This window comes from Dendrobates tinctorius, unplaced genomic scaffold (assembly GCF_039654945.1).
Source record: "Dendrobates tinctorius isolate UK_male_01 unplaced genomic scaffold, ASM3965494v1 ptg000307l, whole genome shotgun sequence".
NCBI lineage: Eukaryota > Metazoa > Chordata > Amphibia > Anura > Dendrobatidae > Dendrobates > Dendrobates tinctorius.
The window spans coordinates 1906030-2013368 of NW_027361974.1; the positions used below are offsets into that span (position 1 = coordinate 1906030).

The following is a 107339-nucleotide window of genomic DNA, read 5'->3' on the forward strand; positions in this document are numbered from 1 at the left end:
AACCTAAGATCTCAGCCTTACTGCTGTAGCCGAGAACCGAAGATCTCAGCCTTACTGCTGTAGCCGGGAACCTAAGTTCTCAGCCTAACTGCTGTAGCCGGGAACCTAAGATCTCAACCTTTACTGCTGTAGCCGGGAACCTAAGATCCTCAGCGTTACTGCTGTAGCCGGGAACCTAAGATCTCAGCCTTACTGCTGTAGCCGGGAACCTAAGTTCTCAGCCTAACTGCTGTAGCCGGGAAACTAAGATCTCAACCTTTACTGCTGTAGCCGGGAACCTAAGATCCTCAGCGTTACTGCTGTAGCCGGGAACCTAAGATCTCAGCCTTACTGCTGTAGCCGGGAACCTAAGTTCTCAGCCTAACTGCTGTAGCCGGGAACCTAAGTTCTCAGCCTTTACTGCTGTAGCCGGGAACCTAAGATCCTCAGCGTTACTGCTGTAGCCGAGAACCTAAGATCTCAGCCTTACTGCTGTAGCCGGGAACCTAAGATCTCAGTCTTACTGCTGTAGCTGGGAACCTAAGATCTAAGCCTTACTGCTGTAGCCGGGAACCTAAGATCTCAGCCTTACTGCTGTAGCCGAGAACCGAAGATCTCAGCCTTACTGCTGTAGCCGGGAACCTAAGTTCTCAGCCTAACTGCTGTAGCCGGGAACCTAAGATCTCAACCTTTACTGCTGTAGCCGGGAACCTAAGATCCTCAGCGTTACTGCTGTAGCCGGGAACCTAAGATCTCAGCCTTACTGCTGTAGCCGGGAACCTAAGTTCTCAGCCTAACTGCTGTAGCCGGGAACCTAAGATCTCAACCTTTACTGCTGTAGCCGGGAACCTAAGATCCTCAGCGTTACTGCTGTAGCCGGGAACCTAAGATCTCAGCCTTACTGCTGTAGCCGGGAACCTAAGTTCTCAGCCTAACTGCTGTAGCCGGGAACCTAAGATCTCAACCTTTACTGCTGTAGCCGGGAACCTAAGATCCTCAGCGTTACTGCTGTAGCCGGGAACCTAAGATCTCAGCCTTACTGCTGTAGCCGGGAACCTAAGTTCTCAGCCTAACTGCTGTAGCCGGGAAACTAAGATCTCAACCTTTACTGCTGTAGCCGGGAACCTAAGATCCTCAGCGTTACTGCTGTAGCCGGGAACCTAAGATCTCAGCCTTACTGCTGTAGCCGGGAACCTAAGTTCTCAGCCTAACTGCTGTAGCCGGGAACCTAAGTTCTCAGCCTTTACTGCTGTAGCCGGGAACCTAAGATCCTCAGCGTTACTGCTGTAGCCGAGAACCTAAGATCTCAGCCTTACTGCTGTAGCCGGGAACCTAAGATCTCAGTCTTACTGCTGTAGCTGGGAACCTAAGATCTCAGCCTTACTGCTGTAGCCGGGAACCTAAGATCTCAGCCTTACTGCTGTAGCCGAGAACCGAAGATCTCAGCCTTACTGCTGTAGCCGGGAACCTAAGTTCTCAGCCTAACTGCTGTAGCCGGGAACCTAAGTTCTCAGCCTTTACTGCTGTAGCCGGGAACCTAAGATCCTCAGCGTTACTGCTGTAGCCGAGAACCTAAGATCTCAGCCTTACTGCTGTAGCCGGGAACCTAAGATCTCAGTCTTACTGCTGTAGCTGGGAACCTAAGATCTAAGCCTTACTGCTGTAGCCGGGAACCTAAGATCTCAGCCTTACTGCTGTAGCCGAGAACCGAAGATCTCAGCCTTACTGCTGTAGCCGGGAACCTAAGTTCTCAGCCTAACTGCTGTAGCCGGGAACCTAAGATCTCAACCTTTACTGCTGTAGCCGGGAACCTAAGATCCTCAGCGTTACTGCTGTAGCCGGGAACCTAAGATCTCAGCCTTACTGCTGTAGCCGGGAACCTAAGTTCTCAGCCTAACTGCTGTAGCCGGGAAACTAAGATCTCAACCTTTACTGCTGTAGCCGGGAACCTAAGATCCTCAGCGTTACTGCTGTAGCCGGGAACCTAAGATCTCAGCCTTACTGCTGTAGCCGGGAACCTAAGTTCTCAGCCTAACTGCTGTAGCCGGGAACCTAAGTTCTCAGCCTTTACTGCTGTAGCCGGGAACCTAAGATCCTCAGCGTTACTGCTGTAGCCGAGAACCTAAGATCTCAGCCTTACTGCTGTAGCCGGGAACCTAAGATCTCAGTCTTACTGCTGTAGCTGGGAACCTAAGATCTAAGCCTTACTGCTGTAGCCGGGAACCTAAGATCTCAGCCTTACAGCTGTAGCCGAGAACCGAAGATCTCAGCCTTACTGCTGTAGACGGGAACCTAAGTTCTCAGCCTGACTGCTGTAGCCGGGAACCTAAGATCTCAACCTTTACTGCTGTAGCCGGGAACCTAAGATCCTCAGCGTTACTGCTGTAACCAGGAACCTAAGATCTCAGCGTTACTGCTGTAGCTGGGAACCTAAGATCTCGGTCTTACTGCTGTAGCCGAGAACCTAAGATCTCAGCCTTACTGCTGTAGCCGAGAACCTAAGATCTCAGCCTTACTGCTGTAGCCGAGAACCTAAGATCTCAACCTTTACTGCTGTAGCCGGGAACCTAAGATCCTCAGCGTTACTGCTGTAACCGGGAACCTAAGATCTCAGCGTTACTGCTGTAGCTGGGAACCTAAGATCTCAGTCTTACTGCTGTAGCCGAGAACCTAAGATCTCAGCCTTACTGCTGTAGCCGAGAACCTAAGATCTCAGCCTTACTGCTGTAGCCGAGAACCTAAGATCTCAGCCTTACTGCTGTAGCCGAGAACCTAAGATCTCAGCCTTACTGCTGTAGCCGGGAACCTAAGTTCTCAGCCTAACTGCTGCAGCCGGGAAACTAAGATCTCAACCTTTACTGGTGTAGCCGGGAACCTAAGATCCTCAGCGTTACTGCTGTAGCCGGGAACCTAAGATCCTCAGCCTTACAGCTGTAGCTGGGAACCTAAGATCTCAGTCTTACTGCTGTAGCCGAGAACCTAAGATCTCAGCCTTACTTCTGTAGCCGAGAACCTAAGCTCTCAGCCTAACTGCTGTAGCCGGGAAACTAAGATCTCAACCTTTACTGCTGTAGCCGGGAACCTAAGATCCTCAGCGTTACTGCTGTAGCCGGGAACCTAAGATCTCAGCCTTACTGCTGTAGCCGGGAACCTAAGTTCTCAGCCTAACTGCTGTAGCCGGGAACCTAAGTTCTCAGCCTTTACTGCTGTAGCCGGGAACCTAAGATCCTCAGCGTTACTGCTGTAGCCGGGAACCTAAGATCTCAGCCTTACTGCTGTAGCCGGGAACCTAAGATCTCAGTCTTACTGCTGTAGCCGGGAACCTAAGATCTCAGCCTTACTCTTCAGCAGATACAAATTTGATGGTTCAGTTCACTTTGTGCTATAAGGTGTGGATCAGTTGAGGTTCCTGACAAAGCCTGGGTCATGAGAGGAAGATGCTTCATGACACCAATTGCTCTCTTCTTCCTCACTTGACTCGACTGAAAATGTTTCTGGTGTTTTTGGAACCTGCAGGAGTTCTGTATGTGTTACTGGGCGTATTACAGATGGAAGGTTTAGATACTGTAAAGTCCACTTCTTGGACCTTGAAACTCCTTTCCTAATGGAGGGCACCATGCAGAAATAGCAATTGGTGTGATCGGTTGGCTATATCCAGATTATTGAGACTGAAAAAGGCGTATATTGCTTCTTCCATGCAACCACTGGGTAAGATGTGATGCAGATGTATTGCAGTATATGTGTGGAGCCCAACACTTGTCCTGATCTCCTATTCTGCAGACAAAATACAGGTTGTAGGCTTAAGTCCATGAAAGTCGCAACCATGTGCATGGGGTTACAAAAATAAGCAAACGTGTTTCAGATTGCACTCCTTATTCATGCAACCTCTTCTGGATCTTGAACATTAGAGCCAATCAGCAAATGTAAGCATCATATTGGTTTTCAGCACCACAAAATTAGTTCGGTTCTACTGTTTTTGTCTCTGAACCAATTTGGCTGTAGAACAGTTACCGTATATACTCGTGTATAAGCCGAGATTTTCAGACCATTTTTTTGGGCTGAAAGTCCCCCTCTCGGCTTATACGCGAGTCATATACCATGGGGTCGGCGGAGGAGGGGCAGCGGGGGTGCATATTTATGACTTTAATGAGCGGTACCATGTGAACACTGAAGGAAGGAGCCTGAGACCGGGAGAAGCGGGGCTGCAGAGACCGCGCCAGAAAGGGGGTAAGTATACGCTATATTCACCTGTCCCCCCCCCCCCCGGTCCATCGCTGTGGCCGCTCTGTCCTCCGCATCCTCTGTGACTTTCAGGTCAGAGGGCGCGGTGACGTAGTTAGTGCGCGCCGCGCCCTCTGCCTGAACAGTCACTGACAGAAGACCCAGAAGAGACAGAGCGACGCGCAGCGATGGTCCAGGGACAGGTGAATATCGCAGTTGCCCGGGCCCTGAGCCGTCAGCTCAGGACTCCAGCACCTGGCCCCCAGCGACTAGAGGTGAGTATGTCTTTTTTTTTTATTTGTAGCAGCGGCATATGGGGGAATAATCTGTGGAGAAGCATATGCGGGCATAAACTATGGAGCATCTTATGAGGCAGCATATGGGGTATAATCTATGGAGCATCTTATGAGGCAGCATATGGGGCATAATCTATGGAGGATTTTATGGATCAGAATATGTGGCATATTCTATGGGGCATCTTATGGGGCCATAACTTTTATGGATCAGCATATGTGGCATATTCTATGGGGCATCTTATGGGGCCATTATTAACCTTTGTGCAGCATTATATGGGGTGTATTTTGTATGGAGCATCTTATGAGGCCATCATGAACTGTATGGAGCATTATATGGGGCTCCCAATTCAATATGGATATTCAAAAACATTTAACCTACTCATGTCTCGATTAATTTTACTTTTATTGGTATCTATGTTTATTTTTGAAATTTACCAGTAGCTGCTGCATTTTCCACCCTAGGCGTATACGCGAGTCAATAAGTTTTCCCAGTTTTTTGTGGCAAAAGTAGAGGGGTCGGCTTATACACAATTATATACGGTAAGTTAAAGATGGAGTCTCAGAGGGGAAACCGGGTGAAAAATGCAGGATCCAAGTTATCAGAAATGATAGTTTCCCCTTTGACTTGGACTGTATGACTTGTTTGTGTAGTGAGTAACATTAACATTCTAGATGAAGTGGTATTGATGACCTATTTTAAGGTTTGGCCATCACTATAAAGTACTGGAATATTTTTTTTCAGCCTTTTTTTTGTTTCTCTTGCATTTTTAAGTTTTTGGGGGCATTTTCCAACATTTGGACCTTTTCTAAAAGCAAATTCCTCTATAGGTTTTCTGTAAAATGCTCTGATCTGACCCTTCTATCAAAACAGCATAAGTGTAATAAATTAAAACCGCAAATATCTCTTCCAGCAGTTCACAATGCAGCGCTGATATAATATGGGCATGCATCTTACTATTTAAAGGGAACTTGTCAACATATTGTTAAATGTGACAGTAGTGGTACGGCTGTGTAAGCGCTTGTCCCCTGATGAAAATGACACCTTCTTTTGTAAAGATCTGATGTGCCAGTCATGAGAAATCTAATGTAGAAGCCACATGCAAATCAGGCTGGAAGTGTAGTGGGGGCGTGAGTCAAAGAGCACTGACGCCCCTAGTGCATTTTCAGTCTGATTTGCATATATCCTCTTTGCTAGATTTCTCGTGACTGGCACATCGGATCTCTACAAAACAGGTGTCATTTTTAAAGGGTGATAGGTACCTACGCAGCCGAACAGCTTCTCATTTTTTAACTGTGACCAATTGCTGTACTTCCCTTTTTTATGAGAGTTTTTACTATAGTTCTGTAATAGACAATAGTCGTGCCGTATACAAGTCGTGAACTATCCCTTTAGGACTGGGAAAGGAAGAGACACAAAGACCGTCGGGGACCACAAAAGAATGTGCGGCAAGGGATTTACAGGTGAGAAATGATAATTTAGATGTTTGACCTCTAGTCGAGGAGGTCGGACCCCCATATACTGATAAGTTCTTATTTGAGATGGAAAAACCCATTTAATTCTGCAAAGTTGAAGTGATTACACCTACCGCCGCACCCATCCCCTTGTCTCTCTACATGCAACGCTGTGGAGGCACCTTTCCATCGGAACTTTCATTCCATTGCCTAGCAACACCGGTTTGTTAAAAGAACACACAGACGGGTATAATTTCTCGTTTTTGTGCCATCGTTGGTGCATTTTTACAATTAATTAACCCACCTACACGTCATGGCAGATGGGAAGATGTGATCCATATCCATATGCCAGATCCGTATTTTTTTCTTTTTTGCATTATTGCACACTCATACCGATACACATAGTTTCTATGGTCTTGATTTAGAGAAACCTGGCTGCTTTCTTAAAAAAGAAACAAAAAAACAGCGCCATTCCTGTCTCCAGGTGGTGTGTGGTATTGCAGTTCAATAGAAATTAATGTTTCAGATAGACAAGGATGGCGCTGTTTTGGGGAAGGAACCTGGTTTGTTAGGATTGAATTAGTACATTTGCTCAAGGTGTGATCCACTGACCCCAGAAATGATGGTCAAGTCACTTTTAGGCTATGGGCACGCAAGAGGCAGTCAAAAACGATTAGTTTCTAATGGAAACCGCTTCAGTTTTTCGGTTTTTGAATCTTTTGGAACAGGTTTTTTTTAAGAATTTTTATTCGGTCGTCCATGACAGCACCACCTGAGAGAGGGATCCGCCCTTCCTAGGAACAGGAAAACCTACAGATACAAAAAGGGCGGCACCTCTCCCACGCATCAGTTGGTTTCCTGTTCCTAACAAGGACAGAACTCCCTACAGATCGTCCGTCATGGATAACTGAATTCCCAGGCCAGCGGACCGACTCAGGTAGCGGGGGGTTCTCCTACCTCGGTCTCGCTGGGGGCCCTGGATGCGCCACGGTGGGTCCGGGTAGGATTTCCACGGCAGTGGTAAGAGCAGGCGGAGACAGGGTCCGGTGGGCGCCTTCTCCATGGGACCGGTGAGGTAAGCGGTGTCCCCCTGTGTCTCCTTTCCCCGGAGCGGTCCGTTCGGGCGGGCGCCGCCGGCGGTGTCCCACAAAGGGAGCGGACGGTTCCGAGCCGGCGGCGCAGAGCTAGCCCCTTGCCGCGCGTCCCCGCGGCCTCTGTCGCGCGGCGGAAGTGACACGGCAGAGGGGGCGGGGCCTAGAGCCGAAACCGGAAGTCGGATGCCGGTCGACTTCCGGTTGTTGTGGACACGCGCCGATGCGCGCCCGCCGCCTGACAGGCCTGAAGGGGAGGGGGAGGATCACGAGGCGGTCCAATGGGGGGGCCCGAACACCGGACGGAGTTCCTGCTGATCCGGAGGGGAAGCCTTCTTAAGACAGAAGGCATTGCTGCTGAGGTGCTTCTGGAGGCCCAGCGATGGACACAACAGAAGCCCCCATGGACCCACAAGAGGTGCAGCCCGTGGCAAAGCACCCCAGTGACCAGCCTAAGGGGCGGAAGGAGGGACGTTCGGGTGGACAGAGCCACAGTAGTTCCTCTAGGCCAAAGGATCCTTCTGCAGCGCCCCATGATCCGGTACCTGTCCTCATCTGCAAGGGTAAGAGATCTGCGAGAATGTACCCTGATGCAGTGTCCCCTTATGTTTTTTGATTCTCAGGGGAAGAAGGCCACAGGGAAGCAGAAGCACAAGGAATGTGCCCTCTGTAGTTGCCCCTTACCAGATGGCCACCCTAAGAGATTGTGTCAGTCTTGCGTGAGACAGACGGTAGGGACGGAGATAAGGGGTAGAACGTGAGTGGAGTATCAGACTCTTACACTCTTCCCTATTTATGCAGGTAGCGGAAGAAGCTCCAAGCTTCGCTACAGACCTGAGGCAATTAATCAGGACTGAAATAAAAGCCCTATCAAAAGATTCTTCTAAAAGAAGACGGGCTTCAATGTAATTTTTACTAGCTATATAAGATGTCATATTCTTTCTGTATTGATTCCTGAATGTTTAATAAAAAAGATCTGATTCAAAAGAAGACGGGCTAGTGTTTCAGGCTCAGAATCTTCAGTCGGCCCTAGGAGGGAAGATATCTCCTCAGAGTCCTCGGCCTCCTCTTCTTCTTCCGAAGAGGATTCCAGCCGGTTCTGTTTTCCCTTGGACCAAATGGATAAATTAATTAAAACCATAAGGTCAACCATGGGGGTAGAAGAAAAAAAGACAGAACTGTCTGCTCAGGACATTATGTTCGGGGGTCTAGACCCCAGAAAGCAAAGGACTTTTCCATTAAACGAAAGAGTCCAGAGCCTGATAGACAGGGAGTGGAAAAAAACGGAAAAAAGGGGTTCTATGCCGCCTGCTTTCAAGCGAAGATACCCCTTTGAGGACCCAATAGTAAGTCGATGGGATAAGGTCCCCAAGCTGGATGCAGCGGTAGCTAAGGCCTCCAAAAAGTCATCTATACCCTTCGACGATATGGCCTCCCTTAAAGACCCCCTAGATAAAAAGGCAGATTCCTTTTTAAAGGGCACATGGGAGATGTCAGCAGGCGCCCTAAGGCCAGCAATAGCAGCCACGTGCGCAGCCAGATCCATGATGGTTTGGCTGGATCAATTGGACTCCCAGCTAAAGGATGGAACCTCGCGAGCTTCCATCCGTAACTCTCTTCCAATTATCCAGAATGCTGCTGCCTTTCTGGCAGATGCCTCGGCAGACTCAGTAAGAATGGCGGCCAGGTCTGCAAGTTTGTCTAATTCGGCCCGAAGAGCCCTCTGGTTAAAATGCTGGCGGGGAGATATCCAAGCCAGGTCCCGTCTCTGTTCTATCCCCTGTGAGGGTGAATACTTGTTCGGCCCCTCCTAGACGAACTGTTAGAGAAAGCCGGGGATGAGAAAAAGAAATTTCCGAGTCTGCCGAATACATCCTGGAGACGTCCCTTTTCTAGGAAAGGGTATTCCCGCAGGAGGCAGGCCAGAGATCAGAACAGATGGGACAACAAGAAAACCAGAGGTACGGGCTTCATGTTCGGAGGAGGGGGGCGCCAAGAAGGTCCATCACGGGATAATAAGAAGCCGCCCCAATGACTAGTGGCTCCGGTAGGAGGAAGATTATCTGCCTTCTACCCGGCCTGGGCCAGAATCTCAAATAGCAGCTGGATACTGGGGGTGATAGCTACAGGACTGCACCTAGAGTTCTCCTGCGTTCCTCAAGATCGGTTCAGGGTAACTCCGCTCAAATCTTCCCCGCTAGAACAAGCTGCCCTGGAGACCGAGGTCCTCGAGCTACTGGACAAAAAAGTCCTGACGAGAGTTCCAGAGGAAGAGAGGGGGAAAGGCTTCTATTCCCCCCTGTTCTTGGTCCGTAAACCGGACGACTCATTTAGGGCTATATTTAACCTCAAAGCCCTCAATAAATTCCTGGTCGTATGTCCGTTTAAAATGGAAACAATTAACACCGCAATAAAAATGCTGTTTCAAAACTGCTTCATGGTGGTCCTAGATCTGAAAGACGCTTACTACCATATACCTATATGTCTAGCACACCAACCTTTCCTTAGACTGGCGGTTCAGTTGGAGGGGTCAATCCAGCACTTCCAGTACGCGGCCTTACCCTTCGGGGTGGCAGTTGCGCCCCGAGTATTCACCAAAGTGATGGCAGAGGTGATGGCCCATCTGCGCGAGCTAAACATTCTAGTCGTTCCCTATCTAGATGACCTCCTTATAATAGGCAGTTCAGCCGAGCAGTGTTTAGAACAATTACAGAAAACAACGGCGGCTCTAGAGCGGTTGGGATGGCTACTTAATATCAAAAAATCCCGTTTGCAGCCATTAAAAATTCAACAATTTTTAGGCCTAACCCTAGATTCTAAAAAGCAGGAATGCCGTCTGCCCCCAGAGAAGCTGCTGCACCTGCATGGCCGGGTCCTGAACGCTTCCAACAACCCCTCCATGTCCCTCAGGAAAGCCATGTCCCTGTTGGGTTCCCTCTCGTCCTGCATTCCCGCGGTCCAGTGGGCCCAAGTTCATACGAGAACTCTACAGGGCGAAGTTTTATGGTATCAGAGGATTCTTGGGGGTAACTTAGAAGGTCGACTGACCTTATCCAGAAACACAATAGAGTCCCTGGAGTGGTGGCTAGAAAGAAATAACTTGTCTAGAGGGGTCCCTTGGGAGTATAACATTACCCGCTTGGTCACCACGGATGCAAGTCCTTCCGGTTGGGGGGCGCATATGGAGGAAATTCTGGTCCAGGGCCTATGGGAACGGGATCAGATACAAATGTCTTCTAATTTGAAAGAATTGACAGCGGTAGTACACGCAGCTAAAGAGCTCCTTTTGTATCTACAGGGCCATCACGTACGAGTTCTCTCGGACAATCGAGTGGCTGTGGCCTATATCAACCACCAAGGCGGAACTCGATCCAAAACTCTGATGAATGTGGCAGGACAGTTGTTCCAGCTAGCAGAGCGGCATTTTTTATCTCTCACGGCTCTTCACATAAGAGGAAAAGAAAACGTCGCAGCAGATTTCCTAAGCCGCAATCTGTTAAAACAAGGAGAGTGGGCCTTAAACACCTCCATTTTCGTTCAGATCGTGCAGAGATGGGGTCAACCAGAGGTGGATCTATTCGCCACCAAGGAGAACTCGAAAACGAGACAGTTTTGCTCCCTAAATCCCAGGGAGACTCCTCTGGCAGTAGATGCGCTACTGATAAAATGGGACTTCACGCTAGCCTACGCCTTTCCTCCCCTATCTTTACTTCCTCTGGTGTTGAGGAAGATCAGGAAGGACAGGGCAAGGGTCATAGTCATCGCCCCATTCTGGCCCAGAAGAGCATGGTTCTCGAACCTCAGGATCATGTCGGTAGACGATCCTTGGGTTCTCCCGGACATCCCGGACCTTCTGTCCCAGGGCCCAGTCTTCCACCCTCAGGTGGCTGGCCTACATCTCACGGCGTGGAATTTGAGCGGACACTGCTAAAAAGTAAAGGCTTCTCCCCAGACCTAATTGACACTCTACTAAAAAGTAGGAAAGTGGTGACAACTAAGATTTACGTCAGAATTTGGAAAAGATTCCTCCAAAGCTCAAATATAAATACTGATGATTCCGTCCCTATAGGCCAGATCTTGGAATTTTTACAAAAAGGGCTGGACCTGGGTCTCTCCACCAGTACCCTTAAAGTACAGGTATCCGCCTTAGGGGCCCTCTTTAGCTGCAACATCGCGGCTAATTACTGGGTCAATAGGTTTATCAAAGCAGCGAGTAGATCCAGACCAATAATAAAGAATAGACTCACGCCATGGGATTTGAACCTAGTCCTCACAGCTATGACAGAAGTGCCATTTGAACCCATCTCGTCAGCCTCTATTAGGAGCCTGTCCCTCAAGATAGCTTTCCTGATAGCCATAACGTCAGCCCGTAGGGTAAGCGACATTCAGGCATTGTCTAGGCGCCCACCTTTTCTTCAGGTAAAAGAGGATAGGGTAATACTTAGACCTGACCCAGCGTATTTACCAAAAGTAGCCTCCAGCTTTCATAGGTCGCAGGAAATGGTCCTTCCATCCTTCCTCCCTAAACCAACTAATGAGAAAGAGGAGAAGCTACACACTTTAGATGTTAGGAGATGCCTCTTGGAGTATCTAGCGGCTATCGATCCCTGGAAGAAGGACAATGCCCTCTTTGTCTCCTACCAAGGCCCTAGGAAAGGTCTTAGGGTGTCCAAAAGTACACTAGCCAGATGGATTAGAGAAGCAATCTCGTTAGCTTATACCTCAAAAGGTAGAGTAGCTCCGGAGAAATTGAAGGCGCATTCCACCAGAGCCGTGGCGACCTCGTGGGCCGAGAGATCGGAAGTCTCCATCGACCAGATTTGTAAGGCGGCCACTTGGTCCTCTCCGAGCACTTTTTATAGTCATTATAGGCTAGACTTGGGTGCTTCTGCAGACCTCTCCTTCGGTATCAGGGTTCTGCAGGCTGTAGTCCCCCCCTAAAGTAGTGATTACTCTCTGTAATTCTCTCAGGTGGTGCTGTCATGGACGACCGAATAAAGTCTTAGTTACTCACCGGTTAACGGTATTTTTCGGAGTCCATGACAGCACCCATAGATTCCCTTCCCTTAGTCAATTTGGGTGTGCACGTCTTCCCTTTGTACATTTCCACGGGTGATAAAAATTTAAGTATTAATATTGTTGTACATATAATCATGCATTAACCTTGGAGGTCCTCTTTTATGCTCTGTAATCCAACTGATGCGTGGGAGAGGTGCCGCCCTTTTTGTATCTGTAGGTTTTCCTGTTCCTAGGAAGGGCGGATCCCTCTCTCAGGTGGTGCTGTCATGGACTCCGAAAAATACCGTTAACCGGTGAGTAACTAAGACTTTCGCAGCCCTGTGATTGGTCAGTGCATTATTTGGAGTGGATTTCATTAGACTTGTCAAAAAAGTGATATTTGGGGGTATTTTTATGTGTGATTTTTTTTATTTTTTTTTCTTGCAGATGACCCCTCCTAACAATGTCTAAAAAAAAAACTGTCCCTCCTGGACCCTATGAAGCCGCCAAGTGACTCACACCAAGTCAGACAGTGGAAGCCCACTTTGAGTTCTAGTCATGTCTACCAAGCCCCTTTAATAGACAGTGGACCCTCGCTTGCCCTTGCCTCTTTCCCACGCCGTCCAATATGTGCCATATGTGCCGACTCTCTTGCATGTTTTTCTCCCATTTGTTAGCTTTTCAGTCCTTAGGTGGAAGACTTGTTTCAGTTCTCTCCACCAATGGGATCTGAGGCCCCAATTCTCCGGGGGCCCCGGGTAGCTGCCTGCACCGCCTCCTTGTATTACATTCCAAAGAGGAACGTATTATAGCACGTCTATTTTATCAATTGTGCCGAAAAACCATGAGAACCTCTCCCTGCGAACGCCATGGGGGATTACAGCCGGAATGACACGGGACTGTTTGTGTCCCGAATCTGAAGACGCGGACATTTAGGGAAATATGAGCAAAGGATAAGACCCCTCCTTCGAGCCAATGTGTAAATGGAGTCCAGTGGAGGAGATCTACTAGGGGACATTTCCATCTGCATTTGTTAGGGACCCCAAAACTCCGCCACCTAGTAACTAGTGGGAAAGTAATTTGTAACAGTTGTTCATAAAGATATTAGTGAACCCCAGCCTTCATCAGATGGCTGCTGTTCCATTCTTTTTCGGGCACCCATCACCGAGCATAAAGGACGGGAGCGTTAGCACAATGGTGCAGATTTGAGACCATATTTCCAAATTGCCCCGAAACTCTGCATTAGAGCTGTACAGTAATAAAAACTTGTGCAAAGTTGGTTTACATGCATTGCAAAAGTAAATGCACCCTTTAAATGAGCACTTCACCCTAGTGCCAGTCATTAGATTTCAGTCTGCAGACCCCGATGGACGTAGGTTTGGTGCTGCTGGTCTCGTGTGGACAGAGAGAATAGACCATCTGGACCAACTGTTATCTCAGGGGCAGAGGAGCTTAGGTGTAACCTACAGGGGCCCTATAGGCTAAGGGGCCGGTCACCCCCCACACACACATTTGGGCCAGGAGCCGGTCACCCCTCACTTTTGGGCCAGTACATGTCACCCTTCACCTAACAGATGGATTTATAATAACCAAACATGACATCATTATGTCCGGTCATTTGTGTATTCTTTGTATGATAATGGGGTACTGCAGCTGGCACAGGTTATGGAGGCTCTCTCTAGATGATAGTGCAGGTTATTGTGCCTGATGCAGGTTATGGGGGCTCTCTGTATGATAATGGGGGTACTGTGCCTGACACAGGATATGGGGGCTCTCTCTGGATGATACTGGGGCTACTGTGCCTGACAAAGGTTATGGGGGCCTTCTCTGGATGATAATGGGGGTACTGTGCCTGACAGGTTATGGGGGGCTCCCTCTAGATAATACAGGGGGTACTGTGCCTGACACAGGTTATGGGGGCCCTCTCTGGATGATAATGGGGCTACTGTGCCTGACAAAGGTTATGGGGGCCTTCTCTGGATGATAATGGGGGTACTGTGCCTGACAGGTTATGGGGGGCTCCCTCTAGATAATACAGGGGGTACTGTGCCTGACACAGGTTATGGGGGCTCCCTCTAGATAATACAGGGGGTACTGTGCCTGGCACAGGTTATGGGGGGCCTTCTCTGGATGATAATGGGGGTACTGTGCCTGACAGGTTATGGGGGCTCTCTCTGGATGATAATGGGGGTACTGTGCCTGACACAGGTTATGGGGGGCTCTCTTTGGATGATAATGGGGGTACTGTGCCTGACAGGTTATGGGGGGCTCCCTCTAGATAATACAGGGGGTACTGTGCCTGACACAGGTTATGGGGGCTCCCTCTAGATAATACAGGGGGTACTGTGCCTGACACAGGTTATGGGGGGCCTTCTCTGGATGATAATGGGGTACTGTGCCTGACAGGTTATGGGGGCTCTCTCTGGATGATAATGGGGGTACTGTGCCTGACACAGGTTATGGGGGGCTCTCTCTGGATGATAATGGGGGTACTGTGCCTGACAGGTTATGTGGGGCTCTCTCTGGATGATAATGGAGGTACTGTGCCTGACAGGTTATGGGGGGCTCTTTCTGGATGATAATGGGGGTACTGTGCCTGACAGGTTATGGGGGCTCTCTCTGGACGATAATGGGGGTACTGTGCCTGACAGGTTATGGGGGCTCTCTCTGGATGATAATGGGGGTACTGTGCCTGACACAGGTTATGGGGGCTCTCTCTGGATGATAATGGGGGTACTGTGCCTGACACAGGTTATGGGGGCTCTCTCTGGATGATAATGGGGGTACTGTGCCTGACACAGGTTATGGGGGGCTCTTTCTGGATGATAATGGGGGTACTGTGCCTGACAGGTTATGGGGGGCTCTCTCTGGATGATAATGGGGGTACTGTGCCTGACACAGGATATGGGGGGCTCTCTGGATGATAATGGGGGTACTGTGCCTGACACAGGTTATGGGGGGGGCTCTCTCTGGATGATAATGGGGGTACTGTGCCTGACACAGGTTATGGGGGCCCTCTCTGGATGATAATGGGGGTACTGTGCCTGACACAGGTTATGGGGGGCTCTCTCTGGATGATAATGGGGGTACTGTGCCTGACACAGGTTATGGGGGCTCTCTCTGGACGATAATGGGGGTACTGTGCCTGACACAGGATATGGGGGGCTCTCTCTGGATGATAATGGGGGTACTGTGCCTGACACAGGTTATGGGGGCTCTCTCTGGATGATAATGGGGGTACTGTGCCTGACACAGGTTATGGGGGGCTCTTTCTGGATGATAATGGGGGTACTGTGCCTGACACAGGTTATGGGGGGCTCTCTCTGGATGATAATGGGGGTACTGTGCCTGACACAGGATATGGGGGGCTCTCTGGATGATAATGGGGGTACTGTGCCTGACACAGGTTATGGGGGGGCTCTCTCTGGATGATAATGGGGGTACTGTGCCTGACACAGGTTATGGGGGCCCTCTCTGGATGATAATGGGGGTACTGTGCCTGACACAGGTTATGGGGGGCTCTCTCTGGATGATAATGGGGGTACTGTGCCTGACACAGGTTATGGGGGGCTCTCTCTAGATGATAATGGGGGTACTGTGCCTGACACAGGTTATGGGGGGCTCTCTCTGGATGATAATGGGGGTACTGTGCCTGACAGGTTATGGGGGGCTCTCTCTGGATGATAATGGAGGTACTGTGCCTGACAGGTTATGGGGGGCTCTTTCTGGATGATAATGGGGGTACTGTGCCTGACAGGTTATGGGGGGCTCTCTCTGGATGATAATGGGGGTACTGTGCCTGACACAGGATATGGGGGCTCTCTTTGGATGATACTGGGGGTACAGTGCCTGACACAGGTTATGGGGGCCTTCTCTGGATGATAATGGGGGTACTGTGCCTGACACAGGTTATGGGGGGCTCTCTCTGGATGATAATGGGGCTACTGTGCCTGACACAGGTTATGGGGGCTCTCTCTGGATGATAATGGGGGTACTGTGCCTGACAGGTTATGGGGGGCTCTCTCTGGATGATAATGGGGGTACTGTGCCTTACACAGGTTATGGGGGCTCTCTCTGGATGATAATGGGGGTACTGTGCCTGACACAGGATATGGGGGCTCTCTTTGGATGATACTGGGGGTACAGTGCCTGACACAGGTTATGGGGGCCTTCTCTGGATGATAATGGGGGTACTGTGCCTGACACAGGTTATGGGGGGCTCTCTCTGGATGATAATGGGGGTACTGTGCCTGACACAGGTTATGGGGGGCTCTCTCTGGATGATAATGGGGGTACTGTGCCTGACAGGTTATGGGGGGCTCTCTCTGGATGATAATGGGGGTACTGTGCCTGACACAGGTTATGGGGGCTCTCTCTGGATGATAATGGGGGTACTGTGCCTGACACAGGTTATGGGGGCTCTCTCTGGATAATGGGGGTACTGTGCCTGACAGGTTATGGGGGGCTCTCTCTGGATGATAATGGGGGTACTGTGCCTGACACAGGTTATGGGGGGCTCTCTCTGGATGATAATGGGGGTACTGTGCCTGACACAGGTTATGGGGGCTCTCTCTGGATGATAATGGGGGTACTGTGCCTGACACAGGTTATGGGGGCCCTCTTTGGATAAGAATGGGGGGCACAAACTCAGGCTCAACAGACGTCAATGACAGTCGCCAGTGACACAGGCTGCAGCTTTTTACCACGTCACTCGCACTGGGGGTCTCAAAGCTAAAGGCTCCTCCTGTTCATGGGGGCACAATACTAAATTTATAGGAAAAAAATGGAACAAACCCGGCAGATTTTCGACGCACACAGCCATTCCCGCTTCTGCCGCCAGATGGCGCGCTATACAGACAACCATAACATGCTGCCACCGCTAGATGGCGATACACACAGTAATAATCCTACAACATCAAATATATGACGCGATATTTACATGACGTCACAGATTATTTTGATTACTAGCAGAAAGGACAGCTCGGCGCTAGGACCCTTCTCTGCACAGAGATGGCAGGCGCAGGCAAAGTGCATGATGAATGTGTATATCTCGTCCATGGAATAATATAAGCGTAGATGATGTCCCACCCCGGGTGTAAGTGATCGTGCTGCACGGGGTGGGTCACTATCTGGCCACTTTAATTAATAAAGAGAAGAAAAATAAACATTAAAATCAGGAAATAAATGTCCAAACATCAAAAGGCACCGCTGGGATTCGAACCCAGGATCTCCTGTTTACTAGACAGGCGCTTTAACCAACTAAGCCACGGCGCCGCACGGAGGTTCAGGCTCAAACCAGGAACCCTCAGCTACAGCCTAAGCCGGGGGCGGCCACAGGACGAGCAACACAGTGTTTTTTATTCCATCCAACCTTACTGGTTATCTATTTCAGCTATTTTCATTATTTTATTAATAGTAATGCCCCCTGTGCCCCTCTACACAGTAATAATGCCCCCCCCCGTTCCCCTACACAGTAATAATGCCCTGTCTGTGCCTCTACACAGTAATAATGCCCCTCTGTGCCCCTACATGGTAATATTGCCCCCTGTGCCCCTACACGGTAATATTGCCCCCTGTGCCCCTACACGGTAATATTGCCCCCTGTGCCCCTCTACACAGTAATAATGCCCCCCCGTTCCCCTACACAGTAATAATGCCCTGTCTGTGCCCCTACATGGTAATATTGCCCCTCTGTGCCCCTACACGGTAATATTGCCCCCTGTGCCCCTACACGGTAATATTGCCCCCTGTGCCCCTACACAGTAATATTGCCCCCTGTGCCCCTCTACACAGTAATAATGCCCCCCCCGTTCCCCTACACAGTAATAATGCCCCTCTGTGCCCCTACATGGTAATATTGCCCCCTGTGCCCCTACACGGTAATATTGCCCCCTGTGCCCCTACACAGTAATATTGCCCCCTGTGCCCCTCTACACAGTAATAATGCCCCCCCCGTTCCCCTACACAGTAATAATGCCCTGTCTGTGCCTCTACACAGTAATAATGCCCCTCTGTGCCCCTACATGGTAATATTGCCCCTCTGTGCCCCTACATGGTAATATTGCCCCCTGTGCCCCTACACGGTAATATTGCCCCCTGTGCCCCTACACAGTAATATTGCCCCCTGTGCCCCTCTACACAGTAATAATGCCCCCCCCGTTCCCCTACACAGTAATAATGCCCTGTCTGTGCCTCTACACAGTAATAATGCCCCTCTGTGCCCCTACATGGTAATATTGCCCCTCTGTGCCCCTACACGGTAATATTGCCCCCTGTGCCTCTACACAGTAATAATGCCCCTCTGTGCCCTTTCACAGTAATAATGCCCCCTGTGCCTCTACACAGTAATATTGCCCCCTGTGCCTCTACACAGTAATAATGCCCCTCTGTGCCCCTACATGGTAATATTGCCCCCTGTGCCACTACACAGTAATATTGCCCCCTGTGCCTCTACACAGTAATATTGCCCCCTGTGCCTCTACACAGTAATAATGCCCCTCTGTGCCCCTTCACAGTAATAATGCCCCCTGTGCCTCTACACAGTAATATTGCCCCCTGTGCCTCTACACAGTAATATTGCCTCCTGTGCCTCTACACAGTAATAATGCCCTGTCTGTGCCTCTACACAGTAATATTGCCCCCTGTGCCTCTACACAGTAATAATGCCCCTCTGTGCCCCTTCACAGTAATATTGCCCCCTGTGCCTCTACACAGTAATATTGCCCCATGTGCCTCTACACAATAATAATGCCCCCTATGCTGGGGGCATCATGCAGTGTGTGGGAGGACTGTGGGGACACCATACTGTGTGGGAACATTATACTCTCTGTGGGGGTTGTGGGCACATTATACTGTGAGTAGGAAGCTGTAAGGGCATCATACAGTGTGGGGTTGACTGGGGGCATAACACTGAGGTGGGAGCTGTGGAGACATCATATGTGAGAAGCTGTGGGAGCATCATTCTGTATGTGGGGAGGTTGTGAGACATCGTACTGTATATGGGGGTTGTGAGAACATTATACTATGTGGGGGTTGTGGGAAGATCATACTGTTTATGGGAGGTTGTGGGAACATCATACTGTGTGTGGGGATGACTTGGGACATCATACTGTGTGGGGGTGTTGTGTGGACATCATACTGTGTGTGGGGATGACTGGGGGTATCATACTGTGTATGAGGGTGTTGTGTGGAAATCATACTGTGTGGGGCATTGTGTGGACATCATACTGTGTATGAGGGTGTTGTGTGGACATCATACTGTGTATGAGGGTGTTGTGTGGACATCATACTGTGTGTGGGGATGACTGGGGACATCATACTGTGCGTGAGAGCTTTGTGTGGACATCATACTGTATGTGGTGGTTGTGAGAACATTATACTATGTGGGGGGTTGTGGGAACATTATACTGTTTATGGGGGGGTGACTGGGGACATCATACTGTGTGTGAAAGTGTTGTGTGGACATTATACTCTGTGGGGGATGACTGGGGACATCATACTGTGTTGGGGGATGATTGGGGACATCATACTGTGTGTGAGGGGGTTGTGTGGACATTATACTGTGTGGGGGATGACTGGGGACATCATACTGTGTGTGGGGGTGTTGTGTGGACATCATACTGTGTGTGGGGCGTTGTGTGGACATCATACTGTGTGTGGGGCGTTGTGTGGACATCATACTGTGTGTGGGGTGTTGTGTGGACATCATACTGTGTGTGGGGTGTTGTATGGACATCATACTGTGTGTGGGGTGTTGTGTGGACATCATACTGTGTGTGGGGTGTTGTGTGGACATCATACTGTGTGTGAGGGCGTTGTGTGGACATCATACTGTGTGTGGGGTGTTGTGTGGACATCATATGGTGTGTGGGGCGTTGTGTGGACATCATACTGTGTGTGGGGATGACTGGGGACATCATACTGTGTGTGGGGCGTTGTGTGGACATCATATTGTGTGTGGGGATGACTGGGGACATCATACTGTGTGTGGGGCATTGTGTGGACATCATACTGTGTGTGGGGCTGTTGTGTGGACATCATACTGTGTGTGGGGCGTTGTGTGGACATCATACTGTGTGTGGGGCATTGTGTGGACATCATACTGTGTGTGGGGCGTTTTGTGGACATCATACTGTGTGTGGGACGTTGTGTGGACATCATACTGTGTGTGGGGATGACTGGGGACATCATACTGTGTGTGGGGCGTTGTGTGGACATCATATTGTGTGTGGGGCGTTGTGTGGACATCATGCTGTGTGTGGGGCGTTGTGTGGACATCATACTGTGTGTGGGGCGTTGTGTGGACATCATACTGTGTGTGGGGCGTTGTGTGCACATCATACTGTGTGTGGGGCGTTGTGTGGACATCATACTGTGTGTGGGGTGTTGTGTGGACATACTGTGTGTGGGGTGTTGTGTGGACATCATACTATGTGTGGGGCGTTGTGTGGATATCATACTGTGTGTGGGGCGTTGTGTGGACATCATATTGTGTGTGGGGATGACTGGGGGCATCATACTGTGTGTGGGGCGTTGTGTGGACATCATACTGTGTGTGGGGCGTTGTGTGGACATCATACTGTGTGTGGGGCGTTGTGTGGACATCATATTGTGTGTGGGGCGTTGTGTGGACATCATGCTGTGTGTGGGGCGTTGTGTGGACATCATACTGTGTGTGGGGCGTTGTGTGGACATCATACTGTGTGTGGGGCGTTGTGTGCACATCATACTGTGTGTGGGGCGTTGTGTGGACATCATACTGTGTGTGGGGTGTTGTGTGGACATACTGTGTGTGGGGTGTTGTGTGGACATCATACTATGTGTGGGGCGTTGTGTGGATATCATACTGTGTGTGGGGCGTTGTGTGGACATCATATTGTGTGTGGGGATGACTGGGGGCATCATACTGTGTGTGGGGCGTTGTGTGGACATCATACTGTGTGTGGGGCGTTGTGTGCACATCATACTGTGTGTGGGGCATTGTGTTGACATCATACTGTGTGTGAGGGCATTGTGTGGACATCATATTGTGCGTGGGGATGACTGGGGGCATCATACTGTGTGGTGGAAGCTGTTGATTAAGGATTGAGTCCTGGATCAAATGACTATAAACTTTATAGAGTAGTACATTATATTGTTTTGATTCGCTGCTAGTGGTAAGAACACAAATTACCATCAGCGTTGTTGTTACATGTATCGGCAGTATCAGCGCGTCACCAGAAGTTTGCTCAATATTTGGCAACAAAATTAATAATAATAATAATAATATTGAGCAGAATTTATTTACAGCCTATTGGTTTGGCATTTTACAACAGTAATGGCCTCTCATTTGGCCACTCAAGAAATTTTAATATGCGCTCCCCGACATACACGCATGAAATCACATATACATAGGCTTATACATATACACAGTAATACACACAACTATAGAACGCATTTACACACAGATATTCAGAGAATTATACACCTGCACATACACACACATACCGTACATACACACATACATATATAGTACATACATATACACACACATACAGTAGACACATACGCATAGTACATACCTATACACATCCATACATAATACATACATATAGTGCATACATATACCGTAAATACATACACATATAAAGTACATATACGCACACATATGCCGTTCATACATATACAGACCCACATATAGTACATACATATACACATATATACAGTATATATATGCATACATATAAACATTGAGAAACACATACATACAATACACACACACATATAGTACATTCATACACACACCACATGCATATACACACACATACTGTATATAGTACATACATATACACATCGATACACACATATATACAATACACACACACATAGTATATTCATATACACACAGCACATACTATACATATACGCACACATATATATAGTACATACACAGACACATATACACCGTACATACACACAAGCACACAGCATATACATACATATATATATATATATATATAATACATACGGACATATACACACATTACATCATAAAGAACCAGAATCCAATAACAAGACATAACCAGAGGTCTCTTATTTTGCATTTTTCGGCCCTTTTGCCTTTATTCCTGCTGTAATAACAGGCATTATAATTCACATCTAATACAGATGTGCTATCACACGGCACAGGGGCTGGTGGAGGGCACGCTGGGCAAGGCGGGTATGCTGCTACATGGGGCAGAGAGGCGACAGAAGAAGCATTTGGTGATCACATTTGCATTGTCCCAGTGCATGATAGGAAACGGCTTCCTGCACTGTTCACACTGGAAAAAAAAACACAAAACATGAAAACTTAGGAAACAAACAGAACCTCCTGTCTATAAAACAACTCTCTCACCCGTCACATGACCCACGTCACCCACTCCATCACTTACACTCCATATGAACATGGCGGGGTCGGTGTCCTCTCTCTCATTCTTTGGCACATTGAATCCTTAGTGATTTATAGGATTATTTACCTGCGTCAGCCGAGAGCCGATCGCCTTCTTGTTCTCAATGACCGCGGGGATTTCTTCGTAATTCTCTACGTTCCACAGTCGCAGCGTAGAGTCCTGTGTGGAGGAAGAGTTGGTAATCACATGCGGATTGCATCTGTCCTTACAGGGGTCCTCCTTGGATCGAGCTCTGGTATCGGTCATGTGCGGTGACCCCAAAACCCTCCACATATACCTCAGTATACTAATCCGGAAACCGCTGTCATGGCCGAGGAGGCCGCAGGAGCGGCTTGTGATTTTACCTTAGAGGAAGACAAGATCCACTTCTTGTTGGCGCTCAGAGCAACATCCAGGACCCAATCAGTGTGACCCTAACGATGGGATGGAGAGATGGAGGGAGGAATGGACAGAGGGATGAATGGATGGAGAGATGGAAGGAGGGATGGATAGAGGGATGAATGGATGGAGAGATGGATGGATGGAAGGAGGGATGGATAGAGGGATGAATGGATGGAAGGAGGGATGGATAGAGGGATGAATGGATGGAAGGAGGGATGGATAGAGGGATGAATGGATGGAGAGATGGAAGGAGGGATGGATAGAGGGAGGGAGAGATGGAAGGAGGGATGGATAGAGGGATGAATGGATGGAGGGATGGATAGAGGGAGGGAGAGATGGAAGGAGGGATGGATAGAGGCATGAATGGATGGCGAGATGGAAGGAGGGATGGATAGAGGGATGGAGAGATGGAAGGAGGGATGGATAGAGGGATGAATGGATGGAGGGATGGATAGAGAGATGAATGGATGGAGAGATGGAGGGAGGGATGGATAGAGGGATGAATGGTTGAAGGGATAGGAGGATGGATAGAGGGATGAATGGATGGAGGGATGGATAGAGGGATGAATGGATGGAGAGATGGAAGGAGGGATGGGTAAAGGGATAGGAGGATGGAAGGAAAGATCAAAATTTAGTGCCAGTATAAACCTGGAGGTCCACGGACCAGTAAATACAGAAAAACTAAAGACGGGCAGCAGTCCCATGTAATCCAGGTGAAAAAGTGACATAGTGACCTATTTATTCCATGCCTGCATTTTTTCTGAAACATGGAATAATACTTTTTCACCTGGCCTGTATAGGGACGCTGCCTTCCTTTTGCTTTTCTGCAGATAGGGAGATACATGCAGTCACCAGATCTCAGGGGAACTTACCTTTAGCACAAGCTTTTTGCACTTGGACTGAACATCCCAGAGTACAATTGTTTTATCATATCCTCCGGATAGAAGGACGGACGCTGAGGAGGAAGAAGAACATCATAGTCACAGTCTCTCAGAGACTCGGGTTAGAATTTGCATCTCTTCCTGGACTGCCCATATAATCCAAACCTTCTATTCCCATCTTTAAAAAGACTTTTCTCTCGCTGCAGAACTTTCTCTGGAATGCGCTACTCCAGAAAATCCGATTAATATCCAACATCCACAGTTTCACGCGTGCCCTAAAACCCACAATTTTACGCAGGCCTAACACAATCCATAATCTAACTCTTCTTTATTTATTCATTTCTCCATTATACCGCACAGTCTGATCAGTTTCCCCAGTTTTGTAAAACCTCCGTCCATAGTTTTTCATTTTCTAAATATATACAAACTGCACTTTACTCACCCTCTCCGGGTCTAGGGCTGAGTCTCCACCGATGCTCCTGGTGTCTGTTACTGTCAGCAGGCCTGACGTCACACCGATAGCACTGCAGCCAATCACTGAGCTCAGCAGTTCTGCGTTATTTGATGGCATAAGCCCTGCAGACAATTACAGACACCAGGAGCAGTGGAGGAGAATCAGGGCTCCGTTTACTCAAAATACGGTAACTCACCGTCCCGTGAGAAGACGCAAGAGCTGACCGATCCGACGTGAGCGTTTTGGAGATGATTAGGTCCTCTATAGCGGAATTCTCCGGTGTTGACATCCCAGACTTTTAAGCCTTTATCCCAGGATGCTGTGCACAACGAGCGGCCATTGGGACTGAAGCCGCAGTCTGAAATCACATTGTCATGTGCCCTGCAATAAAATGATACTAGGATAATGGTGCCGTCCTATGTGATCCTGCAGAAAGGAGAATACTCGTCCTCACTCTTGCCGTTCCTTACCGTTTCATTTGGATGGTCGTACGTTTTGCAGTCATGTCCCACAATTTCACAGATCTGTCAGATGATGCGGAACAAATTCTCCGCCTTTCTGGATCAAAACAGCATCTTGTTATGGTGGACGAGTGATGATCTGAAAGAGGGAAGAATCGCTTGGCTTTATATATGAACACTTGAGCGAGGGTCCATGTCTGTGTGTTACATCCCACAACTGTGCCGGAGGAAGTCTGCACGGATAGACACGATGTGGAATTCTGTGCATCCCTCTGCCGTGCGTCCGAAGGTGCATGCTGTTGTTTTTCTCCAATTGCACATGTGAATTGTGCCATTGACGTCATAGGGTCCAGGTGCTGCCTGTATGCAGCCCCTTGCGGACTAGGACAGTAACAGACGGACCGATACTACGGTCACATGAAGTTATTTCTAACGTATTGATCGCTGGGGGTTGGACCGCTGAGCACTGAACTCCACTATTTCCAGCAGAGGTTCATATGCTCAACCTCTGCTCTGCAAAGCCTTATTGGGGTCCCAGTATTAAGACACCACCCATGCTGCCTCCTCTATTAGTAAGTTATCCCCTATCTTATGAGAAACTCTCTTTAACCCTATAGCAACTAATCAGATTGCTGCAGATAATTTCAGGCGCCAATGAGTGTTTGAAAGCAGAGATCTGATTGGTTGAATCTGCCCCATCTCAAGTCTGGAAGGAAGCAGAGAGTAGGGCTCTGCGATTCCTCACAGTATTTCCAGGGATAACTTACTATCTTAGGAAAAACCCTTTAATGAGTAGGCTTACCTTTAATATTCATCACTTTGGAAGCCATCGTGCAATCAATGATACAGATGCCATTTTCCACATCAACGCTGCACACTACGTGTTTTCCATCTCCTGAAATGTTGCATGATGTAACGAGGCCATCCAGGCTCACCGACCACTGGTGACAGAATATTATATTATTTATTATACATCATATACAGTATACATAGAGTAATAGCAATCATTACATACCAGCACTTTCCCGGTCTGCAAATCCCAAAGCTTGACAGTTTTGTCATATGATGATGTCACCATCCTAGAGGTCAGGAAAATGATGATTAACACAGTAGAAGGAAACATTAATCCTAACAATTATAGGGAGCATTGATCCCCCTAGTGCAAACTGCACTCATGTTTGGATCCCACATCATGCCAGAATGGCACCTGACCCACTGATGCATTATAGAGGCCACCATGTAAGGGTGCATTTCCCGTGCAGCGGCCTAGCAGATATCATCATCATGGCGGCTCATTAAATAAAGGATATTATCTCATTGAGACAAACCTTTTAAGGCTGATTTCACACATCAAAAAAAAATTGACGGTCCATGTACGGGTCGAGATGTCCAAACCGGCTATGGTTCTCCTAAGCCTGACCCAACAGCCTCATATTAATATATGAGGCTGCAGAGTTCGAGTCGGGAGAGCCGCGCTCGGACCGTGAATGTTGGATGTGCAAAATTTGAAGTTGATAAGAAAATTGTCACCTGGTGTTGTCACCTGTCGCATTGCACTCAGAGATAGGACCGCTGTGCTCATCTTTAAAATCACATATCGGGGAACAGGTAGAGAAATCCTAAAAAAAATTAAGAAAAATTAGCAAAATTACTATTCTACTGTTCAGTAAGGAAGAATCAGATTCTGTTATGGCTGCCTCCGCATCATCACAGCTCTCTAAGTGACATTACTTGGCCAGGTGACCATTAACAGCCAGCAGATCTCTACCCTGGCTAATAATGGGGGGCTCAATACGGGATCTTTCTATTATGTGATCATGAAGCACAGGTCAGTAGTGACCATGTGGGTGTCTGAGCGCAACAATTCCTGGACAATCCCTTTAAAGAGGTTTCCACTACGTTATCATTGATGACCTAGTCTAAGGATAGGTCATCACTGTCTGATCGGTCGGGGTCTGACACCCAGCACCCCCGATGATCAGCTGTACTCTGTGTCAGCGGTGGCCGCAACTGCTCAATTGCGGAGCTGCTCCGTCTTTCTGATAGTTGTGTGCGCAGCATACTGCATATCCTCCCCGTATATATAGGAGGCAGATGTGCAGTACCCAGCGGACACTATTGGAGCAGCTCTGCCATTGAGCAGTTCCGACCACCGTTGACACATGAGAACAGCTGATCGGCGGGGGTAACGGGTGTTGGACCCCGACCGATCAGACATTGATGACCTATCCTAAGGATAGGCTACCAATGATAAAGTAGTGGACAACCCCTTTAAGGGCAGTATGCGATTATGGGCACTGTATTGCCTACAACATGGATTCATGGTACAGCTATGACGGGCTGTAATTCTGGATGGCACATGACTAGGTGTTCAGGCTACCAGATGATGAGGACTGACTACAAAAGTGTTACGGTCATGGAAACACAGTCCCCAAATTTGCAGGTCAAGCACAGTACCCTGAGGGTCACCTACCCATAGTTTTGCTGTTGCATCATGGGAACTTGTCAGAAGCTTTGTATCCTCAAAACAGAAATGGCAAGAAGTGACAGCCCCGCCGTGTGCCTTTAAGACTCTAAAAGGAACCTGCAACAACAAGAATATAAATGCCAGAGCTATAATGACACAATGTGCTCAAAAGGGGTCATTGTCCACACAGTTTCTTCTGCTTTGGACATGAACACTGCAGCCGATCAGTGTCTGCCGATCGTCTGCAGCGCCCAAGTGACTGGTTAACATTTATTCAGCTTCCACAGGAAAGTCAGAAATGGAAGATCCTTCTTCTGTGGACTGTCAGTGGGCGCCCCATCAGGACCGCGGATCTGTCACACGTACCCGACTGAGTGTGACCATTTTATGAGCGGTCTGTATAAGTGTACACGGCGTGCGTATCTATAGCGCGTGGCTATGCATTTATGCACTATGTAGCGGTATTAGGCATAACACATTGTCACCGGGTTTTTTATACAAAAAAACAAAACAAACAATGACAGAATTATTTCACAACTAATTCTTGACCATTTCCGTTAATCCTTGTTCTCTTTCTAGCGGCCATTTCTTGTTACACTGAATATAGACAGTTTACATATAAAGCTGATTGAAAAAAAAAAAATTACGATACTATAACCAATGAGACGGCACCTTTCATTTTTTCACCTGCTTCTGAAATATAGAAGCAGCAATTTGATTGGTTGCTATGGGTAACAGGATGGAGATTATTGCAGTTACGTATACATAAAGTTGATTGAAAGTAAAAAAAAAAAATATTTACAGCACTGTAACGACCAATCAGCTTGCTCCTTTCACTTTCTAACTACGTTTAATGTATGAAAGCTGCAATCTGATTGGTTGCATTGGTCAGCGCTCTCTGCGCTTAATCTAATGACTGAGGGCAGTGTGACCCACCTGGGACAGTCTCTCACTGTTCCACCACACGGTCTCCTCCACCTCCTCGCTGGGGTTCGTTCCGTTCCAGCGCAGGAACATCTCGCTTCCGGAGTTCTCATCTCCATAGCAACCGGCTACAGTGGCTGCGCTGGGCCAAGCTACTGCACTAATGCGCCATCTAGTGGCCACTTGGTGGAAGTGTCAAACACACGTTCCAGTACTCGCCCTGCAGCTGGAGGTGGCGGGTGACAGTTTTCTAGTGGCAGCTTGCAGTCACTCTTGTGTACCCTGTCATCATGGAGGGACCTTCCCTCAGGACCCTAATCATTCCTATCTTCATGGATGGATAGTGCACATAAACACAAGCACTTTTGCAATTTACTGCTTGATAAAATTTGCAGCCGTCTTTGAGCTATTCACATTTTTTCTTTTGTTTACAGCTCGTTGCTAAGGAGACCGACCACCGCAGCTCTCTAGCTTATAAGGACTACGCCGAAGCTGGCCGGGATTAGGAGGTGACAGCGCGCGCTCCAGTGATCCTCGCCAGCTTCAAAACAGGGACGACAAGCTCATTAGAAAAGAACGCCGCGCATGTTCTAGAAGCAAGTGGTCGGTCTCCAAGGCGACGAGCTGTAAACAAAAGTGTTATCTCAAAAACGGATGAACATTTTAATTGAAAAATGTGCTCGTATTTATAAGCTCGATCTCACAATAGCCATTTATGAAGATGGGACTAAAACAGCGCCCTCTATAGTTGTGTGGCCACATCAGGTACTGCAGCTCAACCCACTCCTCTCTCTCGGAGGGTCCAGGACATTATTTCTGCACATTAGCCCATACTTTCTAACGCTACTGGAACAGGCAGGAGTCTCCCAGATAGGCCGGGGTCACACTAACCGACGCAAAATACGGTCCGTAGTTTACATGCGTAATACGGATGAATGACCCCTAAATAGTGCTCCGTAGGTCATCCGTAAGCAAGGTGCGGTCGCGTATTTTGCGCATGTAAGCATCCGTATGGACTCCGTATGGCGAGATTTTCTCGCAGCCTTGCAAAATGGACATTTAACGGTTTTGAGGCCTGCTATTTAAATCATTAGCCTGCACCCTATTTATTGGCTCAGGAACAGGTGGCTGCCTCCATTCTGTCCATTTGTGAGCTTGCCTTCACGAGGTGTGTTGGTGTTGTATGTGTAACATGGCCGAGGGTCTGAGATTCAACACAACTGAGCAGGTTCTCTTCAACTGGCTTTTGTCACGGCGCTTTGGTCACCCATATCCTGTGATAGTGGATCCGCGGAGGAGGAGACGCATGTGGGTCCATCCACTTTTGAGGCAACGACTCACAAGAGTTAATTTTCACCGCCTCTATTCTTCTCTGCGGGAGCATCCGGGTAAATTCTACCAATACTGTCGCTTGAGCCTTGCATCATTTGATCGACTCTTGGAGACAGTGCGCCCTGGGATCACCTTTCAGGACACAAGGATGCGCAAAGCCATATCTGCAGAGGAGCGACTTCTACTCACAATACGGTATGTACTACACAACCACATTCTCTATGTTCATGATGTGTTGCCCAAAGTATGTATTTTTGGCTTCTTGAAGTAACTTTTATGCCCTCATCTTACTCCAAATATGTGTCAACTTACACACCAGAATGTTGTGTGGAATATGTACTGAATATCACTTAGTCATTGTGCAAACAAATATGTGTGTGTTATTTGCTCTGAAATCTTACCAAGTTTGTTATGTTTGGACCTGTTTGTTTTGTAAATGTGTACATTCTAAAAGGTTCCTTTTCTGTTGTTCTTCAGCTTCCTGGCCACTGGCCTGTCTTATGCCGCCCTCCACCATGGGTTTCTGATTGGAAGATCAACCATTTATGGCATAGTCAGGTCAACATGTATAGAAATCTGGACAAGACTCCATCAAGTGGTCATGCCCGAGCCCAGGATGGAAGACTGGTTGAGGATATCAAGGGACTTTGAGGAGGACTGCCAGTTTCCAAATTGTATTGGGGCCCTGGATGGCAAACATATCCGGGTGCGTAAGCCGCCGAACTCAGGCTCCCAATTCTTCAATTATAAACAATACTTTTCTGTTGTATTGTTGGCTCTGGTAGACCCTCAATACAAGTTTATAATTGTTGACATTGGGGCCTATGGAAGGACGGGAGACTCTAGAGTCTTCAATACTTCCATAATGGCTCGGCGGCTACGCACCAACCAGTTGGATCTACCACCACCACGCCAGCTACCAGGCTCCACTCAAGAACCAGTCCCTTATGTCCTTGTGGCAGATGAGGCGTTTCAGTTATCGCGCAATGTCATGAGGCCATATCCCCGGCGCAACCTTCACCACAGGCACAGGATATTTAGCTTGCGCCTATCACGTGCTCGGCGACTGGTGGAGTGTTCCTTTGGGATTCTTTGTGCCAAATGGCGGGTCCTACAGTCTGCCATTCAGCTGAGTGAACAGAATGTTAATGAAGTTGTGAAAGCCTGTGTGGTTCTGCATAACTTCACCAGGATACATGATTGTTCCTCCTCTGCTGGTGTTGTGCGTAGGCCGGACAATGTGCGTAGGGTGAGACCACCTATCAACCCTCAACGTAGACCGCTCTCTGGCCTCAAAGTGCGTGATATTTTCACTAATTACTTTTTTGGCACCTGAGGGGGCAACTTCTTGGCAAGAGCATGCTGTCTCTATGTTGTAAATTTTTGTTTGATGTGTGTCCAAAAATATATATTTCTACCCCTTCTGAATCTATGACTGTTTAATTGCATTGGTAAGCGTATGTTGATACGGTTTTTGAGAATTGAGACAGAGACGTAGAGTGTAGTAGACAAATTTTTACTTTTGCCTTTTTTGGGGGTTTTTTTTTCCTAAAGGCAAACCTATTCTTGCCCTATGTAAAACTTGGGCAATGGGCCAAATTGGCCATTTTGCAGATTAGAACATTGTTGCAAAATAAACTTTATAAACATATTCAACAAAAGATATAATGCAATAACAACATTGCAACATTAGGCAATTGGATTCCAAAGTCAAAAAGAGGAGGTCTCCATCATCAAAATGATATAAAAAATGTAATACAAACATTTATCATGAATGTTTTCAAATCATATTAATAAGCCACCATGACAGGCAAGGCTACCTGACGCGTTTCTAAGACATATTACATGTCTGCAAAAAAGACAATATTTCAGCGCACTATACAGGGAAACTCAAAGGATCACAAGACTCACTTGATAATACATAGAGAGAGCGTGATGTTCTTGAGGCTGTTTGCCTTGATTTGGAAAGAAAGTTAGGTGCCCACAAATTTACGAATTTTCTATGGACAGCACGGCTTTTCTATGTATTATCAGGTGAGTAGTCTATTCTGATCCCTTGACTTTACCAGTTTAGCGCTGTGAAATATACAGACATGTAATATGTGTCAGAAACACGTAAGGTAGCATTGCCTGTCATGGTGGTTTATTAATATGCTTTCAAAACCTACATAATAAATGTTGGTTTTATAGTTTTTACATCATTTTGATGATGTAGAGCACCTCTTTTTTCCTTTGGATTGGGATTTTTAGCACCAGTTGTAACACAATGGACATCTCCTGCCATCAGTCCGCTTATGGACACTGATGTACAGTATGCATCAACAATTTGCAAGTTTGTAGCCACTTATAAATTGTGGAATGTTGGGGAAGGAGAAGGCAGAAGAGCAGCCTGTGGTTTCTGCTGACTATTTTGAGCATCATCGCCCTGTGTGGGGGCATACTGTTGCCCATGGTGTTGGTACTGACCTTCCTCCTGTGATTGTTGGGGGTAGTGGCCAGAGTAATACTGCTGAGGGGCATCTTGTTGGCTTGGGTAGGCCCGTGTCTCATACCCACCAATATAGCCATGTCGTCCCCAACCAGGAACCAGCCTCCAACACTGGGTGGGAAAAGTGGCCATATTGGTGGGGTTGGCTAGAGGCAGACATATGTTGCTGCTGTAGGGAAGGTTGGGTAGGGGGAGGAAGGGGGTGAGGTGTAGGGCCACGTATTTGAGGATGTTCAGACCCTGCTTGAGCAAGCATCTGTGTGGGTGGTCTCATGCGCATAAGATTTCTGGGGGAAAGCTTCCACCTCTCCAGATATTCAAAAAGCTCATATGGGGTATTGGGGGGTGTGCTTGCATCAAGCAGGATCTGAAAACATCCTCGAATACGGAGCCTCACCTCACGGGAAAGGGCACGGAGATAAAGGGCGAGGCTACGTGAGTAGGCCTCCTCCCCATCATCTGCATTGACTCTAGATAGGTAATTTAAGACCCCAGTGTCCACATTGGTTCTGGTATCTTGAACAGCCATCTGCCGCCTTCTTCGTCCTTGCCGGGATGTTACAGCAGCCTGTGGGGAGCCCCGGATCTGGGCAGTTGGGCTGCTGCTCATGTTGCCCTGCTCCTCCAGTATGGGTGGTAGCCCAGCAGCAGATGGTCCTGGTGGTGTTGTTTGTTGGGCAGGCAATGGATTATCTTGTGATGACTCTTCACCCATGCTTCTTGTTGGGGGAGAAGATGGGCCAGCCACCTCATCCCCTACAGGATCAATTATGGGCTCTGTCTCTGAGCCCGTTCCTTGATCCGTAAGGTTGGATTGAGTTCTGTTATGAAATAGAACAGAGGCAAAAATACATCAATATTTTTGGCCCTGTAAAGTATGGGTGCAATGTGGTGTGAGGTATGTACTTACGGTCTCAGATCCAGAATTGGGGCGAGGAAGGAGAGGCGGTCATAATATACGTATTTTCTTTTTACGTAGCCAGCATCCCCACTCCTGGACCGCTGCTGACGTTCCCGCCGGTACTGATCCCGGATGCTGCGCCAGCGTTTCATAACATCTTCCACTGCAATGTGACAGGAAATATTCTCAATTTCACATATTTGATCAGTCACATTTGCTACCAGTATTCTAGGCATGTGGCCTTCTGGGGTGTGCTTTCTAGCCAGGCTGGCATATCTAATTGGCCCATCCAGGCCAGATACAAAGGGTCAGAATAGTTCATGTATCAAGTAACTACACTTAATAACTTGGTTGGCTAAGAGGAAGAGGAGCTTGTGGCCTGGGCAAAAATATGGCAGTGTGAAACTATGTGTCACAACAAAATCTAACCGCCTCCTGAGGAAAAAAGGAGAAGCACAGGAAGGGGGGGGCAGAATCTGTAATCATTTTTGGTTGTGAGGTCATTTTAATCATTTTTGGGCCTTGTACTTACTCAGTTTCTGCTGCTCCTCACGTGGCCGATCACCAAAGTCATGGAACATCTGGCGACATGTGCGCCTCCATGACGCCTCCTTTCTTGCCCGGTTTGCATAATTGGCATCTCATTGGTCCCACAGTTCTGGCCGCTCCTGTACCAGGACAATGAGCATCTCCACATTTAGGAAATATGGCGCCATGACGCTGCTGTACTCCGTGGAGGCTGACTTCCTGGATGTCTGGAGCGCTTTTTGAGCTAATTTGCATGTCTAGGCTTCCTGATGATGGATTGGGCCATTTCCTGTCACCATCCAAAAGAGCTGCGTATTTCTCGCAAGTCACATGTGTGGTCCGTGTGTAATCCGTATTTTTTGCGCACCCATAGACTTGCATTGGCGTACTACGGGCGTAGTACGCTGACAATCGCAGCATGCTGCCATTGGCACGGAGCGTAGAATACGGATGAGAAATATACGGCTGGTGCGAGGGACCCCATAGAGAATCATTGGTCCGTGTCTAATGCGTGCTTTTAGCGCCTCTCACTCGCCTGTATTCCTCGCCAGTGTGACCCGGGCCCTAACAAAAAATACGGAGACCTCATGGTTTCCCAGAAGACTTGGCCAATCTCCATGGCACGGCCGGAACCTACTGGAGTATTCCTATATACAATGTCATATGAAATAGTGCAGCAGCTCACACCCAGGCTCAGGGGGCATGGAAGATGCGGGACTGAAAACAAGGAAAAGATTCCGCAAAATATGGCTAGTATGTATTATCCCTCCGGGATGCAGTTTATATGGGATTTATTGGACAGAGTCTAGGTCTCCAAATGTAGCCCCGGGGGGGCTACGTATGACTTGGAAAAGGGGGTGGCCCCTTAGGGAGACAATCACTCTCTAAAGCCCCCATTACACACTGCGATATCGCTAGCAATATCGCTGTACAGTCACCGATTTTGTGACGTTGCAGTGATATTGCTAGCGATATTGCTACATGTAATACTTACCTCCGACCGGCTCCCCCCGCTGGTTATCGCTGATCGCGCGAGAAGCTCCTGTATCATTCCTCGTCGTCAGCTTCCTGCGGCGCTTCCTGCTGTGACGATGAGCGACGCGTGGAGCCGGGCGGGAGGACGCAGGATCGCCGCGTCTGACAGGTAAGCAGCGATCTCCGTCCCCAGCGATGTCGCTGGTGAGATCTGCCTGTGTGGCAGCTCACTAGCGACCACCTAGCGATGCACCAGCGATCCTGACCGCGTCATATCGCTGGTCGGCATCGCTGGTGCATCGCTAGGTGTAACGGTACCCTTAGTCCTTAAAGGGATTAACTGTCAAACTTTGCAGAAGGAAGGGAGGCTTTAAAAAAAAGTTTACTCATTGACTCCAACTTCTGTAGCTCCCGAGTAAGTCAGTCCAGAGGTCTTTATCAATTCATCGATCACTGTTATCAGCTGGCTCTGTCCAGACAGACTAATAGATTTCTGTACTTGGCAGACCTGGAAGCCATTGTTTGGCGGCCTGCGATCGATCTGGCTAGGCGGGATGCCAATATATTGCAAAAGGACAGGTTGGGAAACAGTGGAAGCCCTGTCCAAATGCTTTATTAACCACAACGTCTAAAAGGTAAAAGGGAGCAGCATTTAGCTATGTAATCTGAGAAGAGAATTAGGTAGGGGGCAGAGACTCTGATTCTAGTGATGTGTCCCTTATGAGATCATTAAATCAGTGTTTTATCAGCAGGAGATTATTACTACAGGACTAGGTGTCTCGTGCCTCCTGGTCCAACCTTCCTCCTAAGGATCCCATGCATTCCAATTAAACCTATTTGTGCACATACAGTCATGGCCAAAAGTATTGACACCCCTGCAATTCTGTCAGATAATATTCAGTTTCTTCCTGAAAATGATTGCAAACACAAATTCTTTGGTATTATTATCTTCAATTAATTTGTCTTAAATGAAAAAACACAAAAGAGAATGAAGCAAAAAGCAAAACATTGATCATTTCACACAAAACTCCAAAAATGGGCCGGACAAAAGTATTGGCACCCTCAGCCTAATACTTGGTTGCACAACCTTTAGCCAAAATAACTCCGACCAACCACTTCCGGTAACCATCAATGAGTTTCTTACAATGCTCTGCTGGAATTTTAGACCATTCTTCTTTGGCAAACTACTCCAGGTCCCTGATATTTGAAGGGTGCCTTCTCCAAACTGCCATTTTTAGATCTCTCCACAGGTGTTCTATAGGATTCAGGTCTGGACTCATTGCTGGCCACCTTAGAAGTCTCCAGTGCTTTCTCTCAAACCATTTTCTAATGCTTTTTGAAGTGTGTTTTGGGTTATTGTCCTGCTGGAAGACCCATGACCTCTGAGGTAGACCCAGCTTTCTCACACTGGGCCCTACATTATGCTGCAAAATGTGTTGGTAGTCTTCTGACTTCATAATGCCATGCCTACGGTCAAGCAGTCCAGTGCCAGAGGCAGCAAAGCAACCCCAAAACATCAGGGAACCTCCGCCATGTTTGACTGTAGGGACCGTGTACTTTTCTTTGAATGCCTCTTTTTTCTCCTGTAAACTCTATGTTGATGCTTTTGCCCTAAAAGCTCTACTTTTGTCTCATCTGACCAGAGAACATTCTTCCAAAATGTTTTAGGCTTTTTCAGGTAAGTTTTGGCAAACTCCAGCCTGGCTTTTTTATGTCTCGGGGTAAGAAGTGAAGTCTTCCTGGGTCTCCTACCATACAGTCCCTTTTCATTCAGATGCCGACGGATAGTACGGGTTGACACCGTTGTACTCTCGGACTGCAGGGCAGCTTGAACTTGTTTGGATGTTAGTGGAGGTTCTTTATCCAACATCCGCACAATCTTGTGTTGAAATCTCTTGTCAATTTTTCTTTTCCGTCCACATCTAGGGAGGTTAGCCACAGTGCCATGGGCTTTAAACTTCTTGATGACACTGCGCACGGTAGACACAGGAACATTCAGGTCTTTGGAGATGGACTTGTAGCCTTGAGATTGCGCATGCTTCCTCACAATTTGGTTTCTCAAGTCCTCAGACAGTTCTTTGGTCTTCTTTCTTTTCTCCATGCTCAATGTGGTACACACAAGGACACAGGACAGAGGTTGAGTCAACTTTAATCCATGTCAACTGGCTGCAAGTGTGATTTAGTTATTGCCAACACCTGTTAGGTGCCACAGATAAGTTACAGGTGCTGTTATTTACACAAATTAGAGAAGCATCACATGATTTTTCGAACAGTGCCAATACTTTTGTCCACCCTCTTTTTTATGTTTGGTGTGGAATTATGTCCAATTTGGCTTTAGGACAATTCTTTTTGTGTTTTTTCATTTAAGACAAATTAAATGAAGATAATAATACCAAAGAATTTGTGTTTGCAATCATTTTCAGGAAGAAACTGAGTATTATCTGACAGAATTGCAGGGGTGTCAATACATTTGGCCATGACTGTAATTCAGCCTCTAAAGTGTCCAGTAGTCTGAGGAACGGTGTCAAGGATGCTTCCATCCTACAAACTTAGAGTCATTCACATTAAAATTGAAAAAATGATGGACACAAGCGAAAGTGAAAGTGACGAAAACCCGATTTGTAGTAAAGATTTGTTAGTACCGGGCGACCTTGAACCAAACATTTACGGTAACTGAAGTTTCTGCAATGTTTGCCACCATGACTGATTAACCTCCTGTATAAACACTGGGTGTATATAGTCCACTTTGGGGTGAGGATGCCATTATAGATTTTATTTGTATGACAGTGTCATCTTTCCTTCATCAGATCATCACTGTGCCCAGGTAAGATTTCAAAGTGATGGTATATGTCATCCATGTCCGACCAATGGGACCCTTGGCAATCAGCAGAACAGTTCTGTTCCCGCGCTAGGAAAGAGTTGTGCCCCTCTACGAGTTACTATCCGCGGTGATTAAAGTTCAGCTATATTTACATCAGGCGATTCCTGCTGCCCAAACTGAATCAGAGCCTGGCTACACGATTGCAGCCAAGGATGTTATTCTATGAAACGCTACAGAGTTTGAGAACAATTATACTTTGAAGATCCGTCCGGGGACTAGAATAGTCTTGTTGTGTCCCAGGCCGGCTCTGCCCAGCGCTGCTGCAAGTGACTGACAGATTTCTTTCTATGTGTCCGGATCCATATATTTAGTATTTATCTTGTGCACTACGCTGTGAGCGCGCTCACTGCACCACAAAGGGGCATGTTCAGAGCATGGTGGGGCTCTCAGGTCCCAAACCCACCAGTCTGTTTACCTATCGTGTATATATGTGCATGTACTCTGTAAGATAAATGTCTGCCAAAGTTTCTGATTTTGACCATTTCGACTTTAGAAACGATACATATATATATATTAATTTATAGGTACTCATTAACTCTTGGTATTGTTAGACAGACAGTAGTCCGCTATCTCAAAAGATCAGTTTTGTATCGTTTCTAAAGTCGAAATGGTCAAAATCAGAAATTTTGGCCGACATTTATCTTATAGCGTACACGCACAGGTAAAAGGTTTTGCTGCGGATTTTGCGCAGAAAATCTTCATCAAAGTTGCTGTATGTAGATTTATGTCACTTTATGCATTGCATTTTCAAGGTCCGTAACTGCAGATCAATTCACTTGCGGGAAAAATTTTGCAACGTGCACAACCATATTGCCAGCTTCTTTTTTTGTTTCTTTTTTTTATGGCGAGACCGGCACTGACTGACCTGTGACATTTCAGGGCTGAGAGGAGGCATTTTTGTATGCATTTCATAAACTGCCAGCTTATAAAAAAAAAAGTGCAATGCTCCAGAAAATATTGTTTCGATCCTGATTCTTACCGTAAGGCTAAGTTCACATTGGGCGTTTTTGCTGTATTTTTTTCATGCTTTTTTAATGCTAATTTTTACCTTCTTTTCAGAGTACTAGCAAAGCCTATGAGATTTCAGAAAACTCATGAACATATTGTTTTTTTTTGTCATCAGTATTTTGCGCTTTGCATGGGTTTTTTTACATAGAGCATGTCACTTCTTTCAGCGTTTTTCACCTATTGAACTGAATGTAAAAAAAGCATGAAAAAAACGCACCAAAACTGCCACCAAAAACGCACAAAAACCTTTGCAGCAGCTTCTTTTCTGCCAACCACTCAGGTTTTGTTGCAGAAAAAAAAAAACAGCAAAAACGCCCAGTGTGAACGGAACTATAAAGTAAAAAAATGCAAGTCTGCAATTAATTTACTGATGCAAACTAAAGCAGAGGGACACCATCGATAGTTATCTGGGTTCTGCTTTGCATCATTTTTTACAAAAAGTTCTGCACATTCTAAAAATTGACACAAAACGGAATTGCATTGGAGCCCATAATCAACACTTAGCGGCCTCAGTCCTCATGTTGCATAGACGCCACTCAGTATATGAAGGCGATTTCGTTTTGGAATCCTGGGGAAATCTTACTCAGGGCGACCATTAATTATAATTCTTCACATTAAAGGGGAGTTAACGGTTTACAGGCACACAGCTATGACAGTTCTGAGCCGGAGTTGATCACAGGGGTTTTATTCATGCATCTTTTCATCACACAGAATCACTTCTCTTCATGCAATGCTTCATCAACATATATGAAAGTCTCTTTATACATAACTTCTCTTCACACAGTGTCTTAACCTAAGCAGAACTGTACCTTACTCGTGCAGTAAGATGAGGGTAGGGGGATGAGTCCGGTGCTCTAGCTCTCCCACTTCTATATTGAGCTAAAAAAGATGCTTCTGGCTGTCCTGACTATTTGTATGATTACAGCAACATCTTCCCAGGAAGAACTGGTCTATATATATATATATACAGCTCATCTGGTTTCAGTCTGTCAGACACACCTTCCTCTTGGATGTCCAGGACACAATGGCTGGGGCTGAGCTAAGCACTCCCTGTCTGCTATAACCATTTTAACCCCTATAGTTGGTGGGTGATTATAAATCAAAAGTGTAGTTTCTATCTGTCACACTCAGTGGGTTCCCATGTTACTGTATAGAATAGGGCTGACTGCTGTGCAACCCTAAAAATGGACACCTCAACTTACAACAGTGGGAGAAGTGGCTCATGAGTGGAGAAAGAAGAATATTTCTTCGATAAGACAGATTGCAATGTTTCTTATAATGTATTCCTTTGTACTATTAATTTATGCAGAGTTTTGATTTAGTGACAGTGATCATTTAAGAACTATGTTTTGTAAATCATTGGGCTTTCCACCTGGTCTTCGTTTTCTCTAGACTATGTTGATGATCTAAAAGATGGATTCAAAGAAGAGGACGTTTTGGTTGTGCATCGTCCTGTGGACCATTGTGCACGTGCCGAATATTCAGAGGGTGAACGGTGTAAATGATGGTAAGGAGAGTGAGATGGCTTTACGTGGGTTTTATGTAAATTTTCCACTGCAGTTACAACTATTCCAGAAGCCAAACTCCAAATTAGATTGGTCATTACAAATAAAATTACAGGAGTTATCCAGGACTTTCCAGTGAATGCTGATCCGTAGGTTATACCACTAATATGATTGTTGGTGTGCAATCTCAAGTACTTCCACAGATCATCAGCAGATCAAATAAGCTGCAGCACCCCACTTGGCCATCGCGGCTCTGTTGTCTTCAAGTTTAGGTCTGACGCACCTAGAAATGCAAGAAACTGGGCTGGAATCCAACTTTTGGGATGAGTTTATGTAAAACCCTTCTTAGTTTGGGTTAGGACATAGCTAAAATAGCTGGGATTGTTCATGACCAGTGGTGGCATCAAGCCACCGGCCTAAACTGTGCACTGTCCGACGCTCCAAGCAACAGAGCAGCAAAATGGCACTAAAAATGACCGGAATAATCCAATATACAATATATCCAAACAAAAATCTATTTATTGGCATACATGTAAGAACTCGCAAATATGGAAACAGGATAACGTAGATGCACCTCAAAGAGATGATCGTACTCAAATGATCCATCCCAAAAGTGTAGGAACGTGTAAAAGCTTCCAGCCAACAATGATCCCTGATCTGTCTATAAACGCAGGAAGCCTCATCTATTCTGTTATGTTTTGCTTTCAGCACCTGGAGAATTTCAGAACTTAGAACACTACAGAGCCAGGATCGCTGGAGCAGATGGGGAAAATCTGGATCTTAGGTTGGTGCAATAATCTGTGCTATAGGTTTTACGTGAAAAAAAGAAATGCAGAGCCAATATTTTTTTGGCTGAAGTCACAAAGGTTTAAATTCACATTACCAATAGGGCAATAAATAAAATAAACACATAAAATAGGGCATTCATGCTCCCGACACAATAGTGGTAGTCCCATTCATCCAGCACACATCAGAGTCAGAATATTGTCGTAGTCGAGAGAAATCAGTGGGTCAGTATTTCATATATTCATTTGTTTTATCTTAGGTTTTGTCTGTTATTGGCCAGAGTGTGAATGTGCACCTACACATTGCACTTATACATACAGGAGTGCTGGTCCATTGTTATGGTGTTCCTTTAGTTTTTCTTACTCAGTACATTTGGGGGTGTGCTTCCTCCCCACTGGGCTGTGCATCCTATCTAGTTATCTTTCCATGTAAAGCACAGTATTGTTCCCCACAAGCCCCCATACAGTATAATGTCCCCCTCAGCCACCATATATTATAATGTCACCCACAGCCCGCATACAAAAAAATGTCCCCCACGACCCCCATACAGTATGTCAGCCACAGCCCCCATACAGTATAATGTCCCCCACAGTGTTAGGCGTCGGGTTCCTGTCTCTGCACAGCAGGAATCCCGAGCCTTGCATCCGGCAGTCTCCCATTCCTTTTTGGCCGCAGAGGAGCCTGCTCAGCAGACTCGTCGATCCCGGCGCCCTGCCCAGACTAGCTCTGTGGATTTGGTTGCTGCTGCCACCTCTGGTCCAGCTAAAGCACGCATGCTGGCCAGCAGCGAGCTACTCCATGGACTAAGTCCTCCTTTTGGTCCACTGAGCATGCACGTGGGACGATCTCTCATTGGAGATCGGAGGTCACTTGCTCAGGTCCTACTCCATCTCGGATTGGACCATCATAAAGGTCAGGAAGGTCCCGGAAGGACGCGGCTATAAAAGGTTTGCATGGCCGCTCGGCCATGTGCTAGTATAGACTGCATTATCAGACTATGAGGAGTGAGTGTTGTATGCATGTATGAATGTCTCTGATGAATGACTCATTAAGAAACCCCTACCCTTGGTACGCATGTGTTGTGCAGCCAAGCCTGTTAAGCGCCCAGGCTTAGGTGTAGGTAGGACAGAGTCTGAGACAGGCATCAGTGTCCACCGGTGGCTCGGCACGCCACGGTGCACGTGCTCGACACTCCATAGTCAGCGTTCCGTGGCCGGGCTCTGTGAGCTAAACAGGATCCGGCATTTATGTTCTGCGGTAGCACGGCTCTGTGAGTTAACAGAGTTCACTTCTGTTCTCACTGGGTGATGTTAAACCACATGTGACCTTTTGTACACCGCTTTATACTTCCGCCATTATCAAGCAGGGGTTTACCACCCCTGCACGGTGTACCTCGGGCTGCGAACGCACCTTACTATTATTTTATTATTTGGTGCGTTCCACCAGCCCTAACACACAGCCCCTATGCATTATAATGTCCCCCCGCCCCATACAGTATAATGTCCCCCACAGCCCCCATATAGTATAATGTCCCCCCCCACAGCCCCCATACAGTATAATGTCCCCCCCCACAGCCCCCATACAGTATAATGTCCCCCCCACAGCCCCCATACAGTATAATGTCACACACAGCCCCTATGCAGTATAATGTCCCCCCTCCCCATACAGTATAATGTCCCCCACAGCCCCTATAGTATAATGTCCCCCCCCACAGCTCCCATACAGTATAATGTCACACACAGCCCCATATGGTACAATGTCCCCCACCTCCCCCATATAGTATGTCCCTCACTTCCTCCATATAGTATGGCACCCACAGCCCCCATACAGTGTAATGTCCCCATACAGTATGATGGCTGCACAGCTCCCTATCTACCTGTGGCTCCCCATCTACCACAACCTCCACCTTCTCTGCCGGCTTGCCGCTCAGTGAATCGACATGATGCAGTGATGACATTATACAACCTGACGTCACTTGCATGGCGCCACCTAAAGTAGACTGCAGGTCGCACATTGCAGGCCTCCTGCTGGTGTGGGAGACAGAGTAGGGATCCGGCGGCTCTATGCTCCAACACATCTGCTAACAGTACCGTCATCCTGAGGACGCTGATACTGTTAACAGTGTTGTAATTAATCCTGCCCACGGCCAGAGTGGTCCACCTGGAATTTGTGAGATTTGTCTGATGCCAGTCCGGCACCGCACAACATCGGGGTCAGAACCTCGTCATAGTGGATAAGAATCATTGGGTCAGTCTGCACCTGATATACTATCCAGAAGAGATCTAATGGATTCACACTAGCCAGGTCCCCAGAATCCACTTCTTTACTCCACAGAAGCCGGCCCAGGGTAGTGCGAACTTCCTCGGCCTGTAGTTGAACACTGGCATCCTAGGTTCCGTATAGACTGGACTCACCCCTGTTCATAGCTGTCTGATGTGTAGGTTTGGAAAAAGGTATTAAAAGAGAATTGCAAAAAAAACCACAAAACAATTATTTACGAAAAAAGTAAAAAAGTCGTCGTCTTCTGCTGGTATGAAGCCTAATGAAACATCATATTTCTATTATATTAGTTTAAAGTTTGTTTTTAGCAAATAATGAATATTTGCTGGTAATATTATTTTTTTTTTTAACAGGACGGAAAATCAAAACTTGCAATTATGGATGGAAACTTCACGAAATGAAGACAACGAGGAGACAGCCCAGGTGGGTGAACACATAGATAAAAGACAGTGGCTCATAAGGAAATGCAGCCTGGGTGTCAGTATAACGGGAGGCACTACAATATTACATAATACAACTTAAAGGGAATATTTCAACAGAAAATAATTTTTTTATATGCAAGTGGTTTAAAAAAAATGTAGTTTGCATTGTCGTTTTCAGTGATGCCTAATTTTATTATTTTTCCATTGATGGAATTATTTGAGGACTTGTTTTTTGTGCAATCTTTTATTAGTAGCATTTTAAGTGGTGAAAAAAAAATCATGAATATGTAAAAAAAAAAAAAAAAATTGATCGTGTCATCATGTTGCGAGAGCTGTAACGTTTCCAGTTTTTGGGTAATGGAGCTGTAGGAGGCTTTTTTTGTGCCTAGAGATGACGTTTTTATTGACACCATTTTGGGGTAGATACAATGTTTTGAGGATATTACACTTTTTTGCAACAGATGAAAAAACAACAATTTTGGCGTTTTTTATTTTTCCTGTCGCTACGTCGTTTACCAATCAGGTTAATTTATTTTATATTTTTTGATAGATCGGACTTTTATGGATGCAACGATACTGCATATATGTTTTTTTTATGATATTTTTCTATTTCTTAATTTTCAATGGAGGGGGGGAAGGGGGTTGGTTTGAACTTTTATATATTTTTTTCCCTAGATTTGTTAAAACATTTTTCTTTTTTACATTTTATTGTATTTGTTAGTCATCTTAGAGGACTTAAACCTACTAATGTATTGCTGTATATAGCAAAAATGAAGGTTTCTTAGGAAAGCCAGCCACGACCAGCAGACACCAGGCTCTCACACCAACCTATCAGCACGTCACGGGTGTGCTGATGGATGGTTACAATACCACGATGCGCGCTGCAAATGCCACTGTCACAGATTGATAGCAGCATTTAACTGTAGGAGCTTTGCTTCATCTGCAGCTGTTAGAGGAAGATGATGGCTTAATAACTCAGCAATCATCTGCCAGCAAAGATATAGGCTCAGTTTCTGAGCCCGCATCAAAGTCAGGGAGCCAATATGTCAGATGTCGGTAAGGGGTTAACATGTATCACACATAAAATGTAAGAAATTTACAATATATGGCCATTTTAGCAAAACCTACTTTTACCTAAATGTTTCTACTCATAGGTGGTTTCCAGAGCCGTAAAAGAAAACAAGGAGTTGGAAAGGAAAATACCTGACATTAGAATAGATCGAGAAATAATTCTCCAAATTGGATCCGATGGTCCTGTCCAACGTGCCGCAGACCATTTATTCAACAAAAAGACAGACATAAATCGCCAGAAAGCCTTACTGGAATATGATGCACAATCTGAACAATTCAGACTGGTAAAATCAAATAATGCAATAGATATAACTGGAGATACCAAAATCACTATGGTTGGACATGGTGGTCACAGAGATGGCCGTGTGTCTGTAGGTGGAAAAACATCTGATCAGTTGGCAAAAGATATATTGAAGCTTCGTGAACCTTCATCCCCAATTCACTGGTCATCAGGTTCACCCAAAATTAGAGAAATCAGTATAGTCTCTTGTGATGCCGGGGCAGGAAAAGAAGGAAAAACCTTTGCAAAAGACTTCCTTTTGGACCTGGAGAACGCTGGATTATCTATAGGTTCACTCTCTCTTCGCACAACGGAGGTCATAGTGCAGGAAGATGGTAGCAAACGCACTGTTGATTTTGATAATCCAGAACTGTGGGGCAAATACATCCCAATTCACAAGCGAAAATTCTACTTAGATAATAATAAAAATCTCATGGAAGAGAGTGTCTCAAAGGAGAGAAGACCAGAATGGATAGAAAGTCAGAACATCGAACACGAGTTTGACCCTCTAGCTAGGAATATAGAAAATTATCCGCTATATTACTATGAGAACGGGGTGTTGTACCACGTTACCGATGAACGTGTTGGCCAAGTAATAGATGACAATGTGAGAGGGTTGTTTGACACAGAAGCTCAAGGGGTAAACACCATGGATTTAGATGTATATTATAAAGGAAGCATGGATGAAACTCAACTTATAATGAAAGAAAATATTCAGGTCCAAGTTGTAGAAGGATTAGATAGTTTAAAAGAAAATATCAAATACATCATACAAAGTTCTAACGAGATAAGAAGGAATGAACTGAACAAAGTAGCTCATATACTGAGGAGGCATGGAATTACAATTAACAATAACATGAACTTAAAGGATATATGGAATCATCTCTCAAATCAAAGAGACATTAAGCAAGTTAATTATATTTATCATCAAATTCAAAACACTTTGAGAAACACGGTTAAATATTATCGATTTAAGGACTACATCTACAGCATAAACTTGGCAGACTTTTATGTTAGATTATATGGCGTAACTAACGCTAATCTCATAAATGAAAATTTTTTTAACATTAGAAATCAGGGACACGTAACTTATGAAGAAATGAGATCTATGGAAAGTCCTTGGTTGTTTGTGGAGATGGCACAGCAATGGGTAGGCAACCATCACGATGCTATCGGTAAGATAAATGCTTATAACGGGATGGCTGTCCTCGCCACTCATATTTCTGAGGCTGTTCGGAATCCGGCAATGTTTATCACAAATCGTCTACTGTGGGATATAGAATCAGTATGGTCCCAATTTCGTTACAGGAACCCAATGACAAGAGGGCTCACATGGAGTGGAAACCCTGCCGCTATAGGACTGGATTACGAGACCACCGCAGCAGAGAACATGAATGATAAGGTTGCGCAGGAAACAGTATCGGCAATGAAGCTTTGGTTAACCAGAAAATTCCGAGGAAGATATTATGATTACAAACCTACAAATTTACCCGAACCAATAGAAATGTCTCAAAATAAAGCCAATGGAATAACCCAAAGTATATTGGAAAATCTTCCTATAAATGACCTAAATATTGATTTAAACTGCAGAAGGCGTCATAGAGAGCAATTATCTGACGATGGCATGAGTTCTTCTAAAGATCTGGAAGAGAGAGCAAGGGGAAAAAGCTTAGAAACAGAATTACACTTAAAAATGGCAGAAGACAGACAGCAACTAAAGGAGCAGATCACCAAGAATATAAAGGAACTGATCTCTCCAAACTTTGGTGAGAAATGGAAAATAAAATCAATAGAAAGCAATGAACGTGCAACTACGATAGACTTAGAAAATGAAATGAATCCCTTGGAGATTAAGAAGATTGAAGTACCAGGTATAAAGGGATCACCAAGTTCAGATGAAGTCTTACATTCATATTATAATGATCTTTCTGGTTACGAAAAAGTAAATCGTGGACTTGGAATCTACGGAACCTTGATGGGATTTCAGGGCGCCAATCAGATGTTTGGAGAAGGACGAAAGTTGGAAGGAGGAGTAATGTTAGCCCAAGGTGTCCATGGAATAACAGAGCTGACTGGTATCAATTCAGCAGTTAATAAATTTGTTGGCGATATTGCACAGAAATCCATTTCCCAAATATCTGCCGGACTTGAGGAAGCTTCAGCGGTAAGGTTCACAACTGCTCTGACTGAAGCCGGTGCCGTAGCTAAAACAGTCCCCGTGCTTTCTTTAGGATTCACAATATTTAATATATATGAAGATCTTCATCAGAACGCTCCAGTTGGGATAGCAGATGCTTCTCTTGATAGCTTGATATTTATTACATCTCTGGCTGGTCCTGAAATGCTTCCAGTCACTGTGGCTTTGAGTATCGTCCGTCTTGGTATTGACCCAATGTACCATGAAATAAAACACGAGTTGGATGTTTTACCCTCTGATGCCAGTGTAGAAGACAAATTCAAGGCTGTATTAAAGGGGATTGGATTAGCCTTAAGAGATATAGGGTACAGCTTTTTACAAATATTGGAACAGATAACTCTTCCGGGATTTATCTATAGCGTTTATAACCTCGAACAAGAGCACAGACAGTCTATGGATCTTGTACACAACCTGCAGACTGCTGAGAACTACTACAAAATCTTAGATATAGATGATGGAAACAGGTGTCACAAAAAGATAGACTTCACCGAAGGGGAATTTTCTGCCTATGGAGGAAATTTACGGGTTGAGTTAACGGACCACAGTACAATGAGCATTACATTAACCGATCCTCTTACTTCCAACAAAATTGTGAAAGTGATTCCCTTTGAAACAAATTGTGAATTGGTGGATCTGGTTATGGGGATTGGAGAAACAGTAAATATTAAAATGATGCAGAAAACCACCACCATGTTTTGGTTCATACCCTTGAAAACAGAAGATGTTATTTCTTCCATGAAACCCGACGACAGATCTCTGCATGGTACATATGTGGGCAACTCCAAACCGAATCGATTCTATGCCGTGCAACAGAACATTATCCAAGGACTTTCCTACACCTTGGACAGATACCACTATGAACTATTTGGCAATGACGGTAATGACATTTTTTATTTAGGGCCTCAGAAAACCTTTGTCCATGGTGGGAACGGTCAGGACATCTATTACATCCCGAAGAACGCAGGACAAACCGAGATCTGTAATCAGGCAAACGATAACGAGATAGACCTCCTCATTTTCAACATTCCTCTTCAACAAATCAATGCAAAGAAAGTACAAAATAATCTGAAAATTTTCAATAGTAACCTTCACGAAATCGTGATTAAAAACTGGTTCATTGGAGAAGAATATAGGCATATGACTTTTAAAAGTGTGGAAGGGGCTCTGTTAAAGACTGGGCAAGTTAGGCTGAACGGGATTGTTCCTCTGGAGCCTTTTAGTTTAGATTTTTCAAGTAAAGACTCTGGTTCACGGATTTATCTCAATGATTCACTTTGGGAGTCAGTGGTAACAGTTATCGGCAGTAACAATAGTGACATTATATATGGGAATCGCCTTAATAATGTATTTCAGGGAAAAGGTGGTAAAAATTATTTGGCTGGAAGTGACGGGAACGACATGTACGTTATACAAGAAAATAAAGATTGTGACACCATTAACAACTTTGCATACGATGGCCTGGTAGACATTGTAAAGTTGCCGGCAAGCTATAGAGACCTGAAGGTTGACGTTGTTCCTCAGCACTCTTTGAAGGTTTGGGAACCCAGAGGAAAAACATGTGTGATCATGGAAGATTGGTACAGAGGGTGGCGTTGGCAACATGTCATATTCAAATCCAATGATTTAGTGGTGTTCCAGATCACCAACACATCAGAGCCAAAGATTATTCCACTAATATTAGACTACAGTCAGTCCGCTAAAGGGATAAATATTGATTTAAATAACATTCCCGGAAACGAGAATATAATGACCGTGATTGGTTCCTCTCATTATGATACCATCAAAGGTAATGAGAAACCAAATTTTATCCAGGTAGGTAAAGGTGGGGGATTTCTTACAGGAAGAGGAGGAAGTGACACCTATGTCACTGACTGTGGGAAAGAGACTATCTTCATTGATAACTACGCAGAAGATGGCATCATGGATGTCCTTTTCATCAAGAAGAAATACAGCTCACTAACATTCGATCTTGCTAGGTCACAGACAAATTCCACTTCTTCATTTTTTACTAGTCTTCAAATCCACGTTGACGACTTTTGCAGCGTTTTACTACATAACTGGTTTGGATCAGAAAGCTACAGACATTTGCAAATCCAGACGGAAGATGGAATTACATTCAGTATTCCCAGTGGACTCACACGTGTAATATTTGCTGTAGATAACTCCAGAGATACTCTACCTGATGTTGTCATTGATACCAGGTTTGGGATCTATAAAGGAGCAACTAAGATAATGGGTCCTCCCAGATACACCATCATATTAGGAAATGAGAAAGACAATTATATTGATCCTGGGACGAATGGAGGAGTAATGACAGGTGGAGAAGGCAGTGACACCTATGTACTGAAAAAGCATTATAAAGGCATCTACAAGATTAACAATTATGCTTTAGATCTACAGGTGGATTATCTTATACTTGATGTTAATTTTAAAGATATTTTAGTCAGGTCTCACAGCTCTTACAAGGCACAAATAGTGATAAGTGCTCCAACAGTTGCCCAATGGGAATGTAGACTTACAATGTTGCAGACAACTAAGAATCATATACAATTGATAGTTAAGACGAATGACGCGTTGTTCACTTTCAACGACCGTTTGGAAATCCAGCCATTATTAGTAGATGAAAGATTCTCGTCTATGGATTTGCACCTTGATCTCTCCAGTAAGAGTCTTCATGAAGTACCGACTGTATATGGGTCTCTCCAAAAAAGAAATTTTATTACTGGAAATACTTTGAATAACACAATCATAGGCGGTAAGAACACGGACGTACTCTACGGTCTAGAAGGAGATGACGTACTTCAAGGTTCCAGTGGGAAAGATTACCTCTCCGGAGGAGCCGGAGATGACAAGATTCATGGAGGCGAAGGAAACGATCTTATTTTAGGTGGTGAAGATGACGATGTTATCTACCCCGGTCAGGGGGCAGACACAGTTTATGGAGGTACTGGATCCGATACTTTATTATTCTTTGGAGATCTTCAGAAAAAAACTGGTGTGTATGTAAATTTATATCTTGGATATGGAGCTGGCTCAGATGCTGAAGGTGACCTCTACTTTGGAATGGAGAATGTGGTGGGCACCAGTTATGATGACATCTTGATAGGAAACGATGATAGTAACTACATCAGAGGCGCAGGTGGTAATGATCTTATTCAACCATTGGGTGGTAATGACTTTCTCCAAGGAGGAGAAGGCAAAGACATCTATAATCTGATGGACGCTACAGGAACTAAAATGATTGATAATTACGCCAGTGATGGTAAAGCAGATGTCATTTACATTAATCATTCGGAAGAACTAGAAATAACGAAAGAGAGATCTCAAGATAACCTTCACTTAACCATTGACCATAAAAATGATGAAAAACTTAAAATAATTGTCAAAAACTGGTTTAGGTCAGAAAAATACAAGCACCTCGTCATCCAGATACTGAAGAGGGGATTTACAAATGGAAAGGAAACGCTTCGAGTTTATAAAGAAGAGATTGGAGACTAGTAACAGTAATGACATCTAATACATCATGTATTGCTTTTTCTAATTAAAATCGCCTTACAGAAACTTAAAAGAAAGTTTAGTAAACCCACAGATTTTTGATTATTCAAGTTAAGAGAGAAAATTTTGACGCTTTTATTTCATGTCTTTTATAAGCATGTAAAAAAATTTAAAATTTGCCATTTTTCTTTCTGCTTTTATGTTTTAATAACTAAAACTTTCCTTAATCACCAACTTTGAGGTGACGTCTATATAATTGAAAAAGCTAATCTAATAAGTACTATAATATCAGCGGAGACAAAATACATAAAAATCTAGAAAAATGAATTAAGATGAAAAACAAAGGAAAAATGATAGCAAAAAGAAACAAACAGATTTAGTTGTGGATCTGTTACACCAGACTCCATGCTGTGTTACCACTGCCTTACATACAGCCAGTGGAGGGTATAGGTAAGGAATGATATTTTTATTCTTAACCTGCTGCATGATTTTTTTCAAGTGTAAAAAAAAATTCTACTACAGAGGTAAACCACTTTTCCAGTAAGTCTGTTAAGGGCTAGAGACCAAAGAATGAGCTCATTATCTCTCCTCTCCTGAGCCATCTTCTGAGCTGATTTATGGCCAAATGAAATTTGACGTGGTCACAAATCAGCTTTGAAGATAATTAAGAACAAGAGAGATAAGGAGATTTCTATAATTCACTGTAAAATCTCTCTCTCGTAACCTTCATTGGTGGACACAAGAACAAAGTGTGAGTACAAAGAATCTCCTTTTCTCGGTTGCTTCATGGGGGGGGGGAGAATAGGAACCATGAGATGTCCTAAAGAAGTCTTCTTGGGTGAGTTGTAAGATACATATAGCAAGAAGGAAAAGAAGATCATCAAATAGCAGGATGAACGAAAGCTGCCTATAGAGCCAATCTGCTAAGGCTAGATAGAAGGGGAGACACCAAGCGCAACAGGGTCTTATTTGAAATTGGTCTAGGTGAGAGGTATAGGAATTGCTGACAATTTGGGGTTCTTTAATTCACAATTGAGGAATCAAGGTATGATAGTTGCTGCAATACCCTCAGGTCGGGAGATCTCACCTTGTGGTTATATTGTGGTTCTCCTGATGAAGAAGTTGGTTCAACTTTGAAACGTGTTGAGAATAAACCACGTGATCTAATGTCCCTCATTCTTGAATCTAGCCCAGCAGCACAGACTACTACTTCTATCCTCCTACCAATTAATCTGCTAAGGGCTTGCATCCAGAAACGTAAAAAACATACATACTATAAAGACTATAATAATGTGTGGATAGAACACTAAGGTGCGGATGGAGCAGCAGAATGAAGAGGGAACACCATTTTGAGGGAAAAAAGGAAAGGCACTGGACGCAAGCCTTCATACCCTAGAGAAGGATAAGAAAGGAAGAGCGCCACCAGATCAGAAGGCCATTTGATGGACAGGACCGGGACAAGGAAGGCTACATAAAGCCTCTGACCAAGTTAGACTCCAAGGGGCACAGGATGGAGATGAAAAAAAGAACCATTGGAAGGAAGGACTTGACTTTAGAAGTGGAAGCCAGAGACCTCTGAAATGGAAAGTACCATCTTGGGGTACATAAGATTTACGTAAGACGTTTTCAACAAAGAGTTGTAAATTGAACATTCTCTAAATGGGATAACATTAACAGTGAGGGCCACAATAATCTGTACTGAGAGTATTGGGGACTACAAGGATCTGTACTGGGAGTAGTGGGGTCCACAAGGATCTGTACTGGGAGCAGTGGGGTCACAATAATCTGTACTGGGAGTAGTGGGGTCCACAAGGATCTGTACTGGGAGCAGTGGGTACCGCAAGGAACTGTCCTGGGAGCAGTGGGTACCGCAAGGAACTGTCCTGGGAGCAGTGAGGGCCACAAGGATCTGTCCTGGGAGCAGTGGGGGGGCCATAAGGAACTGTACTGGGAGCAGTGGCTACCACAAGGATCTGTACTGACAGCAGTGAGGGCACAAGGATCTGTACTGGGAGTATAGGGGACCACAAGGATCTGTACTGAGAGTAGTGGAGATCAAAAGGATCTGTACTGGAAGTAGTGGAGACCACAAGGATCTGTGCTGGGAGTAGTGAAGACCACAAAGATCTGTGCTGGGAGTAGTGGAGACCACAAGGATCTGTACTGGGAGTAGTGGAGACCACAAGGATCTGTACTGGGAGTAGTGGAGTCCACAAGGATCTGTACTGGGAGGAGTGGGGCCTGGGAAAAGTGGGAGCCACAAGGATCTGTACTGGGAGTAGGGGGACCAAAAGGATCTGTACTGGGAGTAGGGGGACCACAAGGAAATGTACTGGGAGTAGTGGAGACCACAAGGATCTATACTGTGAGCAGTGGGGCCACAAGGATCTGTACGGGGAGTAGAGGGAACCACAAGCATCTGTACTGGCAGTAAAGGGGATCACAAGGATCTGTAGTGGGAGTAGGGGGGACCACAAGGATCTGATTCGGGAGTAGAGGAGACCATAAGGATCTGTACTGGGACAAGTGGAGACCACAAGGATCTACACTTAGAGTAGAGGAGACCACAAGGATCTGTACTGGAGCAGTGAAGACCACAAGGATCTGTACTGGGAGTAGTGGGGAGACCACAAGGATCTGTACTGGGAGCAGTGGAGATCACAAGGATCTATACTGGGAGCAGTGGAGACCACAAGGGTCTGTACTGGGAATAGTGGAGACCATAAGGATCTATACTGCGAGAAGTGGGAGCCACAAGGATCTGTACTGCGAGTACAGGGGACAACAAAGATCTGTAACAGGAACAGTGGGGTCCACAAGGGTCTGCACTGGGAGTAGAGGAGACCAAAAGGATCTGTATTGGGAGCAGTAAGGTCACAAGGATCTGTACTGGCATTAGGGGAGACCACAAGGATCTGTAGTGGGAGTAGCGGAGACCACAAGCATCTGCACTGGGAGTAGGTGAGACCACAAGAGTCTGTACTGGGAGAAGTGGGAGCCACAAGGATCTGTACTGGGAGTAGGGGGGACCACAAGGATCTGTACTGGGAGTAGTGGAGACCACAAGGATCTATACTGTGAGCAGTGGGGCGACATGGATCTGTACGGGGAGTAGAGGGAACCACAAGCATCTTTACTGGGAGTAAAGGGGATCACAAGGATCTGTACCAGGAACAGTGGGGACCATAAGGATCTGTTGTGGGAGTAGGGGGGACTACAAGGATCTGAATCGGGAGCAGTGGGGACCACAAGGATCTGTGTTAGGACAAATTTTCTTTAATCTCTTTATTAATGTCCTTGTAGGTGGGAAAGAGAGTAAAGTGTCAGTTTTTGGTGATGTAACCAAACTATGTAGGATAAGAAAACTGAGCTTGACAATATAATGTGATAGAATAATCTGAATGTGATGTCTGCATGGGCAAACACTTGGGAGAAGAGGTTTTATGTTGATAAAAGTAGAGTAATGCACCAAGGATGGATTTATCCCATTGCTGCATATACATTAAATGGAAATATACTCAATGTCAGGGAGAACACCGGAGAGATCATGCAGAACCTACCATTGCCACCAATTTGTCAGGGGCGCGTAACTATGCTGCCTCCAATTGTCAGTACAATTAAGCAATTGACTGAAAAGTGATGAAGGGGACCATGGTTGTCTCCACCGGTTATTGGGGAATTCACAGTGCGCGTATGATACATGAACCTCCAATTCCAAAGCATGGAATATATATATATATATATATATATATATATATATACACTGCTCAAAAAATAATAGGACCAATAAAATACCCCATCCCAGGTCTAGAAAGTCACCCCTCAGGAGAGCATCCGCCGCCTCATCAAGAGCATGTCCAGGCGTTGTAGGAACGTCATACAGGCACGTGGAGGCCGCACACACTACTGAGCATCATTTCCTTGTCTTGAGGCATTTCCACTGAAGTTGGATCAGCCTGTAATTTGATTTTCCCCTTTGATTTTGAGTATCATTCCATATCCAGACCTCCATGGGATATTAATTTTGATTTACATTGATCATTTGTAAGTGAAATGTGTTGAGAACCATAAAACAATGTAATGAATAAAGATTTGCAACTGGAATATTTCATTCAGTGACACCTAGGATGTGGTATTTAAAAAATTGTAAAGGTATTAAACAGTATTAGTGCTAGACTGGAGATAATGACAGAATGAGGGCAATCTCTAGGGAAAACCAACACTGAAAGGATATTAAGAATTCTACAACTAATGCAAAAACCTCTGAATGAAAAAATAATCTATAAATAATAAATAACAGAGACAGGATCCTTACAAAAGGGAGAAAAACAGACTTTCTTCCTCATGTGAGACGTTTGGGAAATCTGGATGAGTAATCCCATGAAAAAAAAAAATAATCAGAATGTTCAAGATAAATGAGTTCCCATCATTATTATTAATAAATTACATTAATACATTGCAAAAATACAATGGATGGCTCCATTCAAAAGAAAGTAGTGCTGAACTCACTTTTCTGTTGGTGCAGTCAATATGTACATTACATTACAGATCCTGTACTGATCCTGAGTTACATCCTGTATTATACCCCAGAGCTGCACTCACTATTCTGCTGGTTCAGTCACTGTGTACAGTACATACATTACATTACTGATCCTGAGTTACCTCCTGTATTATACCCCAGAGCTGCACTCACTATTCTGCTGGTGCAGTCACTGTGTACATACATTACATTACTGATCCTTAGTTACATCCTGTATTATACCCCAGAGCTGCACTCACTATTCTGCTGGTGCAGTCACTGTGTACATACATTACATTACTGATCCTGAGTTACATCCTGTATTATACCTCAGAGCTGCATTCACTATTCTGCTGGTGCTGTCACTGTGTACATACATTACATTACTGATCCGGAGTTACATCCTGTATTATACCACAGAGCTGCACTCGCTATTCTGCTGGTGCAGTCACTGTATACATACATTATATTACTGATCCTGAGTTACATCTTGAATTTTACCCCAGAGCTGCACTCATTATTCTGCTGGTGAAGTCACTGTGTACATACATTACATTACTGATCCTGAGTTACATCCTGTATTATACTCCAGAGCTGCACTCGCTATTCTGCTGGTGCAGTCACTGTGTACATACATTACATTACTGATCCTGAGTTACATCCTGTATTATACCCCAGAGCTGCACTCAATATTCTGCTGATGCAGTCACTCTGTACATACATTACATTACTGATCCTGAGTTACATCCTGTATTATACCCCAGAGCTGCACTCACTATTCTGCTGGTGCAGTCACTGTGTACATACATTACATTACTGATCCTGAGTTACATCCTGTATTATACTCCAGCGCTGCACTCACTATTCTGCTGGTGCAGTCACTGTGTGCATACATTACATTACTGATCCTGAGTTACATCCTGTATTGTACTCCAGAGCTGCACTCACTATTCTGCTGGTGCAGTCACTGTGTGCATACATTACATTACTGATCCTGAGTTACATCCTGTATTATACTCCAGAGCTGCACTCACTATTCTGCTGGTGCAGTCACTGTGTACATACATTACTGATCCTGAGTTACATCCTGTATTATACCCCAGAGCTACACTCACTATTCTGCTGGTGCAGTCACTGTGTACATACATTACTGATCCTGAGTTACATCCTGTATTATACCCCAGAGCTGCACTCACTATTCTGCTGGTGCAGTCACTGTGTACATACATTACATTACTGATCCTGAGTTACATCCTGTATTATACTCCAGAGCTGCACTCACTATTCTGCTGGTGCAGTCACTGTGTACATACATTACATTACTGATCCTGAGTTACATCCTGTATTATACTCCAGAGCTGCACTCACTATTCTGCTGGTGCAGTCGCTGTGTACATACATTACATTACTGATCCTGAGTTACATCCTGTATTATACCCCAGAGCTGCACTCACTTTTCTGCTGGTGCAGTCACTGTGTACATACATTACATTACTGATCCTGAGTTACATCCTGTATTATACTCCAGAGCTGCACTCACTATTCTGCTGGTGCACTCACTGTGTACATACATTACATTACTGATCCTGAGTTACCTCCTGTATTATACCCCAGAGCTGCACTCACTATTCTGCTGGTGCAGTCACTGTGTACATACATTACTGATCCTGAGTTACATCCTGTATTATACTCCAGAGCTGCACTCACTATTCTGCTGGTGCAGTGACTGTGTACATACATTACATTACTGATCCTGAGTTACATCCTGTATTATACCCCAGAGCTGCACTCACTATTCTGCTGGTGCAGTCACTGTGTGCATACATTACATTACTGATCCTGAGTTACATCCTGTATTATACCCCAGAGCTGCACTCACTTTTCTGCTGGTGCAGTCACTGTGTACATACATTACATTACTGATCCTGAGTTACATCCTGTATTATACTCCAGAGCTGCACTCACTATTCTGCTGGTGCACTCACTGTGTACATACATTACATTACTGATCCTGAGTTACCTCCTGTATTATACCCCAGAGCTGCACTCACTATTCTGCTGGTGCAGTCACTGTGTACATACATTACTGATCCTGAGTTACATCCTGTATTATACTCCAGAGCTGCACTCACTATTCTGCTGGTGCAGTGACTGTGTACATACATTACATTACTGATCCTGAGTTACATCCTGTATTATACCCCAGAGCTGCACTCACTATTCTGCTGGTGCAGTCACTGTGTGCATACATTACATTACTGATCCTGAGTTACATCCTGTATTATACTCCAGAGCTGCGCTCACTATTCTGTTGGTGCAGTCACTGTGGACATACATTACATTACTGATCCTGAGTTACATCCTGTATTATACTCCAGAGCTGCACTCACTAATCTGCTGGTGCAGTCACTGTTTGCATACATTACATTACTGATCCTGAGTTACATCCCCTGTATTATACTCCAGAGCTGCACTCACTATTCTGCTGGTGCAGTCACTGTGTACATACATTACATTACTGATCCTGAGTTACATCCTGTATTATACCCCAGAGCTGCACTCACTATTCTGCTGGTGCAGTCACTGTGTACATACATTACTGATCCTGAGTTACATCCTGTATTCTACTCCAGAGCTGCACTCACTATTCTGCTGGTGCAGTCACAGTGTACATACATTACATTACTGATCCTGAGTTACATCCTGTATTATACCCCAGAGCTGCACTCACTATTCTGCTGGTGCAGTCACTGTGTACACACATTACATTACTGATCCTGAGTTACATCCTGTATTATACTCCAGAGCTGCACTCACTATTCTGCTGGTGCAGTCACTGTGTACATACATTACATTACTGATCCTGAGTTACATCCTGTATTATACTCCAGAGCTGCACTCACTAATCTGCTGGTGCAGTCACTGTGTGCATACATTACATTACTGATCCTGAGTTACATCCTGTATTATACTCCAGAGCTACACTCACTATTCTGCTGGTGCAGTCACTGTGTACATACATTACATTACTGATCCTGAGTTACATCCTGTATTATACTCCAGAGCTGCACTCACTAATCTGCTGGTGCAGTCACTGTGTGCATACATTACATTACTGATCCTGAGTTACATCCTGTATTATACTCCAGAGCTACACTCACTATTCTGCTGGTGCAGTCACTGTGTACATACATTACATTACTGATCCTGAGTTACCTCCTGCATTATCCTCCAGAGCTGCACTCACGTGTTTCTGTTCTTTTGGAGTAAATAGTGAGTAGCCAGGCTTATTGCCATCATTTGTTTATGAAAAAGTTCAGGAAAGAAAACCTTAAAATTCTGACTTCTTGATGGATTCTAAAACTGATTAGTTATGCAAATGTAAATTAAATTGCACCAGAATCCCCTATTGCCAGGCAAGGTTTGGCAGATGGAGAGGAGTTTGTGTAACCATTATAAATACTTCTTAGAGACATATTCTACATTGTAATAATTATTCTGCAGAATGTTACTTTGTTTTGTAAATAAACTCTGCTATTTTTAAACAGAAAAAAACAACAAATAATAATAAATCATTTTACTTCTATAACATATTCTGCAGCACTTTACAATTAAGAAGCATGGTACCCAATATTTGATCCTTTGCAATGTTACATTTCTTGCATTGATACATATTCACAGTGCAGGGATAGTGGGGGCTGACCAGTACCCTAAGGGGCAGTTCTCTGGCTGATCAGTAGAGGGAGGCAGAGAGAGGTGAGCAGTTAGGGAGGCATCTGCCAAAAGGTGTAGCTGGAGGTGAGGATGCCCTGCTTGTAGAATAAGGGGGGATTGAAGAAGAGGAGGAGGAGGGGGGCTTGGATGTATGTGTGTGTGAGGAAGTAGTGTCATCAGCTGCAGCATTAGGAGATGCTTCCTTTTCTCCACCTCCAGCCTGCACTCCTCCTCCCATGCAGCACACAGACACAGAGAAAGGCTCCACTTTAATGCATATGTGCTGCTGGAAATGACAATTGCTCATCCCCTGTCTAACAAAAGACACAGCTGATGTGGAGTCTCTCCCCTCCTGCACCCCCCTGGCTGCCTGACAAAGGATCACAGCCCCCCTCAACACCATGCACAGCACAGCCAGGCTGGACTTTCTCCATCATATTTCTGTCATTTGCTTTGGTGAGTACCTGTGATCCTCTTTTATAACCATTCCAGATGGCGGAGAATTAGATTTGTACATGATATTGTAGGTGTCTGGGCGATGCAATGGTCATAACTTGTATGGTGGTCCCAGCTCAGTGCATTTGCAGTAGTTTGTGGTGCTTTATGGAATTAGCAGGGTCTGTTTTGTAGAGTGTGGGTTTGCTTTCACTCCAGCAATGGTAGGGGTTAATACTATGATCTCATCTTCTAAATGTGCCACTCAAGACTTGGGCTGCTCCTGTGGCCCTTCCATCTCTGGGCTTTATCTCCTTGCACATAGCAGCTGACAGCAGCCAACACCAAGCTCTTCTGTTATTATTACAGGTGGAGATCATCTGCCATTTGGTGAGGAGCGCTGTGCATAGCTAGGGCAGGTGATACACTTACATATATGTATATATGGGTAGGAGTTGTCATTATGTTGCTATATTTTTTCCTAATGATACCACACAGCTTCTTTTTTGTAAGCGCTAACAGATATTGCAGATATATTTCGTTCCTCGTCACTGATCTCCCAGTAGGGCACATGTGGACAATCTGGCTCCTTTATCTAGGAATCCATGCTCTGATTGTGCACCCCAAGTGCACGGCTCAACTACAGAGTATGGTATCTCCTACATTACGAAAACTGGGCATATGTATGATAGCAGCGCCGTGGGGTTATAAAGACACCTTTACTCTTCTTGGGGAAATAAAACAATGTTCTGTCCACACTAAGGGGACCCCAGTAACTAACTCCCTATATCCCATCTTCCCACAGTCCTAATACAACCGAATTTTAGGATCACTATTATGGCTGCAATATCCGAACCACCTGTGGTTCAACTGACTTTACTTAAAGGGATGTTTTGGTCTCCAAAAATCGACTCCACCGATTGCCAGGAGATGGGACTACTGTGCCCCACTGGTTCTCACCTGACAGGAAGGCCATGGCCAGGTGGAGCTGAATGCTGCAGCTTGTTACACAAGCACCTTGGTCAGGAGCTAACACATCATTGGTGCCACCTGTGCAGCCACAAAGGGTCCCATCCCATATCCACCCCCCAAAACCGCAAGCAGTTCGTATCACAGACACATTAAGGAGCTGCTGAACTGCTAAGGGTGCATCTACTGCTCCTCTTCTGTCTTTGTCTACCCCTGACCCTGTTGCTCCATTTTTTTAATATTCTCTTAGCTGTTTTTTTTTTTTTAGACTATGTGCAAATGGAGTTTTTTTTGCCTCTGCGGATTTTGTAGTTTATTTGCAGATTTGCCTGCGGTTTTACACCTCATAATGGATGAGGTGTGAAACCGCAGCATTTCTGGACAAAAGAATTGACATGCTGCGGATTGTAAACCACGCGGAAAAATCCGCAGCATTTCCACAGCGTTTTACAGTTTACCATTGAAAACAATGGTACTGTACAACGCACCTAAATCTGCTGCGGATCCGCAGCTGCAGAGACGCTGCGGATCCGCAGCAGAATCCGCACCGTGTGCACATACCCTTAAGGTTTTGTTCACATGTGCAGTAATCGTCCATTAGAGCGGATGCAGCAGTAATCCATTGGCAAAAAGTTGTGCAGACCCAACTTTTTTATCCGGCTAAAAAAATGATTTCTCTTGGATCTATTTTTTTTTTTTTTTTTTTTTTTTACATTGAAGTCTAAGTAAAACAAATTTGTTAATTATCCATCCGTTTTTCTCATTTGAAAAGGATCTGTTTTTTGTTTTTTTTACCAATTGGTTTTGTTTCAAATGGAAGAAAAACAACGGCTAATTAATGGATCCGCTTTCCATAGACTTCAATGTAAAAAAAAATTCAGTTGAAATAAGTTTTGTTTTTTTAGCCAGTCAGAAAAAAGTTGTCTGCACAACTTTTTTTTTTTTTTTTTTGTTAACAGATAAGTGCTCGATCAGTTCTAACGGATGATAACTGGACTTGTGAACAGAACCTTACAATCAGAGGAGAGCCAGAATAGGGGCAATCAGTGGGGGTCCTCACATCTATCATTATTACCTATTCAATGAATCGATGATAATCTCTGGGGACCAGAATAAACCTTTAAGTTGCCAACATCCCAATCTGGGTTCAGAAGAAGCAAAGTTATGAACAATGTTATTTCTGTAACATGGACTGTAAAATGCGGCATTAATACAACTTTCTAAGACTGGCCTTAGGCCTCATTCACACTTCAGTATTTTTCATCAGTGTTTGTGTGCCAAAACCAGGAGTGCTTCCAAAACACAGAACAGGTGTCTGTCTTTCAATTATAGTTTGTCTCTGTAAGGTCCACTCCTGGTTTTGGCATACAAATACTGATGAAAGCAAAAATACTGATGTGTGAATGAGGCCTTAGACAGTGGACGATAATAAAAATTGTAAAGTAAAGTTTTCATAGTGAAAAAAGAAGTTTGCTTAGTTTGAAACTGGAGATAAAGATGATCTCCCAACTTTTATGTCGTGCCTCTTTGCTGTCCCTCTTGCGCCCAAACGTGAGGGAATTGTGTGAGATTCTGAAATTGTTGTTATTTCTTGAGGAACCCTTAATCGTAGGTTGTGTATGTTTCTGAGTCATCTCCATTCTCTTGACATACTGGAATATTAGATGCAGCTCACATTCAAGAAAGGTAGTGTTTTTGGTCTAACAAAAAAAAGGACATCAGTAGATTTTTTTTTTTTTTTTTGTTAATCCATACATCTTTAATTTTTTTTGCTGAACTCCTTTGAATTTGGGATTATTCTGGAAGGTGTGAGTCTACTGCCATTAGTGTAAATCTACCTTAGGATGTGATCTCATTTCAGTTCATCCTTTTCCATCTTCTGCCTTTTCCTCGTACATACACCGTGGAGATCAATGATGTCAGTGTCGGGATTCATCTATCTAACATTTACCTGTCAAATACAACATGTGTGTGCATAATGTAAAGACATGATTGTGCACTCTAGGCCATTAACTTGCAATATAGGAATACAAACATGCATTACACATGTTGATCTGCTATGTATAGACTTGAAATTGGCTGCTGAGCTTTATTATAAACTATCAATCAGTGGGATGGGGGCTTCAAGTTCCAGGGTCCCCATCAATCAAATGGCACAGCTGCCATTCAATCAGCTGATCGGTGGGACCGCAAAAGTCAAACTTGCACCGATCATGCTGCAGATCCAAGATAAAAAAAAAGCCTGCTGTGTGTGGACTTACCAAAAATCAATTAAGCTTCAGGAGCTTACAAAACTTCTTACAGGCTGAAAACCAGTAGACTTGTACCTTCTGCGTCCCCGCTTTTTTGGCTGGAGCAGTAAGAAAATAAAATATTGCCCCAAATTCATCAAGATTGGCATATTGCAAGACAGTCTTGATGGAACGTGTGCTGGAATAGGATGCGCCAAAAGAGGTGTGCGCCTCTTAGTGAATTTGGCACCTCTTTCAGGGGCAAAGCAACACCAAAAATAAATGTATGCCAACCAGGAACTTTTGTGGCTTCAATTTTGATGAGTTTGTCCGGCGCACCCCCTTCGGGACAAGCTCTGCCCACTTACCAAAAAGTTAGTTAGAAACTGTAACGGGGTCTACCCAAGCTGGGGTACCTCTTTCAGTACCACCCCGTGTTTTCGGCGGTCCGCTCTGCGTTGGCTGGAGTCTGAATGAATGACGCTGGCTGGAATTCCTTGGTTACATGGGCGCATATAAAAGATCACTGCTTCTCCACGTATTTCCAGTCTCACAACACTTTACTCACAGGACACAGAATATATCACATAGATACAGAGGGCAGGCCAATAGAAAAGCGGCAGGCCAGACATGCATTACAAAAGCCGCAGGTGGACGGAGCCTGCCGATGTTTACTGTGGGAATTATAAAGGTGGGGGGAGGGCGGACAAAAGGAGAATATCATGTCCCCTCTGCCCAGGGGTGCAGCCTGTGGGCTGATGCATTAGGGACATGCATCTCACATAGAACTTATTATGCATACATATACTGTAACTGCACAACATATTCTGGGTGCTGAGTGGTTCTGTAACACGGCTCCCCTTTTCAGCGACGCGATCGGCATACACAGTCTGATCCTCAACGGATCGGTTTGGGGAAGACCGAAGTTTGTCGGGTTGGTACAAGTTCCGTTTGTCGACTTAGTCCATCGGCGTTACCATTTTGTTTGCCGGGTCTGTGGTGGATGGTGAAGTCCAGAGGTTGTAGGGCTAAACTCCACTGCAGCAATCTGGCGTTGTCTCCGGAGACCCAATTAAGCCAGACTAGGGGATTATGGTCCGTTAGGAGGGAAAACTGTCGTCCATACAAATATGGTTGCAACTTCTTGAGTGCCCATACTACCGCCAGGCACTCCTTCTCGATGGCCGCATAGCTTACTTCACGGGGCAGTAGTTTCCGACTCAGATAAGCTACCGGGTGTTCTTGGCCATCCGGCCCGACTTTGGCTCAGTACTGCCCCCAATCCAAACATAGAAGCGTCTGTATGAACAAGGAAACATTTGGTTGGATCGAGTGCGGCCAATACAGGGGTATTGGTGAGGGTGTCCTTTAGTTGGCGGAAGGCTTCCTCACACTCTGAGGTCCAGGTTACCTGGCGGGGTTGGTTCTTATGGGTCAAATCAGTGAGGGGCTTGGCTACGCTGCTGTAATTGGGAACAAATTTCTGGTAATACCCCGCTGTCCCTAGAAACGCCATGACCTGGATTTTAGTGCGTGGGATGGGCCATTTGGCTATGGCCTCAATCTTGGCTGGTTCTGGTCGCTGTTTCCCACTTCCCACCCAATGCCCTAAATACCGAACCTCTTCTTTGCCCACGTGACACTTGTTTGGGTTCAGGGTGATTCCGGCCTGGTGGATCCTGTCCAATACTGTCTCTAGGTGATTTAGATGCTCTTCCCATGTCGTACTGTAGATGGCGAAGTCGACCAGGTAGGCACAAGCATAGTCCTGGAGACCATCCAGAAGCCGGTCAGCCAGCCTTTGGAAGGTCGCCGGGGCATTCTTCATCCCGAATGGCATAACTTGAAACTGGAATAAGCCGAACGGGGTGACAAATGCCGACTTGGGAATAGCGTCAGGACTAAGGGGAATCTGCCAGTAGCCTTTGCATAGATCGATGGTGGTCAAATACTTTGCCCCCGCTAGCCGGTCTAACAACTCATCCACACGCGGCATGGGGTATGCATCCGTCACTGTTTTCTCATTGAGCTTACGATAGTCTACACAAAACCGTGTAGTCCCATCCTTCTTGGGCACTAACACTACGGGGGATGCCCAGGGACTATCTGACTCTTCAATGACCCCTAAACGCAACATCTCTTGTATTTCTTGTCGCATCCCCTCTCGTACAGACTTAGGGACGCGGAAGGGGTTTTGTCGCAGGGGGGTCTGATCCTGGGTCTCAACCTTGTGTTGTGCCAGGCGAGTGTACCCCGGTCTCTCTGAAAACATCCTTTGTCGCAGCCTCAACAACTCCTCCGCCTGCTGTCTCTCCCGGGGGCCTAGGTCTTCACCCAAGTGTACCTGGTCCCATGTTTTAGACTGAGTCCTTTCCCCTAAGACATCCGGCAAGGGAAGTCCGGCTAAATCCTCTGCTTCAGGTGCACAGATGGCCACTACCTCTTCAGGGCGCTCCCGTAGTGCTTCAGCATATTCACGTGGAACATGCGGATAAACCTGGGGTCGTCACAATCAGCGACATTATAGGTTGTGTCGGCTATTTTCCCCACTACCTGGTAGGGCCCCTGCCATGCAGCTTGAAACTTATTCTGCTTAGTGGGCTCTAACACCAGGACCTTCTGTCCTATTTACAAAGTGCGCTCTCTGGCCCTCCGATCGTACCATACGCGCTGGCGCCGCTGTGTCGCCTGAAGGTTCTCACGTACAACCTGGGTCTGCTCCTGTAGGCGGTCCCGGAATTCCAGCACATAGGGTACAATAGGTACCCCTTCTATGAGGCCCTCCCCCTCCCAGTGTTCCAGCACTAAGTCTAGGGGTCCCCTTACCCGTCTCCCGTATACCGGCTCGAACGGGGAGAACCCCGTGGATTCTTGGGGCACCTCCCGATAGGCAAACAGGAGGTGTGGCAAGAATTTCTCCCAGTCCCTGTAGGTCCTGGTAAAAGTCCCAATGAGCTGTTTTAATGTCCCGTTAAAGTGTTCACACAACCCATTGGTTTGCGGGTGGTACGGGGCGCTTCTAATGGACTTTACGCCGCGCAGCTTCCACAGTTGGTTGGTCACCTCTGCTGTAAACTGGGTACCCTGGTCCGAGATAATCTCCCGGGGAAATCCAACCCGTGAGAAAACCTGGAGCAGGGCAGCCGCCACCGTCTCTGCCAGTATGTTAGGTAACGCAACCGCCTCTGGATACCGTGTGGCATAATCTACCACTGTCAATATATACTTTTTCCTGGACAGACTGGGTTTGGCTAACGGCCCTATCATATCGACCGCTACTCGGTTAATGGTTCCTCCACAATGGGGAGGGGGTGTAATTTGGCCTTGCATCGATCCCCCCTCTTGCCAATGCGCTGACAACTGTTACAGGTCTGGCAGTACTGACGAACATCATAGGTTACCCCCAGCCAAAAGAAGTTTTGTGTCAGGCGATTCCTGGTGCGACTGTCGCCGAAGTGCCCGGCCAAGGGTATATCATGAGAGATTCGCAGTAAATCCTGCCTATACTTCTTGGGAACTACCAGCTGTTGTTTTATAGTGTGGCTCGTCCCTGTGTGGTGCTGCTCTGTGATCTGGTAGAGGAGTCCCTGCTTCCATACAAACTTTTCCCCTTCCAGTACTCCTCTCCCCTCCTGTGCCTTCCTACGATATCCCTCTAATGAAGGATCCTCAAGTAACTCCCTCTTAAATTCATCTGGGGTGGCCCAAGAAATGTGTCTGGCTATGGGAATATGTGCAGGGCTGGGATGTCTTACCTGGGCCTCCTCTGAGTGTGATTCCGCCTCCGCAGCTCAAGTTTGTCTCCGGGTGGTCACAGGTTAGGTCTCAGCCAGAGGGGCCACCGAGAATGCAGACAACATGGGCCCCACGTCATTTCCCAGCAAGACGTCTGCAGGCAAATCCTCCATCACGCCGACCTCAACAAGGCCATTCCCGACTCCCCAGTTCAGGTGAATCCTGGCAGTGGGTAGTCGATGTATAGCTTCCCCTGCTACATGGACTGCCACTGTCCGGTCCGTCTTCTCTTGGTCCCGGACGAGATGAGGCTTCACAAGGGTCAAAGCTGCCCCGGAATCTCTTAGTCCCTGCATACGTTTCCCATTAACCCACACGACCTCTCGATGCTGTTGTCGATTATCTGCCTGGGCTGCCTGCACGGGGTCTACTTCATGCAGCACTTCCTCCATCTCTTCCACCCCTTGGTTAATCGTAGCCCCCAATGCCGGGTCAGCTTCGCCTTGGTAGCAGTATACAGCAGCCCGGCTGAAGGTAGCTGTTCCCGCCTTTGGCCACTGGGCATGCTGAGTCCGGTTGGGGCATTGTCTTTGCAGGTGGCCCAGCTGACGACAGGTGTGGCATCGCGCCCCAGGGGGACTGTGGTAGGCCGGGTTTCTAGCTGGTCCCCCTACAATCTTCGGTGGTTTGGGGCCCTCCAGGTCCATGGGCGGGCCCCTAGTGACCACCTTTGATCCGGACAACTGCGGCCTCCTGGCATCATGATGTTCATCGGCCAGACGAGCGGCTTCCTCAAGAGTCGTTGGCCGCCTGTCCCGAAGCCATTCCTGTGTCTCGGGGTTTAGTCCATTAAAGAATCTTTCTAACAGGAAGAGCTGGAGGACGTCCTCCTTAGTGGTTGCTTGGCTCCCTTGTACCCACTGTAGCAGTGACTGCCGTAATTTACAGGCCCATTCAGCGTGGGTATCGGTTAGGCATTTTATAAGTCTGCAGAACTTTTGGCGGTAGGCCTCTGGTGTCAGCGCATACCGGGCCAAGATCACTTCTTTGATCCGCTCATAGTCCGTACAGTCCTCATCAGGTACCGTGTGATAGGCGTCCGCTGCCCGGCCTGTCAACTTGCTGGCCAGAATCTGGACCCATTGCTCCGGCTTCACTTGATGAAGGGCATACTGCCGCTCAAAGTCCTGCAGAAAGCCATCAATGTCTTCCTCTGCCTCCCCCAACTGTCAGAAGGCATTATACTGGATCTTTTTGTGGCTTACTGTTGAAGGTACCTGGTCGAAGGCCAGAGCTCCCCCTGCTCACTGACTCTCCTCTCTCCGCTCTGCCATCTCCATCTTGGCCAGCTCCACTTTGGTCCGCTCTGCCATCTCCATCTTGGCTAGCTCTATCCTGGTCCGCTCGGCCATCTTTTCCTTCAGATCAGTACGCACATCAGCCATCACCTCTCATATGATCTCTACTGCAGGGTTTGGGCCATAGAACGCCAGTCTGTTATTTACCTTCTCTGGAATTCGGTCTCCTCCACATTCACATTGGGGGGCGCTGCACTGTCGTGTTCCATGATGGCTGCTATCAAATCCGCTTTGGTTTTGTTGCTGGCGATCAACCCTCGGGCTTCCACCAGATCTTTTAATGTAGCCCTTTTTAACTTCTAGTAGTTATTTTCCATTCATTCCTTTCCTCCTGTAGAAGGGGTATCAAATCCCGCTGTCTGCCACCAGTGTAACGAGGTTTACCCAAGCTGGGGTACCTCTTTCAGTACCATCCCGTATTTTCGGAGGTCCGCTCTGCGTTGGCTGGAGTCTGAATGAATGACGCTGGCTGGAATTCCTTGGTTACATGGGCGCATATAAAAGATCACAGCTTCTCCACGTATTTCCAGTCTGACAACACTTTACTCACAGGACACAGAATATATCACACAGATACAGAGGGCTGGCCAATAGAAAAGCGGCAGGCCAGACATGCATTACAAAAGCCACAGGTGGCCGGAGCCTGCCGGTATTTACTGTGGGAATTACAAAGGTGGGGGAGGGTGGACAAAAGGAGAATATCGTGTCCCCTCTGCCCAGGGGTGCAGCCTGTGGGCTGATGCATTAGGGACATGCATCTCACATAGAACCTATTATACATACATATAACTGCACAACATATTCTGGGTGCTGAGTGGTTCTGTAACACGTAACAGAAACGACATGAAAAAAAGCCCAAAAACTTGCTATAAGTTGCTCAAACATTTTGCAACATTTTAGCACAAAACTGGAGTAAAGTGCTTGATAAATTTGCCCCTGTTCCAGCATGATGCTTCCTCGCCAGTGGAGAAAGAGACTAATGCCGGCCATGCACATTAGATGGCTGTCGGCCAAAGCATCGTCCGGCCCATCGTTTCACCGACAGCCATCTCCCGTACACAGGAGCTGTCGCTCGACCGATCACGCTTGTGTTCTCTATGAGAAAGCCGCTAGCTGACACGTAGACTGACGGAAGGACTGTATGATCGGCCCACCAGTAACATTGATTCATGGGACCCACTGTTCAGCTACATGCAAAAATAACCTGACCCTAGTGCACAAATTTATTTTAGCTTCTATATAATAATTATGCTAGCTTGTTTAATGAATGATTAGATTATACCTTTTTCTGCAAATTCTGAATCAAGTGCACAATAGCACTACTCAGTAGCACTCCTTCACATGGGGCTCACCGGAGGATTCTCCTGGCGGCCAGTCCTGTCCTCGACATCTTCCCGAACGATCAGTCAGCCCTCGCCCTCATTCACATTAGACTGTCAATATTGCCGCCTTTGGCTGACATTAGTCTAATGTGCATGGCGGCCTTAAGAATAGGTCCAAACTTGCATCAGAGCCTCCTTATTATAGTAAATGGGGTCCATCCGGCGCGGTTTCTATGCATCATAGTCCACAATAGAAAAATATGAAATGCTATTGTGAACCTAGCTTTAGCTCCATCCATTTCCTAAACCTATATATTTTTATTTTTTTTTACTATAGAGATATCCAACTATTGGCTTATCAGTTGTTCTGATACTACAACTCCTATCGTGACAGGTTGTCAGGACTTGCACAGAGTTGTAGTTTCATAATTACACATAATTGCAAAAAAAAAAAAAAAAAAGCATTTACAAAAAGATTCAGCATTTTTCAGATTTCTAATAATTCACATTCACCAACAGCTTTCCTCTTAGCTGTGATCATTTGGTTTGGTTCATATCGACTTTTAGTGAATCGACTTCTTTGTGTCTGATTTTCTGTCTGGATAAATGTGCTAAAGCTTAAATTGATGATTCCAGTGGTGGCAGTGACAAAGGGAGTGTTAAATTGTATCTAGTGCTGTATCTGTAAATGTATAACTCCCGTGGAGTATTATGTAACATACAGTAGTTCATAATGAAGCATTACATCATGTGTCACAGCCCAGCGTTGCTGACATGTTACTAATAGCGCGTACGTGGGCTAGGATTTAAGTCACTATATTGCTTTATTTTTCCTAATGATAGCAAATATTAGGATAAAATGTTTCTATACTAATGCACAAAGCATGGGCAACAAACAAGGAGAATTGGAACTACTAACACAGGAAAAGAAATATGATGTCATTGGAATCACTGAAACTTGGTGGGACAATACACATGACTGGAATACAAGACTAGAAGGATACAACTTATTTGCAAGAAACAGACTTGATAAACGAGGAGGGGGTGTCGCATTGTATGTTAGAAACGCGTATATCTGCACAGAGATTGAAGCTTCAGAGACTGGGAGTTCTGTGGAAACTGTTTGGGTAAGAATACAAGGACAGAACAATGGAAAGGACACCATTGTAGGCATTTACTACAGGCCGCCTGTGCAAGCTGAAGATATGGATGAACTCTTTATGCATCAAATGGCCAAGTTCTCCAAAAAATATGACATAGTTGTCATGGGAGATTTCAACTATCCAGACATTTGTTGGGAATCTCTCTCAGGCAAAACTAACAGGTCAAGGAAATTCTTATCCTCTCTTGCTGACAACTTTATCTTCCAAAAGGTAAGGGAGAAAACAAGGGGAACTGCTACCTTGGATCTAATCCTTATAAACAGGGAGGAAATGGTTGAGGAGGTAAAAGTGGCTGGGACCCTAGGAGGTAGCGACCATGCTATTTTAGAATTTTGGATAACTAGAGGCGGAAGACCTGTGAAGACTCAGACGTCAAGGTTAGATTTCAGAAAGGCAGATTTTAAGGGATTCAGAAAGAGAATTGGAGGGATCCAATGGCTGGATATCCTTAAAGACAAAAATGTCCAGGAAGGATGGGAAATCTTGAAAAATGAAATTCTCAAAGCACAGTTGTTAACAATTCCGAAAAGAGGGAAGAATAGGAAGCATTTAAGGAAACCAGGATGGATGAACACAGAACTTAAGCACATGCTAAAAAGGAAGAAAAAAATGTTTATAAAATGGAAAGAGGGAGGCATATCTAAAGAAGAATATAATGCTGTCTGCAGAACCTGCAGGGCACAAATCAGATTATTAAAGCTGAAAATGAATTGAGGCTTGCAAGAGATGTCAAAAGCAATAATAAAGGATTTTGGGGATATGTCAAAAGTAAAAGAAAAGTCAAAGATGCTATAGGATTTTTACAGGATGAAAATGATGAAATGGTAAGACAGGATGTTGAGAAGGCTGAACTTTTAAATTCCTATTTTGCATCTGTTTTCTCTCAGAAAGGAAATGTAACATCAACTGTTATTCACTGTCCTATTAAGGGAATAGAAGAATCCAGGATATCTATAAACAGAAAGATAGTGAGGAAACACTTAGCTAACCTAAATGAATTCAAGTCTCCAGGTCCAGATGAATTACACCCCAGAGTACTGAAGGAGATAGCAGAAGAAATTTTTGAACCCCTCTCCATAATCTTTGAAAATTCTTGGAGAACAGGAGAAGTGCCAGAAGACTGGAGAAGAGCAAATGTTGTTCCTATCTTCAAAAAGGGGAAGAAGGTGGACCCAGGCAACTATAGGCCGGTGAGTCTGACTTCTATACCAGGAAAGATCTTTGAACAAATTATTAAACAACATGTATGTCAATACCTGGATAAGAATGAAGTGATTAAACAGAGTCAGCATGGGTTTCTAACTAATAAGTCATGTCAGACTAACTTAATTTCCTTCTATGACGGTATCACTGATTGGGTGGATCAAGGAAATGCTGTAGATATAGTATATCTTGACTTCAGCAAAGCATTTGACAAAGTCTCTCATACAATCCTTATTGAAAAAATGACTAAGTATGGAATGGACAAGGCAACTGTTAGGTGGATTCATAACTGGCTTAGTGATCGGACCCAAAGAGTGGTCGTAAATGGCTGCACATCCAGTTGGAAGAATGTCTCAAGTGGGGTACCACAGGGCTCTGTCCTGGGCCCTGTATTGTTCAACATCTTTATCAACGATTTAGATGAAGGAATTGAGGGTAAACTGATTAAATTTGCTGATGACACAAAGCTAGGAGGGATAGCTAATACTAGAGAAGAGAGAGAGAGGATTCAAAAAGATTTAAATAAACTGGAGAAGTGGGCAGCAACTAACAGAATGGTTTTTAACAGGGAGAAATGCAAAGTTCTACATCTGGGCAATAAAAATTAAAAAAGCATATACAGAATGGGAGGAATAGGGCTAAACAACAGCACATGTGAAAAAGACTTGGGTATACTAATAGATCACAGACTGAATATGAGTCAACAGTGTGATGCAGCAGCAAAAAAGGCAAATGCAATTCTAGGATGTATTAACAGAAGCATACAGTCTAGATCACGTGAAGTCATTATTTCCCTCTACTCCTCTTTGGTCAGACCTCATCTGGAATATTGTGTCCAGTTTTGGGCACCACATTTTAAAAAAGACATCAACAAACTGGAGCAAGTTCAGAAAAGAGCGACCAGAATGGTGACCGGTCTGCAAACCCTGTCTTATGAGGAAAGGTTGCAGGATTTGGGAATGTTTAGTTTGCAAAAGAGAAGACTGAGAGGAGACTTAATAGCTGTCTACAAGTATCTAAAGGGCTGTCACATTGTAGAAGGATCAATTTTATTCTCATTTGCACAAGGAAAGACTAGAGGCAATGGGATGAAACTGAATGGGAGGAGACACAGATTAGATATTAGAAAAAACTTTTTGACAGTTAGAGTGATCAATGAGTGGAACAAGCTGCCACGAGAAGTGGTGAGTTCTCCTTCAATGGAAGTCTTCAAACAGAGGCTGGACAGACATCTCACTGGGATGATTTAGCGAATCCTGCTTTGAGCAGGGGGTTGGACCAGATGGCCCAGGAGGTCCCTTCCAACTCTACGATTCTATGATTCTATGATTCAGACAGCTTTTTTGTTCTAAGTGCTGACAGACATTGCAGATATATTTCGTTCCTCGTCACTGGTCTACCAATAGAACACATGTGGACGATCTGGCTTCTTTATCTAGGAATCCATCCTCTGATTGTAGTAGAGCCATGCACTTGGGGTGCACAGAATACGGCATAATGTGGATTCTCTGCAGTTCTGGTTTATGCCATAAGAGGACCTGTTTTCCCCTATGGGGGCATTGAGAATTCATAAAAATTCTTAATAAATATAATTCTGGATTAATTATTCAACGGCTCATATACAAAAAAATCAATCCTTAAAAGATACTTTATTGACCAATCATTAAAAAGTTTTCAAAACTTCAAAAAACAGGCAAACAAAAATAGGCTTATTGCTGATTTTCAAAATCCAGCCACAAACACTAGAGAGTCGTTCCAATGTCAGGTAGAGGGTCACAAACCTATTTGTCCCTATAGGGCCCTATATCTCTCTCCTATCTGACAGCGGAGGTTGGCACCCTCTTGATACGCAAATGGCGCCCCCGCTCCTCGACGGCATTGAGAATTCATCCAGAATGGCCTTAAAGCAGAAGCAGGTTATAGGCTTTGTATTAGGGACCTGTTCTAAATGGAGCCATAATACTCTGCCTACATGGATTTTTAGATTACTGGATGGCTTCTATGGAGAACTGTAATGTGGACCCCCATATCGCATTAATCTTGGCTCTTAGGTTGCACCTTCCTTTTTTGCTGGGTGTCCTATTAGTAATTTCTTCCGCAGTGACAAATGAAGAATTACGTGGTAGCCAAGATGAATGATCATCCATGTGGCTGATATTATGGGGCACTCCAATAGTCACTATTATGTGGACAGTATGGCTGTCACTATGTAGCTCTCCAGCTGTCAATGTTACATGGGCACTGTGGCTGTCACTATGTAGCACTCGGCTGTCACTGTTATGTGGACCCCTTGGTTATCTAAATGGAGCACTGTAGTTTCCACTGTTATGTGATCACTGTGGCTTTCATTACGTGGGCAATCAATGACAGCTGAAGTGCACCATGATGACAGCCTGAGTGCCCATATAACAATGATAGATGGAGTGCTCCAAGATGACAGCCTGAGTGCCGATTTAACAATGACAGCTGAAGTGCACCATGATGACAGCCTGAGTGCCCATATAACAGTGACAGATGGAGTGCTCCAAGATGACAGCCTGAGTGCCCATATAACAGTGACAGATGGAGTGCTCCAAGATGACAGCCTGAGTGCCCATATAACAGTGACAGATGAAGTGCTCCATGATAACATCCTGAGTACCCATATAACTGTGACATAGATGGAGAGTGCTCCATGATGACAGCCTGAGTGCCCAGATAACAGTGACAGATGGAGTGCTCCATGATAACATCTGAGTGCCCATATAACAGTGACATAGATGGAGAGTGCTCCATGATGACAGCCTGAGTGCCCAGATAACAGTGACATAGGTGGAGTGCACCATGATAACATCCTGAGTGCCCATATAACAGTGACAGATGGAGAGTGCTCCATGATGACAGCCTGAGTGCCCACATAACAGTGACAGATGGAGTGCTCCGTGATAACATTCTGAGTGCCCATATAACAGTGACATAGATGTAGAGTGCTCCATGATGACAGCCTGAGTGCCCAGATAACAGTGACATAGATGGAGTGCTCCATGATGACATCCTGATTGCCCATTTATCAGTGACAGATGGAGTGCTCCATGATCACAGATGGAGTGCCCACATAACAGTGACAAATGGACTGCTCCATGATAACATTCTGAGTGCCCATATAACAGTGACATAGATGGAGAGTGCTCCACGATGACAGCCTGAGTGCCCATTTAACAGTGACAGATGGGGTGCTCCATGATCACAGATGGAGTGCCCACATAACAGTGACAGATGAAGCGCATGATAATGATAGTGTTATGTGGGCACTCTTTCTGTCACTTTTTTGAGGGCACTGTGTCTGTCTCTACAAAGTACTTCAGCTGTCACTGATACAGGCTGTTGGGGAAAAGAAAATCAACTCTGCTGTCTTGCTAAGAAAACGTTCCTTATAAGTTGGCCCCATACTTGTGACTTAATGGGTTTTACATGTTTTGCAGCTACTTGGAAGTCACTTCTATTCCATGTCTTGAGTTGCTAGGAAATAACCTCTCAGCTGAATTCTGCAATCCACAGCAGATTCCCTTTCATCTTCAGTGAACTCTGCTCAAAGCCGGTGCACACAGGGACCTGTTTACCAGAGTGAGCCAACCTCTCCGAATGCGGCTTGCATCATAATTTTATTTATAACTAGAAAGTGCAGAAATGATCCCAGCGTGCCGTACGCTTGCTTGACGTTTTTACCCAGTGTGTGGCTTTTTAAACCTTTAGATCTGCAGTTTTTTGTTTTTTTTTTGTTTTTTTTTTTCTTTTCCAGTTGGTAAGTCATCTCATTATTTATGTGTCACGTAATTTGTATTGTAAAAAATGCTTAAAAAACTCAGCCAAAAATTGCGCTAAATGTATCACAGGGGTCCATGCTTGATAGTACATTTAGATACTTTTTTCTGTCTTTACACCAACTCTTTGTTTTTAGACCAGTTTTTGACATCAGAACTAATGGCATTTTCTTTTCTTGCAGCAGATTTTTTTTTTTTTTTTTTTTTTTTTTTTTTACTCTTTTTGATTCGACTTTAACACGTTTTTATTTGCGGTTTTTTTTTCCAATTTATTGCATGGGTAACGCCAAAAGAATTGACATTCTACAGTTTTGGAAAAAAAATGCTTTCATGGTTCAAATCCGTAAGGAAAAAATAAATGTGGATTCGATTTCAGAAATATCAAAAGAAATAGAACTTTAAAGTGCAGCTTTGTTTTTTGTTTTTTTACCTTTTGAAATCCGCAGTGTACAAACCCTAAATGTACTGTACATGTACCGAAACACGCCAATATTTTATGCACATTCTGAGGAGCACTCACAGTGGTAAATCTGTCCTACACTATGATAATTTTTCACCAAAAAGTTAAAAAAAAGTTTGTTCTTTTTCACTTTTTGATGTGTTTTTTTTCGTGAATTGTAGCAAAATTTGCAGACGAAAACCACAATAAAATCACCACATTGCACACAAGATAAAGGTTGTTTGGAAAGGGCTATAACCTAAAAAAAAAAAACACCTTTAGGCTTTATGGTTTGAAAAGAAGAAATTCCAGGAAACCACAATTTTGCCTTTCTTGTGATCTTTGGGCCAACCATTAAAGATGGGTGACAAAAATAAAAATTAAGCCCCTTTCAGCTGCTGCTTGACACCTGCCAACCATCAAAGTCCTGGCACCCTTTTTCCATTTTAGTGACTGAATGGAAGTTACTTCTCTCCATCAATTTACACAATTCCCCAAATTTTACCAAAATTCCGGGTTGATAATGTGCAGGGTTTATGTAAACCTTGTCCAATATAAGTGGTTCTGCTGAATTTTTAGGAGTGGTCACAGATGGGTCTTAACATTTCAGTTCTATAAACAGCAATATTTTTAAAGATACAAGCGAATTAGGACTTGGACACCAACAGGATTTCTCCATTTTGCGCAGAAGTTGAACCTCACTTAGATGTCATCCGATTTGCAGCCCAATGTTTTCCATGGACTCATTGACTTGCATGGTCGAGGGCGATTTGGAATATCGGATTAAACTTGGGCATGCTGTAAGTTTTCCTCCGTCTCTGTCTAAGGAAAAGTCGGATTTGTGCACAGCCCCATAGGCTAACATTGTTCTGAGTGTGATTCAATATTTTGTCGGATCGCGCCTGGACAGCAAATGCGTTTATCTGCACCTGCCCTGAGGGAGAATAATTCTGTAAGACCCACTTCACATGTCTGATTGTCCGTAGGCGGTCCTTTTTTTTTGGGACCGCAAATATGGACACACACCCATTCTGTTCAATGGTGGTGCGCACATGCCAGGTTTTTCACACGGACTGTGAGTCCGTGTGAAAAACCCGCAGATGTGTTCCTTTTTTTTTCCACGCATCCCGGTCAAAATGCGTGCCGCACATATGCACGCTGATGACATCCGTGTGTCCTCAGTGTGACACATACCGGCATCTGGAAAAAGCAGTATAATTAGCGCTGTTCCCAGGTGCTGGGTGCTGAATGCAGCTCTTATCATTGTCGTCACCTCGTGTCCCTGTTCTCAGCGAGACCAGGCAATAATAAATGACAGTTGTAGTCATGTCAGAGCGCTGTGTACATCATGTATTAAATAATTTTATTTATTTTTTTTAAACGCTGGGGCCTGATGTTAATAATCTGGGAAAGGGGCCAATATCCCAAAAGGTTCCCAGGCTATTAATAATAGCTTGAAGCTTTTTTCTTAACCTTAGCTGGTTAGTTTATGGGAGACCCCAGAAAAAAAATGACGTAGGGTACCACTATAATTTCTAACCAGCAAAGGCTAAACACAGAGCTGTGGGCTGACAATAATAGCCAGGAAAGTGGCCATCCTTTTCTGGAGGTGTCAGATTTGGCACATCATATGGATGGGCCATTGATGGGGTGGCCGAGGGCTGATGTTCTTAGCCTGGGAGGGGGGCCAATTTCCATGGCCCCTTCCTTGGCTATTAATATCAGCACACAGCTGTATGTTTAGCCTTGGCTTGTTAGAAATTATAGAGGGACTCTAAGTCATTTTATATGGGGTTCCCGTAAACTAGCCAGCTGTGAGCTGTTATTAATAGCCTAGAAACCTATGGGGCTATTGGTCCCTTTCCCAGTTTAGTAACATCATCCCCATTAAAGCTTCAGGGTGTTGGCAGAACAGGTAATATAGCTGACTATAGGTCACCCAGTTCGTCAGGATTGAAGTCATGGGCTGATTAGATTGTGCAAAGTGCAGAACTACTCCAGGAGTGGTGGCCTGGGGTGCTTGAACTCTGGTAGTGTGGAACCCCATTTGCATGATGGCACATTTGCACGCACTTCACTTTTTTTTCATTCTTTTGGGTTCCCTCCTGAACAGTCGAGGTGTATGTGTTGCCATTATGTTTTGCATTTTCTCCTGCAACTCCCTGACTCTTCTGCTCCAAGTAGACAGCTTCATTGGGGTTGGGGACAAGCTACAGAGAGGAGGCCACCGATTCCTGATCTTCTAGCCTAGAGGGATGGGGAAAGGTTTATTGGGGAGCACTTAACCTTTTGGAATGGGTTGTGATAAACCGCATCCTGTGGACCTTTTATTTTTTTTTTTTTTTTTTAATTACGCCTCAAATTTTATGCACCCTCGGAGTCCGCGGTACGCCTGTGCTCATGATCTCTACCCCTCCAGGAGCTCAGTAGGTTTGCTGGAGTCATCAAAATTTGTGTGTTCCAATCCAGGATTGCAAAAGTTAAATGTTCGCGCTGCCCCAGAAATATATTAAAATGTCTGTTATTTTGATGTTATCATATTGACACCTGGAGCGATGGGGAGAGGCGCTTGTGATTTTCGCCTTGCGGTGTGTCTTGTATCATTATGCAAATCTACATTCTGTCTCCTCTCCTGACATCCCCCTCCGCACCTCACGCCCCAGCTGCTTCCACTTCTGCAGGTGGGCCCAGATGTCTTTTTTTCATGAAGAGATAGAACAAGCAGTTGCTTAGTCGCTCGAAATCCTACAGCAATTTGGCAAGTGTCTTCTTGCTGGCAATGTTATAAAGTCAATATTGAGACAGCTTCTCGTTTCCATCCCCTTGTATTCCTCGGCTGTTGAGGAATGAATTCAGACTGATCATTATCCCATTGATGGGGAAGAATTAGCTCACTTTGTGAGCAGATCGCAGAATATTTACTGGCTTGGTGTTGAGAAGGATTCTGCGGATTAGCCTTCGGGGCCCACTAATTAAATTCAAATACAGATGAAAGAACAGGATGGGAAGATGAGAGCTGGCTGGCCCGCCAACGTCTGCCCACATTGCCTCTAAATGTCACGATGGATTCTAAGGGTCTGCCAGCCGGTGCTTTCTGGGTGTTTCCAACTGTTATCAAAAATGGCTGAACCTCTGAGCAATTGGGACTGGTCCTCTTCTCTAATGTCTGGGCCATTATAGTCAATCAACTGGAATTCTACGCGCATGTTATCCGTACCGGCTACGAAATTTGCAACGGATCCGAAGCAGTAGTTTTCTTCTTGTATCTAAGGCGAGGGAGGGGGGTGTTATAATAGTAGTTATATTCTTGTACATAGGGGCAGTATTATAGTAGTTACATTCTTGTACATAGGAGCAGTATTATCGTAGTTATATTCTTGTACATAGGGGCAGTATTATAGTAGTTATATTCTTGTACATAGGAGCAGTATTATAGTAGTTATATTCTTGTACATAGGGGCAGTATTATAGTAGTTACATTCTTGTACATCTGGGCAGTATGATAGTAGTTATATTCTTGTACTTAGAAGGCAGTATTATATAAGTTGTATTCTTGCTCATAGGAATGGTATTATAGAATTTGCATTTTGTACATAAGAGCAGTATTATAGTACTTATATTCTTGTACATAGGGGAATATTGTAGTAGTTATATTCTTGTATATAGGATCAGTATTATAGTAGTTATATTCTTATACATAGGAGCAGTATTATAGTAGTTATATTCTTGTACATAAGGGCAGTATGTTGGTAGTTATATTCTTGTACATAGGGGCAGTATTATAGTAGTTATATTCTTGTACATAGGGGCAGTATTATAGTAGTTATATTCTTGTACATAGGGGCAGTATTATAGTAGTTATATTCTTGTACATGGGGGCAGTAATATAGTAGTTATATTCTTGTACATGGGGGCAGTATTATAGTAGTTATATTCTTGTACATAGGAGCAGTATTGTAGAAGTTATATTCTTGTATATAGGATCAGTATTATAGTAGTTATATTCTTGTACATAGGGGCAGTATTATAGTAGTTATATTCTTATACATAGGAGCAGTATTATAGTAGTTATATTCTTGTACATAAGGGCAGTATGTTGGTAGTTATATTCTTGTACATAGGGGCAGTATTATAGTAGTTATATTCTTATACATAGGAGCAGTATTATAGTAGTTATACTCTTGTACATAGGAGAAGTATTATAGTAGTTATATTCTTGTACATAGGGGCAGTATTATAGTAGTTATATTCTTGTACATAGGGGCAGTATTATAGTAGTTATATTCTTGTACATAGGGGCAGTATTAGAGTAGTTATATTCTTGTACATAGGGGGCAGTAATATAGTAGTTATATTCTTGTACATGGGGGCAGTATTATAGTAGTTACATTCTTGTACATAGGAGCAGTATTGTAGAAGTTATATTCTTGTATATAGGATCAGTATTATAGTAGTTATATTCTTGTACATAGGGGCAGTATTATAGTAGTTATATTCTTGTACATAGGAGCAGTATTGTAGAAGTTATATTCTTGTATATAGGATCAGTATGATAGTAGTTATATTCTTGTACATAAGGGCAGTATTATAGTAGTTATATTCTTATACATAGGAGCAGTATTATAGTAGTTATATTCTTGTACATAAGGGCAGTATGTTGGTAGTTATATTCTTGTACATAGGGGCAGTATTATAGTAGTTATATTCTTGTACATAGGAGCAGTATTATAGTAGTTATACTCTTGTACATAGGAGAAGTATTATAGTAGTTATATTCTTGTACATAGGGGCAGTATTATAGTAGTTATATTCTTGTACATAGGGGCAGTATTATAGTAGTTATATTCTTGTACATAGGGGCAGTATTATAGTAGTTAAATTCTTGTACATAGGAGCAGTATTGTAGAAGTTATATTCTTGTATATAGGATCAGTATTATAGTAGTTATATTCTTGTACATAGGGGCAGTATTATAGTAGTTATATTCTTATACATAGGAGCAGTATTATAGTAGTTATATTCTTGTACATAAGGGCAGTATGTTGGTAGTTATATTCTTGTACATAGGGGCAGTATTATAGTAGTTATATTCTTGTACATAGGAGCAGTATTATAGTAGTTACATTCTTGTACATCTGGGCAGTATGATAGTAGTTATATTCTTGTACTTAGAAGGCAGTATTATATAAGTTGTATTCTTGCTCATAGGAATGGTATTATAGAATTTGCATTTTGTACATAAGAGCAGTATTATAGTACTTATATTCTTGTACATAGGGGAGTATTGTAGTAGTTATATTCTTGTATATAGGATCAGTATTATAGTAGTTATATTCTTATACATAGGAGCAGTATTATAGTAGTTATATTCTTGTACATAAGGGCAGTATGTTGGTAGTTATATTCTTGTACATAGGGGCAGTATTATAGTAGTTATATTCTTGTACATAGGAGCAGTATTATAGTAGTTATATTCTTGTACATAGGGGCAGTATTATAGTAGTTATATTCTTGTACATAGGGGCAGTATTATAGTAGTTATATTCTTGTACATGGGGGCAGTAATATAGTAGTTATATTCTTGTACATGGGGGCAGTATTATAGTAGTTATATTCTTGTACATAGGAGCAGTATTATAGTAGTTATATTCTTGTACATAGGGGCAGTATTATAGTAGTTATATTCTTGTACATAGGAGCAGTATTATAGTAGTTATACTCTTGTACATAGGGGCAGTATTATAGTAGTTATACTCTTGTACATAGGGGCAGTATTATAGTAGTTATATTCTTGTACATAGGGGCAGTATTATAGTAGTTATATTCTTGTACATGGGGGCAGTAATATAGCAGTTATATTCTTGTACATGGGGGCAGTATTATAGTAGTTATATTCTTGTACATAGGAGCGGTATTATAGTAGTTATATTCTTGTACATAGGGGGCAGTATTATAGTAGTTATAATCTTGTACATAGGAGCAGTATTATAGTAGTTTTATTCTTGCACATGGGGGCAGTATTATGGTAGTTATAATCTTGTACATAGGAGCAGTATTTAGTAGTTATATTCTTGTACATAGGTGGCAGTATTATAGTAGTTATATTCTTGTACATAGGAGCAGTATTATAGTAGTTACATTCTTGTACATCTGGGCAGTATGATAGTAGTTATATTCTTGTACTTAGAAGGCAGTATTATATAAGTTGTATTCTTGCTCATAGGAATGGTATTATAGAATTTGCATTTTGTACATAAGAGCAGTATTATAGTACTTATATTCTTGTACATAGGGGAGTATTGTAGTAGTTATATTCTTGTATATAGGATCAGTATTATAGTAGTTATATTCTTATACATAGGAGCAGTATTATAGTAGTTATATTCTTGTACATAAGGGCAGTATGTTGGTAGTTATATTCTTGTACATAGGGGCAGTATTATAGTAGTTATATTCTTGTACATAGGAGCAGTATTATAGTAGTTATATTCTTGTACATGGGGCAGTATTATAGTAGTTATATTCTTGTACATAGGGGCAGTATTATAGTAGTTATATTCTTGTACATGGGGGCAGTAATATAGTAGTTATATTCTTGTACATGGGGGCAGTATTATAGTAGTTATATTCTTGTACATAGGAGCAGTATTATAGTAGTTATATTCTTGTACATAGGGGCAGTATTATAGTAGTTATATTCTTGTACATAGGAGCAGTATTATAGTAGTTATACTCTTGTACATAGGGGCAGTATTATAGTAGTTATATTCTTGTACATAGGAGCAGTATTATAGTAGTTATATTCTTGTACATAGGAGCAGTATTATAGTAGTTATATTCTTGTACATAAGGGCATCATTATAGTAGTTATATTCTTATACATAGGGGGCAGTATTATAGTAGTTATATTCTTGTACATAGGGGAGTATTGTATTAGTTATATTCTTGTATATAGGATCAGTATTATAGTAGTTATATTCTTATACATAGGAGCAGTATTATAGTAGTTATATTCTTGTACATAAGGGCAGTATGTTGGTAGTTATATTCTTGTACATAGGGGCAGTATTATAGTAGTTATATTCTTGTACATAGGAGCAGTATTATAGTAGTTATATTCTTGTACATAGGGGCAGTATTATAGTAGTTATATTCTTGTACATAGGGGCAGTATTATAGTAGTTATATTCTTGTACATGGGGGCAGTAATATAGTAGTTATATTCTTGTACATAGGAGCAATATTATAGTAGTTATATTCTTGTACATGGGGGCAGTATTATAGTAGTTATATTCTTGTACATAGGAGCAGTATTATAGTAGTTATATTCTTGTACATGGGGGCAGTATTATAGTAGTTATATTCTTGTACATAGGAGCAGTATTATAGTAGTTATATTCTTGTACATAGGTGGCAGTATTATAGTAGTTATATTCTTGTACATAGGAGCAGTATTATAGTAGTTATAATCTTGTACATAGGGAGCAGTATTATAGTAGTTATATTCTTGTACATAGGAGCAGTATTATAGTAGTTATATTCTTGTACATAGGAGCAGTATTATAGTAGTTATATTCTTGTACATAAGGGCATCATTATAGTAGTTATATTCTTATACATAGGGGGCAGTATTATAGTAGTTATATTCTTGTACATAGGGGAGTATTGTAGTAGTTATATTCTTGTATATAGGATCAGTATTATAGTAGTTATATTCTTATACATAGGAGCAGTATTATAGTAGTTATATTCTTGTACATAAGGGCAGTATGTTGGTAGTTATATTCTTGTACATAGGGGCAGTATTATAGTAGTTATATTCTTGTACATAGGAGCAGTATTATAGTAGTTATATTCTTGTACATAGGGGCAGTATTATAGTAGTTATATTCTTGTACATAGGGGCAGTATTATAGTAGTTATATTCTTGTACATGGGGGCAGTAATATAGTAGTTATATTCTTGTACATGGGGGCAGTATTATAGTAGTTATATTCTTGTACATAGGAGCAGTATTATAGTAGTTATATTCTTATACATAGGGGGCAGTATTATAGTACTTATATTCTTGTACATAGGGGAGTATTGTAGTAGTTATATTCTTGTATATAGGATCAGTATTATAGTAGTTATATTCTTATACATAGGAGCAGTATTATAGTAGTTATATTCTTGTACATAAGGGCAGTATGTTGGTAGTTATATTCTTGTACATAGGGGCAGTATTATAGTAGTTATATTCTTGTACATAGGAGCAGTATTATAGTAGTTATATTCTTGTACATAGGGGCAGTATTATAGTAGTTATATTCTTGTACATAGGGGCAGTATTATAGTAGTTATATTCTTGTACATGGGGGCAGTAATATAGTAGTTATATTCTTGTACATGGGGGCAGTATTATAGTAGTTATATTCTTGTACATAGGAGCAGTATTATAGTAGTTATATTCTTGTACATAGGGGCAGTATTATAGTAGTTATATTCTTGTACATAGGAGCAGTATTATAGTAGTTATACTCTTGTACATAGGGGCAGTATTATAGTAGTTATATTCTTGTACATAGGGGCAGTATTATAGTAGTTATATTCTTGTACATAGGGGCAGTATTATAGTAGTTATATTCTTGTACATGGGGGCAGTAATATAGCAGTTATATTCTTGTACATGGGGGCAGTATTATAGTAGTTATATTCTTGTACATAGGAGCGGTATTATAGTAGTTATATTCTTGTACATAGGGGGCAGTATTATAGTAGTTATAATCTTGTACATAGGAGCAGTATTATAGTAGTTTTATTCTTGCACATGGGGGCAGTATTATGGTAGTTATAATCTTGTACATAGGAGCAGTATTTAGTAGTTATATTCTTGTACATAGGTGGCAGTATTATAGTAGTTATATTCTTGTACATAGGAGCAGTATTATAGTAGTTATAATCTTGTACATAGGGAGCAGTATTATAGTAGTTATATTCTTGTACATAGGAGCAGTATTATAGTAGTTATATTCTTGTACATAGGAGCAGTATTATAGTAGTTATATTCTTGTACATAAGGGCATCATTATAGTAGTTATATTCTTATACATAGGGGGCAGTATTATAGTAGTTATATTCTTGTACATAAGGGCAGTATTATAGTACTTATATTCTTGTACATAGGGGGCAGTATTATAGTAGTTGTATGCCTGTACACAGGGGGCAGTATTATAGTAGTTATATTCTTGTACATAGGAGCAGTATTATAGTAGTTATATTCTTGTACATAGGAGCAGTATTGTAGTAGTTATATTCTGGTACATAGGGGGCAGTATTATAGTCGTTATATTCTTGTATATAGGGGCAGTATTATAGTAGTTATATTTTTGTACCAATTGAAGTCTAACTTAATCCATAAAATTAAGGAAATGAGGAAATTATGATAAAATTGCATTTAAACAAAAAAAAAAAAAATCAGCAATATTCACCTTCGCCCTGGTTCACACAGCGATTTTTTTATTTTTATTTTTTTTATGCATCTGAGATCTCTTTTTCCTTTCCAAGGACTAAAGCACTATTTTGGTTCTGACAGCAGATCCGTCCTTAATCCCTTGTTTTTAGCATGGTCATAGTCATAAATAATTGGGCAGATGTTTGTGTTGACCTTGTATGTGTTAGGAATAGTAATACAGGCAGTTTTCGATGCTGTTTTTCCAGACGTCGACACGTTCCGTTTATCATCCACATGAAGTATTTATATGTTACAACCCGACTTTTGTAGGTTTTAATATAATATTTGTTTTCTATGCCATGAATTATAGACTAGGTTGTACAGATTTACCAAACCCTGTATATTTTTGTTATCTGAGTTTTTTCTTGTTTTGAGTCATTGATCATATTAATGGTTTTGTGGAAAAATACATGTCCCCTGTGTGTTAGTTTTCCGCCCTATTAATTACATTGGCACCAAACCCCATTTTTAGCAGCCATGTGACAAACATAATCATAATCCTGTCATGTCCTACACAAAGATTTGTATCAGTGACATATGGTATTTATGCTTATTTTCCTGGCAAATTCACAGCATCAATGTGACCTGAGAGGTTCTGTAATACCAACGATACTAGGCAATAGACCTAACATATACCATGTCAGTATTATAGTAGTTATATTCTTGTACATAGGGGCAGTATTATAGTAGTTATATTCTTGTACAAGGGGCAGTATTATAGTAGTTATATTCTTGTACATAGGGGGCAGTATTATAGTAGTTATATTCTTGTACATAGGGGCAGTATTATAGTAGTTATATTCCTGTACATAGGAGCAGTATTATAGTAGTTATATTCTTGTACAAGGGGCAGTATTATAGTAGTTATATTCCTGTACATAGGAGCAGTATTATAGTAGTTATATTCTTGTACAAGGGGCAGTATTATAGTAGTTATATTCTTGTACATAGGGGGCAGTATTATAGTAGTTATATTCTTGTACATAGGAGCAGTATTATAGTAGTTATATTCCTGTACATAGGAGCAGTATTATAGTAGTTATATTCTTGTACAAGGAGCAGTATTATAGCAGTTATATTCTTGTGCATAGGTGCAGTATTATAGTAGTTATATTCTTGTACATAGGGGGCAGTATTATAGTTGTTATATTCTTGTGCATAGGAGCAGTATTATAGTAGTTATATTCTTGTACATAGGAGCAGTATTATAGTAGTTATATTCTTGTACATAGGGCATTATTATAGTAGGTATATTCTTGTACATAGGGGCAGTATTATAGTAGTTATATTCTTGTACATAGGGGGCAGTATTATAGTAGTTATATTCTTGTACATAGGGGCAGTGTTATAGTAGTTATATTCTTGTACATAGGAGGCAGTATTATAGCAGTTATATTCTTGTACATAGGGGCAGTATTATAGTAGTTATATTCCTGTACATAGGAGCAGTATTATAGTAGTTATATTCTTGTACAAGGGGCAGTATTATAGTAGTTATATTCTTGTACATAGGGGGCAGTATTATAGTAGTTATATTCTTGTACATAGGAGCAGTATTATAGTAGTTATATTCCTGTACATAGGAGCAGTATTATAGTAGTTATATTCTTGTACAAGGAGCAGTATTATAGCAGTTATATTCTTGTGCATAGGTGCAGTATTATAGTAGTTATATTCTTGTACATAGGGGGCAGTATTATAGTAGTTATATTCTTGTACATAGGGGCAGTATTATAGTAGTTATATTCTTGTACATAGGAGGCAGTATTATAGCAGTTATATTCTTGTACATAGGGGCAGTATTATAGTAGTTATATTCCTGTACATAGGAGCAGTATTATAGTAGTTATATTCTTGTACAAGGGGCAGTATTATAGTAGTTATATTCTTGTACATAGGGGGCAGTATTATAGTAGTTATATTCTTGTACATAGGAGCAGTATTATAGTAGTTATATTCCTGTACATAGGAGCAGTATTATAGTAGTTATATTCTTGTACAAGGAGCAGTATTATAGCAGTTATATTCTTGTGCATAGGTGCAGTATTATAGTAGTTATATTCTTGTACATAGGGGGCAGTATTATAGTTGTTATATTCTTGTGCATAGGAGCAGTATTATAGTAGTTATATTCTTGTACATAGGAGCAGTATTATAGTAGTTATATTCTTGTACATAGGGCATTATTATAGTAGGTATATTCTTGTACATAGGGGCAGTATTATAGTAGTTATATTCTTGTACATAGGGGGCAGTATTATAGTAGTTATATTCTTGTACATAGGGGCAGTGTTATAGTAGTTATATTCTTGTACATAGGGGGCAGTATTATAGTAGTTATGTTCTTGTACATAGGAGCAGTATTATAGCAGTTATATTCTTGTACATAGGGGGCAGTATTATAGTAGTTATATTCTTGTACATAGGGGCAGTATTATAGTAGTTTTATTCTTGTACATAGGGGGCAGTATTATAGTAGTTATATTCTTGTACATAGGAGCAGTATTATAGCAGTTATATTCTTGTACATAGGGGCAGTATTATAGTAGTTATATTCTTGTACATAGGGGCAGTATTATAGTAGTTATATTCTTGTACATAGGGGGCAGTATTATAGTAGTTATATTCTTGTATATAGGGGCTGTATTATAGTAGTTATATTCTTGTACATAGGAGCAGTATTATAGTAGTTATATTCTTGTACATAGGGGCAGTATTATAGTAGTTATATTCTTGTATATAGGGGCTGTATTATAGTAGTTATATTCTTGTATATAGGGCAGTATTATAGTAGTTATTTTCTTGTACACAGGGGGCAGTATTATAGTAGTTATATTCTTGTACATAGGGGCAGTATTATAGTAGTTATATTCTTGTACATAGGAGCAGTATTATAGTAGTTATATTCTTGTACATAGGGGCAGTATTATAGTAGTTATATTCTTGTACATAGGGGCAGTATTATAGTAGTTATATTCTTGTACATTGGGGCAGTTTTATAGTAGTTATATTCCTGTACATAGGAGCAGTATTATAGTAGTTATATTCTTGTACATAGGAGCAGTATTATAGTAGTTATATTCTTGTACATAGGAGCAGTATTATAGTAGTTATATTCTTGTACATAGGGGCAGTATTATAGTACTTGTACATAGGGGCAGTATTATAGTAATTATATTCTTGTACATAGGGGCAGTATTATAGTAGTTATATTCTTGTACATAGGGGCAGTATTATAGTACTCATAGTCTTGTACATAGGGGCAGTATTATAGTAGTTATATTCTTGTACATAGGGGCAGTATTATAGTAGTTATATTCTTGTACATAGGAGCAGTATTATAGTAGTTATATTCTTGTACATAGGGGGGCAGTATTATAGTAGTTATATTCTTGTACATAGGAGCAGTATTATAGTAGTTATAGTCTTGTACATAGGGGCAGTATTATAGTAGTTATACTCTTGTACATAGGAGCAGTATTATAGTAGTTATATTCTTGTACATAGGGGCAGTATTATAGTAGTTATATTCTTGTACATAGGGGCAGTATTATAGTAGTTATATTCTTGTACATAGGAGCAGTATTATAGTAGTTATATTCTTGTACATAGGGGGGCAGTATTATAGTAGTTATATTCTTGTACATAGGAGCAGTATTATAGTAGTTATAGTCTTGTACATAGGGGCAGTATTATAGTAGTTATATTCTTGTACATAGGGGCAGTATTATAGTAGTTATATTCTTGTACATAGGAGCAGTATTATAGTAGTTATAGTCTTGTACATAGGGGCAGTATTATAGTAGTTATATTCTTGTACATTGGGGCAGTATTATAGTAGTTATATTCCTGTACATAGGAGCAGTATTATAGTAGTTACATTCTTGTACATAGGAGCAATATTATAGTAGTTATATTCTTGTACATAGGGGCAGTATTATAGTAGTTATATTCTTGTACATAGGAGCAGTATTATAGTAGTTATATTCTTGTACATAGGAGCAGTATTATAGTAGTTATATTCTTGTACATAGGGGCAGTATTATAGTAGTTGTATTCTTGTACATAGGAGCAGTATTATAGTAGTTATAGTCTTGTACATTGGGGCAGTATTATAGTAGTTATATTCTTGTACATAGGAGCAGTATTATAGTAGTTATATTCTTGTACATAGGAGCAGTATTATAGTAGTTATATTCTTGTACATTGGGGCAGTATTATAGTAGTTATATTCTTGTACATAGGAGCAGTATTATAGTAGTTATATTCTTGTACATAGGAGCAGTATTATAGTAGTTATATTCTTGTACATAGGGGCAGTATTATAGTAGTTATATTCTTGTACATTGGGGCAGTATTATAGTAGTTGTATTCTTGTACATAGGAGCAGTATTATAGTAGTTATAGTCTTGTACATTGGGGCAGTATTATAGTAGTTATATTCCTGTACATAGGAGCAGTATTATAGTAGTTACATTCTTGTACATAGGAGCAATATTATAGTAGTTATATTCTTGTACATAGGGGCAGTATTATAGTAGTTATATTCTTGTACATAGGAGCAGTATTATAGTAGTTATAGTCTTGTACATTGGGGCAGTATTATAGTAGTTATATTCCTGTACATAGGAGCAGTATTATAGTAGTTATAGTCTTGTACATTGGGGCAGTATTATAGTAGTTATATTCCTGTACATAGGAGCAGTATTATAGTAGTTATAGTCTTGTACATTGGGGCAGTATTATAGTAGATATATTCTTGTACATAGGAGCAGTATTATAGTAGTTACATTCTTGTACATAGGAGCAATATTATAGTAGTTATATTCTTGTACATTGGGGCAGTATTATAGTAGTTATATTCTTGTACATAGGAGCAGTATTATAGTAGTTATATTTTTGTACATAGGAGCAGTATTATAGTAGTTATATTCTTGTACATAGGGGCAGTATTATAGTAGTTGTATTCTTGTACATAGGAGCAGTATTATAGTAGTTATAGTCTTGTACATTGGGGCAGTATTATAGTAGTTATATTCCTGTACATAGGAGCAGTATTATAGTAGTTACATTCTTGTACATAGGAGCAATATTATAGTAGTTATATTCTTGTACATAGGGGCAGTATTATAGTAGTTATATTCTTGTACATAGGGGCAGTATTATTGTACTTATAGTCTTGTACATAGGGGCAGTATTATATTAAGTGTATTCCTCTACAGTATATACAGTACATGGCATATTTTGTAATTTACAAAATGTAACTTGTATAATATGCGATATTGTCATAATCCATCATCTGCTGTTCTTCTCTAGTTAATGCACTTGGATGGGTAGATTCCACCTTTCCGTTTACAGGTAAGACACTTATTTGTTTTTAGCTTGTTCCCCATGCTTTGATATCGAGGATAGGCGTGCAGACCAGACTCTGGGAATAGCAAGACGAGACAGAAATCCTGTCGTTTTTTTCCTGGTATTTTCCACATTTTTCATTTATGAATCCAAGTATATATGTCATCTGTGATATTAGCTTTGTTTTCAGTTACCTGTGTTTCTGTTGACCCGAGCTCTAGAGAGTTTAGGTATGGCATGTGCTAGGACTTGTAGTTCTACAACACTAGAGGCCATGATCATGGGTACTTGAGCTTTGTTGAATTTTTTGGCTACGTCCATGTGGGACTGATCCATAGAATCATAGAATCGTAGAGTTGGAAGGGACCTCCTGGGCCATCTGGTCCAACCCCCTGCTCAAAGCAGGATTCGCTAAATCATCCCAGACAGATGTCTGTCCAGCCTCTGTTTCCTGGGATATTCCTCTGCAGCGGAATATCTGCCGGTTACTGTACTGCAGCGGATTTTCCATATGCATATCCCAGCGGGAAATCAGCAGCTTATCAGTCCCATGTGAATGTACCCTTATGCTGCAAGAGGCGACTGCAATTGCTGCAGTGATTAAGAAAGTCCTAAAGCATTGAAGAATGGAAAATAGGAGTAGTTGGCCAAGGAATCTGACCATCTTGCCCCAGTTTCCATCCATGCACTAGATTATATACCTCGATACTCTTTATTTTGTGTCTCGGTGCAGAATGTGAGCTTGTGTCTTTGTATCTCAGCAGCTGCATGCAGCGGAGAACTGGAGCAGCATACGGAACGGAGAGGCGTCATTTACAGTCCCGCGTGGCCCCTGAACTACCCCCCTACCATGAACTGCAGCTGGTTTATTCAAGGAGACCACGGAGACGTCATAACAATTAGGTGACTCGCTATCGGCAGGCGCTTCCATCGCAAATGTATCTCCGCTTTTTTGCATATATTATAATTAAATCTCATTTTTGCACACTTCCCCGACTTATATCCCACGACGTGTCCATAGCCCACCAGGCACCTGGGAATGTTAAAAAGTTGTCAGACAATCCGGCAGCCACGAAATATGGACGCATCGGGGTCCCGAGTATCCATTCTGTTATCACTAGTTCATTGCGATACATTTATGATCCTAAATTTCTGACTCGCCTAAAATACATTTTTACTGTTTTGTTTTTTTTAAATATTTTCACAGTTTTAAGAATTTTGATATTCAGGATTCTCACAAGTGCACTATTGACTGGTTACTGATCGGTCCGTCTTCGAAAAGGGAAGGATATAAAGTCTGCGGATCTATTATCCCCCCGGCCTTCGTTTCATTGCGGGATCATGTGTGGATGTTCTTTCATTCCGATCCCTTCAGTTCCGGGCAGTCTCAGGGATTCCGGCTGTCGTACATAAGAGGTAAATGCAGGGGGAATGTCTTTATGTCATAATCTGGGGAAATAGAACGGTTTTGACAAGAAAGTGTTCCTTTAATAGAGGATTTCCTAGACTAGATACAACTGTAGCAAATCCTCAACTGTGAGACAGTAGCGGTAGTGGCCATACCAGGGTACTGCAGTTCACATTCACTTCAACAGCAGCTGAGCTGCAGTACCCAAGAGCGGCCATTACTTGGTATCCGGAATTGTACACTGTGAACTTTTGGTGGCTACCACTTGCGATCACCCCATGATCTGATTTTAATGGCGTATCAAGTCATCCCTGAGAGCCCCATCAATATGAGATCATTGGTGATCACACTCCAGGCACCCCCAGTAATCAGGTGCTGCCGTTAGCACTTCATCTTGTTTAGCAGGCACAGCACCGCTCATTTTGCAGTGGCTGCGCCTGGTATTGCAGCTCAGTCCTATTGCAATACCCATCCCAGCCACTACAAAACATGCGGTGCTGTGCCATGTGAATCAAAAGGGTGGAATGCTGCGGACCCCCAGTGATATTCAAAATTGTTACAGGTAACAGCGCCAGGTAGGAATATGAAGCCAAGACTCTGGTCAAAAAATGAGACTGAACCCCAAAACTTGATTATTTCTTTTTTTATCTCTAATTTTATAAACTATTGCATTTTTTTCTTTGAATACAGGGATAATTGCTTTCTTTTTTTTTTTTTTTTTTTACTTCTTTGCATTCCCATTTCCTTTCCGCGTGAGGTCGGTCTCTTGTGTATGCCTAGACAACGCGCTTCTGTCCATTTCATATTCCATTACCGTCTCCATCTTCAGCGCCCCGATCCACACGTCTCCTCTCCTTCCGCATCTCTCACATTTCCCGTTAATATCAATCTGGCAGAGGAGCGGTGGTGTTGTAAATCACAGGACGTAACTGCCTGAAAATCTCTTTAAGTGAAGTGGAATTTGATAGAAATCATCTCTCGAGCCGCGAAGATTAAGCAAAGTACTCTGAGCAATTGTCATTACAGTGGTAACTACAGCGCCGCGGTTCAGCTAATGGGATTGCCTCACGCTAAACGCTTTTTCCAATTTCTCCACTGTTGTTACCTTCGCCCTCCTGAGCCAGGAGAGGACAAAGGTGCGACAGTCGGCTGAGGAGGACGAAGGTGCGACAGTCGGCTGAGGAGGACGAAGGTGCGACAGTTGACTGAGGAGGACACAACACCTCAGAAAGAAAGAGAGTGTATGGACTATGTTATCCTCTGTCTGCTGGATTGTTGGACTCTCATTTCCCAGGGCTTTTAATCCTGTTACTGAACTGCATTCGGCTTCTGGACTATCTTATCCTTTGTGTGGTGGATTGTATATGGACCTTCCTTATTTTTGCCTAAATAAAGGTCTTGGAGTTGTTCACTCTTCGCTTACTCTGTTGACTGTGTGATACCGGAGGACACCGTGACAATATCGTAACAATATGTTCTTTTTATTGCTTTACTGTCCAGGGAGGAGAGTATAATCATTAGCTGTATATGGCAGTATTAGAGAGGGATTTATTTCCTTTAATAAGTTGGTTTATTTGTATCACATTCACTTTATATTGATTAATAGAATATTTCTTTTTTTTTTTCCCAAAAAGGAAAAATGGGTCTAACGTCGTGTCCGACCGATGAATTTCTCTGCGGGAATGGGAAGTGTATCCCGAATTCTTGGCGGTGCAACTCCGTAGATGAATGTGGAGATAATTCGGATGAACAGAACTGTACAAACCCTTCCACCGAGACACGGACCAGCCTGTGTCCTGCGGGAACTTTCCCCTGCAGCTCGGCTCACTCCACGCAATGCATGTCTAACGAATTGAGGTGCAACTCGGTAAAAGACTGCATGTCTGGCGCCGATGAAGAGAATTGTCCCGAACTCACCTGTGGTGGAAAACTCAGCAACTTCTATGGCTCTTTTGCTTCACCAGACTTTTTCCGCCCAGATCACAGCCGGTCGGATCTTCGTTGCGTTTGGTACGTGGACACCCAAGACAATCGCCACGTCATTCTTCAGATTGACATGCTGCTGGGCTACAGCGATTACGTGAAAGTGTATGAAGGGATCGGCGAGAGGAGCGATAGACTATTGCAAACCCTCTCCTTCCGCAACAACCGCCACACGGTCAGCGCCGAGTCTGCCAATGGCCAGCTCACCCTGACATACCACGTGCGTCCGAAGAGCATGGGCCACGGTTTTAACGCCACATACCAAGTTAAAGGCTACTGCTTGCCATGGGAGCAGCCCTGTGGAATTGATGATATCTGTTACTCGGAGCGGCAGACTTGTGACGGTTGGTGGCACTGCCCCAACGGCAAAGATGAAGAAAACTGTAAACCCTGTCAAAGCAACGAGTATCCTTGCGAGGGAGGAAGTGGCTTGTGCTACACTTACCTCGACCGCTGCAATAACCAGAAAAACTGCCCAGATGGCTCTGATGAAAAAAACTGCTTCACGTGCCAACCGGGGAATTTTCACTGTGGGACCAACTTGTGTATTTTCGAAACGTGGCGCTGTGACGGCCAAGAAGATTGCCAGGATGGAAGCGATGAACAGAACTGCCTGGTGATTGTGCCTAGAAAGGTCATTACCGCTGCTCTGATTGGCAGCTTGGTGTGCGGTCTGCTCTTGGTCATCGCTTTGGGCTGTGCCTTCAAGCTATATTCCCTTAGAAGCCGGGAGTATAGGTGAGACTATGCACCCCTCCTTCATGGGGTGGAGATTTCATTTGCTTAGGAGTAGAGATGAGCAAATTTTTCAATATTTGGTTCGGATTACCATCGCCAGCGAATATTGTATTTGCAATATTTGCTGAACGCCATTGGAGCCAATGGAAGTAGAAATGAGTGAACCTGTTCGGAAACGATCGTCAAACATAAATTCGGCACGAATTGGGTACCAATATGGCACGAATATGGCAAAATCGGATTCGACCTTTTTCCGAACATATTCGCTCATCTGTACCTAGCAGTTGAATTGCAAATTTGTCTTGAGTTCCCCATTAATATGAGCCATCTGCTACTTGTCATAGTTTAAGCAGTATTATGCAAAGGCGGAGTGTTGGGGGTGCTAAAGGGCCAATGATTTTGGGGGCACCCAGAGCATTGCTCATGACTCAATATAGACTTCATCACTACCAAGAGCTGCTGTTACGTTTTAACACTTTATCTATCCCTAACTAGTGTTAAAGATAGGTTTAGGTAAATGGTTAGCGCTAGGATTCAGCTTAAGAATAGGTATAGGGTTAAGGTTAGTGTTAGAGATAGACATACAGATAGGGTTTAGGATATGGCTAGTGATATGAGCGTGCATGTCTATGGGGTGCAAGGTATGGTGAATGGTGTTCGGCCATCACTGCACAAGTGGCAATGTCATAACCGGTGATGAAAGGGACTCAGGGAAAGCTAATGGTTCACAAGTTTGAGGGCGCAAAATACTCGCCTTAGCCTAGGCGATGGCAACCCATGCAATGCCACAGGTTGTATGAGCTTCAAGAAAGAAAATTATTATAGCTGCCTTCCTCCAGAAATGGCGCCACCCTAGTCTGTTCATGGTATTAGGCTATGTGCACACATTGCAGATTCAGCTGCAGGTTTTTCCGCGCGGATCCGCAGGTAAAGTGACCTGCGGTTTTCCTGCGGTTTAGCCCTGCGGTTTCACACCTCTACTATGTTAAAGGTGTGAAACCGCCCAAACAATTGACATGCTGCGGTTTGTAAACCACGCGGAAAAAAACGCAGCGTGAGCACAGCGGTTTTTAAAAGCCATAGGGTTACATGGTACTGTACCATGTCAGCGGAACTGCTACGTTTCCGCAGGGCCAAAACCGCTGCGGAAACGCAGCAGAATCCGCAACGTGTGCACATAGCCTTATAGTTTGGTTGCATTCAAATGAATGGGCTGAGCTGCAATAACCTGCAGGGCCAAGGAGCAAGAGTGGCGCTAATACTGGAAGAAATCAGCAATTAGAATTGGGCTGAGCTGCACTGTCGGCCTACGGACATGAGAGGCGCTGTTTCTGGAACAAGGCGATAACTTTTATTCTAATCTTATTCAAACGTAATAATTTTACGAGCAGAATCAATAATTAGCAATAGCATCACATATAAATTTTTTCTTTAATTCACACTTGTTTCATTTTTTTTTTCTCCTCCAGGGCATTTGAAACACAAATGACCCGCTTAGAGGCGGAGTTTGTGAGACGTGAGGCTCCTCCTTCTTACGGGCAGCTCATTGCACAGGGGCTCATTCCTCCCGTTGAAGATTTTCCAGCTGTCAGCGACTCTCAAGTAAAGACCCTTCCGTGCTTTATTAAACCGTATTCCTTCTGCAGCACAGTATTTCAGCTGAGGAGTCTGTCGATTTCATAGAAAGATGGTAATAGACATGATATCAAGATCTGCAAAAAAAAATGTTTTTTTCCCAAAATCATAGTCACCCGTCTTATATTTTTGGGGTTATCTTGGCTATGCTCCCCAAAAAATGCTGAAGAAGAAAGGGTCATGCCTGTTGGCGTTCATCCTTTGTGCCCACAGGCAATAAGCAGCGTCCAGAGGTTTCTGGCACCAGCTTATTTCCCTCCCCACTAAAAACACATGCACACTCTGCCGATATGAGCGTGCATGTCTATGGGGTGCAAGGTATGGTGAATGGTGTTCGGCCATCACTGCACAAGAGGCAATGTCCTAACCGGTGAGAGATTACAGACAGATAGAAGTAGGAGCCGAGTCTTTTAGCAGCAGAGTATTACAGGAGACACAATGATCTGTTCAGTTATTCGCTCTATATTTCTTTTTTTTCCAGGTGTCCATGCTACAAAACATCCGTACGGCAATGCGACGACAGATGAGGCGACATTCTTCAAGAAGGGCTTCCTCCAGGAGACGTCTGGGAAGACTTTGGAACAGATTATTCCATCGTCCCCGAGCGAGGGGGCAAATTCCCCTACTGACCTCATCACTCCTTTCTCAGCCTCGGTTCGGGGAGACAGACCCCGGTAGAGGTGAAGACACCTGGCCGAGCCCTATGACCCCTCCGGAAACTTTAAACACAGAAACGCAAACTTCTAGCCAAGAAGGAGACAGTTCTGATTCTACGGACCACCAGGTGCATCCGGAACGGGGGTCTGCGGAGCAGTTTCCTCTAAACGTCCTACCGCAGACTCGCTCTGACTCTCGAGCAGAGACCGAGACAGAAATGTCAGACTCTGCAGACCCTTGCCAGGGGTATTTCAATCCAGCCATAAGGGAAGACCCAGGGGTGAGACTCGGAGAGACGTCTTCGGCTGAACTCTTGGACGCTTTTTATTTAAGGACCCATAGCCATAAACCTATCAAGGACCCATTACGATTGCCTTTGAAAAACTGCGGCCACTCAGACAGCTCAGCGAATGTCCAATTTCAGGGGACCGAGCAGCCGCGGAGCTGTGCTTCTTCTTGCCTTGTCGAGCCTTTGGGGGTCCATGACCATTATGAACACACAGTGTCGGTGCCAACGCTGCCCCCGACCTCCCACCCCCTGTCGGAGAGCAGCACTAGTGACGATGAATCTTTATTAATTTGCTAATTACATGGCTTCCTACCAGTGGTTTAGGAGGTATGTTTTTTTTTGTTTTTTTTTAAAGCCCATATTTCAACAAGAACCATATATTTTTATATCGTACCAAGTTCATACGAGGGCGGTATTATCCAGCCTATGACTATATAGATATTGCAAAACTAAACTACAACTCCCAGCAGGTAAACAATAGCTCTAGACTCACACTTTTGGGGCCAGTGCCTATGTGGATGGTATATGATGGCATATAACGTGATCGTGTTCTCAGAAAATGACCTTAAATCAGTGTTTTGGGGTTTTTTGTATGTTTTTAAACACGCTATATTAAAGATGTTGCAAATGTTCACACCGGTTACTTGGGTTATTTTAGACTCCTATTTCCTGACGAGTTTTCAGCATCCTCATTATCATCACAGGCGGGATTAGAGTGATTGATAACACAAGCTGCACCAATCACAATGGGTGATGTCACAGCTCACCTCTTCCCGCTCGATTTACAATGACCCTTGCACGCGCACATTAGATGCTTCAATACGAAAAAATGGGGTCAGTTTATTGCTGCTAATGTGCATGTGAATTTCCTGAAAGAACAGAAATGGGAGAATAACCTCAGTGACTGTTGTGAAAATTGCAACAAATATTTTTTATTAAATACAGATTGTGGCAAGAAAAAAAATGGTTTAACACCAGGGTGTCTTTTTCAGGCAGATTCCACCTAAAAAAAGTGCCGCCAAACCGCCACGAAAATTGAACGTACACATGCACAGCCATGTAAAAAACGCTCGTTCTTCAGTCTTTCGCTACTTCCTTTAATCACTTCATGGTGCGGAACATGTTCACTCTTCGAGGGGGCGCAAAAATGACCAAAATACAGCCAATACATAAGAAGAAAAAAACGCCGTCCTTTTCCTGAAGCGACCTAGAGAAACCCCACGGGTCTGCTGGCGGAAATAAGACGTCGTGTGCACAAACCCTTAAACAGTAGGTCATTTTCTGATGATACCTCAATGGATGAATGATGGTGGCTTCAGCGTTCACGTTTTTCTTGTAAGTCATGCTGGACGAAAAATGTAAAAAAATATGCTAATTTACTGATTAAAAGAGGAGATGGTTTTGTTGCGGAACCAGTCAATGACTCGATCGTCCACAGGGACAACGGCCGCCATATTTTACTATGTTGTAAGGGCTAAAGTGCAGATATGGAACCACAAGCGCCAGGCAGCAGAAGTGGAGGTCAGATCCTAGATTTAGAAGGGCTCCTGCAGGATCTAATATATAAGGCAGGAAAGACACCCCCCCCCCCCCTCCAAAAAAAAAAAAAGTTTGACTTTCTTTCCATTGTTCCAACAATTATTTTCTATAACTTTTTCTTCTTCTTTTGCATTATGTTTTCTACATAATCATGGCCAGTACCTAAGCCTAGGATGGAAATTGGTGTATGCAAGTTGTGTGTCTGTATCTTTGCCTAACTTATTAACTAATTTTTGCTTTTTGGATGCTTTAAATCATATTTATTTATTTACCCCAATACATGAAGTCTTGTTTTTTTTTCTATATAATGCTAATTTATTCTTTTTTTTTTTTTTTTTTATAATTTTTTTTCTATCAAGTGATTATTGAAAATGGAGGCATATTTTGGACGGCGTCTGTTAAATTCTATCGCCCACAGATGTCATCCGATTGCAGTCCGATATTTTCCGCAAACCCATAGACTTGCATTGCCGATGACCCCTGAGCCACCGGTTAGGGAACATCACTTATTACATGTCCATGTTCTGGAAGCTGATGTCTTCTTGGCATCTCTGCCTCTCTGATCCACATACAAGGCACTTTACGATAAATCTAACGATTTTTCTACTGTGAGGACGTCCACCGTACGCTCGTGACAATGTGTTTCCCACCATGTGTCCGTCATTGCATAGATTCCATTGTTGGGTCCCGTTCCCCCCTGTATATGTTCGGACAGCCGTCATTCATTCCTGCCATGAGCACTCTGGTTTAATTTCGAACCTTGGGCTTAAAGGGGTTGACCAGTGCTTTGACCTGTCAAAGGTCTGCCATATATCTCAGCCGCCGCTGTCGAAGACTAATAGTCTAGATGTCAAACGCTGGCATGTTAGGTAATGCGCCACACATGTTCTTCATATAATGGCACTGTTGCTGGAAAAGAAAATTAAATTAATATTTTTTTATCAGAAAATGACCTATTATTTAAATCAGGTTTTTATGTTAAATATATTTTTTGAATTTTTATAATGCTTTTTCATTACAGTCAACAACTATTTGAAATAAAATATAGAAACTCTGCAATATTCACCTTCAACACTGGACCTTATACGAAGATTTTTAGCAATCTCATTATCCTCACAGACAGGGTTATAGTGAAATGTAACCTCTCTATGCACAGTAGATAACACATGATCCTTCAACAATGGGTCAAAGCTCACCTCCTCCTCCTGTACAATGACTCAAAACACCTCTATATACAGTAGATAACACAGGATCCACAATAGGTGATGTCACAGCTCACCTCCTCCTGTACAATGGCTGATAACACCTCTATATACAGTAGGTAACACAGGATCCACTATTAACAATAGGTGAGGTCACAGCTCACCTCCTCCTCCTCCTGTACAATGACTGATAACACTTCTATATACAGTAGGTAACACAGGATCCACTATTAAAAATAGGTGAGGTCACAGCTCACCTCCTCCTGTACAATGACTGATAACACTTCTATATACAGTAGATAATACAGGATCCTCCATTCACTATAGATGAGGTCACAGCTCACCTCCTCCTCCTCCTGTACAATGACTGATAACACTTCTATATACAGTAGATAACACAGGGTCCACCATTCAAAATAGGTTTTATATCAGGCCTAGTGGTCAGTGTGAAAATTGCAAAATTTAGTGATAGCGAAAAAAAAACCCTACATTATCCATTTTTTTTTTTTTTTTTAAATATATTAACATCAAATCCTGATTACAACAATAAGCCACGTGTTGATGATTCATTCCCTTTAATCTCAGAAACATGGATTTTTGTGAGTACTCACCGTAAAATCCTTTTCTCCGAGACGCTCATTGGGGGACACAGAGACTGTGGGTGTGTGCTTCTGCCGTCTGGAGGCTGACACTAAGTATACAAAAAAAGAGTTAGCTCCTCCTCCGCCGCATACACCCTCGCCCCCAGACCGGGCGTAACTCATTTTAGTGCATAAGCAGTAGGAGAACGCGCCTTAAACTCAGGCAAGAAATTATACGTCTGAAAAAGGGACCACCCTGATCCTTACATAAGGATTTGTATAATTCAAAATAAACAGATGCCAACTGGCTAATAGGGTGGGTGCTGTGTCCCCCAATGAGCGTCTCGGAGAAAAGGATTTTACGGTGAGTACTCACAAAAATCCATGTTTCTCCTTCGTCTCATTGGGGGACACAGAGACTGTGGGACGTTCTAAAGCAGTCCCTGGGCGGGATCTTAGCTCACCCAATCCATGCTATTTTGCGCCCCTGATTAGAGGTGCGCAACTGCTGCCTGGAGAATCTTTCTTCCCAGGCTTGCATCCGAGGATGCCTGGGTATGTACGTTATAATGTTTGACAAACGTATGCAAACTGGACCAGGTAGCTGCTTTGCACACCTGTTCCGCTGAAGCCTGGTATCGCAGTGCCCATGAGGCACCCACTGCTCGAGCCGAGTGTGCCTTGATCCCTGCCGGAACCGGCGTGCCACTGATTTGATATGATTCTTGGACTGTCAGACGAACCCATCTGGCCAAAGTCGCTCTGGACGCAGCGAGTCCCTTCCGCCGCCCTTCTGGAATCACGAATAGAGAGTCTGTCTGGCGGAATGGCGCTGTCCTTGTCACATACCTCCTAAGGGCTCTTACCAGATCCAGGGTGTGCAATGCCTTTTCTACCCTATGCACCGGTGCCGGGCAAAACGAGGGTAAGACAATGTCTTCGTTGATATGGAATGCAGAGACAACCTTCGGCAAGAAGGGGGGAGCTGGCCTTAAAACTACTTTATCCTTATAAAAAGTCAGGAACGGCGGTTTACAAGATAAAGCCGCCAGCTCCGAAACCCGCCTAATAGATGTTATCGCTACCAGAAAAACGACCTTCCTGGACAGGTAAGGTAAGGAGACTTCTTGTAACGGTTCGAAGGGAGGCTCCTGAAGGGCCCTGAGCACTAAGTTCAGGTCCCATGATTCCATCGGTGCCTTATAGGGGGGTACTAAATGTGCGACCCCTTGCATAAACGTCCTAACCTGCCAGATCGAAGCGACCTTTCGTTGGAAAAGCACCGACAGGGCCGAGACTTGCGTTCTGAGCGAACTTGGAGCCAATCCCGCGTCCAGCCCTGCCTGCAGAAAAGCCAGTACGTTGGGGATCGAAAAAACCAGAGGAGCCACTCCGCGATCCCTACACCAACGGAAAAACACTTCCCAAGTCCGATGATATACCTTCGCCGAGGAAGGCTTTCGGGCACTCACCATCGTGGCAACCACATCGCGCCTGAATCCTGCCTGTGTTAACAGCCAAGATTCAATGGCCACGCCGTCAAACACAGGGCCCCTAAGTTCGGATGGCAGATCGGCCCCTGGGACAGTAAGTCCGGCCGATCTGGGAGACGCCAGGGTACGTCCACCACTAGTTGAACCAGATCTGCATACCAGGCCCGCCGAGGCCAGTCTGGGGCCAGCAGAATTGCTGGAACCTTCTCTCTCCTTATCTTTCTGATGACTCTTGGAAGCAGAGGTAGCGGGGGGAACAAGTACGGGAGCCGAAACTGGCTCCACGGAAGCACCAGAGCGTCTGCTGCGATTGCCTGCGGGTCGAGGGATCGAGCGACGAACCTTTGAATCTTGGCGTTCTCTCTGGATGCCATAAGGTCCACGTCTGGTGTCCCCCACCGTTGGCAGATCTGTTGAAAAACCTCGGGGTGCAGGGACCACTCCCCTGCCGCGACCCGTCGGCTGAGAAAATCCGCCGCCCAGTTTTCGATTCCTGGAATGTGCACCGCTGAAATTACCACGTGGTTTTTCTCGGCCCAACGCAGTACCAGCCCGACCTCGCGCATGGCTGCCTGGCTGCGCGTGCCCCCCTGATGGTTCACATACGCTACCGCTGTAGCATTGTCCGACTGAACGCGCACCGGCCGGTTTGTCAGCCAACGCTGAAAATGTTGCAGGGCCAATCGTATTGCCCGTATCTCCAGAATGTTGATCGGGAGAATTACCTCCCGAAAGGACCACCGCCCCTGGGCTGTGTGACTCTGGAAAACTGCTCCCCAACCCTGCAGGCTTGCATCGGTCGTCACCACCAACCACTGTTCCGGGGGAAAGGGTTTCCCCTGAACCAGAGACGAGTCGCGAGTCCACCACTGGAGTGACCGTCGGACCGGTGGAGACAAACTGCACCGATGATTGAGGGAAAGCAGCCTTCGGTCCCATGCTGACAAGAGCGCATGTTGAAGCGGACGGAGATGGAACTGGGCAAACGGGATTGCCTCCATCGCCGCCACCATTCTGCCCAACACACTCATGCCGTACCGGATGGATCTGGAGCCCGGCTGAAGAAGGTTCCGTACCCCCTGTTTGATCCTTTGCGCCTTGTCCTGAGGGAGGATCACCAGCCCCTGGGAGGTGTCGAAAACCATGCCTAGAAATACGATTCTCTGAGCCGGAACCAAGGACGACTTGTTCCGATTGATCAGCCAACCTAGGCGGGCCAGGGTATCCAGAGTGATACCGACATTCTCCTGGCACGCCTGAAACGACGGCCCCTTTACCAAAAGGTCGTCCAGGTAGGGTAGTACCGTTATGCCCCGAGCATGCAGGATGGCCATAACCACCGCCATTATCTTTGTAAAGACTCTGGGGGCAGTGGCCAGACCGAAGGGCAGAGCAACAAATTGGAAATGTCGCCCTCCGATCGCAAAACGCAGGAACCTCTGGTGTGGAGGAAAAATCGGGATGTGTAGATATGCATCCTGCACATCGATCGAGGCCAGGAATTCCCCTGGATCCATGGCTGAAATGACCGAACGGAGGGATTCCATCCGGAATCGCCTGACCCTGATAAACTTGTTCAGGATCTTTAAATCCAGTACTGGCCTTACTGTCCCGTCCTTTTTGGGGACTGAAAACAGGTTGGAGTAAAAACCTTGCGTCTCTTCGCTTTTCGGCACTGGGACAATGACCCCGTTGCGCTGTAGCGTCATTATAGCCTGCAAGAGACCTTCCGAATGCGATTCTGTTCTGGAGAGCCGGGAACGGAAGAAACGCCGTGGCGGGAGTCCGACAAACTCTATCTTGTACCCGGACGATATCAGTTCTGCCACCCAAGCGTCGCGTGCCACTGCGACCCAAACGTGGCTGAACCTTAGTAGGCGTCCGCCCACTCTGTCGTCCGTAGGTACGAAGTGCCTCGAGTCATTTTGCTGGAGGCTTTTGTGATCTGGCCCCCCTCGCTCTGGGCAAACGGCCTCGGCCTCTACCCAGCGGATTGGCTCTGTAAGAAACTTGCCTTTCTCTAATCTGACCATCATTTGCGGAGGTGGATGCCCTGGCCGAAGTCCACCTCCAGGAGCTACGAAAGGGCCGAAAACGCCTCTGCGTCTGCCTGAATGCCGGCCAACTTTTCTGCTGCGGTAGAAAACTACTCTTCCCCCCTGTGGCTTCTGAGATAAGCTTATCAAGCTTTTCACCGAACAACAGATTGCCTTGAAAAGGCAATGAGGTCAAGGATTTTTTAGAGATAGAATCCGCTTTCCATAATCTCAGCCATAATGCTCGCCTTACGGCGATCGCATTTGCTGCTGCCACAGCAGAACACTCGGCCGCATCCAGAGCGGCGCCGACGAGATAATCACTCGCTCCTGATATCTGATTTGTCACCTCCAAGATTTCCGCGGGCAGATCCCTGTCTTGGAGGGCCCTATGCAGAGTGTCTGCCCATGAAACCATGGCCTTAGCCACCCAGGTAGCCGCAAAGGAGGGGGCCAGAGCCGACCCTGCTGCCTCATACACTGAGCGGGCAAGCCCCTCTATGAGGCGATCAGTTGGGTCCTTAATAGAAGAACCGCTGGGTATCGACAATAGCGATCTTGATGCTAAACGTGACACCGGTGGGTCCACTACTGGCGACTCCACCCACCCTTTATGGAGTTCAGGAGGAAACGGATACTTTGCTTGCAGCGCCTTTTGCATTGCAAAGCGCTTATCCGGGTGTTCCCTATGTTTCTGGACTAGCTCCTCGAACTCCGGATGTGTGGCAAACCTTCTATGCGGACGCCTGGTTTTCTTGAAGGAGACCTTGTGACCTGAGGCCGTGGACACATCATCCTCGATCTCTAAAGTCTGGTTGACCGCCTCAATGAGGCTGTCCACCGAGTCCTGGTATCCCAGGCTTTCTGGATTCCAGGCTTCCTCCTCCTCCTCCTCCTCGCCCTCGTCCTGATCGCTTCCTGAGCTTGGCGACAGGGAACGAGATGCCCTAAAAATCGCCGCCGACTCCCCAGAGGGCCCGGCCGACGGAGAACGAGCTCTCTTACCATGAGCTTGTCTGGAGCTGGAGCGGCCCCTAACGGACGAAGGGTCCTGAGACGTGGACGAGCTGTCTTCCGCTGGCAGACCACCATCCTTGACCCTGCCCGGGCCTCGAAGGGACTCAATTGCCTTCGTAAGGGACATCATAGAATGCGATAAAGACACTGCCCATTCTGGGGGGTCCTGACCCCTGGGCTCTGCAACAATGGGGGGCTCCTGGGCTCGCTCCGACTCACAGGCTTCGCAAAATTTACCCGGCTGCGCCTTAGGCAGCCTGACCCCACAGGAAACGCAAACAGCGTATAGGAAAGAGTGAGCTTTCCCTTTGCCAGACATATTGCAGGGTAGGGTAGGAGGAGGAGGGTAACCCCTTCCTTGACAACCAGTGCGGCACTCGAAACGGGGTTGCACTCACCCACCAGTAACGTCCCACCTCTTCCACGGGGTGCTCTGGCCGCAGCGAAAACTCTGAGACGTGGACGAGCTGCTTCACGTGCCGTTACTCGCCGGGGGCACTGCGGTGCACTTTGGAGAGAGGCGGCGGGGCTTCCGACCGCACTCCGGCGAGGAAATGCGAGGAGGGGGAGGGGGGCGGGAGCCTCCGGTCACTGTGCGCGCCCGCCGCGCTCCCCGGGCCGCCGGAAGTCAGTGGGCGGGGCTTCCGGCCCCCACCGGAAGCGGCGGGCGGGCCTCGCGCGGAACTCGCGGCCCTCCCCATACAGCGGGGACCGCGGCCGCCGGCGGAGCTTCAGCCGTACTCCGGCGGGGACCTGCGAGGAGGGGGAGGAGGGCGCGCGCTCCCCGGTCACTGCGCGCCCGCCGCGCCCCCCGGGCTGCCGGAAGTCAGTGGGCGGGGCTTCCGGCTACCACCGGAAGGGGCGGGCAGGCCTCATGCGGCCTTGCGGATCTCCCCATACCGCGGGGACCGCGGCCGCCGGCGGGACTTCTGCCGCACTCCGCATGTGGCACTACTCGCACCGGGTTCCACCGGGGAGAGAGTCGGGCCCCGAAAGTAACCCCGTCGGGCGGGGGAACAGACAGCCCCGCGGCGCATTCTGGAGGGTCCCGTTCCGGGGGGTGACCCTACAAACAAAGGTGAGCCTGGCCGCCGGGGGGGCTCTCTTGGGGTGCTCTCAACCCCATCCCTGGGCGGGGAGGGGGAGGCTACTGGGGGTGGATGCTTCGATCCCCTGGCTCACCTGCGCCTCCAACTGCACCCCTGGTGTCACTACCTAGGGGTGGAAGGGGCCAACCTGAAATCCCGCGTTGCAGGAGAGGAACAAAAACGTGGAGTCCGTTGGGGATCGCCCATCGCTCACACGTGCTCGCCCGTTGTAGTTCATGGGGAAATCGAATCCTCTCATCAGGATGCGTTGCCCCTCTTTACAAAATAAAAAAGAAAAATGGTTGTCTGGGGAAAAGTCCCAGATGTGTCCCTCGGTGCGGGAGAGAAAACACGTGGAGGACTACTCACACGTGGTCGCCCGTTGATGATTTGGGGAGATCGGACCCTCTCTATAGGATCCGTCGCCCCTGTCTTATCTTCAAAGAAAGGAAAAAAAAAAAAAAAAAAAAAAACCTAGTCTGGAGCTCCAGACTGCATGTGCCTCCATCAGACACTAAGCAAAAACTGAGTTACGCCCGGTCTGGGGGCGAGGGTGTATGCGGCGGAGGAGGAGCTAACTCTTTTTTTGTATACTTAGTGTCAGCCTCCAGACGGCAGAAGCACACACCCACAGTCTCTGTGTCCCCCAATGAGACGAAGGAGAAATGGCAAATAATGTCCAAATGTCCGCAATCCATTAATTGTCAGCTGTCCACAGTTTTTTTTTTTTCTTTAAAAAGCCATCACCATGTAAATGAGAGTTTCTGAGCGCCATCTGTCAAAGCGAGAATCTAGATATGACAACACATGGAAAATTAATTTGATCATTAAAACAATAAAAAAAACTAGACATCTAATCTCACAGAATAGTTTCTAATTTATGGCAGATTTTTCCCTAAACCAGTCCATGTGTGGTATTGCAGCTCAGTCCCATTCACTTTAATAAAGCTGCAATACCAGACACTACCATGCACAGATGTGGCACTGTTTCTGGTTTTATTACTGGAATATAGCGACTATGTAATGTGATAACCGAGGATTAGTTATTGACCTATACTGATTTGGAATTGGCTGTTTTTTGTCTAACAGCCCACTAACTGAAAAGTTTGAAAAAACTTTCCAAACTCTTAAAAAAGCCTCCACTTGAACATAGGCTAGTTCAGTGTCCACACACGCTCAGGGTATGCTCACACTGTTTTTTTTTTTGTTTTTTTTTTGAGTTTTTGGAGCAGAAACTCCCAAGTTTTCTATGTATACAATAGGGAGTTTCCTCAATGCGATACGCACAGCACGTCATTTTGACCTTGCAGTGCATATGGTCAATCTTTTGATTGTTTCTCTAAGGCTTTTTCAGGGGTATTCCTGAGCAAAAACCCCCTGAAAAAGACAGTGTGCACATACCCTAAATGAGCAAAATTCGCCCATGCTACAACTAGGTGGAATCCAAAGTCTCTTACAATTTTTACTCATTTTCTAAACTCCGGGTATCATATATGTGGTATATAAATTTTTTTTTTTTATCTCTTTCAGTTTTATTTTTTTTTTAAAATGTACGACATGCAGAACATGAACGTCCTGCCTGTTTACTTGTGATCGAAGTGATGTGTTTCTATGACCATGTAAACCAATTTTAAGAAAATAAAATATTTTGTCCTACCTCATACTTTCTCAATGATTCTGACTCTTAAGCATCTGTATCGATTGGCGGAGTTTAGAAGCCAAAAAATGCCAAAAATCTCTTTAAAAATACAAAGTA

General features: G+C 44.3%; 3 protein-coding genes and 1 non-coding gene across 10 annotated transcripts; 2 read left to right on the forward strand and 2 right to left on the reverse strand.

Annotated features, from left to right (window-relative positions):
- Window positions 1-17237: 17237 nt before the first annotated feature.
- TRNAT-AGU (transfer RNA threonine (anticodon AGU)) lies at window positions 17238-17311 on the reverse strand. Its single transcript has one exon. It is a non-coding gene; the product is annotated as a tRNA-Thr (tRNA).
- A 4797-nt stretch (window positions 17312-22108) lies between these two features.
- WDR88 (WD repeat domain 88) lies at window positions 22109-28184 on the reverse strand. The gene is made up of 11 exons (XM_073560870.1): window positions 28048-28184; window positions 27118-27228; window positions 26175-26263; window positions 25660-25723; window positions 25447-25585; window positions 24654-24783; window positions 24380-24564; window positions 23721-23803; window positions 22812-22880; window positions 22534-22626; window positions 22109-22338 (listed from the first exon to the last, which is right to left on the reverse strand). Exons 1-11 carry the CDS (start codon window positions 28126-28128, stop codon window positions 22192-22194), a joined length of 1191 nt encoding a protein of 396 aa, XP_073416971.1. The 5' UTR covers window positions 28129-28184; the 3' UTR covers window positions 22109-22191.
- An 8835-nt stretch (window positions 28185-37019) lies between these two features.
- Window positions 37020-50418, forward strand: LOC141073570 (uncharacterized). Its single transcript, XM_073560860.1, has 5 exons — window positions 37020-37083; window positions 39541-39655; window positions 40362-40437; window positions 43073-43142; window positions 44296-50418. Exons 2-5 carry the CDS (start codon window positions 39562-39564, stop codon window positions 50185-50187), a joined length of 6132 nt encoding a protein of 2043 aa, XP_073416961.1. The 5' UTR covers window positions 37020-37083; window positions 39541-39561; the 3' UTR covers window positions 50188-50418.
- Window positions 50419-58466: 8048 nt separating this feature from the next.
- LRP3 (LDL receptor related protein 3) lies at window positions 58467-98029 on the forward strand. 7 transcript variants are annotated; one of them, XM_073560862.1, is made up of 7 exons: window positions 58467-58873; window positions 89882-89923; window positions 90682-90820; window positions 91125-91333; window positions 92960-94046; window positions 95516-95648; window positions 96163-98029. In XM_073560862.1, the coding sequence occupies exons 1-7, from the start codon at window positions 58819-58821 to the stop codon at window positions 96922-96924; spliced, it is 2427 nt and encodes an 808-aa protein (XP_073416963.1). In that variant the 5' UTR covers window positions 58467-58818; the 3' UTR covers window positions 96925-98029. The 7 variants fall into 7 exon arrangements, with proteins under 7 accessions (XP_073416963.1, XP_073416962.1, XP_073416965.1 ...); XM_073560861.1 differs by having other exon boundaries at window positions 58468-58873; window positions 90679-90820; XM_073560864.1 differs by lacking the exon at window positions 58467-58873 and adding an exon at window positions 58894-59271 and having other exon boundaries at window positions 90679-90820.
- Window positions 98030-107339: the final 9310 nt, after the last annotated feature.

Bases quoted from the DNA above. Each gene is read 5' to 3' on its own strand.
- WDR88 (XM_073560870.1), bottom strand. From the start codon at position 28,128: ATGTTCCTGCGCTGGAACGGAACGAACCCCAGCGAGGAGGTGGAGGAG. The intron at 24,784-25,446 runs GTAAGCCTACTC...TCCCTCTTTCAG, and splicing joins CAAAGTGATGAATATTAAAG to ATCATCACTCGTCCACCATA. The intron at 22,339-22,533 runs GTAAATAATCCT...TTTTTTTTCCAG, and splicing joins TCGGCTCTCGGCTGACGCAG to TGTGAACAGTGCAGGAAGCC.
- LRP3 (XM_073560861.1), top strand. From the start codon at position 58,819: ATGCACAGCACAGCCAGGCTGGACTTTCTCCATCATATTTCTGTCATT. The intron at 91,334-92,959 runs GTAAATGCAGGG...TTTCCCAAAAAG, and splicing joins CCGGCTGTCGTACATAAGAG to GAAAAATGGGTCTAACGTCG. The intron at 95,649-96,162 runs GTAAAGACCCTT...TTTTTTTTCCAG, and splicing joins CAGCTGTCAGCGACTCTCAA to GTGTCCATGCTACAAAACAT.
- LOC141073570 (XM_073560860.1), top strand. From the start codon at position 39,562: ATGGATTCAAAGAAGAGGACGTTTTGGTTGTGCATCGTCCTGTGGACC. The intron at 39,656-40,361 runs GTAAGGAGAGTG...TTTTGCTTTCAG, and splicing joins GGTGAACGGTGTAAATGATG to CACCTGGAGAATTTCAGAAC. The intron at 40,438-43,072 runs GTTGGTGCAATA...TTTTTTTAACAG, and splicing joins GGGGAAAATCTGGATCTTAG to GACGGAAAATCAAAACTTGC.